This window comes from Thermobia domestica, chromosome 2, assembly GCF_964235325.1.
Source record: "Thermobia domestica chromosome 2, izTheDome1.hap1.1, whole genome shotgun sequence".
NCBI lineage: Eukaryota > Metazoa > Arthropoda > Insecta > Zygentoma > Lepismatidae > Thermobia > Thermobia domestica.
The window spans coordinates 186,354,806-186,498,984 of NC_137455.1; the positions used below are offsets into that span (position 1 = coordinate 186,354,806).

General features: G+C 35.1%; 1 protein-coding gene across 1 annotated transcript; it reads right to left on the reverse strand.

The window, feature by feature from the left end:
• Positions 1-34,984: 34,984 nt before the first annotated feature.
• On the reverse strand, positions 34,985-106,942 carry LOC145679277 (retinol-binding protein pinta-like). Its single transcript, XM_081749865.1, has 7 exons — positions 106,848-106,942; positions 67,345-67,496; positions 59,848-60,007; positions 56,802-57,054; positions 48,433-48,543; positions 44,457-44,559; positions 34,985-35,263 (listed from the first exon to the last, which is right to left on the reverse strand). The coding sequence occupies exons 1-7, from the start codon at positions 106,940-106,942 to the stop codon at positions 35,112-35,114; spliced, it is 1,026 nt and encodes a 341-aa protein (XP_081605991.1). The 3' UTR covers positions 34,985-35,111.
• Between the last annotated feature and the right edge of the window lie 37,237 nt (positions 106,943-144,179).

The window sequence follows — 144,179 nt, forward strand, 5'->3', positions numbered from 1 at the left end:
AAATTTACCAGTCTTCAGAAGATACTGTCTACAATGCAGTGAGCAGAGAGGGTCGGTAGATCATACTGAGTCGGTGGGTCGCTGTGGGTCACGGTGGGTGGTGGGTCAAAGTGGGTCACGGTGGGTGGTGGGTCACTGTGGGTCACATGCTATTGACCCACGACCCACTGACCCACTTCATCTCTGATACCGTTCCCCCTGCCTATCTTTGCTCATTGTGATTTTTTAGGAACTAGGGAACACCGTACATATTTTTTGCGAGGTGGGAGGACGGCGTCCCCCACGTTCTCCTCACTTTTACCCTCTGACTAAGGTAAGTGTAAAAACTCTAGTATTAGCACTAGATGGGAACACGTGATAATCACAGAATAATCCATGTAATCACGATGCTTTGTTTTTTCCATTATTCAGATCATTTATTTCAACTGTTCTGAAATATATCCTCAATAATGAAGCTTCTACAATAAAAGGAAACAAAATATAAAAATAACTGCACGGGTTAGTCTCTGATTATTAAACTTGTCCTTGGGCAAAGTTGGAATATTCTCCTCATGAATTAGCTTGAATTATTACGAATATTGTAGCTATCTAGAAAGTGCAATTGAAAAGATAGGAGACATACGCTGCCATCTATTGGTTATTAACGCTATATTATAGCACTTTGAGCCAACCTTATATACATCTCAATATTATACATGTATATCGTACAATTCTCTCTCGTTTAATTTATCCTGTAAAGAAATGTTGAATGTATTTTAAAACAAAACATAATAAAGGTATCAAATAAATACTCATATATTAAAGTATACATTTTCTATGAACTAAGAATAATATAAAGTTTATAAATACAATAATTTAGCACGTTGAACACAATATATATGAGATGGTGTTAATTCCATATCAGAGAACGAACTTTTTTTTTTTTTTTGCTTTGGTTTTGGTTTGAGATTAAAGTTTTAGTAAATTACGTATTTTAGCTATGCTGTAATTATGCTCATTTACTTTTTTCTCAACAAAAACGAATATTTTTTTCCTGTTTGAGGGAAGGAAGGTTGACCATCAGGTACGCGCTAATTAAAAAGAAAACCACACCAACTTGTACAAACACCAAAATAGTTCGCATATAATTTGGCTTGAGGTAGGTCGAGAAACGTGGTAGATGTGTGTGTAGAAAAGCGCGTAATCGATTGTAAGTACCACGTAAAATTTCCATCCGGATTTTTCATATCCTACATATATATGAACATGAACAGTTACTGCTTTTTATTTCAATATATAGTAAGGTCGTTCATTCATATCTGATAACTTAGTAAAACGCTTCGGTCTCTTTGCCCATAAGCAAAAATGCGCTTACGAACAACAAAGAAATTAGATGTCTACAAATATTACGTATGTGAATCCACCTTTATACACTAGGGTATAATAAGGAATAAAGATGAAGAGATTAGGTGGAGACCGTGAGCTTTAAATTTAAAACAAGTGATCTACAAATAATGGCAGAATACCTATGGTGATGACAATGACACGTATCATCTTCTAGTATATAAAATGGAAAGTGACTATGTTGTGACTTCATTCCTCTTGACTCATAAAATTTTCAACATAGATGAGGTTCAGGCTGGTTTCTTTCATTTACTTTGATGTTGCAATGTGGGGATGGGATTACCGTGAACAGTGACACTTTCGCTGCCCTTTCAATCCAAATTCATCCCTTTATGTCCAAAACGAAACGTATTTTTCCTGTATGAAAAATGGGTCTGCTAGTATATACAGAACATATCCTGCTACTAGTAGCACTAGTAGTATATATTCTGCACTAGTATTTGTATGATACCCTCACGTCAAAATAGAAAGAATCCATATGAATCTATGGGTAAAAGTGCATAGGATCCCTGACGTAGGAATGTGAAAAGCGTGGGAAAAAATTATTCTAATTCACGTTACTTCGAACACAAGGAGCCGTATAGCCTGTGGTCCATTACAAAGTGTATAAAGTCGGCGCTATGTTGTCCAAAAATGCATATTTCAACAATGTGTAATAAGTGCGCAAAGGATTCTCAGACATGTTCGGACGTATCATAGGTGTGCAGTTCCTAGGAATTCTTTCGTTTCCTCCCATTTTTTTTCATTTCACTATTTTATTCATTCTTACCATCATCGTCTGCTTTAGCCCATACGACATAACCATGGACCGTGAAAGTGAAAGATAATTCTTTTCTTCTTTTCGTTTTCATTTGTCAATGAGAACTTGTTATTTTAGTTTCAAACTCGGCCAGCGATCATGTTATCGTGGACGGGCTATACACATCTTGTGCTATATACTGAATTTTAATTGGTCTATTTTCTAAGATAAGCCACTTATAGTTTGTAATTTGCTCTGGGGATTTATCATTGTTTTGATTTAATATTCATTTAACTCTTTCACTTTCGACCATTGATAGAATAGAAGGAAGAAAGCGATTTGATGGGAAAATGGAGCTATGATTTCAATATTTCATTTCCCCACCAAGTCGCTTTCTTCCTTTTATTCTATCTGGTCGAAAGCGAAAGAGTTAAATGAATATTAAATCAAAACAATGATAAATCCGTAGAGCAAATTACAAACTATAAGTGCTTCTTCCTATCTCCAAAAATAAGAATAGTTTACTGCAGTGTGAAAACCAAAATTTGCGACTTCATCGAAAAGAGCTCTGACAACTTTGTTAGTATTTTGCAAATTAATATACCATTATTCTTTTCTACTAACCCTATAATGTAGTGTACGCAGTTTCTCTAGGAAAAGTCTAGAAAGGACAGTTTATTCTTAGGATGTATTATTGAAATGTTATTGAACGAAATCCAACCTAACCTAAGTAGTAGAACACAATTGAATCTACCAATCAAATAATTTACTGTGTAACTGAAATACATAATTGTCTCACTAACGAGGTATACATGACTCCAAAAGTGCATTACCACATGCAATTCTTCCTTTCCTGCAATAGTAGGCAACCCAAAAGCATGATCGTTAAAGTGGATGAGAATTAGAAAGGGGTTGAACTAAACCTCAATTTTGTTACAAATATTTCAGTTTCGCGAACTGGAAATAAGAGAACAAAGTAAATTGTTAAGAATGACTATTTTATTATCGTGAGATCAATGGATGACATAAAAAGCTAAAAAAATGATCTGAATTAAGCAGTTCCAAGAAGACAAATGGTAAGAAATAGATATAAGACGAAAGCAGTTTCACTCCTTTTTCCAAGAAAAAAACATTCCTAAAAAGAAAAAGGTTACATAATGTAAAGGCTTGATATAAAAGCCTAACAGAACAAAAATAAACATCGACACCAAACGGAAAGGGAGACAAACACACAATAAACGACATTAGTGGCTTAGCAGAATTGCGGCCCTCCAATGCAAGATAAAGAGATAATGACCCTAGTTGTAAACCCAATTGTTATAATAAAAATAATAATCAATATTATTATGAAAAACTCGTTTCCTTTTCAAAATTTCTAACTTTACCTAAGAGGTCATTTACATATAGCGGTTATGTGTGCACTTTTTTTTGTCAAAAAGGGGTCCCAATGGACAAAAGGGATGGTAATCTTAGAGAGCGAGGAACAAAAAAAAATAACATACATTCTGGGTCAAAGTTCAAAGCACTTGCTTTTGAAAGGTGGTTTTTTGTTTCCCTTTTTAAGGAATAGAGAAATTCTGGTGGCTAAGAAGTTACAGTATAATATTGCAAATTTTCAAGTGGATTTATTCACATTCCAATTTGTGGTCATAAAGAAATTGTTATTAGAAAACATTATTGTAAAAATTAAGATTTATTTCTTCATTAATCGCAAGTCTTAGGAGCACCCTATACCACGTCCTCCACATATCGAAAGCGAAAATTGAGGATGTTGATATATCGATGTCGATACATTCGCAATATCGAATGTCGATATACAGGGTGGCCCAAAAGTAGATATACAGTCCCGTCTCCTATTTTATATAATTTTTTATTGTTATCAAAGAGGTAGGCCTAGTTCCTTTATTATTATTTTATTCTTAACGTCTTTTTACTTATAAATTAAGCCCGGAACAGTCGAAGGAAATAAACACACAAACTAGAATGTTATACTTGATCAATGTAGGGGTGTATACCTACTTTTGGACCAATCATCGACGATATCGATATACCGACATATCCTACAGGCCTTGATCTGAGAAATGCTGCAATAAATAATAATAATAATAATAATAATAATAATAATAATAATAATAATAATAATAATAGTAGTAGTAGTAGTAGTAATAATATAGAAGATGCTTGAAACATTTATTAAGTCAATTTCAAAATGAATACGAAACTTGGTAGTGAAATAAAATATTCAACTTCCAGTAGAACTATAGATCTCCAGGATAATGTCTAACGTTTAACATATGCTTTGTTTCCACGTGGTTCGGTTAAAAATTCGGTAGTGTTCATTGGGCATACTGATCCAAAATACATTCTAATAAACCCAATAGGTAGCGTAGGTCATTGCTTCTATTCCAGACTCCTAATGCAATCTGAACAAAAAGAAATGAAAAATAAAGAAAGAGAAAATGAATGAGTGCTACTTTACTGCTAAATTTCTATCAGAAACATCCTATATTAAAAGCTCGAACTGTATCATAAAGGAAAGTTACAAATGTTCAAAAGGAAAATTGAATCTTCCTTATAGATGTAACAGATTTCGCGTGTTTCAAATTTCAAATGTGGATAAAACACATTGAATTATAAAATGGAAACAAATTTTGTGTCAAACTAATAGAAATAAAATCTTGTTTTGAAATAATCAAAGAAGGGGGTTATTTTCTAGTCATCTCCAAAGATTTATCTGTTCCAAATATCCAGTGTCGATTTCATCTATTGCGAATATACCGTAATTCGCACAGTTGTAGCCAGTATTTTATGCGAAGAAAACGATACGACCTGGTGGGGAATCGAACTGAGATTTTCCACGTGGAAGTCTGACACAATAACCACAACTACACCTGTTGCTCTAATCGAACTTTGCTTCACAAATGGTGTGGGGTTTCTTTCTGAGAATGGAAACACGAAAAGTGCTGCAGATCAATGAAGCTATTCGAGTGTCCTTGTAATTTCCTTGCCCTTTCTCAACCAACATTCGTAAATCATCTCTATCCTCATATACTGTAGATGTTTACTTTCTCATTCCAAAGGAATACTCTTATAGTTTAAGAAGTCGATTCTTCATGATCACTTTGTTTAAAAAACGACTTGGAAGTGAACAGATTTGAACCTAGGTTTGACAACTGTACTGCTTTTAAATCAATTTGTATTTCAGTGCCACTATCTTCTGGGTGCCTGGATGATTTCTCTCTCTGCATACAAAGAAAGCCAGCTTCATTTTTATTTCCATCCACCCATTAGTTACATCAACCACAGTTTAACGTTATTTTGGCTCATCTGTACAACAGCTGGCCCGTGGGCCATAATCGGCCCGCCTAACCCCAAAGTTGTATATTATTTCATTATTATCGAATTTCACTGTTAGTTTTTTTGGCTTGTAGATAAATTTAACTAACATATGTTTTCATGATAATCCAAACCTTCAACACACGAGTATCACTCTCCTATATTTTCGTAAATAACTACACTGCTCCACAAAACTTAAGCAACCCGAGAGAACGTAGTATAAGCGACGTGTGGGGCCTACTCAACACTGGTTAGTGGCATGCACATACACAGAGACGCGTCAGAGACACACAGGCAAGGCGAACACACGTTCTATTGCATAAGCAACACCGTTTCAAGCGCGGTAAACAAATTATGCCATGAGGCGTACACCACAGCCTAGTAGTGTCCGAGGCTCCAAGCATTGTGTTAGTGGTTCTTGTGTGGGGTACACACCTTGCAATGACTGATAGACGACATTTGAGTGACTTTGACCGCGGGCGAATAATTGGGCGGTTGGAATTGGGTCGATCGCAAGTGGAAGTGGCGCAGGAATTCAACGTGAACAAAAGCGTTGTGTCAAGGCTGTGGAGTCGCTTCCAAAATGGAGATGAAGTCAGTAGACGTCATGGAGGAGGCCGTCCGAAGAAGACGTCGGCCGTCGATGACGCATTTCTCACAATTTCTGCCAAACGTAACCGGCAAGAGTCACGCTCTCAACTGGCCAATGAGTTGTTTCAGGCTACATAACAACGCGTGAGTCGTGAAACTGTTCGTCGTCGGCTCAACAGAGCAGGACTCTATGCAGGAAGGCCTGTGCTGTGTGCGCTATTGAAAGTGGAGCACAAACGTGCGCGTTACACATGGTGTCAGGAACATGTTGCATGGGGGAACACCAGTGGGCGCGTGTCATGTTCTCCGATGAGTCGAGATTCAGTTTGTCGTATGATTCTGGTCGGACTTTAGTGTGGAGAGAGCCAGGAACACGCTATCATTCAAACTTCATTGCTGAACGGCCTTCCTATGGCGGTGGTTCCATTATGGTTTGGGGTGGAATTATGCTGAATGGGAAAATGGACCTCCATATTGTGCAACATGGCACTTTAACAGCACAACGGTACCGGGATGAAATTCTGAATGCACATGTGCGCAATTTCCGCGGAGCATTTGGCCCAGACTTCCTGTTCATGGATGACAATGCCCGCCCACACCGTGCACATCTTGTTTCCGACTATTTGGAGAGCGAAGACATTACGCGTATTGCATAGCCTGCATATTCGCTGGACTTGAATCCCATCAAGCATGTGTTGGATGCTCTTGGACGGCGAATAGTGCAGTACAGTCCACCACCAGGCACTCTCCCTGACCTGGGAGCAGCTCTCCTGGAGGAGTGGCAACATCTGCCACAAGACTTGATCAACACTCTGATTTGCAGCATGGAGGCCAGATGTCGTGCCTATAGCTGTTCATGGTGGTCACATACGAGCATGTGGGCCATATTGACTGAATATGCCCTCGCACAATCCAGCTTCACATGTGGAGGTATTGTTGTGCTGAACTTTTTGGTTACTCTGTACATCCTAACTGTATTGTTCGTCTTCACTTGTGTTGCATTGTGCATCTAGACCGTCGGTTTCTTCATTATACTTGGTGCAGTGATGGTGTCGTTTTATTTTCTGCCACTTTCTTCGAGTTGCTTAAGTTTTGTGGAGCAGTGTATAAAGATGATCCTAAATCTTCCAAGTAAGTGCAGATAACGATTACTCAAGTCCATAATTGACTTTTTTAGAACATGCTGGGCCGAATTAAAATTATCACGTAATACCTTTACATTTTTAAAAAATCACAGATTTCAAAATGGCGGTGTAGGTTCGTGACCTACTCTGCCCATTCTTCTTCTGCCAATATGTGAAGCTACCACCGTTTGCATTGTCTATCTTTCACTATTTTCACGATTCAACAGTTTACTTGATGTATTTTAATAACATAGCGTAGCCCTTCTCCCACCAACTTTGACCCCCTCCGTTTCTTATGGCGCTCAGAAGCTATAACTTTGCATATACACATATTTTCACATCCTCTATCAAGCGCACTATGTCCGACCCCGCAACTCGGTTCATCCATTTGGACCCTTTCCTTGTAAGTAGTAAATTTCTTGCACTTCCGGTATTAGTAGTGAGACTCAGGAGAAAGTTGAGCCATTTCTTATGATACTAAATCGATTCCTCTTGTTATTATTTTTACAGTTTTCTCCTATATAGATCAACGTTTCAATCTTACGCATGCTGTAACAGTGTAATATCATCATACAATCATATAACCAATCGTTTATTTTTAATTTATTTAAAATTAAATTAAATTACTTATAAATAAAAGAATTTTAAGTAATTAAGAGAGTCACTTCTGCAATTATACATTTTTTAAAATTTTTCTCAGGATTGTGATCTTCAGCTTCATCAATAGCATTAATCCAATAGTTGTATAGTCATTGTAGATTTTTAAAATCCTTTTTCTCACTCTTTTCCCGTCACATTCTTCATAATGTTATATGCTCTTATGCTATGCTATTCTTCATTTCTCTCAGTTTTTATGAACTGTCTTCACAGCAAAATTAATATAAATTCTCATAGATCATCTAAATTATGGCAAACGTTATAGTATCAATAATATCACTAACAAAGAGACGATCTAAATGACTGGAAAATACTGTAGAATGAATTAATCCTGATAGTTGATCACTACGGAGATTGGATTCAACCTTTCCGTCTAACGAACTCTCACTCCAAAACTCACAATACACGTAGAAACATATCGTTGGCTACAGAGAAAGCCTACCATTCCAGTGCCCACCCATTATTTGACGAGGAAAGCAATGGAAACTATTATAGACATTTACTTATTACTAGAGATGCAAAAAAGCCGGCTTTTTTGAATCGATGGTTTTTTTTCACATAAAAAGCCGGCTTTTTTGGGAAAAAAACGAGAATTTTGGAAATTTTGGCTTTTTTCAACTTCATGATTTTTCTATCTAAATAGCTTTCTTATAGTATATTCTATAGTTAGATAAGAATTCCATGACCTGAATGTGATATTTCGCTCTGAAATTCACCATCAAGATGGATGGAGCACATGTTTTACGAATTAAAGCTAACATGAAGAATGTAGTATTTGAGGGTAATTTTAGAGGCTATTTAACTTTATTTTAACTTTTGAGTTATCGACATCTGTTTTCTTCTCTAGTTTGTCATCCGTGTTTCATTTCTAAGAGCTTTTAGTACTCTAGCTTCTAGCGCAAAAGTTATACTTGCCCGTTTTTCTATTTATCCGTCAAAGCGTACGTTTTTCAATATATGTCAAACCGTACTTCCACATTTCTGTTATACTGTAGCTGTGAAGTGATTTAGCAATAATTTTCCGGACACAACCTTGAATACCAATTTATACAAATAATCAGTAGCGGATTTAGAAAAGTACTTTAGGAGAGTTTTTTCTGATTGTTTCGTTTCCTAAAAAGTCCTAATTTTATTTGGGAAGTGCTTGAAGTTTATGAGTACAGGCATAACTAATATTTCGTTTATATGTTTAGCAATAATCTTCCGGATACAACTTTAAAAATCATTTTATACTGAGAATCAGTGGCGGATTTAGAAAAGCATTTTGGGAAGGATTTCTTACTAATGTTTAGTTTTTTTAAACATTCGTAATTTTTATTTGACGAAAGCTTAAAGTTTATGAGTAAAGGCATAAATAATAGATATTTCGTTTGTTGCAGACATTCCGTAACTTTGGGGAACGGGCTTCAGTCCGAAAGACCGCCCCCCTAACCTTCGCAAAACCGTCACTGCTGTTAATTAGTAATAATAACGATTTAAAAACAATAAAAAAGGAAGTCGCCCAACTCACAGTACACGCACTATTTCTACATTCACAGATGGAATGAAGAAAAGCTTTGACAGAATGGTCGAATGCTGGTTGAATCCCGGACTTCCCGATAGAAGCGCAAAAGCTAATCACTCAGTCATGTTTGTTGTGCAGTTGTATTTAGCTTAACTTAAATATATTCCGTAGTCTTTTTTGGGGGGGGGAGTTCCGTAATGATATGTTGAATCCCTCTTGTTAAAAATTCAAAAAACTTGAGGATTGGGTAAACTGTGATGGTGGTTCTATAAAACTTAACTGTAGAATTTCAAGAATATACAGAACCAAAAGCTCTAGATGTGCAGTCTTTAAGTGTATCATATAAATCTAAGTATTTCTCTTATGTTTTATTTTAATTTTATTTTGTTTCAAAAAGAGGGTATGGAATATTTTGAAGTAAAAATACTACATACTATTTTGCTAGTTATTTGTGTATTCTTTAAAAAGAAGTGTTTACTTTTAGGGTTGGCTGATTTACACCAACTTTTTTTTTTAATAACTGGTTGAAACCACAAAAATAAAAAGAATGAAAAATGCGAATCGTGTGAACTTCATGGTAACGTTTCCAGATATCAAACCACCTGCAATAGTTTTATTTCCCTTTCACCTTTTAATCAAGGTGTCCCATGTTCAATTCTCGGTCGAACCACAATCCTTCTTTCATGCGTAACCCAAGTAGCGGTTCGGATGTCAGTTTAAGCGAAAGTCTTCTCCTTGATAACCTCGGTATTTCGTAAGGATGTTAAGCCTAAATATACGAAACAAACCAAATTGTATATTTCTACATGCCTAAATGCGTGTTGTTTTATAAAGAAGCCAATATTGCTGAAATATATTGATAGAAATTGGCAAAATTTATCGATTGCCTACGTAGCTTCCAACATTAGCTTGGATTGGACTTTTAATGATATCTACGTACCGGTACTAAATTTGTAATTTAATACCTCAGTTTTAGCGTACTGATTATGGTACGTTGACCTTTAAATTTTACATGCAAAGCAATAACAGGATTTTCCCGTTATTGTCTTACATTTCAAGTAATGACGGGATTTTCCCAGTGGCTAGGGCGGGAGATTCTCAACTTAAGAAATTTACTGACCGCACTTCTTTAAGCTTATGGGAGTTCTTCCGGCATAACCCCGCTGTTGCATAATAACATCAAGGCGAAACAAACTTAGGCTATTTCTGTGAATATGTAATATAAATACATAAAGCAAAAAATCTAAGTCAAAAAAGCCTGGTTTAAACCAAAAAAGCCTGGTTTAAACATCCCCCAAAAAACGGGTTTTTGGCATTTTCAAAAACAACCACGGTTCTTGCCAATTCTGCTTACTTTTGTATATAGGAGGTTAAAAAATTCTTATTATATACATTGGTTAATCCTGTAGAATTCATAATGTAAATATGTTGAAGAAAAATTGTTTGAAATATTTTTTTCGAAATTCATAGTTTATTTTCGATGTTTTATATTGTTATCAGCATCAACCACTAATTAAATGATTTTTTGTGTTATAGAGAAGCGATACAAAGTCTGTTTTATCAATTTAAAGCAGTATTTTGAAAAAAGCCCAAAATTTCCGAAGCAAAAAAGCAAAGCAGAAAAAATCGAGTTTTTTTCCAAAAAAGCCGGTTTTTTTCCGAGCCCTTGCATCTCTACTTATTACTCATCTATTTCGAAGTTCTTTGCTACTTCAAGAATAGCCCTATTTCCATATATTTAAAGCGATACAAAAAATATGAAACGATAATCCTATCTGTTGTGCTGTGTGGTTGTGAAATATGGTCACTTATTCTGATTGAAGAACGCATACTAAAAGTATTTAAGATCAATATTAAGGGACCAAAACCATATCCACGAGATATTTAAATGCCGACTGAAAGCAGAAGGAATTCATGTTACTATTTAGTTCAAAATATTTCATCAACGCGAATTATCTGAAGGAATTTAGCGCTAAAAATATATAAAACTATAATCGTGTGTGTTGTGCTGTGTGGTTGCTAAACATGGTCTCTTACTTTAAAGAGATAACGCATACTAAAAGCATTTAAGGATAAAATCCCGAGGGGAAAATTGGGACCCAAGAGGAACGGAAATGAGGAATGACGGAAATTTCATAACTAGAAACGGTATAATTTATACCGTTTATCGGGTGTTGTTAAAGTCGTCAAGTCTAAGAGTCTCAGCTGGGTAGGTTATGTAGCCAGAATGGAAGGAAATAGGAGCGCTTCCGAAATGTTAACTGTAAATATAATCAGAAAAAATATCAATAGGAAGAACTAGAAACAGATGGAAATACAATATTCGATGAATCTCGAAGAAATTGGAATTCAAAGTAGAAACTCGATCCAGTTTACTGTGTAGAACTTTTGTGAACGCGGATTTGAAGCTCGGGTTCTATAGGCCATAGAGTTAGTTAGTTAGCTAATTTTTCAAACTAATAACCCCTTGCGAAGAAACATTCACTTACAATCTTTCGGGCACTTATCTTCCTTGTTGCATTTCTAGGACGTAGACTGTGTAGGTCACACTCAGATGTCAGATTCTCCAATGAAGAGGAGGCTACCTCAGTTAGTGACTAAGAAGATATTCTAAACGTTTAATAAATTAAAAGTCAATATTGAGATCAGAGGTCATTTTGAAGCGATTATAAACACGAAATATTTAACTAGTATTAAAATTCTCTTTTATTTTCGCATTTATTTGATTTTTCTAAAAAAAAAAAACGTTAATAATAAAGACAGTGTTATTTTATCATAGGCGATCTTTCGAACTCGTCCGATCTTGGCACGGATGTCGACTTCAACTTGTTAAGTATGTATGTGAAATATTTTTCTAATGCAGTCTTTTGGTTCCTGAGTTGGAATTTGCACTTAGTCAAAACAGGAATTGGGGGAAGATATATGAAATTAACATGTTAGATATTAATTTGAAGTTAAATAGTAGGTAACTTAAGTGTGACCTTATAATAAAGATTTACTAATCTCAACGAAAGATAATTGTTACAATCGACCAACTCTTTAGTAATCTATCTATATTATTGCGTGTATGCTATGAGGTATTTATGATTAACATATTTAATAGTAGGGACGTACGTGAGAGGTAAATGTAGTCATAGAAATAATCAACATTTCGTAGAAATCTAGACAATGACAATTTTTACACCAATATTCATGAACATTCTGTTTATGGTGTAATGAAGAAATAGTTTTCTGGGGAATGATTTTAATGTGTAAAATTTATGTTTATTTGTGTCTGTTAAAATGTTCCAAGTACCGAATCTCGATCATGCACTGACAAACATGAAGTCAGTACGTACCGTAGACTTATAGATGTAGGTCTAATAAGAGTCCAATAAATGATACACTTTTGTATTTCTCTAATGTTGAGACCGGATCCACTGTTGGATACGGAGTCCTCTTCTATCTGAGATTAGCGACGCAATGGACTGAAATAGTGATGTCGTCATTTCCTTTTCGTTACCATGGCGATCGCCATGTTTTTTGTATACAAACGCGTGAAGCGAGTGTTTTTTTAAAGTCTACTGCAAACAAGGACAACGGCGGTAAATTTATTTACAATTATAAATTGTTTTAACGTCTAATAAACTTGGTGGAAAGGATACAGATTTAGAATATGGAAATACGTTTAGGAAACTACGAATAAAATCAAGAAAATTCATAAAGAAAGGCTAATATCTAAGAAACTGATTTCTAAAAACACCACATCTCGTAAGTGATAAAATAGAGATCAAATAATTAATGTAAACATCATCATCATGTAATCCACGTTAATTATTCACAATATAAACTCCCTAATGTGCAGATTGACAAACTGTCGGCGCAAGGGAAACTGTAAAAATATACGATTTTTTAAGAGAAAAAAATCTTTTAGAACAATGTTAATTCTATTGGGACAGTTACTTTTCTTATTTCTACTCTTGATAATGGAAGTGCACAATATTAATGTTCTAAAAATGCAAGCCTTTAGAAATTTTCAATCCAGACCATCAGTGGATATAGGTCATATCTTTTCTTATATTGACTATCAACTTTCTTTTTTAATTTAGAAACAAAGAAAACGTCCAATTATGAATGTTTAGCATATATTCTAAACTATTGTTATCCTGTACACGTATGCAATGTTATGATACTTATATTAATTAATCAAAAATTTCCCAGAATTATTATTTAAAGTTAATATCCTGATCATCAACGAGATGAGTACGTTTGTTTTGTCTTTTTCTTTTTCTATAGGCTATCTCTGTTTTTTAGTTTCATTGATTAGAAATATTTAAAAAGAAACATAAATATTCCATTCACTCTAATTTTTGCAATTCCGAAATATTTCATCACTGTTTCCACCTTGCATTTAGATGCTTTAGGCTTCTTGTTGTTTAGAAAGTAAAATGGCGATCACCATGGCAACGAAAAAGGATGTGACTTCACACTATTTCAGTCTATTGCTACCACTTAAGAAAGACAAGTCGTTTTGTTTCTCGGCTAGTGCATTTCTCTCATGTTTGTCAATGTATGAACTTGCAGGATGATTTGTGTAAGGTAGACGACTTCAGTACTTGGAAAAGACTGAATTACAAAGCAGTTTTTATTGATAAGGAATTCTTAAGTTAATCATAATTGAGTTTCGAAATATCCAAGGTTTCCTTTGACTGTACTTGGTATATCACTTTGAAGAGTAATGAACTAGAAGTACAATCACGGACAAAAGTTTAAAAAATTAGTTTAACTTAAGTTTAACGTAGCATTATATTAACGCTGTCTTAAGAGTATACAGATGATGAAGAATTAAATGCTCAGGGTAGACAGTAACCAATACATTATATCTATTGAAATGTTTTAATTGCAGAAGAGAATGACCATTAGAAGATGAGATATACAAATTATATTAATGGCAAAAGTGGCATGAAACCTTATCGTCCCTTTCATTAAGACCACTTTCAGTACAGAAAAAAAATTCACTACCTTATGCACTACTAAACAGCCAGAAACATGATGATTCTTTTGTCATAAAAAACTTATGCTATTATTAAACTATCCTAATGTTAGTATCGATTAATTTGCTTGTGGGATGAACCCATCCTTTTCATTGACATAACAAAATGAATCCGATTATATTTATTTCCTGCTTTGACAAACCGTTATCCTTCAGTCTCATTGCTTGTAGTAGTTACTGTTAACTTGGCAAAATTCCTTATTATTGCACATCTTGCTAGTATCAGTAGTTAGCTGGGTGTCAAAGTAATCTTGTCTAAAGTGGAACTGTTCCTTTGATGCGGAAACCATTTAGTGATATATACTTGTTTATTAACGAAGTGTCATCTTCCACTAACTATCGCTCTGTACGGGTGGTAGTTAACTACTTTGAGCGAACACTCGTTGGGAGATGAAAGTTGAAGGGCTATTTTCCGTTATCTGCAAACTCTAGGCTCACTTTTACTATCGTCATTAAACGTTTCAACGACGACACAGATGGAGAGACTAATTTTCACAATTATCATTATCACCTCGATTTCCCCTCCTTAAACCTCTCCCCGTCTATGTATCTCCTTCATACTACACGTATTTGCAAGTTTGTGTGTTTCCAGCAATTTTCTTTGTACTCTATTTTCCTCTTGCTGTACGGAAAACTCACTCCTTCCTATATACACACACTCTGTAACTACCATTAACAAGTGAGCATTCTCATTTGCGTATTTTAGCATCCGAGGGGTTTTGAACTAACTCCAAAATCTGCTTAAACAACCTTTAAACTCTTACGGATCCTCTAAGAACAACACTATTACTTCTGGTCATTCGTATGCAGATAATCATTACTATCGAAAATTTCAGGAAGCGCGCGCTTTAAACGTATTAGATCCCATACCAGCGTTCCTTTCGAAGATTTTCAAATTCATTTAACTATATGAATTGTTATTTAACACAGTACCGCACAAACACACCAAACGCAATGTGGTTATATGCTTACATCACAGAATAGCTGACTTGTTTACTCGCTCAATCATACTGATGAAAATTGCGACTCGCATGTGTTAGGGCGGGGTTTCGTAACCTCTATAGAAGTCAGGTCAGAAAGATTAATGTAATTAGGGTCTAGTAGTGAAAAATACATTTTTAAAGATTATTTTGAATTTGTTATTTTGAAAGACATTACATTTTCTGCATTGATTGTAAATATAGCAAAGAATATTGACCCTTTCTGCCTTCCATTCCAATGGACATGTATTTTATCTCCTTATTTTTAATGCCTACAACGAAATGTTTAAATGAGATTATTTAATACCTTAGACACCAGATGATACTTTTAATAGGATAACTTTACATCTGGCGACACTAATATATAAATGTATGCATGTGGGTGTGGGGCGTGTATATGTATGTTCCAGCATAACTCTGAAATACCTCTAAGGAATTTAATCACAATTAGCACATATATTGCTCACAGTCTGAAAAATAATACTGAGGAGATAGGATCCTCTAACACAACTAGGGGAAATGCGAGGGTGAGACATAAAAATGATCGAAAACCACAGATAACAGTATCGAATCCATAGTTTTGGGGTTCATGAGCTGATTGGTGACAGTTCCGATGAAATTTAAGTCCACGTTCTGCCCAGTGGGTGTTAACACACTCTAGCACACCTAGGGAAAATAGAAGATTCGACATATAAAAATGATCAAAAAACGGACGATATTAGTGCCAAATCTGTAGTTTTCTAGGTCGGTGAGATAAACTGTGATACTTTCTCTGCAGTTTAAATCCAAATTCAGTAACTATCAGTATTTTTTGGGGAAGGAGAACGGTGATATGTAAAAATAAGTTAAAATGACCAATATTAACATCGACTCCATAGTTTCAAAGTCCCTAAGTTAATTGGAGACAGTTCCTATGCTGTTTAAATCAAAGATCAGCCCGCAATGGGAGTAAGACCCTTTAGCCCACCTAGGTGGCACGAGGTAGTCACATGTAAAATGATAGAAAATGACATATATTAGTGTCCAATTTATAGTTTTCAGGATAGTTGAGATCAACAGAGACACTTACGATGAAATTTAAGTCTAAAATATGCCCCATTAGTACCTCTGAAGGACGGAAATGGTGACATGTAAAAGTAATCCAAAGCTATAAATATTAGTGCCGAATTATGGGGTTTCTAATTTGAATGGTAACACCTCGTCCAAGTTCCATTTGTATCCAAGTTCTTCCGCAGGGGGGTAAGCCCCTTTAGCACACCTATGGGGAGTAGGAGGTGATATATAAAATGATTCTAAAGACTGATATTACTGTAGAGTTCATAGTTTTAGGGGTTGCTGAGGTGAATAACGAAACTCTCTATACCATTTAAGCCCAAGTTCAGCTCCCTTAATACTCTGAGAGGATGGTGACGTGAAAAAACCTAAAATGTTGCCTATTCGTATCAAATCCATAGTTTTCGAAGTTTCTGAGTTGATCAGTGATACTCCAGATACCATCATACTCTACGTATAACCCCAATTACTACTTCCAGGACGATGGGAAAAGTTTGGCATGTAAAAATAATCGACTACGACTGATATTAGTGTGCAATTCATAGTTTCCAGGGTTCGCTGAAATTAATAATAACTATCTTTATGTCGTTAAAGTCCAAGCTCAGCCCCATCGACAGAGATTGGGTAGGTGAAAAAAATGTTAAAAATCTCTAAGATTTGTGTCCAATTCATAGTTTTTGGGTTGGAAAACGGCTGATCCGTTTGAACTGACTTGTAGAGGGTAATTAGTACCCATTTCAAACTGTTTTTTTTAGATCATATCAATTTGAATAAATGCATATTTTATATACGTAGGGTGTTTCAATATTTATGCCAAAAGTATTGTATCATCTCTATTTTTATCATTGCACTTAAATTGAAATAAATATTCTAAGAGGAAGGGGACTCGAAGATTTGCCATAAACATAATATTCCCGTGAGAACGGACATTTCAACTAATGAACTATAAGTCTTGAAATGGAGCAGAATGTCTATTATGAAGGAACGCAGAAAAGATGAGTTGAAATTTTCCTTATTTCTTGTGTTCTTTGTGTATATAATGCAATCATTTTGATTGCTTCACATTGTTAAATAATGAAATATTACCATCCTGCTCACATAAAATAAATAATATCATCCTGCTCCTGTAAAAGTTTGCTCAAATAGTATTATAGTATGCCACACTCATCTGTTGAAAACCTTTGTCCATTGTATAATGGACAAACGGACTTAACGGTATTTTTTTTGTCAGTTACTAAAGCTAGGTCTTTTGTTCATTTGATGGATGTATTTCCTGAAAGTTTCATAAACAGCAAGTATATATTTATTTATCACATAATCATTATTTATAACAAGTAAATAATTTATATTTCAGTTAATTTGTGTAGTTAGGTTAATTTTTCTGTTTGTTGTGTAGGAACTTTGGATCCTCAGGATGCATATACGTTTTTAAACCCATTGATGATACAATATATTTCTGATTTCTATTGAGATATCTAATAAGTTTAAGATGGTGTTTACATATTCGAAACAGTACATTCAAAAATTATTCTCTACAATGCTTTGTTGGAGAATGTTGAATGAACTTTTAATGTAATAGTACACATATCAATTTGAATAATTGTTTCCGGGGGACAGCAACCAACCTGGGCCTGCTCCACTCCAAACTAAAGCACCGAGTGTGAACAAGCGAAGTGTATACGTGTTTCATATTCTTTGCTTTCTTGTCCTCTCATAGTTTCTGTTGTATGTTCAAGGAAACAGGACACCAAATTGTTCAGCTTTACAAAAGGAGTGATCTTAGTTATTAGAAAGCATATTGAGGCGAGTGGAGTCAGAAAATTCATAATGAGAGACTAAAGACATTTTTTTTTATGACTTATTGTGATGAAACTTGTATTTTAAGGAGCTGAAGTCAAAAATCAAGATAATAAAACTCTCCAGAAATGTTCTGACTTATATATTAATTAGACTACTACAATAAAGAGCAATGTGATTATAGAAAAAGTTCATTACTTCTCATAACTCGTTGCACTATTACTTCATTTTATGTAACGTACAAAAGGAGAAAAGTAGAAAAATGCTATTACTAGATGCTAATTAGCGCCAAGATGGTAGCTTCAGAAATTTTCATCAAAGATAATGAATAAAGAAAACTTTATGTTTCTTCGTAACTAATTGCATTATACTTTATGCTCTATTGTATCTTTTGCCTAATTCATTTCCATAATTCAAATGGATGTAGTTTTAGTTAATCTTGTTATACCCGGTGAGACGAAATGATGTTTCCGATTTCGTTAACCTGGTACTGCATGTTGTTCCATAAGTGGGACATACTGGTTTTTGTTTAATTAGATCTAGGGAGGCAAGCACTTTTGTCCCTGATTGCATACACTGGCATACATGGGTCATTCCTACTGAGTTGTGGCATGTACTGTCAAGTAGTGGTCAATCCTGGAGTTTTCTGCGCATAAAAGTTTCATCGTTTTGCTGCGAGCGCTGTGGCCATTTGTGTACATGTTTAGCATTTTTTAAATTTTATCAACTGTTGACTGGCAATAAAAATAAAATTATTAGCTTGAATAGTGAACGCTGTTGAATTAGTTCCCAGTCATTGTGTAAGTATTAATAATATTCATGACATAAACTGCTCGTGTGACTTAATTGGTTTGTTCCATTTTTGTTACACTATGCAATTAGCATTTATTTGAAAAGGAAACAAAGAACATGGACCTACATACATTTTATGGACCTAAAAGTATTTTCCTGAGAACGATGGAAACGATATTTCTACAAACGATGATTTGCTGGACAATGATCAACTGGAAGGAGAAACAACCAGTGAGGAACCTGTTGCTGAACGTTGTGATATGGGTGATTCAGAACATTCCCGGTCTGAAGAAAGAAGCATTTTGTGGAAACACAATAATCTTCAGAAACAACTCAATGAAACAGACTTTTCCAGCGCTACACAATTGTCTGAACCTATTATTGAACCTAGAAGTCCTTTCAATTTTTTTTTCTATTTTACACCTGAATCTAATGAGTGAGAAGGATATCAAGAAGAAAGACAGGAGTTCGTATGAAACCACTGCAGTGATAAATGGAAAAGAAATTCCATGTGTACGTTGGTACGACAACAATCCAGTAAATTTGATGGCTACATTTGTTGGGAATCTAGGAGAATGTAGATTGTTTCTTCAGAAAAGACGTTTAAAGAGATTGATAGTCCCAGCATAGTTCTGGTTTACAAGCATATGGGAATGGGTTGATTTACTAGGTTCAGTATTGTTGTTGTACAAAATAAGAATTCGTTGAAGGAAATGATATTTTCGATTTTTCACGCACATGCTAGATTTCGCTTTGGTGTCTGAGTGTCTTTCGTATCACCGGGTTAATTTTCAGCAAGGCAAACCCTTAAGTGAAATGCTTAACTTACTTCAGTTCAGGACAGAAATTGCAGAATGTCTTGTACTTTATAGGAAGACTAACAGAAAGAAAGGCCCAGTCGTCCAAGTCGAAACATTGAATCACAGTTGGAAGCAAAGGACCAGCAGTAAGAGTACCAGTCTCAGATGTAAGACTCGATACCATTGGACATCGGCCTGAAATAAGTGATAAACGCCAAATTTGCAAGAAACCAAAATGTTCTGGAAAATCATCTGTTCGATGTATGAAGTGTGCCGTGCATCTGTCATTGAACAAAAAGAAAAATTGCTTCTTAAAGTTTCACACTACACACTAATTATTCTGAATTCTACACCGTATTTTACTAGTGAATGTGTAACTAGTGCTTTTTATATTACACTATGAATGTTTTGATTTCTCGTGACTAAAGCAGGACAATGTGGTGATCTAAAATTTATTTTGTCTTTTTTTCTCCTTATTTTTAACGTTTATTGTATTGTTTATATGCTTGTCAGTTGCGAGAAAGTCTCGTAGTCGAAGGTTGGACTACTTGTAGAACTGATACTTTAAAAAATATGAATAAAAGAATTATCATGGAAACAAGTTTTTGTGTTGTAGTCAGGAAACAAACAAAGGGCTCTTTGCTAATTGTGGTTCTGAAATTAAAATATTGCAGAAATTCGTTGATACAGTACATGTTGGTTCTCAGTCTGCATACATACATACTTAGAGAAACAAAGAATCTGAAATGAAAGAAAGAAAACCTAGGTGACAAGGTGCAATCTAGAGTTTTATATGATTACTGCTAGCGAGGGGCGTGCGTTTAGAGGTCATCCGCCCCTAATTTGAATTTCAGATTTTGGGAGCAGTAATGCAGATTTAGAAACCCTTTGCTGAGCGAAATCCACAGAAAAAAATATGAAGTTCTTACATACACTTTGATCAGTTATAATCCATTTCTATTTGGCTGTAAGGAGCTATATTCCTATATTGCTTTCTCGTACATATTTTGTTTGGCCCAAGGATTCCAAAGGTGGATCTACCTTCCAGTTTCGAGCCTGCTTAAAATTCTGGAAATTGGGAATATGCAACTTATCAGTTTTAATCATCTCTATTTCCTCCGTATTTATTCGGTGTAAGGACCTCAAACTTGTGCTGTTGGACTTTGCTTATCAAAAGGCTTCTAAAACTGCCTTTCCGCCTCCAAACTCTGAAATTCAGGATAGGGGTTGATGCGGCTGCCTCCTGCCCCACTGTCTAGCAGCAATCATATGAAACTGTCCTACACCTTTACACTCGATTTTAGTTACATTTATTTCTGACTCTTGACTGCGAAGATATTACGTTGAAAAAGAATTCATTTGCTGAGTAAAACTGAACCTTATTGAAAATGGACTTGGATCCATTGTGTTCTGAACACCCCAAATATGAATTTTCTTCAATAAATTATTGACTTGAAGAAACCAACCAGTTACATAGGCTTGAAGAAAATATTCTAAAGTTAGCACAACATGAAGCGTGCTTCAAACATTACTTTTCGAAAATTTATTATTTTAAAATAATTTTATTAGCATCAGTGTTCTGAAATAGTAATGAAATTTTGCAACTAAAATCTCACCCGGACCCGTGCAATACGAGCCTAGCCTCTAAGAAAACTTTCAGAAGCAGTAACTCCGAAATGACTTGTTTAAGGCTAAAGTAACCGCATCAGCGTATTTCTGGTAAACTTCTAGCCTTGCAAAATGTAACATGGCTCCTTTGAAATTTCGAATACTAATCAAAGATGGCCGTCATAATGCTTGATGGCAACATCTGTGTCAGACAACTTCCAAGATTCATCATCCTTCCTCAACCCATTCTCAACACACAAGGGTGGTGAGAACTTTTGTTTCACCATGTATATTGGTAGATTGTGTCAAATCTTCATAGTAGGTAGATTTTAAAATCTACCTAAAAAGCTTATTACAACGAAGAAAGTACTTATGAGAGTCACGGGCAAGAGAGTGTAATAAAATAAGTTGAGAATTGCCAATCTATACTGAAATATTCTGTACCCAACACACTGTAGTCTTAACCAGGATAAAATAAATGAAAAGGTCGGTTGCAAGCAGTGATGCTATTCAGCAGGTTCGCACCGGTTCGTTAGAACCGGTTCTTAAAATATTTCGAGTTCGCAGAACTTTTGTTTCTTATACCAGACATAACAGTAAATTTTACCCAGGTATGCCCAGGAACAGTATATTTTATTCTAACTATCTTTATTTTTAGAAATTCTTATAGCTAAAGGGTTAAACACATGATTCCGCAGAACAAAGTATAAGCGGCTTATTTTTTAATCTCAAACGCTCAGATATCAAGGGTGAGAACTGGGATCACAGAGTGTAGCGGTGAGGGTTATTCATATTTGAAACGCATACATATCGTTATCAGCACTTGTCGATCCATTGCTGGAATAGTTTTTCCAATACTTTTTGACAACCATTTGTATTGGGTAATTTGTTTCTAAGATATTCGCAGTGCTACCTGATTTCGTCATACAACCTTGTATTAGGATACTGTGTATGTCTCTTGTTGTCACTTCTGGCATGTAGCATAAAATTTGCTTTTGTATACCTTGTACAGTTTGTTTCCTAAGAGTACTATCTCTCTGTCTGTCTGCTTCTCTCTCTCTCTCTCTCTCTCTCTGTATATATATGTATATAATACCCGGTTGTTAAAAATTAGAACAACATCACTGGTTGCAAGTAAAGAGCAAAAAATCTTAACAAATATCCTATTACATGATTTTAATATATATGTTTAAAAAAATGTTTTAAACTGTTCAAAATGTTTAGAACATGTTTTTTTCGTGTGTTTTAAAACATGTTTAAAACATTTTGAACATCTTTTTCATGTTTTAAACACATGTTTTGTTCTTTAAAAAAAATGTTTTTTTTTTTCAACCCTGGTTTTCACTAGCCTGAAGGTCAGAATAATAACGGATTTGGGTCAATTATCCTGTAAGATATGTTTAAGACGAACACTCAATGTGGTTCATAGATTCGGTTCTCGGTAAACTGGAGAGTCTATATGCATATTTTGACTTTCCTTGTAGATATATGGTTAGCGAACGCGTCAGGAATGGACTTCCGGGCTTTAATTTCCGGTTGCAACACGTGTGATTCTGATCTTATATTAAACAGTAGATCTACGTTTTGGCATTGAAAATGATTGGTCGAATGAATTATTCATTTGTTGTAGAACGATTGAAATCGAATATATACTTAAATTTCAATGTACCATGAAGCATTATTTTGTTCGTATTTTGCAAGTTAATAAATATTATAAATGAACGAGATAATAGAGTCGATTAAGAAAACAAATTGAAAAAATAGGACAAGCGATTTTGGCACCACGAATTACTTTCCAGTTCTCGATTAGCTCGGATTCTTTGTGCGGAGTGAAATATTTAAAATTAAGTTCAATAATTTTGAATGTAGGCCATATTGTGGATATATGATTATGCAATTCATTGTTATTTTTCTGTTACCTCCAATCTGAATTTGAAGAGTCTCTTCAAAGTGAAAATTTAGTAGAGGCTCCCAAAACTGAGGTTTGGAGTTTGCAAGAAGGAAAGGGAGAGCAGGTTTCATTCCCATTGTCGATGTAACTTCCCTCTTATAGAACTCTGAAGGCGCCGCTGTAATACATTGGTCTGTTTTCAAAACGTATATTTGTAAACTTCACTTAACATATTTAGTAAGACTCCTTTACATTTAATCGGGTCAATCAATATTTATTATCAATGGTTATGTTTATCGTACAAACTTGGTGTCGTATTTAGACACATAGGTAAGTACAGTGTTATATATACACTGTAAGTACAGTGTAATAACTGGAGACCATGTAAATATCAGAAAATGTAAAATAGTGAAGAATCTGTGGCCTCCAGATTCCCATATATCATATATATGTTTGTTCAGGTGCATGTAGGAAATGAACTGCGGTATTCAGCGATGTGTACTTATGTTGGTATATGTATATATATATGATTGAAAATGAGTATACCGTATGTTGAATATAAATGAGTTTTGATGCATTTGTCCTTCCTCCTGTGAACAAAGAGTTACGTAAATAGTGCAAGATGTGTTATTTGTGTATAGACCTATTATATATGGTGCAATAGGTTACATGTAGCCGCAAGGTGACTAGACTTTTTATGAAGCGTAACAGTCATTTACTATACCAACATTTATTAGGATATGTTTAGCAATGGATTAAAACAACAATTTATTTTGCTAACCCAGTTAAGTTTCCTCATTCGTTTGCCCTTTTATTTATTTGGGAGCGTTATTGATCGGATTTCATTTTGAAATTAATATTCCGTAACGCTTTATGCATCAACAAATCACTACGGACAGTTTGTTCTTTTAACATTAAGCAAATAATAAACAGAAAGAGTAATGAAACATTAAGGAGGAGAACGAGTGGATACAGGTAGCATGGATTACGGACTTCAATTTAAAGTGAGAATATCCGGAGTCTGTGAAGTTTTATTTTCTTTTAAGGTACAATTGTAAACTTCATGGGCATGTTAATGTTGTTATTTATAATATTCATAATTGATTTCCTCGTAAGTTGTTGTGTTATACCATAAGGTAGCCAATATTCAATAATAATTTCGTACAGTTATTTTGGGAATTGAATAAGGAGAAAGCTGTAAACATGAAGTTGTTTAAGGAAATAAAAGATTTATCCTAAACATCACGCCACATAAATAGGAAGTATCTCAATAAGAAAATATGTCGTAGTCTTTACACAAGAAGTTCTCAACAAAACACTACGCTGCAATTAACTAGCTAATTAATTCTATGTCCTATGAAACCCGGAGATCCAATGCCGCGTTCTCAAAAGCTCGCCATTAACTTCTATCCTTAGCCAACTGGATCCAATTTCTACTTTGTATTCCTATTTCTGCGAGATCCATCTTAATATCGTCCTCCCATCTGCACATAGGTGTTTTGCGATTAGACTTAGAGTTAAAACTTTGAAAGTATTCCTACTTTCTTTTATCCTGATTACATGATCTGCCTACCTGAGCCATCTAGATTTGGAAAACTGTATAAATTATGTAGTTCCTCGTTATGAAGTTTCCGCCATTTCCTATTCCTGTTCCTCTTGAGTCCGAGTCTGGGTCAGGGATTCCTATTCCCGTCTCAAGATCTTGGTCTAAAGTACTTTCAGTCTACGATCTCCCCTCAAAATAAGCGACCATGTTTTGCAACCATACTGGACCACAGTGGTGATTATCGTTTTATATATTTTAAGCTTCAAATTCCTCGACAGAATTAACGACGACAAAAGATTTTGAACTGCATAATAGCACGAATTCCCTGTTTCTAGTCGACATTTAATTTTTTGTCTGTTAATGTTGATCTTAGATATTTCGCAGTACGCTGCAATTTTGAAGTTAATAGAACGGACGTCATCTGAGATCACAGGTGAGCAATTGCCTTCCTTTAAGTGTGAGAAATCTTTATTGGATTTAATCAATTGTATGCTAATATAAACGTATAACTCTTATTATGTTAGTAGAGAATTCTGCCGCGTTTGGGAAAATCTGAAATGGTGGTACTGTTTCCTAGATCCATTAAAGCGAGTAATTTTGAACAGTACCGAGTATTACCTAAGTAGTTAGAATAGAAAGTATAAAGCTGGTTCAGCAAGAGATTCATCGCAGCAGACACAACTAGTAAGTGCATTACATTTACAATGTTGTGTTAACTATAATGGTTAATATCTTGTGTCATTACTATCAAGTAGAACTTGTTAGATAAATTTTACTCAGTCGTATCAAGCTGTAGTGTGTGAAACGCAACTCAAATAAGTCTAAAACAATTACTTCATTTCTAATTCCTAGAAATTGGTTGATAATAACCCAACTTGTTATTTTAGCTGTGTTACAGATTCCTGACGAGCTAAACTCTGCCACCAATGTTTAGTTGTTTTTTTGAGTTTAACTCAATCCAGACAGGAATTTGCAGCATAAGTTAATATCCTAGTTAGATCAATGTCTGTAGGATCTAATGTTAGAGGCTCTTACTCCGAGATCTTAAAGATCAATCGCCTCATTGAGAAATGGTTAACTGTATTGTATTTTTAACTTTGGAATATGTTTAAAACAGAAAAAAGTTATTTTTTACCCTTTTAAAAAGAGGAAAGGGTACATCCAGCACTGGACTTGCTTTGCCCAATGAAGAAAATATTCATTGAATTAAGAATGAATTTGTGAGCTAAAGGAGGTATCAGAATGTCAGTAAGCGGAAGTGAGCCATCTGTCTGGTGTTCGGTGCTTCATTCTTTGTAGTGTGCGATGTGTATATTTTGATTTTATCTTATCCAAGTGGAGTGTCTATGCTTGTCAAGTTGCATGTAATTAGTTGGTTTTATGTGTTTTTATTTGTGTGTAACTTTCGTGTGAATTCAGGATAGTTTGGACAATGTGTGTTGATTTGATGTTTTGTTTGTTTTATGTTTTGTTCGGATTGTTTTGAATTATGTTTGTATTTGGAATTATTTTTATTAGTGTAATTACCTTTTGTTTCTTTGTGTTCACGGGTGTTTTGTTATTATTATTACCGTTTAGTTGCGTTCTTGTTTCATATTAGTATTTTTGTTTTTAGTTTTTGTTAGTGATGGCTGTTGATGTGTTTGGTTATTAATTATTTCGCTTGTAGCTATTAATATGCGTATATAGGTTAAGGTAGGTCGAAAAAAGTATATTTCCGACTATTGAGTTCTAATAGTGCGGAAACGTTGCGTATTCGTACCAGTTCGCGCAAAAAGCCTTAAAGTTTGGAAAATAACCAAAAGCACCAACATTGTCTTAACTTTCAAATTTTAAAGATTAAGTTTTCCGGTTTCTAATATCATGACGTTACTTTATTTTAGTTGTTTAATAATGGTAAAAATATTTTGTTTAAAATTACAGCAGTACATTTAGAGTTCGCACATATGGCCTAAATTTCAATAAAAAATTCATTTTTTCAATGAATGATACTAATACTAATAATATAATATAATATAATATCATTTATAAATAAATATAAATAATATAATAATATAATACTAAAATATACACAACGCCATTTTTCAAATTTTTTGTCTAGAGTTATTTTATATATTCAAGTTTGAGATGAAAACATGCTTGCAGCTCTTCACCAACTTCCTAAAATAATTTTTGCTAAATTATAAAAGATATCATCAAGCTTTTCTATGAGAATTTATTTTTGTACTCTAAAATATAATCTCTGAAACAATTAGTTTAAATTAAACAGGATGAGAAATGTAGACTTTTAAGTTTTATTTTGCAAGTTCAGAACAAATTTTAGCAACTAATAAAATGGGCATGAAAAAATAGATGCCTTAACTTTCGATTATTTCATTCCAGCTGTAAGACTGTTTCAGAAGCGTGATTTGAATCTTCATAGGGACGGAGGGGAATTGCCCCTCTCAGTTTGGAATTTATATGCATTTTAACCAATAGGTTAATAATATACTAATAAAAATGCGAAATTCTACCGATAAAGGAGGGTCCTGCTTCCCCCAAGCAAAATATGAAATGATACTACTAGTATGTTTATGTATTGTGGAAACTTACGTTAAGAAAACCTCAACAATGTAGTGTAAGTAGTGCTACCCTTGTCGCTTTGGCGCATATGTACTGAAAGAGCAAAGATGGAAATTTAGAAACCATGAGAAAAAATTCGATGTGACTTTAAGCTAAGACGTCATGAAAATGTTGCAAGTTACGTCAATATACTTAGGTAGGGGAAGTAGTTACTAGAAATAAACGATTTTCTTTATACGTGAAAAATACTTAAACCAGGAGGTATCACGCGAAGCATTGAAACAATTTACACGAAATTTCAAGCGAGTATCAAAAAATCCATTCAACTTGTCATTGTGGAGCTCCATATTCCTTCGTCCTCTGTTTATATTCTTGTTAACAGCAGATTGCACATGCGGGTTTTGAAAATTTAGTCTTTTTAACCCATTTATCCTGATGACAAACATAAACGACAGAAATGTGCTCCAGAAATTTTGACCAGAATTGAAGAAAATTATTTTCCGGATAACACGTGGTTCTTTCATGGAGCAATGTTTCATGTGAGTAAGACAGCAAATGAAACAAAATCATCCCATTTAAGGAAGTCAAAATTCACAAGACATTCATGAAGTTGAATAAGACTCACCAAAAACGATTATTAGTGCGCAGATAAACAAAAACAGTAATAATAATAATAATAATAATAATAATAATAATAATAATAATAATAATAATAATAATAATAATAATAATAATAATAATAATAAACAATAGGTAAATGTTTTTTTCTCTAAGTCGATAATGAGACTTGTGCTAATTGCTTGAAATGCTGCAACTTTATGCAGTGTCTTAGCTTCTCCCACTGACTGTTTCATAAGACAGGGCTGATCACCAGTTCACGATTCAGGTAAGATAATATTTAGTGGGGAGTTTTCCTTACGGTATGTACGGAGAGGACCACGAACTCTTATTTGGTCCCTGTGTTAACCTTATCTTACGTCCTGGACTTCTTTCTGTTGGTTTTTGTGAAAGGACCAGATATATCACACACTTGTGCAGAACCTGGCTGTTATAGAACTGAATTTACTCCTTTGATGACCCTTAGACCAAACTCTCTATTACAGTATAGTATTTTAGAAAATTTCCAAACTACGAGTTTCCTCACAATACTGAAATAGTAACAGGATACTATTAGAGATGTGAAATGTTAATTAACTAAACAGAAAATAAGAAAATACATCCTCAGTATTTTAGCCTGGTAATGGGCCTTGAATGTTTTAGCCTGATAATGGAACATACTTAGTTATAGTTAATTTGGAACCATACTCGTTTGTATATATTACATAGCTTGAAAAGCACTTTTATAAATTCAGATACTAGCAACTGAGGCACCCCAAAACCAAAATCTGTTTGTTGAATTAGCATTCATCATATTATTACTGCGATGTTTCTCTTCCTCAATCCATAACAAAAATGGAATTGTAATCGTTGTAGTAATGGACTCGTAAAAACTTCTAATAAGGTACCCATATAATATAATATTTCTCGATATATTTCTTTTCTCTTTTCACCTCATTGTCTCATCATCTACTTATGTTAATCAATATCATCTTTAACTTACTAGAAATAACCAATGGATGCTATTATATGAGTCTTATCTCAATAAATTGTGGTGTGCAAATAGCTTTTTTTAATTGCTGTTGTTTATGACTTTTTGATTGACAGTTTGCTACCTTTTGTTGGGCCCCTTAACGGTACTGGGTCACGGTTTTTCTGTCTCCGATCACATTTCCATACACCAAAGGTTTCATAACCATACGATTTCATTATTCTTCCGTCTCCTTAACTTAAAATGCATGAGCATGACATATTTATTAATCTTAAAGAGTGTATTTCATTTCATTTTTATGGACATATTTCGTAGGAGGAAAGTTTTAATTCACACTGTTTAACAACTATTTTCAGCATCGACTTTACATGAATCTGTGACTTATTGTTTAACATGGAATCTGAACTAAATGCTTCTTATCGGAGCAAACCTATAATCAGCTTGAACTGTTATAAATATGTTTGGAAGTTAGGGAAGTTAATTATTATATTGAAGCGTAAATAATTGTGATAAATGTTTCAAAAGTTCATAGGGTTAAGTTGAATGCAATGGCTAAGCCTCCTAGCTCCTCTATGGCTACGAGATTGTATCAGTGTTGATTCTCAGATCATATGCACAGAAATTACGCATGCTAACCAGGATTAGGAAATTAGATTTGTGGATCCCGTCCCTTGGTGATCATACTACCCAGAGAATGGGAGAGTAAGAAAGAAATGGGGTAGGAAGAAAGTGGCCAGGGACCATTATGTTAGTATCGTCCCTGCATTTGTCAAATATGAATGAGAAAAAAAGGAAACTACTCAGGATCGCTGGCCTGATTTTTTTTTAAACATTTTTGGACCAAGTGTTCCCATCGGGGATCTAACCTGGGACAGCTCCCAACGCACTCTAACTGCTTAAAAACTAGCTAACCTTAACTTAAATGTGCGCATAGATGTTGCAATGTCGCAATGAGAATATTGTTTCTCTGTTTATATTCTGGAAAATGAAAATGAAATGAAATTTTTAAGTGATACGTCCCGCGGTTATGCCGGTTAGGCTAAAGGAGACGGTGGTTATGAGAAATGAATGAAATGGTGGAATGAAGAAAGTGGGAGGAAACAGGAGAACCCCGAGAAAACCCATGAGCACGGTGTTTGTCCACCACAAGGTCCACACGGCGCAAGCTGGAATCGAACCAGGGACCCCAAGCACCGGAGTTGAACGCTCTACCACTGACTACCTATTTTGTGTATAACGCTCGTTTACAGCACGGTGGTTAGATATAATATGGACCAGGTCTCGCATAGATTCGGGAACGGTCGGGTGACCTACTGACAGGCTTACCCTGATAAAAATCTGATTACACAATTTAAGAATATTAAATTCGACTGTGATTACATTAATATGATCATATTTACCGTATGTGCCCTTGTGTCTTTTAAAATGTTTTAGCCTGTGTATTAATCAATTAACACAGAGAATGATTTGCTGTTTACTACTCTAATTGAGATTAAATTCCCTCCCACAGCCGAGATATAAATACACTTGCCTTTCGGGCAGATGATTCTATATTTGATATCTAATGGGAGAGCATTTAATGACGGGTGGTTGGGACCCATCTTTAAAGTGTAAGCTCTAACTTAAAAGATTTGTTCAGGACGTTTTATTTGCATTTCAACAAATCGAGAAAAGAAGGGAAGTAATGTGATCCATTAGAATCTAATACTTTCGACTATAACCCGAAGCAGGAAGTGGGGTACCTTTTGAATACAACTGAACGAGGCGAAATCAAGAACGAAGTGGTACGTAAGCTCAGTGCGAACAGCTTGTCCGTATAGACGAATTAGGTAGCCTCCTGGGGCGGCAAAGTTTATGGTCTATGCAGCGGGCGATTTATTATTATTATTTTGTTTTGCAAGGTTTGTAACATTAATAGGGGGAACAATGATTATAACAAACTATTCGGAAGCGTTAAAGCAAGCTATTATATATGGTAGCAGGCTTCACCGCATATTTGATCGAAATCGCAATGACATCAACTTACGTTAAAGTCAGGAAGATTTAGGCAAAACCCTTTACCTAAACATAAAAAGGTAATATCACTAAATTAGTATGAGCCGAAATATCATAGGATGGGCCGAAATATTTATCGGCTAGGGTATCAAAATATCTAGAGTTGTCTGTGTCTTTGAGAAACATTTTGCATTTACAATAGTAGTTGGTTGTCGGTTGTGTGGAAAACATATTCTGGCTTGCACTTAAAGGATAACATTATTTGCTTGACACCTTATAACGCAATTTTGAAATATATAAATTGTTGTCAGTTACCTTGTGCTGTGGCCCTTTACTAATGAACAAAGAATGCTTCACTGGATGTTTTGTGCTGAAATCTATTTACTTTTTTCTGTAATAAGATATTAATGAATCAAGGTAGAGAAAGAACAAATATCAAATGTTCTGGATGAGCTAATGTTTGATTCTGGTTTGATGGCGTGGTTGATAATGATTCTAGATATAATGATCGACGATTACTTGAAATGAAAATGAAATGAAATTTTGAGTTTTACGTCCCACGGTTATGCCGGTTAGGCTAAAGGAGACGGTGATAATGAGTAATGAATGAAATGGTGGAATGAAGAAAGTGGGAGGAAACGGGAGAACCCCGAGAAAACCCACGCACACGGAACGATTACTTGAAATCATCATTTAGATATTCTGAAAAGAAATCAGAAGAAATAATTGTAAGATAAAATACCTAGAACATTCATAAAAGTCAATTACGTGTCCAACAGACATTCAATACAACTTTGAACGTAGTACGTTTTTGTTTATTTACTGAGCTGAAGTGTTGCTGTCTGCGAACAAGACTGTATGAAACTGAGCCACACAAAACGAACTACTTATAAACATTTTTCATACATTTCCTTTTTTTTTTTTTTTTCAGTTTCCATGAAGCAAAAATCATTTATTTCATGCAACTTTGTACCAGCTTCACCCAACGATAACAATATTAAGAAAATGTTGTACAGTTCTTTTTAACTTCATATTCCTGTTATAGGAAATATTTTGATGTAAGTAAAAGAGCATTTGCTTGAAGTAATATTGTGGTAATTTCACACAACAATATCAATCAATGTTATGCTCATCTTAATATCGATATTTAAAGTTATATTTGCCATGTTTTTCTCTTACCTAGCATTTTTTGCTATCTGGCACAATCTTAAAAATTCACTAAACTGCCGGGAAACTGGAATTTACATAGCCATTGAATAGTATAAGCACAGAATCGAAGGTGTCAAGTAGGAAAAGTTTTGCAACGAAAGTAGCCATAGATTCCATAAATTGAAATAACAAATTACAAGAGAATATATCGCTATGAATCTCAAATCAGCACTTACTTAAACTACACTTTCCTAACTTTTGTGTTGATAGTTTTATATTGCTTTTACGATATCGGAATAGTTCTCTTCGCATTTCCATGTACCGTACTGCTGCATGTCTATCTTTGGGACCTAAGCTTTGTTTGCCGGTTGAGAAACATTCCCAGTTTTTCACTTGCAGTCTCCGACAACCAAGATGTTGGCTATCAACCCTTCTAGGACATTTACTTCATTTACAATTAACAACTTACAACTAACAACTTTACTTATCAACAACTTATCGAATTGTTAAAACTACGTTGAAGTTTATTTTGATGAACAAAAGCAATTCTTCCTTTGTAAATTAATAAAAATAATTCTTTGTAAATTAACCTTAGGCTAACAGCTATCATCCTGTCTCTAGCCGCATAAGAAAACAATCCGTACACTTCAAAACATCTCACGCGTACCGAAGGCAATTCTTGCATGTCTCAGATGTTCAGTGGACGACATTCTTTCACATTGAATCTTCCTCGGAGCAGTGTTGGACGAATGTACCAATATGATCTCAAGCTTCACCCATACAAAATGAAATGGTGCAGGAATCATCGGAGGTAGATAAAAGAACGCGAGTGAGGTTGCCAGGTCAACTGGAATTAATTAATCAGAACCAGAACCTTTTTGATTTAATTCTCATGAAAGATAAAGCTAATTTCTTTCTGAAAGGATTTGTGAACAAACAGAACATTAGATATTAAGTATCTGAAAATATACGTCACGTGGAAAGCTCCTTTATAGTGTAAACTTGTCATGTGTGGTGTGGTGTGGGGGTTATGAGTGTTGTTGTGCCATACCTTTTGGAGGATGAACACAAAAAACCTGTTACTGTGAGAACGGAAAGATACACCCGTACGTTGACAAATTTCCTACTCCCACGGCTACGACAGAAAAACGTTAATCTGGAGTCGTTGTAGTTCCAACAAGATGGTGCAACGGCCAACGAAGCAAGGTAATTGATAGTAACACTCAGAATCATGTTCCCTAGAAATGTGATTTCCAGATTTGAGGGCGTTCCATGCCAGATTTGAACGCTCATGACTTTTCTTTATGAGGGCATTTGAAAGACAAAGTGTATGGAGCTCGGATGCAGATACTGGAGAAACTGAAGTACAGGATTCAGGAAGATATTTTCGCCAACACTCTGGATCTGTTACACCGAGTCACGGGCAACTTTCATGAATGACTGACCAGCTGCATTCAGAGAGGTGGAGGACACTTAAATGATGTTATATTCAAAAAATAACAACTCAACTAAAATGCAAGTGAGTATTGTAATTATCAAATGGAATAACATTCATTTATATATGGAAACCTGTGTTTTATTTCAACATGAAATTCGGAGATCAAAGCTGGACCACCCTGCATTATTCAGATTTTGTGAAATATTCCGATCTTTTATACATATAAAGAGACACCATCTTAGCAAGGACCTAACATCGTAAACTTTGGACTACCTTGAGTTACAAACAAGTCTTTAAATGCTCTTCAGTTATGAAATAATTGTGTATATTCTACGAGTATTAAAGAATTTTTGTTGGATATTTCAAAACTCATCCAAATGTAATCCCGAATTAGTCACTGTGACGTATGGTATTTCTAGCACTCACCTCGAGTTAATTCCTTTTAAACCCAGTATAATCGGAACTGAGAAATAATTTCTTCATCTGTCTGCAAAACGCAATGAATATCCTTTATAGGTATAGCTTTCTTTGTTCTTTTTTAAAATTTGTGCCCAAAATGAAGATGGCAACAGTAAGGTTTAATGAATTAATCAGTAATCTTATTATTCATCATATATGAATAAGAAAAAAGCAAAACGAAAGGGTAAAGTTTAAATTAAGATAACTAGCAACGAAGATGGAATCCTGAAGTACTGAATGCAGTTTCTCAACCACAAAAGAGCATTTTCTTATTATTACTACAGTAGTTTTGGAATTCAATATAAAATTTCTGCCCTTGATAAACTGTATAAACATATAATAAAAAAAATGTTCTTCTATCTTATATCAAAACCCAGTGCAGCGAAAAACAACGTTTCAAAAATATATTTTTCACTCTTACAGCATCATCAGCAGTAGGAAAGATACCCAGAACACATGGATAACTGAACAGTAGGAAGGAAAACACGTACTGTAAAGTGCTAGCAATATACCTTTCTATTTTGAAGTGCACTTTTCAGTGAGTGCAATGTTGCCAAACGTGTTTTATGATAAAGTGCGAAAAAATATAAATTTTCTATCAGAAAAAAACATTACACTTACTGAGAAATATAATACAATTCTTTCGCAGGTCACTCACTATACAATTATATTTTAACATCCCAATGTGACATTTGTGAGTGCCTATTACCTTCTCTACAAACATTCTTTATACCCGTACGCGACTAAATATTTCCCATAAGCCTTCGGCTCGAGCATTAAGAATATCTAGATGTTTCGCTTAGATATTTATACAACCAGCAACTCTTAAATATTTTGAGATTCGGATAACATTCTAGGACTTGCCGTGATGAATATATAAAATACTTTTGTTTTATATATAGGATACTTTAATTAATAAATCATATAACGTGTACAATGTTATACATATATTCAGTGAGATTATACATTATTTTGCATATATACATGTAAACGCATGTAAACAAGCAGCGATTTTGTTTTCAGTTTACAAAACATTATGTTGGTTAAATGTTTTTCTCCATTCTTTCTTTCGTTTAAGTTAGATTGTTTAATCTATTGTTAGCTGCCTGAACGAGCCATCCACTCCAAACAAGTCGAGATGAGATTTTGGGTTTCCTGGACGAAGAGCTTCATCCGCTTTTTTCTCGTCTTGGCTCAAGATCCATTTCCTGTGATTGATCAAAATTTCTTTCCACTGATCTAGATTAAAAAATAATAGGGGAAAAAAGAATCGATGGTAGAAACTTGGAAACAAATATATCAGAGATAGTTGCACACTTTATTTAGAACATAAAACTAACAAAAAAAGTGGTTGAAAATAAATTTAAGTACAAAGAGATAAATCAGTTGGAAAACACTTTGACATATGAGAATTAAACAGCAGTTCTAATCTTAGCTTTATTTTTTATTTTTTTTATCGTCGTTGCATGTAAACTGCCTCTTTATCCGTTGAAAAATATCTCGTATGCCACATGGATGAATAATATGGAGAAAGAATATGTATTACAATATATTTTATTATTATTATTATTATTATTATTATTATTATTATTAGTAGTAGTAGTAGTAGTAGTAGTAGTAGTAGTATATAGTTAATATTTCATAAACTTAGATCAAATTAAGGACAATTATACAAAGTCATTTAATATACAGAGATGATGTATGTCTCTTTCTCTTCTAATTGCGCAGCCTTGAGAGAAGTCTTAAAACTAGAGAAATTGTGTATCGGTCTAGAGATGTGAAGATATTTTCCAATAAATAAATAAATAAATAAATAATATAATTCTCCAAATTTGATACAAATTTCACTGTATAATGATTATTAAAGTGACGAATAACTCAAAGTTCAGTATATATACATGGTAGAGCTTGAAAATCAAGTAAATGTTAAAGCAACAGATATAAAAGGTGATATTAGAGAGAAAAATATTGCATGAAATGAAATGTACTGAATTTTCTTTCTTTTCTAAATAGTAATGTATTTTTGTATTGCTTTAAAAGATATGCGAAGCATACATTATATTTCTGAAGTTCTGGTAAAGCAAAATTTATAAATTGAGAGGTATAACGAACTTTTCGAAATATTCCCATTGATAATGTAACTTTCCAAATTTAACATAGAAATATATCCATGTCTCTCGCTTAAATGTTCCTCGCATTAAGATTTATATCATTTCAAATTTCTACTGCTAAATCTAAAGAACAAGTATTACTTATAATATATGCATAATAACCACATCCAGTGCAGTACTAAGACGGTTGGTATTTTGCAAAATTAAGGTTGTTACGTATGTTATCCTCTTCTTGTTCTAATGACTAGATTGCTTAAAACTTACAGGAATTATTGTCAATAAAATTTTATAAATAAAATATTTGTTTGTTTCGTTTTACTGTAATAATCATAGTAAAAACTTTGCAATAAAAAAACTTTTTGTGTTGTTTCTTCCCTAGTATTAATTAATTAATTATGAAACATCGGCTGAAGCCTCTGCTATTATCACGTGAAATTCTGCAAATCATTTAAGTAGAAACTTTCACCCTATTTAGAACAAGACAATTAAGTTTGTATATCACGTAACTGAAACATTAAATGGAGTGCTTTTCAACCTATATCATTTCTGACACAATAACTGTGTAGTTTAAAATCTTACGGGTCATATCTATAAAAATTAACATTTTATTCGTGTTGATCATAAAGAAATATTACAGTAAACGCAATTAAAAAACAGAAAATATTATTTCATAAAATGAAAAATAATTATTCCATAATGAAGATTGGATCATTATTTGGTTTCAGTATCCTAACTTTTTTTCGGCACATCGGTGGGTGCATGGCTGCATACCGTTTACAAATTATTGCTTTAATATATAATTTGAGTAGGATAAAAAGGCAAGACACGAGAAAGACACTGGCATACGATGAGTAAAGCGGTTTCTGTTTCTGCATCATGGAACGTATGATTTAAACTTCGTTTGACTTAGCCAATAAATATAATTTGCCAAAGTATCATTCTATACATTTAAACTCAATATCTTCTTAGTTAGCACACACTTGTACTGAGTTTTACTTCATGAAGGAAATAGCTAATCATAAAATTTTCGATAAAGCAAACATTTCTTTTACAAAAAGAACATTTTTCGATGCATAGGAGTAACAATTTTAGAGAAAGGAGTTTACACAAGTCTCAACAGATTCAACTTAAATATATAAATTCTAAGCTATGACCAAATGCAAAAGCAGGCTAATCTTACGCAATTACTGAAGAAACGTATCAAGAAGTGTTGCTTTTCAAACATGTAATTTCCATTTGATTATTGAAGGAAGTTCTAAATATAAAGGCCGTAACATACCAACATTTCCTTTTCAATTTAGCCTTCATAGTCTTCCGAAAACAACTTCAAGTTCTCCTTAAATTACATTTCTATTGGTTCTCATACTTTTCAAAATGGTACGCAAATCCTAAATAAAAATTACACAAGCAGTAGTATTCAGATACCGATATAGTCGAAAAAGGTGAAAACAATTTCTTTTCTTCTCTGAATCAACACATGTGGAGACGTATCTACTTGGCGATTTCCTTAGCTTCCATGAAAATGAAATTGTGGAAAGAACCTCTCTGGAAAGTAAAGGTACTGTACATCTATACACACACGCTCATACTCGTACACACTGTAAGGCAGTAAGTGAAGTATAAAAATAATAAAAAAAAAAAGAGAAAGAAATTTGTATTGGTCCTGATTGACACAGTAAAATTTAAATCCTAACATTATCATTGTAGTCTGCTCGCAGTTTAAACAACAGTTTATTTGCAAGTAATCAGTTTTTATGAGCTTGAACAATGCTATAGTAAACAAGGATTGAAGCTTTATATATATTGAATCGTGTAATGGTTGTAGCGTTCAATTAAATATATTTGTTTGCTGTTATAGCTAAGTGAACCAAAACGATATGTAATTTTTATCCTTAATATACTCAAATATGAATTGTGTGATTCGTGTTTTTGCCTTCGTTGTTTATTCACCTATATTGTGGAAGAACACGAAGTTAGGATTTTACGTTAAGTTCGTTTCATAGGATATCCACATGCCACTTTAAAAGAGAGGCTATTTTTAGATTTCCCTAAAAGATTTATATTACTCTAAACCCTGTTAATGGCATAGTGGGAATCAGCAATGCCATTCCAGATTTTATTGCAGGAAGGGGTCAAGATTCTCTATGATAAGTAGAATATAACATTTTCGTTAGTATAATGATATTTATTATATACTGATATTCGAGTATAATCAATATATATTAATTATATATCACTATATATACAGGCTGTATACGCTGACCAGCCATAACATTATGGTCCCTTTGGGTTGTAGGTCAACAGCAATGTGGTTTGGCACTGAAGCAATGATGACTTGGTAAGGGCTGGATACAAGATGGACCACATCTGCTCCACTAGTTCTTATAACTTCCGCGGAGCTCGGATTTACATTCAACGACAGCTAAAAGGAATTCAGTTGGGTAAAACTCGGGGGAGTTTGAGAGTCTTTGCAGCAATTGAAACTTAGCAATGAGTTTTCCAAACCACTACGGCACAACAGTTAATCTTGTGACACGGAGCTCTGTTCTGCTGAAATATGCCATTCCCAGCTGGAAATATGAACGACATGAATGGGTGTATGTGATCACAGCAATGACTTGTCGATAGCTAGGAGCTGTCAGGGAGCACTCTACACGCAATACTAGGGCTATAGATGACCATAAATTAAGATTACCCAAATCATACTGGAGATATTACCGACCTCATTACTAAGAGGTTAGCGTGCGCGCCTGTAGAGTGGGAGATCCGGGTTTGATTTCCGGTAGGAGCTCATGTTGTTCGGATCCCACGTTAAACTGTAGACCCATATCTCATATAACCTCACTGCTCAAAGGGAAGCTAAACTGAAAATGAAATGAACCACTTAAGGTTAGAATACAGGGTTAAGAGAGGGGATGGAACCTATTTTTGGCAAGCTATATCGATTTAAAAAATGCATCTCGATATTTCTTACTGTCTTTGATTTGATACCTCTCGACATATGGATGGACTAACGAACATAGCCGTTCTATAGGACCTTCGACCTTTATGCACGTCATAGCTTAGAAGCAGTGGCATAACAATAGTCTTTGGCGCCCCTAGGCAAAATCCCTAGCAGCGCCCCCCTCACCTATCGAATAGGCCCATGCATGACCATGTACACTTATGCGTACGCGCATAAATGGCCATAAATCGAAAATTATCAGTAGGAGGGTATTGACCGTTCCTCTTTTTATATCGTTGTGGTATGTCTTTTAAAAGTAAATTTTACAGAGTGTCCTGTTCATTAAAAATATAATCATGTACAATTCGGATTGTTTTACAGTGGTAGTATAAATAAACAGTACTGTATCAATCAGTATTACCACAAGGATTTCAAATGAATATATATACTATGTTACGATTTTACATAATTATACAATAAATAATAAACCTTCTGAAGCATGTTTTTCTATTTTCAGTTTTTTAATCGACAAATTGTATAGTCAAAAGTGTTTTTTTCTTACTCTTGCTTCTGCAATTCTTTTATCAGATCAGAGATGTCCAATCCATTAGCTCTTTTTTGCTCAATACTCAGAATGACCACACCCCAAGGCGTTCTTGGGTCATACGTAATGCTTCTGAGATATGTCTTGTTTAATTGTCTAACTTAGAGAATGATCGCTCAGCAGTTGTATCTGTAACAGGAAGAGTTACATATAAACAAAACGTAGTCATCCAATTTGGAAATGCTGAGCTGAGGTCAGATTCGGTAATAAAATGAAGAATCTCTTCCTGGGTTGAAAGATTTGAAAGTCTGTCTTGAAAAGTATCTCTGAAAGTCAACACTTCTCGTGCAAAGTGATTGGATAAATCGTCTGCATACAGAAGCACAAAGTTATAAGACTGCTTAGTAACCTCTTCTTCAGGAGTGGTCCGTAACATTGACGAACATAAGAACGAAAATCTTCCACAAACTTCCCTCATTCCTTCGAAGCGTACTTTATGTTTACTATTACGGAGTCGAGAATAGCTATAGCACTTTGATCTCGAATTCTTTCACAGGGTCGTAAATCGTGTATCTTGTGTCAATTCATCAAAGAATATTTTCGGCACTGGCTTCCTTCGTTTTTCTAACTTACCTGAAACTCTCTAAAGAGAAAAGTCATCACGTCTACAAAAAAAAAAAAAAAAAAAAAAAGTAATATTGCAATCGGTATTTAAAAGGTCAGCTAATTATTACTCTTATAATGTTGAAATTAGAGCCAAAATAGTTCAGTATTCTCCCAGGCCCGTATCCAGGGGGATCTAGGGGGCCGGGACACCCTAAATTTTTGCTGCCCCCTCTAAAATTTTTGCGGTAGGCTTGCAAATGAACTATAATATGGTGATGAACTATAATAAGGTTGGATTGGGCCCCCCTAACTTTAGCCGGGCCCCCTACATTTTTGGACTCGCTACCGGCCTGTATCCTCCTCATTCATTTAACATTACGTAATCTTAGCCAGTATCAGGAGAGAATGAAGGCAAAATTTTCACCCGGCCAAATTGTCTTTTTGACGCCCCCGCGGCACCTAGTCCTAGCCTATATTTAGAATTTTATTACATTGATATTAGAAAATACGTTCGAAAATTTATTTTCGGGTGCTCGTTTGGGCGCGACCTGACGTTGGTTCTCTAGACAATTGTCCGGTTTGCCCGACCCTTGGTACTTGTGCTTGATTTTGTGTAGCAGCGGAACGTAGTAATTGTGATGTGCTTAATAATCATGGCAACACTTTTAAACTCGTTTTAATCCAGATCATATAAGTCATAGAATTTGTCATTATTATCGAAAGCCTGTTGCGCAGGGAAATTCTATTTAAAGTTAGTAAGCTCAGTACATGTAATCAGTGTCGGATTTACGTATAAGCGAAACAAGCTGTAGCTTAGGGCCCCACTCACTTGGTAGCCCAAAAATTAAAAAAAAAAAAAAAAAAAAAAAAACTGATTGTAATGTAATTTTCAAATAACAAAAAACAAATACATTAAACGCACATACAACAATAGTGTTTTGCATTGTTATGTATTAGGCTTTTATGAAACAAGTAATAGGGGTTTATTTCTCAGCCCCTCTTGTAATGAGGCCTTTGATATCCAGTCCCGCTTATAATGGAGCCCTTGCTTCCCAACTCTACTTGTAATGGCCCTTGTTTCCATTTAGATAACAGTTGGGTTTATAATTTAGTGTATAGCATATATTCAAACCTAAAAAACGGCGACATTTTGTCGCTAGAAAAGAAAGCTCAACGTATAAAGGGCCTGTTGAGTGTTCACAGTTGAATGCTCCATCAAACCTAAAATCGACGCTGCATGTAATATAGGACTGATATCGTATTAATACAGGAGGATTCATTTCTTAATTAGACAGTGCTATAGCTTCGACGAGATTACAGTAATGCCAATAATTTGATACGCAAATGCAATAAACTGCGAGTGAAGTGAGCAGGAATTTTTATTCTTGCCGTGTACGGAAATGAAGACCGCGAAAACTTGTGACTCCGTTTATATAATGTGCTCCTTTTTTTAAATTAAAAGTCTAGAGCGCCCCCTAATATACCGAAATACCCTTGTGCTCGTAGGCAATACCTACCCTGCCTACCCTATTGCTACGTCACTGCTTAGAAATATGATAATAACATATGTTAACCCTTGTAAACGCGCAAGGGAGATTTTTTTTTTTTTTTTTTACTAGGATGGGTCATAATACATATCATTGCTATACACCAAGTTATTTTTGAGCATACTAAGACTTACTTATTTTGGAGTGGAATCGTGTGCTACGTAACTTTGTATGTTCATATTTTGCGTACGTGGTTCATTTGAGCAGTTACAAGTAGTTGAAAATATTACTCTCTGTAGAAATATTTACCCCACGCGCCTATATTTGTTATTATTATTATCTATTTCTTAAATTGTTTATGTACTGATATGCATTTTGAGACGTGGAAGCTGAAGCAATTTTAGAAGCATCGGATAATAAAGTTTAGGGAAATACATTTTTTAATCACGTGATGACTTCTAGAAATTAGTAATAATGATTCCAAACCAACAATACAATAATACATAGAATACAGTAATACAATCCATTAATGCATAGAATAGTACCATGTGAAAATAATATGTGCCCATTCGAATACTAAGTGTGTGCCCTTGGAACATTTTTTTTTTTTTTTTTGAAAGAAACACTGGGTACAAGAAATCACCAAATGTGTACAATGCAGAACGATACATTGTAACAAAGCAACCTAATGTCAAACAAATAGTGTAAGATTCGGAAAGAGCTATACAGACCTGTAGCTATAATTATTTACAGGGGATGCAATATTTCAGAGAGTAGTATTCAGATAAACTTGACAAAAACTCATGCTTAAACCAAGAAGATTGACATCATGTCACTCGATGTGTTTTATACGTTAAGATCGAAGTTCAACCACTGAGAATAAAGCCTAAAATTCTTAACTTTAGAAAGAAGAAAATACTAAATTTGAAACAGCGAAACTCACACTTTATTATTATTATTATTATTATTATTATTATTATTATTATTATTATTATTATTATTATTATTATTATTATTATTATTATTATTATTATTATTAAGCGTTGTTGAACATGTACTTTATAGAAGTAGAAAAACTGAATATTAATACCAAAAGAAACCAGATTGGAAATTATCAACTTCACAATAATGACCAAGGAAGGACTTACTTGGAACAAAATGTATTGATTACCCGTCTGTTGATTGGTCTCACACCACGTGTTTTTATTCTAACCACCGCCTGTAAGAATAACTATTATGAGTGTAATAAGTTAACTTATTCGTATCCTTGAAACATCAAACTTTGTTAAAAGTCCTCCTCAAAGTAGAGAAGGAAGCGATTAAGTTGACTGGGAAATTTAAAATAAATGGTTGATAACTCTTGCTTCTTCTCCGTGCAGATCCGCTTATTATTGCAACGTACACCCAAGAAATAAAAACTTCTGATGCATCCAACTTATTTCCTCTCTTCCTTTTGCTTTTATTCCTCCTCATGGCTCATCCTTTCATTTCTCAAAATATTTCCCCTTCCTCACTTGACACACTCTTTATATAAATATAAATACGTAAAATTTTGTATGTTTATCCCTAAACAAATTCACATAATTCGCTAGGCGTACTGCTGGTGCTAGGTATCTGTAGGGAAGAGGCTATTTAGAATTTTTAAAATGTTTATTCTAAGGCAAAAGAAGGGGTCTACATTTACCAAAAATTAATATCAAAAGAGCCCTTTAACTTAGGAAGAGGAAACATACTATGTAAAAGCCTCGTTACAAATGACTGGACACGCATCTTGACGTTCTTTTGAAAATTCCGATTCTGAAGAGGGAAAATGAGAATTTCTGTAACGTTTTATTGTCCCATTTCGTATTTATAAAATTACCAAATATAGAAGTCGGTTGAACTATTTACAATGAATTTCTGAAATAGCATTAGTAACAAGACAGACCTACAGCCAGCCCAAAAATGTAGGGGGGGGGCGGTAGAAGTTAGGGGGTCCGATCCAATCATATTCTATTTCATCACCATACTATAGTTCATTTGCAAGCCTGCCGTGAAAACTTTAGGGAAGCTATCAAAAATTTAAGGGGCGGCCCCCTAGACCCCCCTGTGGATACGGGCCTGTAACAAGATGTGCAAATCAGCAAGAAAGAAGTAATATATAAATAAATGACTAACAATTCTACATTACAGATATAGGTTTGTGATATTCATAACACATTATCTACTAATCCATATTCTGTTTGCGCGAAAAAAAAAGGATAAAAGTACATGGTGAGCATAAAGTCTTGCCGTGATTACAAAAAAAAAAAAAAAAAAAAAAAAAAATTACAGAAGAACCGTTTGACATAATAATGTAAATACTGGTCAGTTTTATAGGTTAATATTTTAAGTTTTTTTTTAAGACTACTTACGTTACTTATGTTGCTCATGGGCGATTTGCTATCGTAATATCACAGCATGCATTGCGCTTTCTGCTGCTTCGATGCCATTTCGCCAACTAACCCGCGTGCGCCAGGTAGGCCTAACGTACTGCGTCACTCTTGGGTAGCACCAGTGCCATCTATTGCTCTTTTTTTTAAAAAAAAAAAAACTTGTAATACTAACCTATGTAACGGACCAGAATTTACATTATTCTGTCCAACGGTTATTCCGTAATATTTTTTTTTTATAATGAGGGCAGGAGTTTATGCTCATGATGTATATTAATTTTTTTCAAACATTGTTCAAACGAAAATGTGGAATAAAGTGCTCAACGTACCGTTTAATTGAAATAATGATCCTCCATGTCCTCCTAGTTCCTCTGGCAACAAATCCCTTGACAGAAATTTGTGGAGCTCGTTGACATCAGAGTGTAAATACAACTAGATAAGAATGTATATTGATATAAAAACTTGATAAATACAGAATTGATTATGTTATAAGGTATTCAATTTACTCAAGTAATATAGTACTGAAATATACAATTTAATAAGGTATTTCTTTTAGTTTGTGCACTTTTCTTATAAATACGATCGATTCTTTCAAATCTATGACGCTTAACTAAATCTATCAAAATATTTTTTTTTTTTTAATATCTGAGAGCTAAAGTATGTTTTTCACAGTTGAATATCGTGATAAAAGCTGAAAAAATATTGTTTCATTTTAAAAGCATTAACAATTCAATTACAGAGTTAAACTTCAACAAAATCGCAGTTACAACTAGAAAACTTGACCTTAAGACAATATTATTTTAAATAATTACTACTTTCATGACGAGAGTATATGCTAATTTGTGAAAATTAAAATAAGCCGTAACAGTTTCAATAACTTAACGTTATCTTCATCAGACAGATTAAGAGAGCAAGAGACAAAAGATTAATAAACTGGACAAATGGACTTAAAATACATGAATTTTGAGAGAAATTGTTAGAACAAATTGAAGAATAAAATCACGGATATGAGAAATTATAAAGAGAAGCGATAGAAATAAAATTATATGATGGAACATTAAATTGAGAGGAAAGTTGAAAATTAACTGTTATTTGGAATAATTTATTAAAATAATAATAAAAGAGAAAAGTTAAAATAATAATCATTAAGAAAACAGTTTTAAATTTAAAATGAAACTGTAAATTACAGCAATACCTGATTGTAACACATTAAAAATTAAAAATTATAAAATGCAGCAATTAAAATTATATAACAATAATAATTAAACGTTATGAAGATATCTCTTTCAGCTTATATCTGATGAACATATCGTTAAGTTATTGAAACTGTTACGACTTATTTTAATTTTAATAAATAAGTATATACTCTGGTAAGAAAAGCATTAATGATTTAAGTAGTAATTTAAAGTACTGAACCTACCTTTGTTTTATTTTGTGTCTGATACAGTAGCAATTGAAGCAACCCAATGTTATGTCAAGGGAATTCACTCTTACTCTGTCAAGTTATGAATTTGAATATTTTGATTTACTTACAGATTAAAATTATTGTAACTATAACAATTAGTTTTTAAACATTTTTAAAGAAAATAATTCAGAAATGTTTTACCTTCATTGCAGACTAGGAGTACTCATAGGGTGGCTCTTCTGCATTAGCTTTGAGTGCAAGTTATATATTCTTTTTTGTTAATATTTGAATCATATATGAAAATCAGGTCTTTCAACAGAACTGTTTTTTAGAACTTTAAAGTTTTTTTGCAATTTCTTGCTTTTGCTTTTACTATCGGTCGAAAAGCTTCTATGAATATAATTCGTAGGTTGAATTCCTGCTACCCTTTCAGCACAATTGATATATGAGACTTGGACCTAGAGTTTAAGGTAGAATCTGAACAATTGTAATGAGTTCAAATATCAAGGCCTTCCAACCCGGAATCGAACTTGCAACCTCGTGCATTACAGGCACCCGCGCTAGCTACTAGACAAGTGGGAAGAGCTCTATATATTGAATAAAGAATTATGCAGGACAGATTTCACAAAAGTATTATGGATTTTTTTTAAGGCAAATATACGATACATTAGTTCTTAAATTCATTGGAAGACATAGCCATCCCATCACCGTTGGTGTAAGGGCTAAAGCATGCACTTCATGTGCACGAGGACTCGCATACCTTTCTCAGTAGGATCATATTAATCTCTTAACACATTATAATAGTTCGGATTCCACATTAAACTGTAGGCTCACGTTTCACATTTTCTTGCTGCTGAAAGGGACACTGAACTCCAATACAACCAACGAGTTATTCAGAGAAATTTCTTGATTGAAAGCAGAAGCAAAATCTAGAAATGACAAAAAAATAATAATAATAATAAATAAATAAATAAATAAAAAATAAAATTATGAAAACAGTTTTAACGAAAGTTCTGATTTTTATGTCTTACATAGCCTTGGTGTTAGAAAGGACCATTAAACTTCAACAAACAGAAAAGAATGATGAGAAAACACACTCTTTTAGAAAACAAATAACTTTAGATTATCTTTTGAGACCAGGTATCTTTTTGCTAAAAGACAAAATTCTTTTTGTACTACTATTATACAAAATATTATCTATCTGCGAGGGCTGATCAACAAACACTGAGACTGATTATTGTACCGCAGTTTCCTTTGTTGCCGAATACCTGCACGTTTGATAGTTGAAAGCGTTGTGTTTCATGTATACTCTCACTAGCTGGCAGCATTGTCGTATTGGTAGGTTGGGAATAATCCGCTGTGTTTTAGACACTGCTTCCATTTCGCACCACAACGTGCTGTGTATATGCATACAATGGAAGTTATACGGGAAAAATAGTATGAAGCAATAAAGATTTGTTTTCCCTTCAACCATACAGCTTCTGAAACATACGAAAAGCTCAAGCAAGCTCACGGTGAAAATGCATTACCTCGAGCAACAGTGTTTCACTGGTTTAAAGAATTCAAAGAAAGACGAGTTTTATGTTAAGTAAGGTGGACCTGGTATTTCGGCCTCTGCTATGACAGAAAAAAACATTAATACTGCTGCTGTGATTGTCCGTGAATATCGAAGGATAACATTGTGTAAACTAAGTGAAGTGTTGGGAATTTCATATGGTAGTGTTTTTTCAATAATGCACGATCATATGAAGGTGATACGAGAAATGCACAGAAAGTTAACATCCTAATAAACCGCATTCATTTCGGAAATTTCGTACCGACGCGACGTTGTGGAAACAGAAAATTAATTGACTATGGTTAACGAAAAAGAAAAATACTTTTGGAAGTAAGGCGTACAATATAGTGTATGTTCAACTTTGATACCATTAGTGTGAACGTCTCAAATTCACTTACATAAATTTCGAAAATCGAACGAGATTCCGAAGTAATGGCAATTTTAAACTAGAAATACAATTCACTGAATAAAGTAACATTTATTGAAAATAATAAATGCATAACAGTTCCTCCAACTAACTGAACACATTCGCTTCATCAGACACTATAACAAACAAGAGGGAATTACATCGAATTATGAATGTTATAACACTGACACGGATACAAGGATTCTTTTCCAGGAATTGTATAAGATCTTTTCACCCCCTTTGAGCATCTTTTCCTTGATCCTATCAAAACGAGTGTCTTTCCTTTATGAGTAGGTAAATATTTCAAGAAACAAACGAGTCTAACTATAAAGACTTTAAAATGGTTTAGAAGTGAGCAGTTTCATAAACTGTTTTAAGTCATTTTTCTTAGTTTCGTTACACACAATGAATTTGCTCCCTGTTTCTATCTGCATGATAATTCGAATAAATTCTAGAGGAGATTCTAAGTATTCCTGACATTTTACTAATATATAAACCCGCTTTTATTTTTCCTGCTTATTCAGTTACAAAGACAATAATAAAACTAAATTATTATGTAATAACAAAACATCATATAAAGATAGTTCTGAAATTGGATTGACTTTCCCAAAACAAATATAATTATGGAATTTTGAAAGTTTAAGTCAGTTGTACAGTTGATGCTGATCTATAAAGATCGTGTTTGTATTCTCAGATTTACGATTTCTATATGGAGGTTTTGTGGTGGACCAACACCGTTTCTGCATGATTCTTTATTCCTTATGATTGTTTGCGTTTGGCATCTTATTTTTTCCTGTTACCATACTTCAAGAATCTTAAAATTATATTATAGTTTCATTAATTTTGATATACGTAATTGCAATAACTTGAACCAATAATGTTAAACATGTGAATGGAACAGTATTTCTGTTTGGTTTTGTATTCTAACGTTATACTCACCCTGTTTCTGATCTTCTCTTTCATGAATGGCTTTACGATGTTTATAGCTTTTACCATAGCTGGAGTGCTATTGATGAAATGTAATTGCTTTGGTCTTAATGGATATGATTCCTAAAATATAGAAAATGTAATTATTTATGTATGAAAATAAATAAAATAGCTTTATAGAATAATTTAACTCAGTTCAGTTAATCTATAGAAACGCAAAGAACAGCGGTGAAAATATATTAGTGAATTATACACAAAGATAAGTTATAAGTCTTGCAATATTTCCACAATTGAAACACTAGGAACAGGTATACGACGTGCTTGACCATAACTACAAGGTCAAACCGACTCAAGAGGTAGTGTGGCATGCGGATTATATTTAACACAGAAGCTGCCACTCCGTCAGTATTGTCAAACAGTTTTAAGTGGAACACACACACTGTCTCACTGGGAAAGAAGGGACAGAGAGTAACACAGCATGCATTAGGACATAAGTGTCAAACCGATTTTGCATATCCCAGTCAACTGTGATGTGTCATCTTCACGAACTCGGGAAACCATCACAAGCTGTTGCATGTGCCCTATGAGTTGAGCCCAGCTTAAGCCCAGAGAAGAGGATGTGTGCCGACAACTGCTGCAAAATCCTTGTCATGTGAATTTCCTAAAAAGATTGTCAAATTCTACGAAAACTGACGGTTTCTTCGAAATTCAAATATGCAAAAACAGTGGTTGAACGAAGGCAAACTTCCAGAACCGGTGGTCAAATAAGGTAGTTTCGAGTATAAAGTTCTGCTTTGTGTATGGTGTAATTATGAGGGGGAAATTTACTTCCAGTTCTTTTCAAACTGTTGTCCCATCAATGTCGGCTGTTTTTCCGAACAGTTGGAGGATATGCATCCTGTTCTACGCCCAAAATATCCTGCATTCGTGAGCCGAAAGCGCACGGTGCTGCAATAGGATAACATACAATCACACTCGGCTCGAAAAACCGAACAAAAATTTTGGAACTTGATCGCATCGAACTGATTTCATACCCCATCTGTAGTTCTGACATTAAACATTTGGGTTATTGCATGTTTTGTTCCATCACATTTGGGTTATTGCACTTTATTATATCACAATGCTTTACCAACCAGCAGGAGGTGAAACCAGTAGTGACTGTTTTTTCCCCTCAAAGGTCAAAATATGATATCGACGTGGAATCGAGGAACTGGTAGTACAGTGGCTGCAGACAGTTCAAACGAGGGGTTATACTTCGGATGATAAAACCCGCAGTAACACGCGCCGCGGAGCCACACTACGCGGATAGATAAATATTAATTTTCTTAAAACTGTTAAAAGAGTTTGTGCTGTAAAATATACTTCGGCAATTGTACAAAAAATTGCAAAGAAAATATTAAACAATTTAATATCGCTTCAAAACAAAGTACACATTAAAATAAGATAAATAAATATTGCGAAGTGAGACTCCGCGCGAGTGCCTTGATGTTACAATTGACCACGCGTGCTATGGAGGGTTAATCTAGTTTATTGCACTGTAATAAATGAAGGTGTGTTGTTTGTCATAGTATTATCATAGACTTATGTCTTATCCTTGTAACCTCATATCAAAGAATATTACTATTGAAATGATATGTCAGTTTCGTTTCCAAATTTCACAACGTTTAACTTGACTCAGAAGATTATTCTATCTACGTACACAGTGGCGGCAATTGAACCTTAAAAGTGTGTGTGTGGGATGGGGGGGAGGCAGGACATTATCTGTACATACTTGCATATCAATGTCAGTTTTCCTGGTTGCTTCTAACACTTCTTTTGACGAAAGTTTGTATAACTAATAGGATACTATCTTTTTCAGTTAAAATACCGTATATTGTATTTCATAATAAAATAAATAGACAAGAGCAACGCAAGTAGGTGCTAGCCCTTTGTACCCTTAAACAACGAAGATGTAAGAAGAAATTTGATTCACTGCTCATGAACATCTTAAAATTCTGTCTGGAAAATTGTCTGATCAATTTAATAAAAATTTGCAAAACAAATAAATAGAAAGGGTAATAGTAATCATAGTAATGAATACTGAGGCTTGTTTTGCAAAAGTTATATTGAAACCGGAGATTAATGAACAACTTATATTTTTAATTCTGCACATGCCATTAAATTTATGTTATTACTCTTAGAAAATGAAATACAATAAATACTATAAAATATGCTACATTTAAGGAAATACGCAATATTAATTACTTTGAATTGAAATTAAAACACAATTCTTGTAGCTTTCTTAACACCGCGGAAAGACAAAAATCAATACGTATTCACGCAACGGCAAATATTATATGGCACCATTTTTTTCTATGATCCAGTAATACATACAAAAATTTTACATTTCCAAATGAATCTATATACAGAAAGTGGTCACTTCAAAGAAGTGGGGGTGGGTCCCCTCTTGCCTCCTAATCGCCGTCTCTGTAAGTACATTATTATTACATTACAGCTGTAAACGAAGTTACACACTACTAATTTATGACAAAGAATACAACACTACATACTTGAGAGTCACTGCAAGTTGCCCACAATCAACTGAAACTTCTCACTGTGTGACTTGTGGCCGAATTTGATAGATATGTGCCAATTGTATTACTTGCGTGATAATACTCGTTGCACTCAGAAACTTTTTGAATTAGTCTTAAAGAAGAAATTACATGAATGGCAACAAAATGTTTTGGCAAGAAGTAGATTATCCTAAATCTTAAGAAATCCAACAGTCAAAAAAGCGAAATCTAAGATTAGTGGCATGGCATGATACTCTCACAGATTAACATCCACCCGCTGATACATATGATAGTTAGATGAATATGCAGATGCACTACTCCGAGGCTAATAAGCTACAAGTATCAATATAGTGTGCAGCAAAAGTCTACAGAGTTGGCGGCGACAAATCAATTCTCCACTTCAAAATGGACTCATTGTTTTTCCCCGTAAATGGTCCTTCACACTTGAGAAGAATATAATTTGAAAGGATTTAGATTGAGCGAATACGGTGAGACAAAGGTTCATTGCCATAATGGTGTATATAAGAAACTGGTTTTTTGCATGGGGGAACGGTGGCTCAGTTGTAGAGCTTTCACCTCCGGTGCTTGGGGCCCCTGGTTCGATGACAGCTCGCGCCGTGTGGACTTTGTGGTGGACAAACACCGTACTCGTGGGTTTTCTCGGGGTTCTCCCGTTTCCTTCCACTTTCTTCATTCCACCATTTCACTCATTTCTCATTATTACCGTCTCCTTTAGCCTAACCGGCATTAAACTTAAAGATTTCATTTCATTTCACTTGGTTTTATGCATATTCAGTTTTGGTTCATATGATCTGGCTCATGTTTTGTCTAGAATAGTGATACGGCTTTAAAACCTCTCCCTTGCGATACAATAGATTTGAGTATCGTCGTATCTTAGTAATTTCAGCACTTCTGTCAAATAATGTAGAACTCATGGGGACGCAATTTTTGGAACCAGGCGTTCTTTCATAATAAGGACAGTCGTAGACGACAATTTTACCTGTTGGTTTCTGAAGACGTGAATCGGCTGACGTTGATCTGACTTTTAGAAAGCACTAACAATCTGTACGTTTTCTTTACTGGCACTACGGTAACCCAGTTGAAGTATGCATGTCACATCCAAGGCGATCTCAGAAAAATCTTCATGAAACTGAGATGCTCTACGGCCGCAGACATATGCAGAGTTTTGAGAACATTGTGGTAACACGATTTTAGATGACCAACGCCCATAAGCCCTTGTCGCGACCGGTGTGAGCTACGTTGAAAAGGAGAGTACACTATACATACAGATGTGCAAAGCTCAAGGACGAACGTAATTTTCGCATGCTGTTTTCCTCTCAAGCGGCATACATTTTGTGGATAAAAAGTAGCGTACATTATGAAACAGGGAACCACAGAAAGAAAACGTGAGTAGAATTACAAAAATATTATTTCTACGAACTGTGTGTCATGATGCCTCCTGACATCACGAAAGAAGTGTGATGGTTCTTGAAATTATGTATGATCACCAAGGACAGGGATACATGTTTTAAAACGTGTTCCCATGCTGCTGACAATTGTGCTATGAAGTTCCCTTACTTTACCAGTGCTGTTGGTAACTGGTAGGAGGTTCTTACTGCACCTGGACATGCTGCAAGACGCTTTCTTATAACATTTTAAATGTCTCGATGGGATTCAATTCTGGAGAGCATGCAGGCGAATCCATTCGAACAATATCATCTCGTTCCAAGAGGCCCGCCATCTGCACTGCACGATGCGATCATGCATTGCAATCAATAAAAAAGAGGTTGGGACCAACTGCACCTCGGAAAAGATGCAGGTGGAGAAGAAGTACAGTGTCGCAATAACGTTAACCAATGAGTGCCACGCGTTAAAAAATGGGGAAGTCGGTATATGGTTTCAACATTATGACTCTTCACACAAAACATGGATCACCTAAGTGATCATGTTCGATAATGTTCGTGGATTCATTCCGTATTCTCATCTCTCATCAGTTGAGTGTACGTTCAGAATCACCACCAGTAATGCATCTGCTCTTATCGAAGAAGAGAACGCGACTCTGCTTCTCCTACAGAACCATCATTCATTTAGCCACTTCTAATAATCTCAATCAATAAGAGTCTCTACTGACATTGATTTTATTTTCTTATACACGTCAGTATAGGCGTGAACCATACTAGGTTATATATTGCTTGGCTCTGTAAACAAAAGTGGAAGATTTTAATATATCACACATATAAGAGACGCTACCTATGTATGAATTATATATTTTTGTGATTTATTAGCCACTCCTTTAACATATATTGAGTAGCTTCCTTTCAGATCTGACCCTTCTTTGTCCACATCTATGAACTAAGTTTCAGCTCGACCAGCGGACAGTGAGTATTTCTGCTGCAGCGAAGCTACACTCGCCATTCCCTGGGAAGAGTCTCATTGCAATCGAATTGGTCATATTATACTATGGTTATAATGAAACATTTTCTTATGAAATACGAACAAAATTATAAGGTGTCTTCGGGAAATTTTGCCTTGAGAAAATTTTGCCTACAAAAGTAATTTACCCCTTATGGGTTTTCCATAATAAGTGGCTTTTACCATACCGCATTAGCGTTATTAATGAAACATTAATCCATGAAATATGAACAAAATCACTGAGTCATTTGTTTTCAGAAAATGATCCAAAAAGAACTCAATCTCAAGAAAAAACTACATATTTTCTAAAGCGGTGAACCATAGTAACCTATATAACGTTCGACTCAGTTAAAAAATATAGTTGGACGTCATGACAAATTGCATTATATGTGGCACCACCTCCGTATGAGTTAACATTTGTCTGCAAATTATTAACGGAACGCTTAATTTACTGACCAGAACATTTTCTTGCCACCGCCGAAAATATGACGGCCACCAATTTCAAATTTGGTGAAAATATATTACTTAATATCTCCAATATATCCACCAAGTTTCATTCAGATATCACAATACTTCCATATATCTAAATAAAAAATGAATTAAAATTTGGTAAAACTTGGCTACTGTCAAAACTATGACGACCACCAATATCAGATTTTCAAAAGCATATCACTCAATATCACCACTATATCCACTAAGTTTTATTGAGATATCACAATATTTACCACATATCTATATTAATAATCACTTAAAATTTTGGTACAACTTGACCACCGCCAAAATTATACCGAACACCAACTATGGCAACGAAAATATATCAGTTAACAATCTCGGTGGCGGCCAGGTTACTCCAAATTTTTAAGTGATTTTTGATGTTGATATATGATAAACATCCTGATATCTCAATGAAACTTGGCAAATATATTCTTGATGTTGAGTGATTTATTTTTACCAGATTTGAAGTTGGTGGCTGTTATACTGTACATTCTGCGGTGGCCAACTTAAACCAAAGAATAACTGATTTTTTATATAGATGTTTGTTAAATCTTGTAATTTCTCAATGAAACTTGCTGGATATATTGGTAACATACAGTCAAATTTTCACCAAGCTAGAATTTGGTGGCGCTTGTAGTTTCGTCAGTGACCAAGTTATACCAAAATTTAAAATAATTTTTGATATATCATCATCATCATCACAGGTATTCTGCCTTTATTGGCAGGTCACTTGCCGCAGCTAAGAAGCTTCCTCGTCTTCGCGTATGATCTTTCTGTTTTAATATCATCCATTAATTGTAGTCTCCTTCGCCCCCTCCCTCTCATTCCCGCCACCATACCCTCTAGGACGTCCCTCATTATACAATTTCTTCTTAGGCAATGTCTCAACCAGTTTCTCTTCCTCTTCCTAATAATATCTAAAAGTGTTCTTTTCTCACCCACCATTTCTAACACTCTCTCATTCGTTTTCCGTTCGATCCAACTAATTCTTCTCCACACCCACATTTCAAAGGCTTCCAGTCGATTTTCATCACCTTTACGTAATGTCCACGTTTCCGCCCCATACAGTACAACACTCCACACGAAGGATTTTATGAGTCTTTTTCGCAACTCTTTATTCAAGGTCCCACAAAACAGACTTTTCTTCCTCCTAAAGGCTTCTTTCGCCATTCCTATTCTTGCTTTTATTTCACGTTCGCACTTCATGTTGTTACTAAGGATACTACCCAGATATCGAAAACTATTCACTTGTTCTATTTTCTCCCCTCTTAATTTTATATTTGACACATATCCCTTCGTTCCAATCACCATGGCTTTTGTCTTTCTAACATTAATTTTCATCCCATATTCTTCAAAGCCCTTTCTCATTTTTCTAACATTTTATTGATTTTCTTTTCAGATTCTGCAACAAGCGCCATATCGTATGCAAATCTTATGAATCTAATCATATATATGATAAGATATAGATATATGATAAATATTGTAATAACTTGATGAAATTTGGAGGTATACTGGTAATATTAAGATATATATATATTTTTTTTGTCAAATTAGAGGTTGTTGTGTCCGTTATAGTTTTGTTGTAGCCAAATTAAACGAAAATTTTAAGTGTTTTTATATTTATATATGGTATTTATAGCGATATCTTAATGAAACTTGTTGGATATGTTTGTGTTATTGAAATTTATATTTTCACCAAGTTTGAAGTTGGTAGCCTTTGTAGTTTCGGCAGTGTCCAAGTTACAATAAAATTGTAATGTCATATATATATATATATTAAATATCGGAATACTTCAATGAAAATTAATACGTGTATTGGTTAAGTTCTTTTACATAATTTCGTTGAATTTGAAATTGGTAGCCGTTATAGTTTCGGCGGTGGCCAATTTAGGCCAAAATGTTAAGTGATTTTATGTAGATATATGGTAAATATTGTGATATGTCAATGAAACTTGTGGATAGATATTGAGTGATATATTTTACAAAAAGTTGAAGTTAAAGCTGTTATAATTTCTGCGGTGGTTAAGTTATACAAAAGTTTTAAGTGATATTTAATATATATATATATATATATATATATATATATATATATATATATATATATATATATATATATATATATATATATTGTGCACAATGAAACTTGGTTAATGTATTGGTGATATTGAGTGATTTTTTCACCAAATTTGAAATTGGTGGTCGAACTAGTTTGGGTGGTGGCCAAGAAAATGTTCCGGTCAGTAAATTAGACGGTCCCATTAATTAACTTACATCGATTAACGTCCTTTCAGACCGTCCACGTGGTCTCCATCTATATATGTGTTAAATTTTAGTTCTATCACCTAAGTAGTTTGTTCTCTAGCGAAGTGCAGTTGTTATATTCATCATTCCTTGGGAAGATTCTCCTTGAAGTCGAATCAATGAATGATTTACAGTGATATGCAGATCTTATGTATTAAATAAATATAATTTTATCTTCTTTGTACGATACTTGCCTCTTTTACTACTTCATCTTAGTAATTTCTGATAATTCTATCGTTGTGTATCGATAGGTGTGGAACATTTGAAAACGGATTACTAATATTTAAAATCCTATATACTATAGTATTTTGAATATGAGAAAAAAAGATTATTTCTGTAAAATACAATGAAAGAATAAGAAATCAAGAAGAAACTGCATGAACAGTACTAACTTTACTTCAATCGTTGCTTTCAACGTAGGTTGAAACGTAAATTTTGACGCCAATATCGTATAAAGGGACATTCGCCTTTTTCCTTCTTCTTCTTCCAGAAAAGGTAATACAACAAATTTATGACTATTTTTCATTTTACTGTTTCACCTAGATGTGCGTACAATCGCCACAAAAACTATTTACGTTTCAATCAATAACTTAAACATAAATAGTCATTACCATAACTAACCTGTAAACATATTAAAGCTTGCCTTCTCTCAAGCAATGTTGGCAACAGAAAATGTTGTAAAGTGTACTTAGAGACTTCAAATATTAAAACATCCCCTATTTTGAAATCATCTAATAGATAAACCATTTCCAAACCGAGTGTAAAACATTTCATAAAGTTCTTGTAACTGTACTTTTTAACATCAGAGTCACGGAGGCCAATGATATGGACTCGGTATCCTTCTGGGGTCAGTTTTGGTAAAGGAACATGGAACCTGTCAAGAAAGAAAGAAAATGTAAGTATAGTAAGTTATACAGGAAGTACATGTAAATTGTTCCAAATAAAATTGGGATATAGAAAACACAAGTAGTATTAGTAAGCACAAATAGGATGTAGTTTGGACAAGGCTTTTTAGTAAGCCCAACCAGTGGTGCCCACCCCCCCCCCTTATGTCTATGACGCACCCCCCCCCAATTGTCTATCCGTAGGTGTTCTTCCATGAAAAAATCTTCTTTTCGATTAATTTTACCCCCCTCATCAAACATATTTATATAGATTTTAACCCCCCAAATATTTCAATGATGCAGTTTGCGTCATAGCCCCCCCTTGTGGGCACCCCTGAGCCCAACTACTCATAGCAAACATATGTTTACAGGAAACACAAACGTTATATGGAAAACCCAAGTGAATTATCTTAAACACAAGTGGTTACAGTAACACTAGCGAATTATCTTAAACACAAATGGTTGGGTAAAACACAAGTGGGTATAGTAAACACAAGTAGTGGCAAATAACATACGGTAGCAATGAAGTTTGAATCCAACGAAAGAACATGAACATTATACAGAAGAATATATTTTACACAATACAATAAGTGTATAAACGAAAACTTGGATTTACTGTAGTAGAGAATCTTGGATATTACATCCAGAATCACTAGGATCTATTAAACATTGCACTAAATCATCCTCCGTTTATATGATGCTGTATCTACACCAGATAAAAGTTTAAACTTTTCAACAATTTTTGTTCCGCGCTCCAGGGAAGATTCATTCGAAGACACTGGAGCTTTTGACGACTGGAATGAAACTTGGCCAAGCTCTGCAGTTCTAGTCTTGTCACTTATTATGGTTTGCCTCAACACTGCCTATTTTAAATGGCCCCTATTTCGTGATTATAGAAAAGTAATTTCCAACTGCTATAAGACTTTCCGATCTTTCTTTGAATATTCACTGAACTTCTTTGCTCATTTAAAAAGAAGGATTGTTTTCAATAGATCATCTTTTATCAATGACACATATCTGTCGTTTGCCTCTGTGTCATAGCTCCTAGCAATTTGAAAGCTAAATAGACAATGGATTCAGTTTTGTAATAATCTGTTCCGTTAGATATAAATCTACATCTACGACAATTCTATAATAAAATGTTAACAGTTTGGGTATACATATGTCATTATGTTTATGCATGTATGACAGAAACAGTATTGGATCGATTGTTAAGAAAATTTTCACTAATATCTTTATTATAATCTCAGAATGGTTACAGGCTACCTATCGTCATGCTTTGAAACCATTAAACCGAAAATAGCGTGAATCATTGAACAAATTATGTAAACATCTTATTACATGAAAAATATTGTTGCTTCTTTTGAATAATGGGTAATGGAGACACAATAGTATACATGGGGCTTCAGAAAATATTAATATATTGTTCATTTCCACTAATTCCATATACTAAAAACAGGGGAGAACTGAATAATCTTTTTCATCTTTTTAAAAAGGTACAGAAACATAATTTGGTACCAATAATAGGCTAATATCACAGTCACTTGAAGTAATTTGGAAACTAGCACTCCGAAAGCAAGGGAGAATTTATTTTTGTTTTCTCTGAACGGTTAGACATAAAACTATGCGACTTTGTATTTCTATATAGGGGCTCTTCAAGACACAAATTCTCACTTGAAGATGAAGATTGAAGATGAACGAATTTTAAATGTCTCTACCCTGGCAGTATATTATGGAGTGAAAATATAAAATGTTATTTCATGTTTTTCTATATGTCCGGCTATCAATAATCTATTTTATCAATGCTGTCTCATGTAGGAAAACTGTCAAAGAAGTTTGCTGTCCTCATATTTCGATTGAAAATTTCCTTCCTTTCTCATCATATATATGTAAATCAATTATTAAATAGAAATATTAGGATTCTGCAGCTAATATTTGGAATAATTTCATGACAAAAAAAGGTTGGAAGAGATTTGACATGTTTCGTACGTGGGACTAAATCCATGGTATGTATGCTCTCCTGAATGAAGTTTCAAATCCGAAAATAGATCTGTAAAATTCAAATTCGACGTTTGAACTAATATACTACAGAGGTGCTTACGTGGTCTTTGCGGGCTCTCAAGCAAGCTAGCGCAAATCTCAATTTTATGTTCCTGGTAGAAGTAGTACCCCAATTTTCTCATCACTCTTTGAGATCGAGTATTTTCCATTTCGTAAATGAACTTACAAATATCAATACAAGAAATATTATATCACTTTAATATATTCAAGAATAAACTCAAATGAATATTTTATATTCTTCGATGCAATCATTAATTGTGTCAGGATACTAAGACCTGCTACACCGTTGCCAGACTTTGCAAGTACAATGATGTTACTTCATCAAGCTGCTCATTAGGGGGATGAGTCAATTAATTCCTTGAATATACACAAGAATGGTACTACACAGTGTCCGTTCACAACCAGATAATGTTTATGGAAGTACATAACCATGATTTTTTATATCCTGCACATTTCAACGAAGAATTATGTGAATTCTGTCTGCGACTCGACAGATTGATCGTGGCTGAGCAAAAATCTGAACCTAGCCTGATATACAAAAAATCTTGCGTACGATACAAAATTCTTCTAAATTTTGCCTCTCCGCATTTTTTAGACTAAAAGTCAGCTTTTTTCTCTTAGTGCAGGATTACACACAAACACAATGTATGAGCAATTAATCATTTGACAAAACAGAATAGAATGTATAGATAGTTACATTTACTAAGAACTAAAAACAATACCAATTATCCAAGTGTATTATCATTTCTTGGGAAAGAGGATCTCTGTTGGTGCAGAACTGTGGAACCGCTGTACGCATTGTGAAGAGCATGTCCAGTTTTTTCTTGGTTTTCTCCAAACTGAAACTACAACCTCGGAGAAAGTTTAAGATAAACTTATCATCTGAAAGAAGAGAAAGAAAATAATAACACGTAAAACGCCGAGATTTAATGACTATCTTAATTATATTTCTCTTAACTTTCTCAATATGAAAAAGTGAAATTTGAACAATGCACGCCATTGAGTTATCTACAATCTTTCAATTTATATTTGTATTCAATTATACATTTTAATAAGGATAGCATTGAAACATTTGATGCATTGCAAAGAAACATTTATCAGCGTACCTTATAATAGTAATGATTGTGATAAGGTATACTTATTTGTGTTGTTTTTAATGGGAATAATTCATTTAATATATCCTACCTGGTATTAAAAGTGCAACACCACCAAGCAGACAAGATAATATCAGCAAAGTTGGCCGAACGATAGCTGATGGTACAAGTAGCAAGTAATAAAACTTACAGCTCTGTGTGCTATGCGTAACAATGTCTCTTTAGCAGAGCAGAACTGACGACGGTCAGTAGTTTCTGGATGTGGACACACCGCGGTCGGTTAGAAAGGCCGCAACACGCGAAGCATCGAGAGAATGAAAACTTGGATCTCTGCCTAGGTTATGACAAGTCATATGTCTTCGAAGCTATGCCACAGCTCATCAACTGTAGCTGGTGGAATTTGCAGATATGAGAGGCGTTGTGCAACCATTGTATTCACCAAGAATTTTTTGAACAGTATGTGCAACATGAGACTGCGTGTTATCCTGATGAAATTTCGTTGCTGGCAAGATCTGGATTAAAGAGAGCACAAACGGGTTCAACATCTCGTTTATCTACCGTTTGCTGCCCAAATGTCTGTCAACACTTATGCATAGAATCAAATGAACAATTTACCATAAAACCCGGTACCATACCGATGTTGCGATTCAAATTGCAGGTGTCACCTAATTTAGTGCCACGGTAGAGCCAAATACTAAAGTGGAATTCGTCTGGAAAGAGAATGCCCTGTCATTTCTCTCTTCATGAGCGACGTTTGCAGCACCATTGTAGTCGACGATACTTATGCTGGTTAGTCAATGGAAGTAGCAACGATGGGCGCAATGCAAATATTACTTGCTATGTCAGACGACGTAGGACTGTTCGTGGCAACACTGAACGCTGTGTAACAGCCTCCATTGTTGCGCAAGTGGACTGTCCAATCCACGAGAATAATACTCGAAAGCCATCTGCCATGACGCAGTCGATGGAAATCGTAGTGCCTTCGTGGAGCCATCGAATTCATATCCGCTGTACTGGGCCGCATTCCATCCAATACGGATACCAGAGATAAACCACACTCGCAACACGCCACTCTTTGTCCACGATCAAAGGCCAAAACTAGCTGAAAGATTTCGCGTTCGACTGTCGCATTCAATGACGAGGTACATTTTTTTAACTTATTGAAACATTCACGTCACACAAACTTTCATCTACCACTGTACTATGACTCTCTGACCGACCTTTGCTTGCTCTCACTAAATAGTATGCCCGGCGTCTCTGCTGCTATACGGGTCTGCCGTGATAATTAATTATCTTTCTATTCTACATGTATCTGAAAATTTTGAACCTTCTATTATGTGTCTTTCTTGGGTTATGTTTAAATTGCAAGAGTATTTCTTATGAGTTATATTAAGGTACTCTTACTTTATTATCTTTTTTTTTTTTTTAAATAGCATAGCAACAAAGAATGAAAGTCAAAATATTAATCTAGACACTTGGTACTTAGAGAAGGCTATTAAATGAGCTAATATCATTAATTTGCATATTTCTTATAATAATTATACCACCTCTCGTCATAATCCATTGGGGGTGCGGTGGCTCAGTGGTAGAGCGTTCACCTCCGATGCTTGGGATCCCTGGTCGATTCCAGCTCGCGCCGTGTGAACTTTGTGGTGAACAAACACCGTGCTCGTGGGTTTTCTCGGGGTTCTCCCGTTTCCTCCCGCTTTCTTCATTCCACCATTTCATTCATTTCTCATAATCAATGTCTCCTTTAGCCTAACCGGAATAAACGTGGGACGTAAAACTCAAAGATTTCATTTGTTTCATAATCTATTACATGCTTTGCCAACCCATTTTACCCTTCTTACAAGATCCTTTGTGGATAAATAGTTACTAAATCATTTCAGTGGGTGATAGATCTAGGTATGATTTCCAGTGGAAGTTCATACATTTTGATTTGCACGTTCACATTCCATATATTTTAGATGCTCAAACGGAACATCATTTTTGAAACAATATCCTTTCTCTTACTTATTAGTTCATCTTGCGAGTATTTCTTGAAAAATACTTCGTTTCTCTTTACCGTTTTCTATATTATTCCTTTCTTGGAATTTGAACTCCTATGAGTCTTTTACTTCAAGATGAAATTTGTGGTTTTTCGAAGCATGTATTGTATTTTGTCTCAATATTAGTATCGTTCTTGTTGAAAAACTGTAATCTATATCCTATTTCTTAGATACACAATAGATAACACTTGCTTGGAAACTTGATATATTCAATAATTGGAGTTTTCCTTTTCTTTATAACTCGAAATGAAGAGAAAGTTTAAATTGTTAAATTTACTTATTGCTATTGTAGAATTAAATTAAAAGATCTTACTCTGTTAATACCATTTTATTGGATAATGAATTGAGGCAAAGAGGCTGACTTCTATACTTTTGGTGAGAAATCAAAAATATAAAAAAATTATTTAAGAAACCTTCTTACCTTGGAATGTCCCCAAACATACTTCTTTAGATTATATATATATATAAATGGTAGATACGTTAGACAAAACCACAAAACGATATTATGAATAATTCAGATCATAGGACAATAGTTGATTCGATATTCTGCATATAAAAATTAATGATGTAGTAGCTTTATATTATTTAAGTAAGAACAATATAATTAGTATTACCATGTTAGAATTAAGATCACTGTCATAAGTATTACATTATTACTGGTAGATAATCTAAATCTTTTCAAACTGACTTAGCCCTCACGGTGATACATATCTTCTTCTATCACCAGATAATAAAAGCAGTGCCAAAACTCGAAATAATACTAAGTTCACTCAGAAAATTCATACAATACTAGAAAGAAACAAAAGAAGACTCTTATATTCATTGTCTTATTCGAATGAAATTAGCACCATAGAATGTTTGTTCATACTGAGTATGACAATCTAAATTATGAGGTCCTATTACACAGGCACATTAGAAGGTAAGTTGATTACGCGTACAGTACTTTTAGAAGGATACTGATAGTGGTTTGAAGTTCATCATAACATGATACTTATGATTTTGCGTGCACAACAATGTATTTTTGAAATGCCAGAATTACATCAGCGAACTTATATTCAGCGTGGTTGTATAGTGGGGCTGTGACAGACTGTAATGTTGTCACAGATGTTCCGCTGGTGAATCGTGACGTATCAGCAGTTCACCGATGATGTTGACTATGCAAGAGAGATCGTTGTGATAGCAGATGTGTGTCCCGTGAAGCATCGGGGAGCATTTGGACAGAAAAATTGTTCTATTCAACCTAACAGAACGACGATTGTCGATGAAATGTGGGTCACTATAATCTCTAATGTAGAAGCACGGATATGAAACAATTGGTTATTGGAGGCAGACTTAGTTTCCGGCACTCGTACGATTGTCTTTGATACCCTTTCATCGCTGAGAATCGGTAGTGTATTGCGCTGTCAAAAAAAAAAAAAAAAAAAAATCAGTATTTGAACATTTTTTTAGAAAACACTATTGCTCGTTGTTCAATACGTCCAAAAATGTCCCAGAATGTTCAACAAGTAAACAAAAAAATGTGTGAAATGCCTCCTAAGAAATGTTTATAATGGAAAATATCATGCGAGTGTTCAAAATATACCTGAATTTATGTATCCAATAGATATATGGAGACAGAAAAGAGTTTTAAATAGTGTTAGCTATTAGCATTAACATTACCATTTACCAGATAGTACCATTTACAAGTCATTTCGGCCAGTATACTCATTGGACACATCTAAAATTCAGGTATATTTTGAACACTCTTAGAATTGTTCATATTAACTGTTGCTAGGATGCATTCTAGACGTTATTTGTTCTTTGATAGATCGCTTTAGGACATTTTAGGTCATATTCAACGATGATCAAAGGCCGATTCTCCTTAATGGCCAAACATTAGTTTATTGTTTGAGGTGTTGGATGTCTGCAGTGGTATTAAGAGACGGGAATCGTTTCTGTATAAGATACAGTTATGACAGTATGCGTGTCAGTAGACTTGATATTGAGCGGGAAAAACAACTTGCGATGCAGGATCCACAACTTAGTCTAGCAGCCAATAACACTTCTGTATGCAAGTCATTGCAGAGAGAAAATTATTATTGAATTGATTAATTGGATGCATAAGAAGGATAAAAATTTTGGTGGAAATGCCTGCCCTCACACTTTTTCAGGAATAGCGTCATTCAAAATGGCTACCTGTTAACCCTGACATGGCTTAAAGTATTCAAATGGAACGCCCTACAGACATAAAAATGAAGTAAGTCTACCAAACTTACCATCTATGAATATATTAGCGAAGTGACTTTCAAATAAAAATTATTTTCTCTCTGTAACAATCAAATATAAAGAAAAATTCTAAAATTGTATGTGGAGAATGTATTCGTACAGCTGGCTTATTCAAGAAAATAATAGTTAATTGCATCACTTTACAAGTAATTAAAACTTTGTAGAGTTTCTTTTAGCAGCTACAATTGCCTGAAATCTTCTGTAAATGGGAACGAGTAGGTTTGCTCTATTTATAGGTGAAATATTGTCACATTCTTCCAATAAAGTATTTTTGGGAATCGCTTTATTAGAAATAACCCTGGGGTTATTATTTACGTTTTGTTCTGAAACTTCCCATAAATGCACTATGGAATTTATGTCTGGTCACTACGTGTGTGTGAAAACTTGTTTGAGCGCATTATTAATATTCACATTCCACTATTATTAGATATGGTATGTTTTGTATCCTTATCATGCAAAAATACGAAGTCATTATTGGGACCCATTTTTGCAGTTCTTTGCCGAAGATTGCTATTTAAAACATTGATATGTTTCGGTTCATCGTTTCTTCTAGAAAATACAAAGTCTCGACATCAACAGCACTCATTAACCGGCAAACAAGCATGCATCCTCAGCATGTTTCGCTATGGAAGAACGATTTTTGGAATCGATCTCTGTTCTCTTTATTCTTCGCATAGTTTTTCTCCCATTTGACCCAAAGAAGCTGTACTTAACTCTCGTAGATGAAAATATCTTTGTTTCAAATGTCAAAAAGCATAAATAAGCCCTTAGGAGAGAATTTCAGAGGCTTCTTACGATTACTGTTAATCGCCTAAGTTTTGTTTCTTGAGATACGGCAATTATAGCATGCGGTTTTAATACATTACTCACTATAGCCAATGATACCTTTACTCGTCGTCTCTGCAGCTCATTTTCAAACTGAGGGGCACTTATCTTTGGATTAATTTGATAATATGCACTATTATGTTCTTGTATATATTTGATAATTCTTCTGAGCGACCACTTCTAAGTTTTCAATTGACTTCGTATTGTTGAATCTAATATCAACTGTAACACTGAGGGAACTCGTTCCATGGTTTTTAGATGTTTCATACACCTATTCCGTGTAATTGTGAAACCTGTTAATAATTTTTCTTCCATTCTCCGTTGTTTCTTTTCCTTTGTGACCCATCTTACCTTTTACTAAATGTTTGCGGTGAACGCAGACTGAGAATAGGTTGATACTTCTGTCAGGATCCTTCTCATGCACCAATGTACCAAGAATAATCACACTAACAGTGCTTGGCAGGTATCTTTACTACGAGCAAAACTACGATGTACGAATACTTTTTCCATGGGAGTAAGACGTGAAACCAGCAAACTACATTGAATAAGTGGCGCAACCGGTGAACTAATGGTGCAAGTTAGTGTAAACGTAAATGTATGACATATATAATCTCAATTTAATTTACTCGTTAACAATCGTAAACAAACGCTCATTCTTCGAAAATAGTAACTGTAAAAATACTTTTTCGAGTCATTGTAGTAAGTACCGTGTTTTACAATATATCAGAAGTAGTACTTTCACAAACAACCTCATAACAATATTCTAAATGATTAAACAGTTGAATTTTTTCCCAGTAGCTTATTCCTTGATTAACGTAAGTTTGTTCCTGGAGTCAAGAACCGAATGAGACAGCTCTCATCTGCTCCACTACTCATATCGAGACCTTAAAAACTGTTACGCCATATGCTTCATAGCTAGTAAAAGACAAGCGATAGTGCCTGTTTGAACCTGAATTCGGCTCTTGTGACATCATAAATAATATGTTAAACAAGGCTAGTTGCAATCTACATTAATTAATCCTCGAAACTTCTGTTACTCCCCTTGTAATAAGTTACGGATAATGAAGCAACTTCTCAAATTGTTAGACAAACAGAGTCGTTGTTCCCGATATCTAGTTCAAACACTTTTCTCTTATGGTGTAATGAAAACATTAAGAAGGACATTTTTGATGAACCGCTATTTTGCAAGTTCATAAAACATTCTGTATTTAGAAATACTACGAATGACACGAGGCTTCAGGTATGGAACTCGTTTATCGATGTTGTCAGTGAATTTTGGTCAATGTCAAACATGACTTATTGAAAAACGATACACACAGATTGTGCAACTCATGGTCCAAAAAATTCACCTACTGGAATAACACATAAGTTTGAAGTTACATTTCCTCTACTCTCACCTTGCTAAAATTTAGATGGACTGAGCGTAGAATAGGGGAAAGACGTTTCAACAAGACATTAGAAAGATGGAAACGAGGTGTCAGAGTTGATGGGAAGTGCATTCTTGGTGACAGATTACCGCTGGAGCCTAATACGAGATAACCCAAGTGAATAAGAAGACCATAACGTAAGTCGATACAGCGGAAGTTAACAACTAAACGACAGAGTAGATAATTTGTATTTGGTGAGCTACAGATAGCTTCAAGTTTCTTTGAATGTTCTATACCTGTTGCCATTACATTTTATTGTTCGATGTCAGTCTTACACACATGCGACGTTGCCACTGATACTGAATATTTATTACAATTCAGTAGGTCATTAAATATTTCATCTTCACATTGTAGGAAATCCTTATGTAGCGCAGAAATAGGTTGGTAGATTTGAAATCAGCGAAAGAAAGTTATTTGCGTAAGAACACCTCCATCTATTTTTGCCGAAAAAAAATGAATTTCAGTTCGCAGAGCTGTGTAAGAAAAATTCTTGTAAATAGAAACAGCTACAGCCTACTTTTGATTATGAAATACTTGGAAAAAGATTCATTAATGTTTACCTATTGTAGATGGCAAATGAGGTTGTTTGGCTAACCAGTCCTTAATACACTGAAGATCTTCCTCCGCATTTGTTCTACTTTCTCTTGTTTCATCCATAAGAAACTGACGATCTTCCGGTGTTAGAGGTTGAAAGTACGAAGAATTGATGTCCCTAATAATGATAGAATGAAAAATAAGGATTTCAATAACGCTATAAACTTAAACATTAATACACTCATCCTTCGGTTTTACGGACCTCCATTTAACCGACTTTGGAAGCAATGAATCCGACTCTTGTGTTGTCGATGCAGTCTAAAGGTTCTGTTCTTAAGCTAAACAATGTTAAATTTACGGTATTATAGTTTATATTTACGGTATACCGTTATGGATTGGATGTCATACTTGATTATCGAGCAGTATTGCAGTTCTTCTCTTTCATTCGTAACGTAATTCTGGATATTAACCATTGCGGATTTAGTGTTTAAACTTGTAGGGGGTTAAAGCATATTTAGTGCTTTTAACCCTTTTCAGTTCGTTAAACCAAAAGATGAGTGTACTTGCAACAGTGAACAGTGTTGAATACCTGTGTCATGTCTGTTTCTCAATCAATTGAATTAGCTTATATGGAGGATTATTTCCCTGAAATGAACTGGAATTTTACTAACTTAATGTTTTAGTTTTCTCCTTAAATTCTACTTAAACATCCCTTGCTTCCTAAAAAAATAACTTTATTATAAGTAATCTTAATATTTGACATTTAAATTTAAGTAATAGTAATAGCAGCTACGCTGAGGTTTCAGTCTGCTGCACACTATAGGCTAAAATCGAGATTAATCAAAAGCCCGAAAGGTTTACCCCATCAACTAACACGCTGTTGTACAAAAATTAATGCTCAAATATAAATATAGTTACGGTATTGTCCTAATAATAAACATCAAAGCATGTTCATGATCACTGTCATAATCTTCCACTTTGTAATAATTGAAATAAAACAGTTTAAGTTTTAATTTAATAATCACAATCAATTTCTGTTGAAATATACAAATTTTAACGCTCAAATCTAAATATAATTATGGTTCTTGTCCTACTTTCAAATAATTAAACTATAATAAAGTTTTCAAATTACAATTAAATCGTTACAATAGTTTTAAATGATCTTCTTGCTCACTAGCGACATCTATTAGTGTCATACATGCAAACGATAGCTCAGGTAGCGACGTATACTATTGTGACTGTTTACTATTACAAATTAGTTGTGACATATAGAAACGCTTATCATTCATAAATGGGTTCGAATGCATGTTCTGTGCAATGAAAATTTTGTATGAGAAAGCTAAGAACTCTTAACTAGAGTTGAAAAATAAATCAACAAAATCAAATAATTAAAATTTCAGTTCATTTTTAGGTAAACAGAGAAACAGTTCATCACAATGGCTGAAAAACACAGATTGCGCATGTGCTCAATACCGTTAAAAGTTTTTTTTTTTTTTTTTTGAATTACTATATTGAAAACAAAATATTGCTTACTCCCGAATACAAAAAACCTTATACGTATATCTAGTTACATGCTAATTACCCGGTTTAAGTCGCATAATTTATAATTTGTCTTTTAAAGGAATAAAAACATGGTAGTGTAGTCATGCACACACAGATGAAGCGAGCATGTAAAATCAGCGAATACATCCACGTACCCTTGACCCATTTGAATCTCAAGTTAGAAGTAGAAATAATTCTTAAGATACAAACAGAAAGCTCATCATGCCTCATTACACTTCGAAAATGTTTACGAAAGTTACCTTGAAAGTTTTCTAGACTCACCCCTTTTCCTTGACTCTTATGTAATTCCAAATTTAAATAATAAGTGCCATGAGAAAACCGCAAAGAAAGCACGCACTTATTTAACCATGTGACTCCATGAGCTATGAATAAAGATTAAGTGACTGAGGAAGAAACATATAAGTATTGATGTCTAGCTGGAATATGTAAATTATTTACATTAAAATACAAATGCTGAGCAAAGCACCGTTTTATTGTAAATTAATAAAATAATGAATGTGACAGTTTCGGATATCTAACATATCCTTCTTCATATAAATATTTTAGATAGTGTCCGAAGAAGGATATGTTAAATATCCGAAACTATCACATTCATTATTTTATTATTTTACAATAAAACGGTGCTTTGCACAGCATTTGTATTTTAATGTACGTTATTAAATATAGCAAAGCTAGTATGAATCAGTTAGTTATATAAATTAATTTACATACTTCAACAACGTGAGAAATGTATCAGTTGATATAGTCCATATTCTATTGTTGGTTGTTTGCTAAGTAATAAATTAGATTATTATTTAAACAATTATCCATACATTGGGTTGGTTAGAAAGAAATGTCCGTCTAGTTGCGTAATTTCTAAAGATCAAAGAATTGAAAACTACAATATATGATTAATAAAATATTCGTAATGCTGCAACCAAATTATTTTCCTTCGCTCAGCCAACGATTGGATTCCGTGGCGGAAGACGAGTCATGGATAGAAGTCCTCAGCCGGACGTCATCCCCTCCTCCAATCATCAAGATATTTAGTCTCTTCCAAGAATTGCTCGTGATTCTGGAAGAGATGGTATATCTATCAGTGGAAGACACATAATATTATGAGTGAGGAAGGGTTTCATAGAGCAATTTACGGAAAATGTCCAGCGTCCTTTGGGTAACATTTCCGCGTGCAACACAGATGAGTGGGTCAAGTTGGTCAAGATTTGTGAGTGAGACAGTGGATCGTGGGTCAAGTGGACGCGATCCACTATGAACCACCGGCCTTCTCTGCTCAGTGCATTGTAGAAAACATCTTATGAATAGTGCCGAATTTGTCTATAATTTACTTTCAAGGCCTCCAGTTTTCTTACTTTTTCATTTGTTTCTATTTACTTACTTGAGCGGTAAGTGAAGAAAGAACTTCAACACTTTTGGATATTGATAATTGTAATTGTAATGCTAGCTGTAGGATTTACTACATTGCTTTCGAGACCCAGTCGAATTTTACACTTTCTTTCCTTTAACTTGGCCTACTTTACAGCGATTTGAGACTTTCAAATTTTATCGTATTTGCCACTGAAATGTATCTGTAATTCAACAAGAAAATAATTAGGTATGATAATTAAATTGAAATTCATCGTAATATGGCCCATGGCAAATACTACCATTTCATATCGTAAAGGTCAGGTTCATCGGTGTTTGAAAAGATATGAAATAATACCTTTAAGTTTTATGTCCCATGGTTATGCCACGTTGGCTATAGAAGACGGTGATGATGAAATGAATGAAACAGTAGAATGAAGAAAGTGGGAGGAAACGGGAGAATCCCGATAAAACCCACGCACACAGTATTTGTCCACTACAAAGCTCATTTGGTGCGAACTGGTATCGAACCAAGGACCCCATGCAGCAGAGGGGAACGCTCTATCGCATAGCCACCGCGGTCCCTTACCATCGGTGTTTGAGTGATTGACCTTAGAAATTCGAACTCCATTAGTGAACATTTCACAGTCTTGTTTTATTACAAGTGTAAACTCTTTATTCAGTTGAGAGGAAGGCGTGGATCATGGGTCAGGTTTGAGAACGATGTGTTTTGGGTTGTGTGGGTCATAGTGGGTCATGGTGGGTCACGGTGGGTCGTGGCTCCATTGGCCCAAGTTTTCACTGACCCACACCATCTCTGGTGTGCTCTATAGTGCATGTGCTTAGAACAGTTCCGGATGTTTGCGAACAACATCAAGGCATTTCGTGAAGTTCAAAAGTGTAATGATCCGCAGTGATAGTTTCGTCTCAACGGACCTCCATAGATCACCATACTAGTAACAGTGTCTTCTAGGAGTTTCGGATGTTTGCGAACAACATCAAGGCATTTCGTGAAGTTCAAAAGTGTAATGATCCGCAGTGATAGTTTCGTCTCAACGGACCTCTATAGATCACCATACTACTAACAACGTCTTCTAGGAGTTTCGGAAACCATCCTGGGTCTTCGTCAAGATCCAAGCACTACTCTGATCCTTTATGATTGTCAAATAAGAGCATTTTTTCCACTAATGAAAAGTGGCAATGCAATATAGAAAACTTCCATGTTTTTTTCTTTATACTGAGTTAATTGCTCACCTTCAGACGGTATTTTTTGTTGGCAGATGTCAACTCATGGTCCAAGTTTTTCATCCAACTGATTGCTCTGAGCCGCCAAACGACAGTGGTATAGTGCATTTCTATAGTTCGTCTGCTGTAGTTCGAGTTTTCTTTCGATGACTTGCTTCCACGTTGTTGCTGAGGAGATCATCCGAAAAAGATGTTGGCTGGTGTCAACGGAACACTTTTCACAATGGTATCCCAGCGGTATGAAATTTGGCAAACGCACGGTAAATGGTGCTTTCATTTGCCATTCTTGGTACAAAACCCCTGTTAATGTTTTTGTGGCTTGCTGCACGAAATGTTCAAGTTTGAATTTGTAAAGGAAAAAATCACTTGAAATTGTATGTTCTCCACGGCAAAGTTGGTATACTATGGAGAACATGGTATACCATGGTTCTTCATAGTAAACAAGGTATAAGACCCTGTGAAACAACACATTGCTTCTGACTGAGCACCCCAGCCTGTTTGCTGGGCATGTACAGAGTTTGTTTACGTCAGACGCTTGACCTTAGACATCTCTATTTGTGTTGCTGTGGTGAGTTCCCCCCAGACGTCAATATGGACATTTCATTCGCACCAACCCAATACTACCTGTACACATATCAACGTCTATTTCTCGATTAATTGAGTCACAATTTTAAAAGAGGACCCAATGAATAGGTAATGTGTTAACACGAATACGCAATCAAAGAAAAAAATAGATATTGTATTCCCTTAATATTTTTAATATGCTACACAAGTATACGAGTAGTGTATACAGTACACTTGTATACCAAAAATTACGTAATATTACTGAAGCGCTCCCTCATATTGGTCATTTTCGATGATTTTTATATATCCCCTCTCCTCCCCATGTAGCGGGTCACGGCACCTGAAGTGTTGTTGTACATCTCAACCACCCAGAAAAGTATGAATTCGATACTGATATTGGTAATTTTGATTATATATATGCCCCTCCCTTTCCACAATTTTTGCGGGGCTCAATTTGGATTTAAATTACATCAGAAGTGTCACTGTTAGTCTCAGCAGCCTCAAAAACTATAGATTCGACACTAATATCGGTCATTTTCGATCATTTGTAAATGTCTTTCCCCTCCTTTAAGTTACACCTCAAAGTGATATGACAAAAATCATCTCATGTTCGAACTTAATCTAGGCTGAAAATTTGATCGAGATCGGTCCGGTGGTTCAAGAGTTATTAAGTTTTATATATATATTAATATATATATATATATATATATATATATATATATATATATATATATATATATATATATATCCCCTTCCTACCCCACTAAGTTCTATCGTCAAAGTGAATAGATAAATACCATCCCAGGCCCGAACTTCATCTATGTTGAAAATTTGATCGAGATCGGTTGGGTGATTCAAGAGTTATTAAGTTTTATTTATTTTTATATATTTGTCCCCTTCTCTCCCCCTCCCCTAAGGTCTACCGTCAAAGTGATATGATAAATACCACCCCAGGTCCGAACTTGATCCATATTGAAAATTTGATGAAGATCGGTTCTGTGGTTAAAGCGTGGTGACGTCACAAAGACGGTCACTTTTATTTTTGTTCTTTTTACACACACACACACACATATATATATCCCCATCCCCTAGGTTCCACCGTAAAAGTGAAATAACGAAAACATCCCAGGCCCGAACCTTATCTATGTTGAAAGTTTGATCAAGATAGGTCTTGTGGCTCAAGAGTTATTAAGTTTAATTTATTTTTATAGATTTCTCCCCTCCTTTCCCTTCATTTAAGTTCTACCGTTAAAGTGGTACTGTATGATAAAAACTACCTCAGGTCCGAACCTCATGTATGGTGAAATTTTTTTTTAAAGATCGGTCGGGTGGTTTAAGCGTGATAAAGTCACAAAACAGTCACTTTTATTTTTACTTTTTGACATATATCTCACCCTTCCCCTTCGTTGCATTGTAAAACTGAAATGAAGAATACATCCCAGGCCCGAACCTTATCTATGTTGAAAGTTTGATCGAGATCGGTCGGGTGGTTCAAGAGTTATTAAGTTTTATTTATTTTTTTCTATGTCCCCCTCCTTCCCGTTCCCTAAGTTGTACCGTCAAAGTAAATAGCTAAAAACACTCCCAAGCCAGAACCGCGTCTACTTTGAAAATTTGATCGAGATCGGTGGGACAGTTCAAGAGATTAAGAGTCACAAACATAGTCACTTTCAATTTTATTCTGGAAAAGCGCATCTCGACAACTTTGATCCTTTTGACTCTATGGAGATCAATATTGAAACAGGAAGCAGTTGTAAATGTGTACCACTTTTAGTTTCAGTACAGTGATATGGGTGGAGATAGTATATATTCTCGATACACTAAGTCCGAAAAAAAACGCTTACCTCTATCTTTTAGTCCTAAAGTTGTCAATGTTGAACCAGAAAGGGTTTATTTCTTTCAGTAACGATTCAAGTAAAAAAGTTAACGAAGGAGACGGAACGTATTCTTGGGACGCTTACTCAATTCCAAAGAAACGCCTTTCGATATCGCTTACCATTTATGCTCTGATTCCTCTCGACACACAGACGGACAAACGGACATAGTCATTCTATAAGATTTAAGATACTCATGCATAGCATTGTTTGAATGTCTAATGAACGGTTTGGACTGATCTTTGTAAAGGCCTAAATATAAATTGTCATCCAACAACATTAATGATGTACGTGCGTGATTCACAAAGCAATGCCTTCAACCACTCTACTTGGCCAACAGTACTGCAAACATTCTGAAGTGCTTATCATTAATGCACTGATGTTTAAGCTATAGAATGTCACTTGTTTCACCTTCCTATCTCTTCTCGTTCCAGAGTAATGGAACAAGACATGGCATCCAGTGGTGAGGTCCGGTTGAAACAGCGGGCTGCCATTGATTTCTGACTGAGGAAGGTTGTGCGTGCAGGAACATTGATCCTCGGCGACGAGTCGTGGATAGACCATTACGACCCAAAAACGAAGCGTTAATCCATGGAGTACTACCACACGTCCTCTCCTCCGCCGAAAAATTCAAAGTTGTACCATCTGCTGTTAAAGTGTTGTGGACATTCTCCCTCATCATGTCTATAGTCCAGATCTTGCGCCCTGCGACTTTGGATCTTTTCTAAACTTAAGGATTACTTTAAGGGCAACGCTATAGTTGTGACGCGGAGGTGAAAGCAGCAGTTCAGCAATATTGTCGCCAGTAGCCACCACAATTCTTCAACGAAGGCATGAAAAACCTTATTTCGCGTTGGCTTAAGTATGTTGACCGTAATGGGGACTACGTTGAAAAATGATGCTATCATTTGTAGCTGACATTGCAAGCTTTCCACTGATACTTGTATCGGTGCTATCTGTCAAACACAAATAAAGGTATCACCTTGGATGCATTACTTTCTGAATCACCCTCGTAATATGTTCTAATGTACTTGAAGGATACATTTCTAGAAATAATGGAGGACAAGGGAACACTTGATTTCATTAACGTACCTTAATGTTATGATGCAACTTGTAGTAACTTCATTGTTACGTAATGTGTAATTAATTCACATCTAACGACCTTTTTCCAATTGATTTAGGGCCCACTACACACATTTTGTTCATCTCATTTCCTCCAAACTATGTCTTTTTGCTTAATTAGATCAATACCATCACATCAGATTTTGCCTGAGGGTGGAAGTTGAAGGCAAGATTGCACAACAGCGCACGAATTTCTCGTTTATTAAATATTTTTAGAGTATATTAGTATACAATTTATTTAAAAGCATTTTTCTGTAAATCAGGGGAAGGGTCCAAATGATGCATCTGATATAGAGGTACAGTCAACAACGCTAGCAATATTGCCATAACATTATGCTCATTCGGAAGAGTGTAGGGGAGACCGGGGAAAATTGTAACAAATTTTACATTTTATTTATTTCTCACGTGCTTATGCTTCAATAAGTCTGAAAATTATACAATATCTTAAGTGAAGCATTGTTGCTCCATTCATTTTTCTCATACATGACAACTTCTAATATAGAAAGTTACAAAGCATTTTATGACAGCATCTGTCTTGTTACAAACGTCCCCGTGCTCGGGTCAATTCTAATATGATATTTTTAATGAAAATTACAATATATGTATATGGCATGGCAAAACAATATATATGGTTAAATAATACTGATATTAATAATAATGACTGATAGGTTTAACAATGGATGTGGAAAATAGAGCATAGACTACATCCCCAAATTAAAAAATTGACCTATTTAAATATATACAATTTCTACGCGTCAATATGATGCATGAATGATGTTACTTGTTACCGATACCGTATCACATTAGCTCAAAATAACTTTTCTCTCGCCTAACTTAAACATGGACAAGCAAGCCAAGATTAAAATATGACGTAAAATAAAAATTCAAGTTCGTGATGTAACAATGGTGTTTACGTTCCTAGATAAAATCCGTAGTGGCGCCTCCACACACCCCTAATATACCCAAGCACACTGTGCCCCTAGGCAATGCCACTGTGCCCCTGCATATCATTATTATTATGCCACCGATTCAACTCCTAACGATATTGTACTAATAGACACAAACAATGCATTTGTAGCCCCTATACACATCCCTCACACAACGACGAATGCGCTAATGTGCGAGAGAGACTGACAAGGGACATCACCCAATTGTCCGGCTCCGATTTCAATGAAATTTTTATTGCTGATAGAGGACATGTATTCATTACTTGTGATGACAGAAATTTTTGCCATGGTGCATGTTTTCTATTTTTTAATATTTTTTAAAAGTTGTGATGTGGTTAATAGAGATTACTGCAGAAGTTCCTTACTACCCTTTGTAAACGGAGTGTTAATGGAAGAACAACCATGTAGATACGTATAGGGCCTAGGGAGAAGTCGTATGGTACGTATGACCTTGACGGCAGCCATCTTGAAATCCGCCATTTTGAATTAAGGTCAATTTTTTAAAATGGGAATAGGGTAATGTGATACATAATTTCGGGCTAGAATTTAATCAGGAAGAAAATGGTGAAGTCAGTTTTAAGATGCTCCTATTTGGTGAAAAGTTACAGGCATATTAATTGTTTATACTTACTATGTGCGTAAGTCCCTTACCTCCGCTTCTAACCCGCGTATTAATGATAATAAGTGGATAAATGTTTCGGTAATACATATTATGCCTAGAGGGAAGTGATACGATAAGGATATCATTGACGGCAGCCATCTTGAAATCCGCCATTTTGAATTAAAGTGAAGTTTTGAAAACTGAAAACCATAGCATGTGGCACCAAATTTTAATAGTAAATTTTCTCCAAAATCCAATGGTATGCTTATTTTTGTTCTATAGTTAACCAGTAGATCAATGAATTTATGACTTTTCTAATGTGCACGAAACGTCCATAATTCGATCTTTCAAATTGGCAACACTCCTCATTTTCATCGCAAGTTTTAAGATTCCAACTGGCACTTTGTAATTGTTTCCATGGCTCGTGTTTTCTAAATTTATTACATTTTTTAAGAGATACGATTTGTCAGTTCATGAATAGTGTTGGGATAAGCATCCAGCAATCTTTCAGAATTTTGAAGACTTACCATGTACTCGTGTGGAGTGTTGTACTGTATGGGGCGGAAACGTGGACCTTACGTAAAGGTGACGAAAATCGACTGGAAGCCTTCGAAATGTGGGCATGGAGAAGAATGGAAAGAATTAGTTGGGTCGAGCGGAAAACGAATGAGAGAGTGTTAGAAATGGTGGGTGAGAAAAGAACACTTTTAGATATTATTAGGAAGAGGAAGAGAAACTGGTTGGGACATTGCCTAAGAAGAGATTGTATCATGAGGGACGTCCTAGAGGGTATGGTGGCGGGAAAGAGAGGGAGGGGGCGAAAGAGACTACAATTAATGGATGATATAAAAACAGAAAGATCATACGCGAAGACGAAAAGGTTAGCGGAGGACCGTGGAAAATGGAAGCTTCTCAGCTGCGGCAAGTGACCTGCCAATAAAGGCAGAATACCTATGATGATGACCATCTAATTATTAATTTCATAGGCAATGTAATTATTTATTTCCTATACCTGCCCTTCAAAAACTCGTTTACTGACATGAATCATCGCAGAACGAAAGAACTCCAACTTTGCATTCAGGTAATACCGGAAATTTGGTAATACCGGTAATTCAGGTAAAAAAAAAGTCATTCGTTTTCTAGCGATTGTTGTCGATGGTTCATGTTTGTAAGATTTATAATCAGTATTGATCGGGAACTCGATTAAGTTACACCTCTTTATAAACAAGTTACCTGTTTTCATATTTTGTTCATGGTACAAACATGGTGTTGGGAACAGTCATATTATGTCTCTTTGATATTTTCTATCATTGCTGCTGTTCCTTTAAAGTTGTAAAGTTGTATTTATTAAAAAAAAATACTGTTTGTCGTTTGCGCAACATGTAGGCTACATTTAATGATAATTTTGAGTTCGTGTTACACCAATTTCTTATAATTTCATTTGTATTTCTTTACATCACATAGGTCCATAGGTTCCTCATGTACTCTGGGTTAAAATAAATAATTACACTGCCTGGGAAATTAATAATTACATGGTAAGTCTTCAAAATTCAGAAAGATTGCTGGATGCTTATCTCAACACTATTCATGAACTGACAAATCGCATCTCTTAAAAAATGTAATAAATTTAGAAAACACGAGCCATGGAAACAATTGCAAAGTGCCAGTTGGAATCTTAAAACATGCAATGAAAATGAGGAGTGTTGCCAATTTGGAAGATCGAATAATGGACGTTTCGTGCACATTAGAAAAGTCATAAATTCATTGATCTACTGGTTAACTATAGAACAAAAATAAGCATACCATTGGATTTTGGAGAAAATTTACTATTAAAATTTGGTGCCACATGCTATGGTTTTCAGTTTTCAAAACTTTACTTTAATTCAAAATGGCGGATTTCAAGATGGCTGCCGTCAATGATATCCTTATCGTATCACTTCCCTCTAGGCATAATATGTATTACCGAAACATTTATCCACTTATTATCATTAATACGCGGGTTAGAAGCGGAGGTAAGGGACATTCGCACGTAGTAAGTGAACAATCAAATGCCTGTAACTTTTCCCCAAATGGGTGTATCTCAAAACTAGCTTCATCGTTGTCTTCCTGATTAAATTCTAGCCCGAAATTATGTATCACATTACCCTATTCTTATTTAAAAAACTTGACCTTAATTCAAAATGGCGAATTTCAAGATGGCTGCCGTCAAGGTCATACGTACCATACGACTTCTCCCTAGGCCCTATCCGTATCTACATGGTTGTTCTTCCATTAACACTCCGTTTACAAAGGGTAGTAAGGGACTTCTGCAGTAATTTCTATTAACCACATCACAACCTTTAAAAATTATTAAAAAATAGAAAACATGCACCATGGCAAAAATTTCTGTCATCACAGGTAATGAATACATGTCCTCTATCAGCAACAAAAATTTCATTGAAATCGGAACCGGACAGTTGGGTGATGTCCCTTGTGAGTAAAACAAGTGAAAAGTTATATTGTTGATTAGTTCTGATGAATCAGAAAGAGAGCCCACTTCACAAATAAGTCTTTAAAAACTTATAGGCTATTTAGAGGCATCACAAGGAAGGAGCATATTGAAACATTAATCTATTCTGATACAACATCGAAAAGCAGTGACCCGCAGCCAACAGAAACGTTTGTGAGGGTGTATAAAGAAGTTAGGGGAGGTTCTGTAATGAATAATGGTGTGAATGTCTTTTCCCTATAGTAACCATAATGATATATTATACACTAAGGTCGCTAAGGATTGTTTTGGGAGTTGGGTTCCCCCCTACATACGTGTACTAAAAGCTTACTTAATACGTACGTTGTTTTATTAATTACATCAATTGTATTATCTTCGGTCATATCTAGTTTATTTTCAAAATGGTTCAGTACAACTTTGTCTGGGACGATTGTAACGTGTTTCAATCGTCCCCGATCGCCATGTTACATTTGTACCCGTTCAACGGTCAGTGATAAATACAACGATTTCTCATAATTACATTGAATCAAAGCTTCAAACACAATACCCATGTTGTCAAAGAAAGAACATAGATTACACACGCATAGGGTATTTGCTTACAGTAAACTCATATCTATCAAGAGAAAATAAAAACAAGCCAGTTAAAAATTTACTTATCTCTGTCAAAATCACATTTCTCCTTGTCCAGTCTCCCAGACTTTACTAACGACGCCCTTTTTTTATTCCCACATACACTTTGCATGAGTGACCATAATGACATGTACAAAAGATATTTCGAAAATCACTTCTAAAAGTAATAGCCCAATTGTTACAATTGACTCCTGTTACAATTGTCCCTGGTCTCCCCTACTATGTTTCCATTTTATATAGGTTGTCACTGTAGCAACATATTATAGCAGATCCCGAAAAGAAATGCTCTTATTATAAAGCAAAATAGCAGTCTTAGAAACTATTTGTTATTTATGACAATAATAAAAATAATAAAGAAATAATTTAGTTACGTAGTTGAGGTTTCTAGTGCACACACCATAAATTGGAAGTTGTTAATAAATATGTTGTTATGCATGAAAAATATTTTCAAAATTTTAATCTCTGCTATATGTAGGTATGCAGCATATGTAGGTATGCACGTATATTATAATATTAGATATGTACTACTGAATCCTTTTTGTCTTACGTTTCATTCATTATTATTGTATCCGCATGCATTATATTAACTCGTTTTGTACTCTTTATCTAGACATATACAAAGCTACGTATTACCTTCTTGCATGAGTCTTGCTTTGAGATTACTATTGATGTTTTATCATGCAGTATACATATGCGTATATTCATTTTACAGACTTCCAAAAGCCTTTGTTCCAGAGGATTTAATAATCTCATTAATTAAATTTACTTTAAAAATTCTCTTTCCTTTGAGAATAGAGATCTCATTCAACTTTGCATGGAAAAAGAGAAGTAAATGAGAAAACGAGGAGAGTTAATAGCTCTTGCCATAGCATAGAACTGGAATGTTAAATGTATCTTACATAATATTGTATGAACATATATGATGATTTGTATGATATGACTTAAAGAAGTAATTAACGTGTGACCTATATTTTTTTGTGGTTTGAGGATAGATTACAAGTCCTTTGGCACATGTATTTTGCATAAGTTACTAACAAAAAGGAGTGTGTTCTTTTCGTGTAACAATATATGGATTTACGTGATACTGACTAGGGATGGCCACAAAGTTCCGGTTCCGGCGGAACCGGTTCCGCGAGGAACCGGTTCTTGGGGATCCGGTTTTCAGAACCGGTTCTGGAACCGGTTCCGGACCTGGATCCGAAAACCCGGTTCCAGAACCGGATCTTAGGAACCGGTTCCATACCTGGATCCGAAAACCCGGTTCCAGAACCGGATCTTAGGAACCGGTTCCAGATCTGGATCTGAAAACCCGGTTCCAGAACCGGATCTTAGGAACCGGTTCCAGACCTGGATCCGAAAGCCCCTAAAGACCCGTAAATGAGGCATAAAGATCACCTTCAAAAATTATGCAAAGAGGACCATGCGCTTGTGCCTTCCTCGCCCAGACACGCTTGTGCCCCTAGAAAAAAAATTTTGGTCCACCAGTGGGTGTTTAGCCAAATGAGTTGGCCAGTTTGCCTGTTTAACCAATGAGTTTGCCAGTTACCCAGTTTATTTAGCCAAATGAGACAAGCTGCCGCCGCCTGGGCGCCTGCCCGTCGCTTCCACCATTTCATCTAGCATACTGTTCACAGCTTGCCAGCAGCTCGGGTTTAGCGTAGGGATGGTCACAAAGTTTCGGTTCCAGCGGAACCGGTTCCGCGAGGAACCAGTTCTGTTTCAGAACCGGTTCCAGACCTGGATCCGAAGAACCGGTTCTAGACCTGGATCCGAAGAACCGGTTCCAGACCTGGATCTGAAGAACCGGTTCTAGACCTGGATCCGAAAACCCGGTTCCAGACCTGGATCCGAAAAACCGGATCTTCTAGAACCGGATCCGTTCAGACCCGAAAACCGGTTCCACTAGGAACCGGTTCTGGCCATCCCTAATACTGACACGGGAAGGTACCACAAGTTGTCGCTCAAACCTGATTGCCACCTAGCACATCTGATAGAGCATCATGAGAAATGAAAATGAGTAAAATTTAAGGTGCTATGGACCAGAAGGGTAGAGCTACGGGCCTTCAAAATTTGAATATCCAAAAAGTTATATCATGGAATTATGTACGTTTAAAGTAAATATTTTCAAAAAAAAAAAACATTAAAACAATCAAAACAAAAGTTGCACAATATAGTGAGAACAAAATGTTCTATCGAAAACCACAAAAAGTATTGTCATAGCTAAAGCAGTGTTCCCAACTCACCATAAAAATATTTTGTTTGAAATGGCATCATATACAAGTGTGCACAGATTTAAAATGCACTAGTATCACTAAACATAACAGTGAAGTGTAGTGGTACAGTGTAGCGCACTGTTGAGAAAATGTACAATAGAGAAGTCTGATATGTGGCAACAGAGGTAATAAAGGAATCTGGGTCTCATACTATGAATTTAGTTTAAATGCATAACATCGATAGTATAACATAGCAAAATGTCAGCAGAGTCACAAAATATTGATTCATTTGAAAAGCGAAATTTGATGCCATTTTTATGTCCAGTGGTGTCACCTTCGAAGCTATATAGGACAGAACCTATAGTGTAAACTTGGATCTATACCAATATGAAAGAGAAAGATAACAAAGAAATGTAAGGTGAAAAGTACAACAAAAAGATGTCTGAGGCGGGATTGGAAGCCGCGATCCCTGATATGTCGGTTGTGTAGCCCTCTAGACCACACGGCTATCGGGGCAGACTAAAAACGAAATGAGGTAGTAATAAAAAAACATATAGTTTCAATGTGAATATGGTAATATTACAGAGTACAAACATAATCATTTGGTATATAGGAGAAGAAGTAAAAAAATATGTCACTTAACGTGTCTAGTGAACCAGTTTACAGAATTAGAAAACACGTGTTTCTTTCCTCGTGTCTATCATTTTGTTTTCGCGAGTTGTCTTCTTATTTACCGGGGCTACAGAAGTATAATGCAAAACCCTCACTTTTTTCTAATGTATTCCTTTATTACCAGCTGGCGCCACATATCAGACTTCTCTGTTGTACATTTTCAGCACACGTAGCTCCAACAGTGTGCAACACTGTACCACTTACCTTCACTGTTATGCTTAGTGATAATAGTGCAATTTAAACCTGTGCACACTTGTATATGATACTATTTCAAACAAAATATGTTTATGCTGAGTTGGCAACACTGCTTCACCTATGGCAACATTGTTTGGGGTTTTCGATAGGACATTTTGTTTTCATTATATTGTGCAACTTTTGTTTTGATCGCTTTTACGGCTTTCAAGACATTTACTTTAAACGCACATAATTCCATAATATAATTTTTTTAGATATTCAAATTTTGAAGCCATGCAGACCCTATGCTTCTGGTTCATAACACCTTAAATTTTACTCATTTTCATTTCTCATGATGGTCTATCAGATGTGCTATGTTACAATCACGTTTGAGCTACACTTGTGGAACCTTCCGGTGTCAGATCTGTTTGTGTTCTACGTTACTTCTTACTAAGGAAGAAATATAATCTTAACTTTACTGTCCCCTGCTCCCCATCAGCTTTCAGTTTGGTGTTTCATAAAATGTGATCCGTGGATAGGTTATTAAGGAAGCATAGATTCTAGTGTTACTTTTATTCAATCCTGCTTATATTAGAAAATCAAATTGGAAACACCTTGCATCTGCTGTTGTTAGTTGAAGTTTAGCAAGGCTGAAATCCGAACCACTGTAATGCGTTGAAATTTCAAGTCTCAGCTCGAATTGACCTCGGGAACTCCCTTCGCCAAAGACTCGCATGCTAGCTCTAGACGGGAGAAATGGCTCTTCTTTAATTTGATTGTTGTGTATTTCTATTCATAAATAACGTATATTGTCATATTGGTAGAAAATGATCAAACAGATGTGAAATACAGTTGTAAATATATTGCAACCCAAAGTACACATAAAAGGTAAATATATAGAAATTTTGCACGCAAAGCAGTTATTCAGTTTCATTTGTTACAAGAAATAGGTCTGTTCTTAATATTACTGATTACAATTGTATGTATCTAATTAAAATATATATATATATATATATATATATATATATATATATATATATATATATATATATATATATATATATATATAATGCAAAAAATGCAAGTCCAATAAATAATCCACGTACAACAGATATTTCTTTGAAACTTTTGGTGGACGAGCTACAAATGTAACAACTTTCTACTAATTCATAATCGGGAAACAATTTTCGGAATACCATCCTAGATTATTTACCAATATGGTGCAGAAGTTAATACCAAGGTAATTTTATATAGTATTTCACAAGAATGTTACGACAAAAACAAGCAACTTTTCATCAAGATGTACACTCATGTCCAAAATGATTGTCGCATATCTATAGCTGCCTTCTTGTAAGAATATAATTTGATAATGATTTTGCAGAGTTCTTTTAATACTGATACTATCTGTATAATCGGAAAGTGTACATTTGTGGTAAATTTCATAGGAAAAGAATTATAAATACAAAAATTAGAATGAGTAAAACAAAATGTTGCTAAATGGACAAGAAAGTTTTATTTTTGTTTTATTGCTCTTATTTACTGCCCTTTTGACATGAAATTTGCCACATACATGTCTGCCGATTATGCACATACTAACAATATAAGAAATACTGGGCGAATTCATTATCAAATTATATTTCTACAACAACATATTTATAGACATGCGACAATAATTTTGGACATGAGTGTACAAATATCTGAAAATGTTCCTACGTCCACGTTCTATTCAAAATTTCAAGATGTTTCCTGATCAAGTTTTTAGTAATTGCTTAATTCACATTGTGTGGTATGTTTTGTTTTACAAAACATTTATTATCAACTTGTCTGTTTATTTCTATGTCCCACTGTTATACAGTGTAGGAAAAGATGGATCGAAAATTGAGTCATGGAACATAATCATTTAAGGCTGTTACGTGCGGACAACGGCGCCGACTTTACAAAATTTTTGTTGGTGCATATCAATGGCGGGGTGTACTAGCCTATGTGTTTTCAGGGAAGTCTCGATACTGTCATAAAGGGCTGTGCTGTGATAAAGTAAAATATACTAGTACTATAAGGTTAAGTTGGGGCTGCCCTAGCTCAGTTGGTAACACGGCTGACTTAAACGCAAGAGAAACGGGTTCAAACCCGGATCCAAACTAAAAATCTTGTGGGTGCGCCGCACCCACAAGATTATTTATGTGTGTGCCGGAGCCCCGATGCATCCACGTAATCGGCGCGCATGGGTGCGGAAACTTCTCCACACTTAAAAAAAAAATCTTGTAATGTACTTTCTGAGAAGTATGCAACCTGAAATAAAGGTGAAATAAAGGTACTTTCAGCACCTCTGGCGGAAAGTTTAAAATTTCGTACATACGAATGTGCTTCGCGAGGGTGGCGTAGCCATTCGATGACTACTGTTAAAGTAGGCTCTATCTGTTCTATTGTAGTCAGCTGTAACGTAATTACATATCTCAATTGTCAGGATTAGTGCGTTTAACAGTTTCTTCAATGGAAAGAAGTGTATATAATTTCAAAAGCATTGTTTTATAATTACATAAAAGTGTTAATCTTGTTTATGATACAGTGCAGTTTAAAATACTGTGGTGTTGCATAAAATAATTAAATTGGAGGTGAATATAGTTGTATACCAATTTTTGGCAGTAGGTGAGTTTTTGTATTTGTATGCTATTTTTTCTGATTTAATGTGTAAATCTATTCAGGAATATATATATAAATTTAAATTATTTGGCAAAGACCTATCAGGAAGTGTTTAAATATAAATTTGTGAGAAGGAAAATAACATTTGCCCATTGTATTAGGCTATATTTTGCAGGTGGGTCAAACTTCTCAATTAGACTTACTGCAAGAGCTGGTTTTGAGTATATATATATATATATATATATATATATATATATATATATATATATATATATATATATATATATATGTATATATATATATATATATAAATCCACAGATTATTATAAATTACTATTCTTGTTCAAATCAATTTCCACTTTATATTATTCAATTTCATTATTGTTATAAACTTTTTGAATTTTATTTCTTTTCTTTTTATTTATTTCTATAGCCTTATGTTACCTATTTGATGATTATTGAATTATGATTTTCTTTTTGGCTAGTCTGAAACACGCGTTGATACGATAGAGCAAGAATTATTAGAGAGAATATATCTAATTTTTGCTACAGAATGAACTTAAATTATTTTCGCTCATTTAACAAGTATCATTGTAAGGCTTGTATCCCAGTTTACATACATTTTCTGGTCATTAAAGACCGGTGGCCCACGACGGAGCTATAGCAAGGCACGTTACATGGCCTGTGCTAGTGTTATCATTTATTTCTATTAAACTATTTCTTCAGTTATTCGTATTTATCATAATATATTTTGTGAATTCAACAAATGTTTCATAGCCATTTCTCATTGTCCTCTTATACATGAAATGACATAATACCTTATAAAATTTGACGCTTTTAAAAGTTTCCTGGTATAATACTCAACGTTGCATACTTCTTAATGCACCTAGAAGAAATAGTACATGAGTGTCAGATTAAGATTGGCTCCTTTTAACTCATATATCTTCCAACTTGACTTACTCGTGGTCAATTATTTATTTCTTCTATTAAGTACTCCATCATCAAAAGAGATTCAAAATAGGGTTTATATTCGATCCTTACCAACAGTGCATTTAAAAATTCAACAAAGGAAAACAAAACAACAGCTTCCAGGATACTGTCATTCTAAGCAGAAATCAAAACCAAATCTATATTTTACATAAAATGAAGGATTCACGAGTAAATACGCAATTCTTGTTTGTTTCTCTTTGATGTGAGTCTATATGAGCTTGTAGAACTTTAGTTTCACTCCATATCCGCATCCACTCAGAAACATGGAGAACCTAATTCTATATAAAAAAGGGTGGAAGAACTATAATCATTTAACTATGAAAGAATTGAGGGCTTGAACCCTCATTGATAAAATTTTGCGTACGCAACTGCCTTGAGCATATATATATATATATATATATATATATATATATATATATATATATATATATATATATATATATATATATATATTTTATAGCTCCAAAGTTAAATATATACATATATTTTACGAAAGTTGTAGAAAAAATTGGTTAATGCGTTATATTTATATACGCAACGTTAAGTTTGATTATAACCCTTTATTCTTGAAAACTTTAAACCTCAATCAACAAACATACTTTTATTTTCTAAAACTGAGAGAATACAAATCTCAAGAAACATTAAAATCTAATTTATTTTATGAAAGGTTATCCTGAAGAACATAAATAAACCCGCTACAATTTATTATTATTATTATTATTATTATTATTATTATTATTATTATTATTATTATTATTATTATTATTATTAGTTCGAAGTATAAAAAAAGTAAACCCATATAAAATTTATACACAAGACACTAGCAGCCCATAAATTATTTCTACGTTTAACATATGGTTAATGTCAATATGACGTTGACGAGCTGGAAACTAGGATTAAGCACGAGACGAGATGAGACAAATTTTTGTGACAAGATTCGAAATGAAACAGAACTCTTTCCACACAGACTCATTTTTCGAGACTAGATATAACTTTTACGATAGAATTTCGGGACGAGGTAGCTTCAACTCTAGTCTCAAGTGAATGCCTACACTGGTAACTGTTTTCTGTTATTTAAGCAAACGCTCACCTTTTCCGTTTAGATACTTTTGCACGTTCAGGGTACCCCCCACGAAAGTATCTCTCCCCTAAGCGCTCTAATTCCATTACTTGGGGTTCAGGTAATTTGCAGTTGAGAGAACTCCTAGACAGATGTAACCCAACTTACACGTAACTTTTCTCAACACTGACAGCAGTTGGTAGCACTGAGTCAAGTCTTTATGCAAGTAAAATTGTGTATAGATGACGCACGAAACATTTCTCCATTCTGAGATCAATCTCTCTGGTTCGGGGTGTGTTGTCCAATGAACATCATATGTTAATCTCAATATTGCTATGTACAGGGCCGGCGCGAGGGGGGGTCGACCCGTGCCATCGCCCAGGGCGGCAAAATTTAAAAAAGAAAAGTATACTACCAAATATAATGCTTCGTAATAGGTCCACATGGAGAAATAAAAATATGTTCACCTGAGAATGTAATTGAACTTACTTCACTCATATTCAGGAAAATAATCAGGAAATTCGGAGCATTCTCCTTCATTTTCAATTATCAAACTACTAGCCACAGGTATCTCGTTCAATTTTTCCCTTGCAGTGGCGTAGATAAGATTTTCAGCTAGGGTGGATAAGACTATCAAGGTTTCTTATATATATATATATATATATATATATATTTTTTCTATTCAGCAATGTTCTAACGCTCCACTCCAAGTATACAAAAAGTATATTCCCACTTGAGACAGGCCGTTCTAGCCTACAGCATCTTGAGTGACACATTTTGGTTCTAGCTGTCAACAAATTTACTGAGCAAATTACAATAATCGTTCGTTTTGTACAAATTACATACAGTAATGGAGAATGCCTTGTAAAAATTTGCGAACACTTTCTTGGTTTCGTACCGGTAACAGACATCACTAGTCTAGGACTCACAGAAGTAATAATCAAAAAGCTAAAGGCAGTAAACATTCCTATCGAAAACATAAGGGGCCAAGTATACGACAAAGGTTCTAATATGAAAGGCAAACATTCAGGTATTCAAAAGAGAATTTAAGAAATACATTTCCGAGCCTTCTACTCCTTGCGATAGTAATTCTCTAAATCTTGTCTCAACAATGCAGCCACAGCATCTCAGTACGTTGTTTAATTTTTTGTTAGTTAAAAAGTTTGACTTTTTTTCTGCGTCAGTTCAACGTTGGGCCTTACTAAAGGAGCATATTAGCAGTCTCACTTTAAAGGCATTAAGCACCACAAGGTGGGAGAGGCGAAATGATGCTCTGATTCCACTTAGATATCAAATAGGGGAGGTTTATGATGCCTTGCTTCAAATAAGTAACGACAATAGAACAGATAGAATGGTCGCCCACGATGCTCTGTGTATAGCAAACCAGCTGCGTGGCTACTTTCCTTCCTCACTCGTTATCTGATATGACTTTTTACTCCACATAAACATAATAAGCAAAAATCTCCAAAGCATTGATTCTCATGTGTTGGATGCAGTCGGGTTTCTTGAAAATATATCTGAGTACTTTGAGAGGAGAATAAATGATGCAAAGTTTCAATTTTAATTGGTTGGTGCGATGAAGTTGGCATCAGCATTAGATATGGATGATCCACGGATAGGTAATACAGTGCAAGCTCGAAGTCGAAAGAAGAGACAGAATCAGTCTCTCCGAGGCGGAGGATGAAGCTATTGAAGACCCACAAACAAGATACAAGATCGATTTATATTACAAAGTTCTAGGTGTGATTGTGTTAGCTTTAAGAAAAAGGTTTGAGCAACTTAAACATCACAGAGAGTATTTCCATTTTCTTTACGATGTAAGTAATCTTAAAGACATGCCACCTGAACTTTTGTTTAAAAAATGGACTAAACTTGCCAGCATTTTAACACACAAAAAATCTAAAGATATTAACCCGTTATTTGAAAGACGAACTGAAAGAAATGTTATCCGCTATAATTAAGTCTAAATGTTCACCAAAAGAGACTTTAAAATTAGTCAAGGAACATGACTTTGCTCCCAATGTTAGTGTTGCACTTAGGATTTTGTTAACCGTACAGGTAACAGTGGCAAGTAGAGAAAGAAGTTTTTCGAAACTTAAGCTTATTAAAAACTACGTTCTTCCATGTCTGAAATACGCTTGAGTAGTCTAGCAATGATATCAATAGAACATGAATTGGCTGAAACACTGGACTACGTGGTGTGATAAAGGAATTTGCTCATAACAAAGCAAGAAAAGTTTCTTTCAATTAAGGTGTTAAATTTATGTCTGTCTAGTATTGTGTTCTAGTATGATACATTATAAGGCTTAGGCTAATCACTTAGTTTTGCTATAATATCTGATTCACTATATTATCTTGATACTCCATACTCTATTGGAAACACCTTTTGATATAAAATAAGCTTAAAAATTAAAATTCTTAGTCGTGACTAAAGGATACTTCTTTTGTTTTATTTTCTGTATGCGCTACTGTACATCACAGATATACAGCGAAATCGAACATACTGAATATTGTGTCTTGTATGGAGTCGTTTAAATATTATGTAACCATTCGAGAGAAGTAGTTCAATTTTTTTTGTTTACTTTTCCATTTCGTACATGTTTTTAAGTGGGGCATAGGCCTATTACTTTTTCGTGACACTTGAACGCCTTCTGTCAAAATAAGGTTTGCGGATTAAGTCCTAGGCTAGTCGAGATAGCGTTACCCCCTGTAGCGAACGCGGCCAAAGTGGCTATTCAGTAATTTTACTTTCACCAGATGTGTAAATCATACTGTGAGCCAGTCAGGGCTTCCAGGTCTTTTTGCCAGGTCCAGGTGTGTAATAGCAGAGTTCTAATACTCTGCACAAACCACCTTCCAAGCAGCTGTTTCTTGCTACAATCCCTTTGCCTTCCTTTTGAAATCTTTTAAACAGCAGGCGGTCTATTGTTCCGACCCGCACCAAATACACTCGAGCTGACGTTTTCTCAGCGATTTTATTGTTTTCGCGTTTATGATTAGCCATCTACATTTAAATACATGGTCGCATGAGCAATAAATACGCTTTGCGATCACCTCAAATAGCCGGGTACTAAAAGGGCGGCATTGAAAGTACCGCCCAGGGCGGCAAAACTGCTAGCGCCGGCTCTGGCTATGTATGTAATGCATTATTTCATTATATACTGTAATTCAAAGAAATAAAAAAAAATATCACACAAGAACCAGAAAATGCTTGAAAGTGGACGAAAATATCAAATCTAGAACAACTGCTAGAAATAAGTTTGTAAGTGATTGCCTCCATTGAGAGAACTCCAATTCTCCTCATTCCAACATCTTCTTCTTTCTGGAGGAGAGAAGTTCTTGCTTCTCACACTGAGTATATATTGAAATTGAAATTGAAACAGGAACACATGAAAAAGTTGCAGCCTGGCCGAGATTCGAACCCAAGTCTACCGAATAGGAGTTGAATGTGCTAACCACTCACCTACCGCGCCACTTAACCTACCACCACCAAAACTAATACCTAGTTAAAATCATTTCATGGAAAAATATAAAGAAGATACTCAAATACAACAAAAACAAACAAATATAAACAAAATGTAAACAAGAAAATATAAGCAACTTGTGTGAGTGTCTTAATGACTTACTCGAGATTTCCTTATTTAACTTGAAAACAAGTTATATAGTCGTTGCTAAACGAGTCAATATCACGAAATGTTCTTCAAGTTGAGCCTGCGTCAACGGCAGAGCCGTAACTTCTGGGGGGCAACTACCCCCAGAGAAGTTCCCCGCCGTTCGAGGGGGCCCATTTTGAGACAAAATTTTCTTACTCTATATACGATACAAACATGAAATTAGAAATGAAGTATCAAATAGGGTCGCCACATTACCTAAACAAAACATCACACAAAAGGTAAATAGAACAAAAATGAGTCGTGGACCCATTTCAGTAATATTTATTCGTATGCATTTGAGATTTATCAATATTGACCCCTTAATAATTTTGTAATGATGAAATGGGCCGCGACGAATCGAAGGAGCGCGGACCAAAACAAAGTCCTCGCTGCTACGCGGTGGTAACTTCAACTACCCCACGCAAGATAACTGTTTCGACTCGACCGAACCATGCCAGCAGTGGGACACTAGCGTCAATTCTTCGACCCGTCACTATATTGACGATCGACGTTTACCGCAAGTGAGCCACTAAGTGTTGGCGACGTTTACGGCATAGTGTAGGTCCATCTTCGCTGCTGAAAGGGACGTTAAACTCAAAATCAACTCAACAAAAAATACAGTGCTTAATATCATATATCCATATATGCTTACGCTTTATAACAATTGCTGAAGCTTGTTTATTATATGGAGCGCTTAGAGCACAGGGCAATCAACCCATAAAGTTGTGAGAAAAATGGACATAAAATTTGTAATGTAAGTTTGTTTGTTGGTCTACGTACCTTGATTTGAGACTTTCAAATTTCATCCGTTTTTCCACTGACAAGTATCGATAATTCAACAAGGAAATAATTAGACCATGAGAATTTAATTGAAATTCATCGTAATTTTGCCCATGACAAACAATTTACCGTTTTATATCGTAAAAGTCAGATCTATCATTATTGTAAGAGAGCGGTGCTTAAGGGATTGACCGTATTAATTCAAACTCCGATTAGTTGGCATTTGACAACCTGGTTTTATTTCGAGTATAAACTCTTTAGCCGGTAGAAAAGAGGACGTGGATCATGTGTCAAAGTTGATGACGATGTGTTTTGGTGGGTCAGTGGTTTATGGTGGATGTTGGGTCGGAGTGGGTCATGGTGGGTTGTGGGTCAGAGTTGGCCAAAGTGGGTGGTGGATCATGGGTCAGAGTGGGTCGCGGTGGGTGGTGGGTCATATTTTCATTGACCCACGTCATCTCTGATCAAATCTGTAAACAAAACCAAACAAAGAGCAGTATTACTACACAAAACTCTCAACATCTTAGCTATTCATGACAAACTATTGCATGATCCGAATAACTCTAGTATATCCACAAACCATGATTTGTCATATTTTACCGAAATACGTCATGACTTTTCTGACAACCTGATACTTTAAATGTTGTTAATACGCAAACTTCATTGATCTCATCACTTATTCAATTACTCTCTTAATATCATCACAACCTTTAGGGTACTTCCCATAGATATAGAAAGGTGAAATGTACTATCCAGAGTTGGTGTACAGTGCAAGTAAACAAACGAAAAGAACAGGACAATATTTCCCTCCTTCAAACCCCCTAACGTGAAGTGTGTTGACTATTCAACCAAAAGACTTGAAGTCCAATCAGAAAATTCATAAAATTTAAAATATGTAGCCAAGTCTCGACTTTGCAATAATAATGATGATAATAATAATAATAATAATAATAATAATAATAATAATAATAATAATAATAATAATAATAATAATAATAATAATAATAATAATAAAGGAATAACAGAATTACAAAATCATTTACGTAAACAATACGTTCCAATTAAGAAAAATGATTGCCACGACGCAGGGCCGTAACTTGTGGGGACAGGGGCCACTGCTCTCCAGGGAAGCTCCCCGCCGTTCGAGGAGTTCCCATTTTAAGACAAAATTGTCTTACTCCGTATACGATACGAAAATGAAATTATAAGTGAAGCATCGAACAGGTTCACTACATTACACAAACAGAACAGCACACTACAGGTAAATAAAAGAATAATGACTCGTGGGCCCATTTCAGTAAAAAAATGTCTACTATTAGGGACACTAGAACTAATATATATTCGTATATTATTGTCAAATTTGTCAATATTGTCCCCTTAATTAATTTGTCGCATACGGAACGGGCCCAGAAGTGTAACTAACGACCCAGCAGACCTTGATGTGCGGGAGATTCCAAGAATTTCAAATATCCTCTGATCTTATTCTCTGATACAGATAGGATATCAAGAGTCATGACCTACATATAGCGAACATTAAGGGAGGCTGAGTGGCTGAGTGTTCTAGAGAAACGTTCCAGTAATAAAAATAGTTTTTGGCGTCGGTTCAAACCTTGCCCAATTATTTTTTAAATTTTCATAACACGTTTTTCATTAAAATAAGCTTGCAGTTTTACTATACGGATCCATAGTAAAAGTAATAATAATAATAATAATAATAATAATAATAATAATAATAATAATAATAATAATAATAATAATAGGAGTAGTGGTAGTAGTATTAGTAGTAGTAGTAGTAGGAACGGGTTGGAAGCCCCGCAGGGGTTGGTTAGGTTCTGTTCTCTTGCTCAAATTTTTCTGAACATCTTACATGACCAACTTCAAACAGCTGGCTACGGTAGCGCGCGAATACTAAAACTTTTGGGATCGGCGTAAGTGCTGCCGGCTCTTCTTCTTTGGAAATTAGAAGTTACGATGAGAAAGAATAGTAGTAATGTATATCGGGAGCTGTTAAAAACAATGAGGTTGCCTCAACTTGAAGAACGTTTCGTGATATTTTCCTCATTGACGAAGGTCTATAAACTTGCTTTTGAGTTAAAGAAGGAAATCTCGAGTAAGTTATTGTGACACTCATAAGGAACGTCTTCTCATACGAGCATTAGTAGTTTGTATAGTCTTACATCAACGATTTTAACTAGCTAAAAGTTTAGATAAAAGGCTAAGTGACGCAGTAGGTAAGAAGTTAGCGTATTAGACATCTGTTCGGCAGGCCCGGGTTCGAATTCCGTCCAGGTTGAAACTTTTTCAAATGTTTCAATTTCAATTTCAATACATACTCAGTGTGGCAAGAAAGATCTTCTCTCCTCCAGAAAGAAAAAAATGTTGGAATGAGGAGAATTGGAGAATGTCTCTCAATGAAGGCAATCATTTACTAACTTGTTTCCAGCAGTTGTTTTAGGTTTGATATTTTCAGCTACTTTCAATCATTTTCTGATTCATGCGTGGTCAGTTTTTTATTTCTCTAAACATACAATATATAAAGAAATAATACATTATATACACAGCAATATTAAGATAAATATATGGTGTTCTTTGGAAGACACGATCCGAACCATAGAGATTCATCTTAGAATGGAGAACTGTTTCGTTAGTCACCTACTTTACAATTTTACCTTCATAAACACCTGGATCAGGGCTACTAATCCAGTGCCTGTTGTAAGTGCCGAAAAAAGTTACTTGTAAGTTGGGTTGCATTTGTCTAGGCGTTCTCACAACTGCAAATTACCTGGACCCCAAGTAATGGAATTAGACCACTTAAGGGGGAGATACTTTTGTGGTTGAGTGTACATATTACATTTTTCCTGACCCGCTAGTTTGTGAAGAATGTCCGTAATTCTTGCTTTTTTTTGTGATTTCGTACTAGATGGAAAAAAATTTCTTCCTTCATGAAATACTGTATAGGCACGGTGGCTCAGTGCTGGAGCGTTTACCTCTGGTGAGTGAGTCTCTTAGTTTGATCTTCGGATACGTAAGTTTACTGGACAAAATCGTGTACGTGGGTTTTCTCAGTATACTCCTATTTCATCCTATATTAACATTCTACCAATTGTTTCATCTTCATTAGTTTGCCTTAATCATCCATCTCCCGTAGCCTACAGGCATAACATGGGACGTTAAACTAAAATATTTCATTTCATTTTTACATGAAGGTCTTGCAAAGGGAAGAGGGTAACATCTATTTCCAGAATTGACATCTTTGTTTCTTTGTGAGTACCATTAGCATTAAATATTTTTAAATGATGCCTCTCCCCGAAAAATATGTTAAAATATATTACTAGTCATATTGAGTCTCCTCTTATATATTCAAACTACATTTTTTTTTAAAATATCCACTTTCTATGGGTTTTCCTTAGGCACTGAATTTGGATTGTTGGTTACAATGCCTCCTAGGTCCGTAACCAGGTAGGATCAAGAGAGTCTCGAAACCACTGATGTACAGAATAACAGTAACTTTGCTGTACACTTCAGTGTCTAAAATGAAGTTCCATAGTGACAGCATTATTTTCAAAAGCGAAACTCCCACATAAGTTAACTGCTGATCACAATAGGATCATAGTTTCTGTATCATTTTCAACCGTTGGAAATCAAACTTACTACATTTGGATACGTTGTATACGGCATTAAGACTTGTCTAATGTGTGATTTAATTTTATAAGATCAAAGAAACTAGCAAAATATAAGTTTCAGAAGACAGTTGAACAGAAATATTTAAACTAATTCACTGCAGTGATACTTACGTCATTTTTCTTTGCAACATGTATAAATGCACTAGGAGCAGAAAACCAGAGACACGAAACAGAACTTGTAACTCTAGCCACAAATAATATTAAAATGTGGAAAATACATATACGAAAATAAAAGCACTAAAAAAATAATGTATTGAGGATATGACGTATCTCAGGTTTAATTTTTATTTCCCATTGTAGTTTATTTACGGTTCTGTATTGCATAAGATTGTAAATTATATAACAATCCATATAGATTACAAATGATTGGTTGGTGATGTAAATAACTACATGGACAAGAGTGACCTTTGTTAGTTTTGCCAGTAAATTTGCATAAATTAGTTACATCCGGTTAAATGTTACAGACATTCAAACAGGAATATTACATGAAACGAAAATATCCGAAATGTGAGAAATTTCAATGCTTTAAATTACTTTTACTAACAAGGTTTAAAAATAATTAGAAAAAAAAATGTTAAATGCGATATGTGTAAGCTATGAGTATATTTAAAAATATTTAATATCGAAACAGAATCTACTCATGATTTTGTACCACTTGCTCTCCTCAACACCCATCGAATCCACAATAAACAGATCTCGAAAAACAATAGTAAACAGTGAAGGTAGACAATAACGTAGATCAAACGATGCTTGTAAATACACAAGAAATATCCAATTATCTTCACTTTTACCATTTAACCTAGATCGATTTCAATAGTAAGTAATAGAGTTGATGAGGAAGTCTTAAAGAAATTATGCATCATGCTGTATCAAAATCAAATAACTTCTGCAATCAAACACGAAAATTGTTTTGTTATCACGTGGTGTACGGTATAAGTGTAAACTTATAACGTTGTGTTCATTTTAATTCTTTTATTCTTTAATTTTTCACTCATTTAAAACAACAGGATTATTTTTTTAAGTTGTCAACCAAGCTTGATTAAAATCTGATACACTTTATAATAAACATACTGTGTGACTGACAACTACCAAAAATAAAAAAAATATTTAAATAATTATACATTACCTTGTTATGAATATGGGCATTACAGATCTATATCTCAAGAACAGTATAACAACAATTATTCGAACTGGCCGTCACCAAATATCTGGATAAACATTAGGAAATATATAATTACATTCCACACGATAATTTATTTTAAAGTGAACTGCATGTATGTATTCATAAAAGATATAATTTTCTTGAAATTTCTATTTAAACCAATTTGTTAAAATTATTATTATGTTAGGTTTAAATTTAATATTTAGTATTCTGTCAATTTCAGAGGTACTGCACTTCTCTATTCTTATAGTCTAAGAGAACATTCGGTGAATTCACTTCTATTTTAGGAATTGTAATTGGGCTTTTAAGTGAAAAGGCAAAATAGCTATTAATATTCGAGACGAGACTTTGGTCAGTCTCGAAAGTCTCGGTCTCGTCTCGAATATTGATAGCTATTTTGCCTTTACTCAAAATTCGTTTCGTTGCTGTGTGAGATAATATGGGAACAGTTGACTGATGTACAATGGCGTATTTAGGGGGTAGGTATCGGGATCAAGCCCATCCCGAAATAAATTTGTGATAAGTTTTTCGCATTGCACGCACAACAAATGTTTCTTACCCGTTAATCAAGCCTCTTCCGAAACAAAATTAACTGCTGTTGCATATAATGTCCTCTGTCTGTCTGTCTGTCTGTCTGTCTCTCTCTCTCTCTCTCTCTCTCTCTCTCTCCTCTCTATATATATATATATATATATATATATATATATATATATATATATATATATATATATATACAGTAGAAAGTCGAAAATCCCGAACTAATTGGGACCACAGGTAGTTCGGATTTTCAAATGGTTCGTATTTTCGAAAATGACCAAGAAAATGCCATTTAGGCTTAAATATACTATACGGCATGTTCTTTTATCGATACAGTGGTTATACAGTACATACAGTAATTACAATACCGTACGTAGGGCTACTTACATTTAATGTTTCTGAAAAACCTGCTCGCATACTAAATTACACTGTTCTTATAACTCACACTTAATACTTAACTTGTATAGGCCTAAGGGAAAATAAAAATAAAAAAGAATATGTAAGACAGTTACATATAAATGAGCTTTTGTAAAAACACTGGGATTGAGTATAGCCCGCTCCCCCCCAGTGATTTTTAACGAATCATAGTGATTCTAACGATCCATACTAGTTCATAATGAATCGAAATCGCATGTTATAAAGATTTAAGATGTAAATCTAATGGTAAGGAAGCTCTTTTAGTATAAGTAGTAGTAGTAATAGTAGCGGTAGTAGTAGTAGTAGTAGCAGTAGTAGTAGTAGTAATAGTAGCAGTAGTAGTAGTAGTAGAGCAGCAGTAGTAGTAGTAGTAGTGACTTTTCCAGTTCCGGTGACAAAGAACTGGGGGGAGCGGGCTATACACAAGCCAAACACTGACTTCACACAACGCCGACGGACTACCCTATTGTTTGTTTAACGATAACGCTACGACAAAATGTAAAAAGTTTCTAGGGACAGCGTTCGTAATATAAAATGTTGAACGGTTTAATATATATATATATATATATATATATATATATATATATATATATATATATATATATATATATATATATATATATATATATATATATATACCAGAAAAGCGAGAAAGTTCGTGCGCTTTTATACTATGAAAGAAAACTGTATATATTAAAAATGCTGAAATTTTGTAACATGTTGTGTGAAATATTGAAGTGAAGATTCTTCTAGATACTCTACAATACTACTAATGTTGCCAACACAAAATAAAATTGTATTTTCTCAAATTGCACTATGTAAGGTATTACCTATTTCTAATTTAGATATTAAATAAAACCATAATACCACATACATTATTTAGTGTAACAAAGGACAATACAGTATTACCAACATCAACATTTTTGAGATCTCTAATAACTCAAAGGGCATAGACGGTGCAATGCACATCATTTATATCTTAGCGTCAAATATTATGATCGTGATATAATGTATTTCGAATGAATGAAGGAAAAAAGTTTTCAGATATGGAACATTTTAACTTTTTCTAAAGACTTTACTTCGAAAACGTGCTGACATCACGTCTCATCATGTAGATACTTCCAAAAGACTTAAGTGATCATCAGTGGCGTATTTACGATTTTGTTTCGGGAGGGGCTTTGCTAACTTTCGGGGGGGGGGGCTTTACCTGAAAATGTGAAAATTCTGCAAGATATTTCATATACTTTACTATAGTAAGTAAGATTTTCGGGTGGGGCTTAAGCCCGGAAGCCACCCCCCTAAATACGCCACTGGTGATCATAATGTCATTTACAACAATTGTTATTTCAAACCGTTTCGGAGATACCAAACACATGGATAGTGATTGTTATACTGCTTAAAAATAACGTATTTGCGTTAGTTTTTTTATAATGATTGTTTCGTTTGCATCTATAACATTACAACAATAGTTTTTGGAGGTTTTAATTACAAGTCGCAGTTCCATTATTTTAAGCAGTGTTGCCAACTTAAATAAATGGCTAAATATTATTCTAAATATAGTGCAAATAGCGTAGCTAAACTGCAAAATACTTTAAAATTACTCATAATTTGTTTTATGGTGCAAGAATGTTTTCAAAAGACGATGTTTTTCATTGTCTTTATAATGTTAATGTTAATGTCAAAGTTTTGATTCCAGCAATACATGTAAATGCAAATTGTAACTGAAATTAAATGTAAGTGATAACTTTTCAGTATATGTCTGATGTACACAAATCCATGATTATTTAAAAGTTCTAATTACACCCTAGTTACATTTCATTTGTTTTAGTTTGACCACCGACCACCTCAAACTCGATCCATACCAAATAACTAGGCCATATGCAATTATTCAAGGACTTACAGTTAGTAATACACATTGTGTTGATTTTTGGTTTGTTTTGTTTTAGTTTAACGCCCCTCGATTATGCTAGGGAGTCTAAAGGATACGTGGAGCTAATGATTATAATGGAATCCGAATCACTTCGGTCGTTCAACTGTACCCCACCGAAAATCGAAGTCGGGACCATGCGAACCGAAGTCAAGCGTGCTAGCCGCGAGACCAAATGGATGTCCTCACATTGTGTTGATTTAAATCATTGAGTCAGTGTTGTCAGATTCGAAGATCAAAAACTACCGTGTCTGTGCTCAAAAAGTAGCGGATTTAAACTATTTGTAGGCCAAATATATACAGTAGAAATGAATTATTTGGGAACTAATGACTGGTACTAATGAAATAATTTTTAACATAGGCTGGAAAATGTGCTGGATATATTGCAAGAAATTATTATCGCTGGACAAAAACAAATTTACACAGGATACCACGAGATAAAAACAGCCTGGGAAATGCCCTTATACAAGAAGTTTTGACGAAATCAAGAACAACTGGGGAGTAACATGAAAAAGAATTGCTCAAGATAGACAGTTGTGGAGAAGACTTGGAAAGACTTTCATCCAGCAGCGGACTGATAATGGTTGATTATAGTTATGGTTATGATTTTATTATATCTGGACCTCAGAGATAAACTAAACAAAGTCATAATTTCGTAATTTTACAGGGGAAGCGAAAAACCGGTTCCTTAAGTAAGACCTATAGTACTATTTTTCAAACTATACTAAGTAGTTACAAAGTAGTAGGATGCTTTGAGACTTACATTATTACACCACTAGAAAGATCATAGTCTATTAAAAAAGTAGGCTATTGTTAACTCAATTTCGACCAAAAAGTGATTTAGCATAGTCTACCGTCTACCTCTAAAGTTTATATATATATAAAACTTTTATATATATATAAAACTTTTACTAGGTAAGGTAGGGTAAAAACGGATCCAAAATTTAACGAAATTCGTACGGCGAAAAAAATTTTTTGATTCTTCATATTGCAGTAAAACTATGAAAATCAATACAAAAGAAAACTAGAAAGTTAAGAATCACTTGTTTCAATGGAACAGAGAAAATAGATACATATAGCTCGAATTACCTATATACTTATATAATATGTATATACATGTATGTCCATGTTTCGCAAGTAATTTTCAATCAATATAAAATTTCAACCTAATGAACGCACGATTAGTTTTCTCGAATAAAGATCCCATGTACCGGTAAGAGCTCAGGAATAAGCATAATCTATATGCCTATGCAATACATTACGACCTTATGAACTTGTGTAAGAAACAGAATGTACTTAACGTGAGGGCGAGACGCGAACTATACGAAAGATCGGACTTCGAATCTAACTTGTTTGGTGATCCAACCCGAAACCACAGGTAGCAAAGATGAGTGACGTAGCTCCCACCCACAAGGTTAAAGAAGTTCCTGTTTTAAAGTGTCTTTTAAACACTGATATGTGAAACGGTAATAAAGCATATGGTCAATTTGAAACAAAATGTATTGTTGTAATAATTTACTCTATTTGTTAAGATAATGAACGTTATATTCTGTTTTTAAAATGACAGTCAAAGCAGAATGTATTGGGTAATAACTAAGAAATTGTAAAATTTCAATTTCTGTACGATTAAATACATTCGTGCTGCTATGTGTTGCGTTATCCGTTAGGAGGTATTGAATAATTCTGATTCAAAGGAAGGAAATAAACTACTGTTGTTAATTTAATAGAGTGTAATTCTATAGGCAGTACTGAGGCTATTTGAAACAAAGTCTATTGCTGAAAGTGAAATATGGGTTACTATTAGCGTTTTATCCCAGATATGTTATACTCACTGAGATTGAACCTGGAACACACGCATGGAAAGCATTAGGACTAGCAAATTAGCTACAAGAACTACATCATATCATAATTCTAAGTCAAGAATGAAGGCAAAAATTAGGAAGCGGAAACAACAGACTGTACGATAATAATACTTTCACAATTTTAATTTCACACTATTTATTTTGAGACTTTTGAGACGAGACCCGAGACGAGACCGAGACTGAAAAAAACGAAAGACGGTAACAAGTAAGGAAAAGAAGCAGAAGAGTAGAATGGACGAAAGAGAGACAAAAGAACGCATGAGATGAAATTTACATGGAATGAAATTTCAGAAATATAGTATTTCTGAACAAAGAGCATAAGAAAATGGAAAGTCAATTAAATTCTTATAAACGGTAAAAAGGCTTATTGTTGTACGTTGAATGGGAAAACTAACAAATTTATTTCGGGGGAGGGAGCTTGAGCCCGATAGCCCCCCTAAATAAGCCACTGAATTTCACTAATAACAATAAAACACTGTATAATCAATATAATATTACAAAATTGATCAAAAAGGCTAGTATATGAGGTATAGGGATCACAGAAACTCGGCTTGACAATGTTACTCATGTTCAAGAATTCCTTTCAAATGGTTTTTAAAAGACTAAATTTCTGAAAAATGTATCTAATAACTTTTTCGGTATTTTCTAAATGAAAAAATCCTTATTAAACTAACAATATGCAACAATCGATATCTTTCTGCGGACCCTAAAAGAGCTTTCACCTCTAGAAGCGAAAACGTTGGAGCAAATGAGCACTTATTTCTAATGAGAAACTTATATACCGAGTTTCATTTCCCCAATCCGATAAGCTGATTGATGATTTTTTAGTTTAGCGTCCCGTTCAGCAGCGAGGCTATATGAGACGTGGACCTACTGATTAACGTGGAATCCGAACCACATGAGCTCCCGCCGGGAATCGAACCCGGGTCTCCCACGCCAAAGGCGCGTACGCTAACCGCTTAGCCACGAGGGAGCTCCCAATCCGATAAGCTAATCCATTGTTGGCGTATATGTTTTTAACTTCCCTTCCCCTTTAAAATACACGTTTTAAAGAGGGTTACACGATAAAACCGCAGTCCAAGCCAAGTGCTAACTTAGTTTAGAAAAATAATTTCAAATTTCAGTCATTTTCTGGTAATGGCGAGCGAACCAATTTCGATATCATTTTTATATATTGAAAACAAAAACAGAAATTTCCCTCATATTTACTTACACCCTCCATTCCAAAAGAAACCGAACGTTTAAAAAAAAAACAAAAAAGCAATGTACATTTTGGAACAAATCATTTTTATTAATCAATGTATTCCCCTTCTGCATCGATACACATATTTGCACGCTCCAACAAGTTGTCAAACGACTTCTCCATGTCCTTTATTGGAATGGTCTTTAGGACGGCGGTCGTCGCCTTCTCAATGGCATCAATCGATTCGTGCCACTTCCTTTCATCGCCAAATGCAGTTTCGGGAACAGATAGAAATCGCACGGAGCGAGATCTGGTGAATAGGGCGGATGATGCAACCGAATAATGTGATTTTTGACCAAAAATTCAGTTACAAGTCGCGAACGATGTGATGGTGCATTATCGTCCAAAAGAGTCCAACTGCCGATTTCGCGATATTCGGGCCGAATACGACGAATTCTTGCCAGCAAACGCTTCATGACGCCCAAGTAAAACTCTCCAGTGACTGTCTGGCCGGGCTGAACAAATTCTTTGTGGATAATTCCTTTTGAATCGTAAAAACGAATCAGCATCACCTTAACTTTTGACTTCACCAAGCGACTTTTTTTGAGTGTTCCTTCATCCGGCGCTCTCCATTCAGCACTTTGCCGCTTTGTTTCGGGCTCATATTCAAAACACCACGTCTCGTCACCAGTTACAATCGATTTCAAGAAGTTTCGATCCTGCCGAGCACTTTTAACGATGTCTTTGCAATGCGCAATTCGATCAACTTTTTGGTCTTCGGTGAGTTTGTGTGGTACAAACCGCGAATTAACCTTCTTAAGGCCCAAAACTTCGGTCAAAATGCGGTATGCGGTTGTTTGAGAAATGCCTAATTCCATTTCAATAACTCACCGACGATTTTTTGTTATGTTTGATGAATTCACGCACTTTTTCGATGTTTTCTTCCGATAATCCGGTTCTGGGACGGCCTGATCTTTCATCATCATCCAGCGTCTCTCTACCCGATTTGAATCGCCTGAACCACTCGTAAACTTGCGTACGGGATAGACACTCATCACCATATGCATTTTGTAGCATTTGGTGCGTTTCACTAAAAGTTTTACCCAGTTTAACACAAAACTCAATTGCAGCTCGTTGTTTGAAACTCATTTTCCGACCGATGTACACAACACACTGACAGTTGAAACGCAATAACTTTGTTGCCGTGCATCCAAATGTCATGACATTTATACCAGTTGTCAATAAGGGACTACGCCATCTACCGGTAAAATATTACAACAGATGGCACTAGTGGTACTATTTGTTTTCAAAAGTTCGGTTTCTTTTGGAATGGAGGGTGTAAAACTGTAATTTAAGAAAATCCTGAGACACGTCTTCACTTATTTTAAATAAGGAATGCCATTTAGTTACTTTCAATTTCAGTCTAACTTGGATTAGTGGGACAGCCAACTTTAGCTCACTTATAGAGGTTTCTCACTTATCCAGGTAACATTGAAGAACAAGATTCTCAGTTATTCAAGGTTGACTATATATATATATATATATATATATATATATATATATATATATATATATATATATATATGATTTGTGTAGAAAATATCGACTCGTTTTATTCTGACTCTTCCGTACAGAAACGACCTTATAATACCAGCTTTGTTAGGTAATATTCATCTTTTACAATACCGTGGGAAATAGAAGAAGAAATGTCAGAATTATGTTCAAATATTATACACCAAAAGATTAAACATGATCACGAAAACTTTTACGTCAAGGGGAATCTGCTGTACAATTTGTATGCATGCAACTAGAAGAAACTGAGTTAATATATATATATATATATATATATATATATATATATATATATATATATATATATATATATATAATTTTTATCATGAAGTGAAATCCGTTAGTAGCAGCAGCAGCATCACTTATGAGAAGGATAATATAAATTGTAAATTTATCTAACTAGCTCAGTACTTTGTGTATTAAAAGTACTTTCTAATGGGTTTTACAAACTTGAAAAACCAAAATAAATTTTTAATCGTGAGTACGCAACTATCATCTTCGCCAAGTTGATTTTCATTACACACTTTTGGCAATGTATATATACATGAAAAGTTCTTTGCTATTCGGCTTATTTTTATTTATTCGCCGGTCCACCTTATTTTCTATGCAGAGACATAACAATCAAATCTTCAATGAATTGAAACTAAAGTTTTAAATTTAAGATTCTTTTATGAAATGCTTCTTCTTTTTTGGGCAGCACTAAAGATTTTGTTTATAGTACGTATATAAATACTTGAATACAATCATAAACTTTACGAAAAACAATTTGGAAGTATAACTTAGTTGTAGTTTCTTCGGAGGATTTTCTCAAAAATGACTCAGACGAATTTTGTCAGGTTTTATAAACAAATACTTCATTAATTATACTCTAGTATGGCTTAAATAATTTTCCTTGGAAATATCAAGTGCTGTAGTTCATTTTTAAGAGTATGTGTTTTTCGACGTTTTTCTAAGGTACAGCACGGGGTATTTCTTCCATATTTCATAATAGAATACTTCATTAACAGTCGTACATCTCTATTTTGTCTACAGATAGCATTAATATCATATTATAGAACTGCTTTTCCCCAAGATTTGTGCAGTGTTTCAATCCTACTGTAAAATTTATTGCATGTTAGTACAATTGAATCGGTGAGTTGAGAAAGGTACAGATTCCAAAAATATAAACTTTCGGAAAACTAAGAAAAACTGTTTTGTGAGAAAACTATTTGTTCTACCAAAATATTTACTATTGTCAATTTGTGTCGTTTAGTGTAGCAAATCTATTGCACATGGTACCTGTACATAATGTTTTAATATATACCATATAATTGTGTAAAGATGTTTAGGAATATGTTCCTTTTTCAACTCAATGTTTTTAAATGCACAATACTTTATCCCAATTAGTGGATTATGTTAAACAGGTTTTAGAAATAAGTGAGTAATATTATTCAATCTTTGTATAAAGGCAAAGAAATGTATTTCAAAACTGTTAGCTACACATATGGACAAAAATAACAACGTTTTCCGATAAAACAATGGTCATTGTTGAATTTTTCAGAGTAGACAATCGTCAATCATCTTGATCTAGCGGGTCAGCAGCTGAAAAACAAAAGCCTTGATCGAAAAGCATTATAAAAACTTGTTGCCTTTCAGTTTGACCATCATTAGTAATTTTTTTATGGGTTTAAACACACCGAGCTGCGAAAAAGTGCTGAGATAATAATATTAAAACGTTTTATTTTACTTTGCCATTGCAAATCAGTCTTTTTTGTTATATACAGGGTCCAATGTCATAATCTAACATAAAACATGTCTGTAATAAAGATAGCAATACTTAGGTTAGGATAAGTTAGATTGTATTATGAAGTTTCGTGTTATATTCAGACTGTAGTTAGGATAGATAAGTTCAGGTAAAATGAAAATAGTCTAGACTAATTTCCAAAATAAAAAATACTGAATATAAAATTTATATGTTTTTCACTGTCATTAAGCGTGTTTGATTTAAATTTGATCTTCAGGTCTTCACAGGTACTGCAGATACCGACCTGAGGTCTGCCAAATCGGTAAATATTCCAAATAAAACTCATATTTAATTACATTCTTCAAGTCAGGAAATTTTTCTATGAAAAGTTCATGCATTTTTGCCACATTAGGCTGAGCATCGAAATATATGACTGATGTAGACGTATAATGTGCAACATATTTATGAAATTAATCAATATGTTCATGTATTTTAACTAGATGTGAGGCTGGAATAGCATTAGAACGGTGTTCGTGTTTACCTCTCATGTCAATAGAGAATTTCCAAGAAGTCAAAATCTTTGTCAACCTAATAACAACTTTGTGTGACACCGCATGAAGGCTTATGTACGCATTACGACATACTTCAATTCTGCTCTTTCCTTTCATGGCAAATTACTTGAAAGAGGACTCGTATTGCTTTGGGTTTTGATTTGATGGTCTGAGCCTTGCAATCTCATGCCTCTCAATTAGGCTCACTAGTAATGTGTCCTGTTCGTTCTTAGGTCTGCCACTATATAGGGTTTTAATAATGTTCTCCTTTTCCTCAATAGAGAAACTATCCATGCATTTTCTCACAGCTTGGACCGGTTGTTTTGGCTGGAACATAAACGCCTGCTGAACTTACAAACTCCTCACCTCGACCTTCCGTACACGTTTTTCTTTGTTAAGTCCACCCTTTTCACGGCTTGGTTCACCACTGTCACTCTCTGTTTCTGACATTGTTACTAGGTTAAAGCAAAGAAACACTAATCAACTTCACTACACTACTTTTCGCAGTGATCTTCACTTTCCACTTTAAACATAACCAACATGATCTTAAACAACAGCTCAACTGTTAAGTCATAACACATAACTGAGCACTAGCGCTGTGGCGAGTGCCGCCGGCACTAGCGGGGCTGTGAGTTGAAGAAGGAACATATTCCTGGAATATGTTCCTTCTTCAACTCAATCGCATCTACATATTTTTGGCGAGCTTATTTGCATTAATGAAATATGTTTCTTTTTCTGTTCTATGGATGTAGATACGTCCAAAGAAAAAAATGGCTATCTCAGTTTAATTTGTGATATTTTTGGAATATGTACCTTTTTCAACTCACCCATTCAATTAGTAAAAAGTAATGAACAAGTAGGATTTTCACTGGCAACGTCTTTTGTTTTTACCAAGTATGTAAAGATAAATGTGAAGAGACATCCTGCCGATTGAGGAGAGTTCCATTCCACTCCAGAACGAGCAATTTGACTGAGTAATTAGTTTCGGCAGTGCATATGGAACCACAGCCATAATATGTGATAGGCAGGACCGGGAAACAAGCCTTTTTCTGATTTTCAGGGAGCTTCTACAGTAGATTTTGGTTAAAACTAAACGGATTGTGGTCATTCTGTGGATATAGCATGTTGTCGTGTGGGAACGCTTTCTGTTACCAAAACTGGGAAGTGTGTTTAGCTGTAACTGCACTCAATGTGTTAGCAGACTGCTACTTGGTGGTATGGACTTGCAGATGGGATTTTGACTCACCGCGATAATGGGTGCACTCACTCGCGTTTTATAGTGAAGAACTGTCATTTTGAACGTAAGAGCATTAGAAGAGTCGATTTCAAGCGATAACTTAGGATAAACTTCCATCCCGTCACGGCAGATACTTATGTAGAATTTTTAAAGTATTTATTACGAAATATGAACAAAAGTGCCTGAATCGTGAGAAAATCACCAGAGGAAAAAATGTACGTTATAAAAGTAACCTATATAATATGAACATTTTGAGAAACATTACACGTTGATTATTGTAAAAGGATGTCAAGGTCACAATATTAATTGTTTTCAAGACCTTACGAATGATTATGATGTATAAAATAAATTACTCAGTTGAGCAGTAAAAAAGTATTTTGACACCTATAGCCTATGAAATAATATTTCATAAACACTAAATCGAAGTTTTTCTAAATTTAAACTTAACAAATACCTCTTAAATTTGGGGAAGAGCTACATAAGAGGGCGTTTCAGAATATTCCCTGCTGTAAAGATAACGATTTTCATGGAATAGGATAGATTACTATCTTCAGGTGCAGAAAAAGATCTATTTAAGTTTTAACTTCAACACAAGGCTTTTAAGGATCGAATTTAGGAAAATGCATTGACGGGAGGGAAGAGTTAACGACTTCAGGTAAGTTTTCCATAAGATAAGCGGCATTTACTGTGTTGGCATGCGAGAAAACTAAGTCTCAACAAGAAGTAAACTCATTTTCAGGATAACTAAGAGTACTTTCATTTAAAAATGAAAAAAACGAAGTGAAATTTTTCAGTTTTACGTCCCATGGTTATGCCGGCTAGGCTAAAGGAGACGGTGATAATAAGAAATGGAAGAAATGGTGGAATGAAGAAATTGGGAGGAAACGAGAGAAACTCGAGGAAACCTACGCACGCGGTGTTTGTCCACCACAAAACTCACTTGGCGGGACCTGGACCGAACCCGGGAATCCACGCACCAGAGATGAACTTCTACCACTGAGTCACCGCGGCCCCTACTTTCATTTAGTGGGAGAGAATAAAGATATTTTCTTTAGTTTTTATGTCTGAAAATTAGTATTTAGTAACAGTGTATCTTATTTGACACACATTTTTTTTTTACTGAAATAGATTGAGAAACTAGAAAAGAAAGTTACTAAAGGTTACTATCTTCCACTGCTTTTTTAAAAAGTAACAACGTTTACCTTACCATAAAAGTAATTCAAGATTTAGCTAATTTGAAGTTAAAATTTGTAATTAAATTGTGTAATTAATAAAGATTAGGATTGGTACTCTCGTGCAGCTACGATTACAGTTCTTCTTTTTAGCTTACTTTAACATTCTTTCTTTAATTCGTAGTTGGCCCTTTACCGTTATCTATAGCAATGTTTTTGTATGTTATTTTTAGTAGATCCTCATATTGCACGAAAATAAAATAAAATGCATATTATGGAAATGCATGAGGACATTCTGAGAATTAAGTTTGCCAACTAAAACTTAAATAGTTTAACAGAAAAAAAAGAAAGAAAAAAAACATTGATTTACTTTCTTCTTGAACTTCATCAGCGATAAGAATAATACGGAATCTTCCCGAAAACAAAATCGCGATTTCTTCTTCTTCTTCATCTTCTTCCCCAATCGTACTTGGAAACAGAAGGAGCTGAGACGGGGACTATGTGAGTGCTACATCTCTTGGAAGAACGCTCTTTCCGAGTTATTGGCAGCCATCAATTACGTGACGCATTGCTTTGACCGCAATGTTGATCTTACAGCCTACGATATTGAGGGTGGCCCCTCCAGTTGAAAGGATGGCTTACTATAAATGACTCTCCTCAAAAAGATCATTTAGAAGAAAGAATGAGGTAAAAGAAAAAGTCTCTGCCTCTTGCTCTTCTACATTTTCCATTCTCACTCTACCAATAGGGAAAATAGGGAAAATAGGGAAAATATTACAAAGTTTCTGGTTGATATATCCCCTTTAAGTGAATGTTTGAAAATTCTGCTTTCTAGTTAGGCATAGAGATACCTAGTATATATATATATATATATATATATATATATATATATATATATATATATATATATATATATATATATATATATATATATATATATATATATATATATATGGTTATCTGTGTCTATGGCTGTGTGTGTGTGTTGTATGAACTTTAAACTTTGTAGGGGTGTGGGGGTGAAAGTTCATATGTATATCTGAAAGTAATTCAACCAGATGATGTAAAGAGCAACAGGGAAAATAGAAGTAATGTTTTATGCATCTATGGTCGCAGTTACAGAAAGCTTTAACGTATCTGAATACGCTCTCTTTCGGGTGTAAATTAATATTTTATATGTTAAAGTGTATACAACTTAAAACACTGCTTTCAGAAATTAATTTCAAAAATATTCGGCTACTGAAATTTAACTTTGCTATTACTTGATTCCATTCAAATTAATTTAAGCTTACTTTTTTTTTTTTTGTTTGAGAAGCGAACAAAGAAGGTAAGAATTCTCAGAAATTCTTTAATTGTATATCTGTAATCTTCATAATTTTATTTTTGTTTTCGTAATTTGTATTTTAAAATCATTAAAGCCTTTTATAAATATTCTGCATATCGATCCATCAGTTTTAACCCATAGGATTAAGGATACTTTGTTGGAGCATTTTGAAATTTTGGTCCAAACATGAAAATAAGATATACAGGATGTTTCAGTGAGAAAGCCGTGATATGATATTATTGATTTTAGAAATGCTTACGACTCAGTTAGGAGAGAAACATTATTCAACGTTCTTACAGAACGTGGAATACCGAGAAAGCTGATTAGATAATTAAGATATTTTTAAATAAATATCTAAGTTAAGTCCGGGTAGGAATATTTTTGTCCACGAGCTTTCACGTCGAAAATGGCCTAAAACAAGGAGATGCGTTGTTGCGATTACTGTTCAACTTTGTTCTGGAATACGCAATAAGGAAAATCAAAGATAGTAACCAGGGCCTAGAGTTGAATGGCATTCACCAGGTTATGGCATATCCTGATGATGAAAATTTAATAGGGGATGACAGGAGAACAATAGAAAGAAATGCAGAGATATTATTAAACGCCTGCAGGGATATGGGTTGAGAAGTAAATGCGGAGAAAACTAAATACATGAAAGTGCGTTGGGACCGTAATACGGCAAATTATGGGTGCGTTACAATATTAAATAATACTTTTGATAAAGTGGAAACTTTCAAATATCTAGGATCAATATCAACAGACAAAAATCATATTCATGAAGAAATTAAATGTCGACCAAAAGCAGGGAATTCGTGTTATTATTCAGTTCAAACTATCTTGTCGTCGAGAATTCTGTCTAAGAATTTAAAGCGATAATCATGCCTGTTGTTCTATATTGTTGCGGAACATGGTCGCTTACTCTGAGAGAATAACATAGGCAGAAATTATTTGAGAACAAGGTCCTGAGACTAATATTCGGACCCAAGAGGAACGAGAATGGGGAATGATCGAAACTTCATAACCATGAACTACATAATTTATACTGTTTACCCAACAGTGTTAGGGTCGTCAAGTCTAGGAGGCTTTGGTGGGCAGGTCATGTAGCTAGGATGGAAGAAAGTGAATCGCTTTCAGTCTTGACTGGAAGACCAATCAGAAAACGACCATTAGGAAGACCTAGGCGCAGATGGGAGGACAATATTAAGATGGATCTTGCAGAGATAGGAATTCAAAGTAGAAACTGGATCCAGTTGGCTAAGGATAGAAGTCAGTGGAGAGCTTTTGTAAAGTCGAAATTGAGCCGGGTTCCATAAGCCATAGAGCTATATATATCAGGTGGTGATTAAAAGGCGCATGACATTGAATAATGTATATCTTATTTGTGTGAAAGTGCATGTAATTATTCCTGTAACAAATATGAAGTGTAGGTTGGAAAATATTAAAAACCTTAGATGTAAAAATTATGTTCTTCAAATGACCACCATTTGCAGCCTCACAGAGAATGGCTATTTTCAGTACATTGTTCATAAGTTAGCGGATATTTTATGTTTGTAACTCACGAATCTCGGTCCGAATAATGTTTCTTGTTTGCTCTATAATGCCTTGATGGTTGACGTTTACACGTTCTTGGAGATATTTCAAGAAGAAAAAATCTGGGGCTCTTGAGTCTGTGAAAGGTGATGACAAGTTGAAATCTGCCTACCTGGAAGTCTTGCGGTCTCCAAATATTTGCCAGCACTCAGCACTGACCTGTTTTCAAGTGCTGTGTGAGCAGTGGCTCCATCTTGCTGAGACCAGTGTGCAGATTATTCGTTACAGCCTGTCTTAAAAACTCTCTGATCATTTTGGAATACCGCTCCCGTGTTACTATTTTGGTAACACCTTCTTCTTCAAAGAAATAAGGAGTAACGATCTTTTGTGAGGTACACCATACCGTACAACTTAATAGATGTAAAGCATAATGACGTGACTTTGAAGTTTTTCTTGGCCCATATTCCACAATTTTAATTGTTGACAACTCCATTTGAGAGCAAATAAACTTCGTCACTCATCATCAGTTTCTGAAGAAAGTCCTGTTGTTCCGTCGCTATCTCGAAAGTGAACTTCATAACATAGACGGGCTTTTGTATCTTCGGTGCACAATCTCTACAACAGTCACATTTTGTACAGGAAAAATTTCAACCCTTCGTGTCATTCCAAGCTGAAGGGCATATCGTCGGGTTGATGTTTCTCTGTTGTCGAATGTTTTCGTGCGCCCGATCTGAACGGTGTCTACATATTCTTGGCTAGTTGCAGAGAATGATGTTACTGAAAGCGTGCCACCAGAAGAAGAATCGTAATCTGATGAGGACAGTTGCGCACTTTGAAGTGGCGACGGTATTCCCTTGGAGTGAGGATAATGGATCATTGGTTTACGAAGTGCATTTCTATCATTTCCGAACACTGTTTAGGACTCTGATGAATTTCCCAAGTTTACTTCTCAGACCTGCAAAACAGAAACGACAATCAGTACCGTATTCAAACAAAATGTTGATGGCCCATTGGAACCCATGCCTCACACACACACACACACACACACACACACACACACACACATATATATATATATATATATATATATATATATATATATATATATATATATATATATATATATATTTGTGTGTGTATGTGTGTGTGTGTGTGTGTGTTTGATAAAATGGGGGTCGTTATAGGAAATAGATTGAGAATTACTGGATTAAATCATTTTGCACATCGCTTAATGCCTCTTGAAAACAAAAGATATGGCCAACCAAACAGTTTGGATCTCACTTCCACAAAACTGTTGTGAATTTTATAATTAGAAACTAAGATGCCTAATATACAATAGTATGAATTTTCTTTTTGTAATTTCAGCTGTGTTACATCTTTTATGTACAGGGAATATACAGACATACCGGAAAGTACTTTTAATGATGCATACATGAGTATTGTCTCATAAATCAAAAGGCTCATTTCTAATAAGAATATATTAACAATTTTATTATAGGAAAATAATATAGAAAAGGAAAAATAAAGAGAAAAAGAAACAGTATTGGCTAAAGAATTATTATTATTATTATTATTATTATTATTATTATTATTATTATTATTATTATTATTATTATTATTATTATTATTATTATTATTATTATTATTATTATTTTATTATTATTATTATTATTATTATTATTATTATTATTATTATTATTATTGACTTAACAATCCAAAAATAAACATGTATTGGGCTCGTTTCATAAATTGGAGTACATCTAAGTAATAAACAAACTTGCCCATAGTTTCTGGTTACAAAACTTCCAAAATTAAGAAATAAAAATAAAATGACTTACCTACCAGAGTCCTTCGTCTAATGGAACTCACTGTGTAATTCACATCCATAATAATGGATCAAACTATTCTTTAACAGTAATTTTCAGATGTATTAATTTCCATATATTTCACTTATATTATTCACTACCAATATTTCCAACTCCGTTACACACTCTACAAAATATTTCAGTGATTAAATTTACTAGGGTCATTAGTAATACTTAGCACTAATACGTATAAAAATATGCCCCTTTGACAACAAAATGTTGTAGATACAATCTGGTTTAAAGTACCAATCAATCTAACTACAATCTGCTACTAGCTACAATATGGAACTAGCTACAATCTGGTTCTAGTATCAAGAAAAATATAGTTCTCTTTACTTCTATTCTTCAACTGAAGATCAAGTGAAGGACACCCTCCTGCACAAGAAACTCTTAGAGGGTAGCACTTCCTGAACAATCAGACGAAGGGTAGAAATAACTGGTGACATTTATCCACAAAAACGAGTTATATGCCTTTTCCTCTAAATGACTTTTTTTTCTTCGTTTCCGGGCAAATAAATAAATTACAAAACAGGTATCAAGATCTTCGCTGGAAAAGATCCAGTCCTTCAGAACTATACTGAGCTTTTCTTCAAATCTAAGTGAATCAAAATATTTTTGTTTTACCTTAACCCAGGGGTAAAAGTGGATCTGAAAAGGTAGGGGAACGCATCGTGCCTATCTTTGCCCATTGTAATTTTTTTTAGAAGCGGGGAGACGACACAGATATTTTCTGAAAAGGGGGCGACGTCCCCCCACGTTCCACCGCACTTTTAACCCTGCCTTAACCAGAACCACAATATATAGCTCCGGCTTCTCCATATCAATCACAATTATTTATTACTGATAATAATGGTACTTATTTAATATACTTATTGTAATACAAATAATTACATCGTCAACAATTAACAAACACAACCAGTAAACTAAATATTAACCTAATCTATACGCTATGCCATTTCCGTATGCTTTCAAGAATGCGATTCGTCTGTTTTGATTGAACACTACCGACGGGACGTGTAACAGCAATGAAGTTAAATGGAAATGTAAAGAAGGAGAGGGGTATACGCACTATGGTAATGAATTCTGCTTTTCTAATTTCGACGCGCTGAATTTCATTAAAATTCTTGCGTGTTGCTAGCTTTTTTTTCTTCCGATCTCTTGCATAATTTCGCATAAATATGAATACATTTTGATTTTGGATTCTACTCTTAAAAGAATTTTTAAATATATTTTCTTGTTTTGTCATCGCCGCATCTCCCGATGTCAGGAGGCTTCGCCTTTGGTCGTTTGTGGTAGTGCGATTAGGCAGCTTATGGTGATAATTGTAGTTGGCTACTCTTTTAAGCCTTTTATCCGGTTCATCTCGCCACGATCCAGTTCCCACGGTACCTTAAAGGCTATCCGACTTCTTTTTATTTGACACTTACGGTACTTCTTCAACTGACAAAGATTCAAGAGATGTCGCTTCACCCGTTTTGCATTCCTTTCCAAGTTTATTTTATTTTCTATTTTAGGTGTTAATTACACTACACTCAAGTGTTTCTTTTAAATCGCATTTATTGTGTTGTTTCATTTGTTTCGAACTGCGTTTATTTCTTGTTCTTCAACTAATTTTGCCTAGTTTTGTTATATTTCGTATTGTCATTTGAGTCCTACTGTTATCTCAAACATATGCATTATCTGTCTGTACAAAAGAAAATCGAAGTGATTCTGATTTATAGACAATCTGGCAGGAACTTACGTCGTCAATTTCTTTTAGTAAGGTTTTCTAAAAGATAAAGTTTATCAACAGGCGCTGCGCTCAGCATACTGCATATACATACATTGTGCATCGAAATGCTAATCTACGAGAATAAATGCATTGAAGTTAGAAGTAGTCAATTTGAGCACTCACTGTAGTTGCAAGGTGAGACGCTAGGGGAGGTACCAAAAAGAAGTTGCAGTTAGCAGGCCGCATATTCAGTTGAGTTGATTTTGGAGTTTAACGTCCGTTTCAGCAGTATGACCACATGAGACGTAGTCCTACTTATTAACATAGAATCCGAAACCACATGAACTCCCGCAGGGAATTAAACCGGGGTCTCCCACGCCAGAGGCACGTACGCTAACAGCTTAGCCACGAAAGAGCTCGACCGCACATTGAAAAGAGGACAGGACAGCCAAGCAAAAGGACAGTACCATTACTAACGCAACAAATCATCGTACCTTACATTCACGTATGAGGGCACTTACTACAGAAAACCCTCTCCAGCATTGTGATTAAAATACACAGTTAATATATTCAGGTCTCTTTTTCCACATCTTCTCATGTGTCTCTATGTCTCTTCCTGGATGTTATGCAGCGGGCCCGCACTTAAAAAAAAAAAATGTTCCGTCATCCCAACTTTAGATCAACGTAGTTTCATAATTGAAAGAAGTGGAAGACAAATAGCATGTCTTCCCGTTGAAGGAAAGGAACTTAACTAGTTGTTACTGAAAGTAGCGTCATCTACCGCGACTCCTGAAAAGTTTAAGATAAAAGATTGGTACTATTGGTAAGATTGGGAGCGAATGTTAATGTTGCCCACGGGACGAGAAATATCTTGTCTCTTCTCTATTGTCGTTTCGGAATCTAAATGAGAAGTCTTAAATATCACTGTTTTGACGTTATATGGTTCATATATGAACAATATAAATTAATAAATTGATTGTACAAATGAAGAGCATGGACTAACACTAAAAAAATATGAAAATCATGACAAAATATACTCCAATAATAAAAAAAACGTTTAAATATTGTTATAACACATTCTGCGTGGAACTTGCGTGATGCGGAAGGATTTAGATAACTTGTAGATGAAATTAAGAAGAAAATCTGGGCATATGAGCACAGAACGAGAGCACAAAACCTTTTCAACAATTGAAACGAGTCGAGAAAAAAATTCTTCGAAAATCGCGACGAGATGGGAACTTGATATAAAAAAAAATACGAGACGAGTCGAGAAAACCTTATTTCTCTCTTGTCTCGTCTCGTGTCGTGGGAAAAAAAAATAGTAGATTTATTCTGGAATGAATAGCAAAGAAATTTAAATGAAACTGATTTCAATTATTAGAGCACATCTATCACGAATCGAAAAATGGAATAAAATTTACTTATTTTCTCTGTAAAATCAGAATTTGCAATGAAAATGGGCTCCCCATTTAAGTTTTGAAAGTTTCCCGTCATTCTTAGGGGAGAGCGAAGCTGTCCAAATTTATCTCATGAATATTAATTACTTTATCTATTTCAAACTATTTTTTTTTTCTCTTTTTTTCGCCCGATGCTTATTTCTCCAGATATTTTGCAGTCTGAAGCTAGAAACTTTAGTCTAGTGTCTGCGTGTGTGTGTGTTTGTATATTTCTGCAGATTCAGTACCGGTATCTAAACAATGTGGTGTAAAACACAGTCATATGTTAATTTTTGCATTATAAAATATAATGATGTGCCGTAAGTGATATTTTATCCACCACAAGTTTGGAGCTCAATAGCTCCCTTTGATCTTTCGTGTCTATATATAAACAACAGATCAACAAACATACGGTGACATTTGTTAGAAGACTACATACAGTACATTGTAAATACTTGTATACGAAAAAATCAAGTAGACTTATATAGTCTACATATTTCTTTAAATGGTGTTAAATCAATACAGAGTTATTACTATCATAGAAGAATTGAACGCATTATTTGTAAACATAAATGATTATTTCATTATTAAAATGCTTACTGTATCAGTTTTTAGTACGATCAGAGCCAGAAATCATTAAAAGAGGACAACGAAATGAGAATTCACAAATAATTAATAACTATTATTTACTTACACACTGACCACATATTACACAAGTATGAAGCCGTCTGGGTGGCCAAAGTCTAAACGGCATGAAAGAGTTGTAAAGCTTGTCCTTCAGCTTTATCTGCTTCAGGACATACGGTAAATACAATTTATAGTAAGCTTTATTTAATGACAGTTCATAAATCTTCTATAACAAAACTTAAATCTTCTTGGAAATCAATCTTATCGATTTGTCACGAAAGCAAGAACGTGCTAGCACTACTGACCAATTTTGGTTTCTAACAACATTACGTAATATCTGCGCTAATAGTAGTTGAGAAAGTCAAAAGGGGATTGTTTTCCTTGTTCTAGTTAGTTTTTTTTATTACTATTATTATCTCCCACTTGTTTCATAACATGAAGAACTAGAACACGACTTAATTCCCAAATCCGACCTTACCTTCCCCCCCATTCCTAGGACACAAACACAGAAGCGCAAACACACATATTCAGAGAGACCAATATCGCTGACTCGCGAGAGAAGACAGTGTCTTACTTGCATGGTTGGTTTGCTCTTAACTTTTCCCAAGAGCATTGCATTTCGATTTTCCCTTGTCTTGTGTATCCCAATGTATGTGTGTCTAGGTTGTATAGCAAGTGCTTCTCTTTTTTTTTCCTACGACAAGAGATGTTTCGTATATCCTTTTTTTTTCTTCTACCCTAAAACCGTGAACCGAAGGATGGGTTGTGTCTTTCTGGGAAAAAAAAAGAGAAAGAAAGAGGTCAGAGCGACAGCACATTACCTCGGATGAATCAAAAAACGAAACGAAAATGTCTTCTCTCTCTCTCTTCGTCCATGCGATGTATTTCTCGACTTGTCACGACGCCGTTCGCCAGTACAAATTGGATTGTAGCTCTTCTTCTGCCAGCTACCCCCCTGAAAACTCAGATCCGTTTCCTAGAGCGACAAGATAATCCATGATCTGGAAAGCCACAGCTACCAAAGTGGCAAACCTTGCAATGTTAGCAGCCAGTTTCATTTTCGATCGTCCTCTATTTTTCGTGACTTTCTTTCTACCTATCTCTGATTTTCTTCCGTTTTTCTTTTTTTTCTGATTTCTTGTCCCGATCTGTCCTTTATAGATATTTTGGACTTGTTTTATGAATTGGTATTTATTTAATCTGGGAATAAGCATTTCTGGTAGCCTTTTCAACTCGACTTACGTATGAGACCAGACAAAAATAGTCAAAAAAAAGTTAAGACCCTTGTCACTTCCCAGATCTATTAGAGAGCAAATAAGGTGTCAAGATAATGACAGCATTCAACATTACAGTATATACCTTACCTTAACACCTGGCGCTACATTCCTTGGTGGGGTTTGGTCTCTTTTCCTATCTCCCTCCATTTTGTTCTGTTTTAGGTCTTTTCTGTCCGTCCTCCTGCCTTCATTGTTTTCACATCATTTGTAACATCGTTTAGTCATCTAGCCATCCGCTGGAGTCATTCTTTTTATGACTTTTCTTGGGTTTAGTATCATCGTGAATTTTCGTCAATTATCCCAACCTTCTGATACGTTCCGACTTGATGTCTTGATGCTCTATTATTTCATTAGCTCCTTCGTTATTTCTGATTCTCTGTTCGTTTTGTTCCTTAAAAGATCCATATACGAGGGATATCCGGAAAGAAACAGACATTTTGAAATAGAAAGAGCAACACAATGAACAAATCAAATTGTATTTTATACATTTGAAAGGTACACTCTTAAGCTCTTTTTCTACATAATCGCCATGCAAATGAAGACACTTATCATACCGTGGTACACTCATGGTAGAAATCTGTCGCCTGCGATTTGAACCACTGGCTTATACCGACATGCAATTACGCATCAGTATCAGTGCATTGTGTAGCGAACCATGACTTAACCGCGGGAAGAAGTGCTAGTCGCTCGGCGCCAAATACGTGCTGTATGGTGGGTGATCGAACAAATTCCATCCAAAATCATTCGCTGTGTGTGCACCATTGTATCACTAGGCCTTCACTCATTATTAATAAGTACACACAGTTGACAATGGATTTCAATTGGCTTGTGGTGTTTGCCAACAAAAACATAATCACAGAACGCACCTCACAAGAAGTGGGATTTTCTATTGCAGTGTACATTGTAACACGTAACAGAAAGAACAGTAACAGCCCTTTCTCATTTGGCGGCGAACTGCCGCGTGCGGCGGCGGCGAGTTGCTGCATAGGGTAGAAAGACATTGCAAGCAATGGATCTTTCCATATATGCGCGGCGGTCGCCGTAAATTTACGCGGCGAGGAAAAACAGCCGCCTCTCCCTGCTAGAAAGCGGCGCGGCAGATTGCAGCGTACAGCCAAGTGGGACATTGCAAACAATGGAGCTCTTTACATATAGGCTCTCTCTCTCTAAAAAAAAAAAAGTTTCTCTTACTGTTTCTTTTTAATTAATTTATTTCTCTCTGGCTTAACAAGGCGAGAAGAAGACACTTTTTCGTCTGTCCATTGCAACCACCACAACACGATAAGAGTCACAAGGTTTTGTTTCTTCAGTTGCACAAGAACCCTGCTCGCATATTTTTCATTCGCGGCAAAACGCCGCGTAATATGAAAGGGTACACTTCTCACGCGCAAATTGCCGCGTGCGGCGACGGCATATCGCCGCCTCAATGTGAAAGAAGCGTAACAGCTTTTTCTCATTTGGCAGCGATTTGCCACGCGCGGCGGCGGCGAATTGCCGCGTAAGGTAGAAAGACATTGCAAGCAATGGAGCTTTTCATATATGCGCGGCGGTCGCCGTAAATTTACGCGGCGAGGAAAAACAGCCGCCTCTCCGTGCTAGAAAGCGGCGCGGCAAATTGCCCGTACAGCCAAGTAGGACATTGCAAGCAATGGAGCTCTTTACATATAGGCGGCGATCTGCCTCTTGGGTGTTGGAGGAGGGAGTAAGTGTTGCCAGGAAAGAGTAGAGAGTGGTTGCGATAATTTGTGTGTGTGTGTTTTACGTATATATATGTGTGTGTTTGTGTATTTACGAATGTTTTTATGTTCTAGCCTAGGACACCTCGAGTACTTTTAACCAAACTTGTTACATACAATATATGGGAAAAGATGACATATATAAAAAAAAAAAAAAATCAAAAACGGCCGATACTACCGAAGTGTCGAATCCAAAGTTCGTTGATTAAGATGAGTCCAAATCAATACAAATTATTTTTTTTCTATGTAATAGAAGATTGGGATAAAGGTGCGGGGAGCGCTGGGAAATGAGCTTCTAATTTTATAGATTTGCGCATTTGAAGTTACTGACTTTTCAAATTCCTAGCCTTCAATTGTGATGGATTTTACATTTCTGCTCTTCGAGAGTATTGTTATTATCATGCATTTGGTTTTCTTTATTTTATTTTCAGTTCTAGTTTTTTCACTTTTTTTCCTAACTGTATGCACTTTTAATGTCTGGACTTGCAATTATTGCAATGCAACCTCCACAGATTTGGCTGGATTTCGAAAGGATTGTCTCTGCTTTATCTATATTCTAAACGACGGTGAGTAGAGCTATTATGAATAATGTTGTGGATGAAACATTACCCTATTTTATTCCTCTATAGCAGTTGTTCTCAACTGAATTCCTATCCCGACCCCCATTTTATCACATTATCTTGCCAGTGACCTCCTTATCATTTCTGGTTTGTAATAAGCATGTGTGGGATTTTGATATATCTATTGCGAACATCTCCGATATTTATCTATTTTTATAATAGTAGAATACATTTCTTGTATATTAGTACACTAGCCTAAATGAAGCTCAAATTTTAATGAAGATAGGAACAAATTAGTAACAAGCTGAAACTTGGTACAGATGTTGAGAATGCTGTTCTAAACAACATACAAAAAGTCCCCTGAAATCCCATGTGACTTCACCGCCATATTGGAAAATTATCGCTGAAAGTGTCAAATGAACAATACCCAGATAAAAATAGCAATATCTTCGCTATAGTTGGACATAAAGAGATAAACTTAGTGTAGTTTTATAGAAAATAGACAACAAAATATTTTTTAGAGAGAAACAATTTTTCATAAATCGCGTACTTTTAGAAATATTTTGCTCTAAATTCTAAAATTCCGAAAACTACCGTCAAGCTGATTTAAAATTTTATTGAACTTAGGAAGTAATTTCTAACAAGTTAAAGTTTGACATAAATGTTGGTAAAGATGATTTAAATGACGGACTAAAATCCCAAAACTTCTTCGTACTCCATATTGGAAAATGTCCAAATCTTGGAAGTAACTGAAACATGATGGTTTGTTAAGTGAAATGCAAAATCTGGACCGGGCTAAATATTTGAGAAATTGTAAATGCAGTTGATCCGGAATCAATTGGGATCAATGCTGGTGCGAAGGAGGAAACATAATGACGTGTTTAAATTTGTCGTCAGCCATCTTGAAATCAACTTGTTTATTTTAAATGGCAACATGGTCGTGTGACATATGAAACAACATCCTTGTTCGAAGAGAAACCAAACGGTATGCAACAGTTTTGAAGTTGTGAATAGATTTAGGATATGTAATGTGTGAAATGCTTTGAAATGTGCTGTGCGAAGTTTCGAATTGAAGAATAAAGTGGACAACAAGCTTTGTTACATCTCACATTACGTATTCTTTAATAACAGGAACAGAGAGAGCTAACACACATCAGACAAATACAATCACATGACATGTTCAACATGCCCACCATTCTGTTCTATGCACATCCTTAACCATGCTACCCAGTGCATGTACACTCTGAGAAGCATAATTGTTTACAGGCCGTAATTATTTTACTTTTCAGGTAGCCAATGTCATTAATTTTACACTGGTAGACAATAGCTTTAAAGTGCCCCCAAAGATAGTAATCCAACAGAGTTAAACCGGGGGACCTTGCTCGAAGTCAACTGGTCCATGCCGACCTATCCAGGAACCGGGAAAATGTTCATTGAGACATCAATTACATTACGAATATAATGCGGCGGTGCCCAATCTTGTTGCCAATATTAATGTAATCCCCCTTCCTCGTTCAACAGAAGTGGCATAACAGTGTTTTCAAACATATGACCATATTGTGCAGCATCAGAGGGCCCATCAATGAAAACAGGTCTATTAAATTTTTCGTCCCATATTCCACACTACACCATTACCTTACCTCCATCTTGCATCATTGATGCATCTATCCAATTAAGATGTGTATTAGCCCAGTACTGGACATTTTGGTTGTTAATCTCACCTGTTACATAGAAATTTGCCTCATCACTAAAAACAATGCTATGACGAAACACGGGTCAGAAGCCTACTCACAAAATTTCATTGGTCTATCAGAATCATCCTCTGACAGTTTTTGTTTCAACTGTAATTTTTGAAGGTGCCACTTTTCCCTTTTTAATATTCTTTGAACATTTTTGACACTAATATTATGTTCAATTGATAGACGTCGGACACTCCTCGGGGATTTTTCACCAATATACCCAACACAGCTGTTGATGTGTCTGGATTAGTTGCATTTCCTGGTCACCCTGATCGAGGTAAATCATTATCATTTCCCGTTGCCCTGAATTTGAGGATTAGTTTTCGTACAACACTGTCCGTCACCAGCTGGCGATTAGGATGCCGCTCTTTGAAAACGGCTGTTATTTTTGAACTGCGTCCTCCAACCAAAAGGATAATTTCGATTCTTTCCTCTTGAATTTGTATCCTGTTCTACCTTCAAAAAAGTAAAGAGACATTCGGTTCCCTTCTATACAATGTTTCATACATAACAAAATTTAAGTCTAAATGATAACATAACCTATCTTAAATCAATTCATAACTTCAAAACCGTTCAAGATTTTGAAAAAGCTTTGCTCGGTACTGGGCAAAATGTTCGGTACTGAGCTAATACAAATCTTAATTAGATAGATCCATAAAAGATGCAAGGTGGAAGTAAGGTAATGGTGTGGTGTGGAATATGGAGCGAGAAACTTGCTGGACCTGTTTTCATTGATGGGACCTCGGATGCTGCACAATTTGGACATATGATTGAAAGCACTGTTATGCCACTTCTGTTGAACGAGGAAGGGAGATTTAATCAATATTGGCAATAAGATTGGGCACCGCCCATTATGGTCGTAATGTAATTAATGAACATTTTCCCGGTTGCTGGATAGAACGGCATGATCAGTTAAGTGTGCAGCAAGGTCCCCCGACCTAACTCTGTTGGATTTCTATCTTTGGGGGCACTTTAAAGCTATTGTCTACCAGTGTAAAATTAATGACAATGGCTACCTAAAAAGGAGAATCATTACGGCCTGTGAACAAATATCGCAAACTATGCTTCGCAGGGTGCACATGTACTGGGTGGCATTGTTAAGGATGTGCATAGAACAGAATGGTGGGCATGTTGAATATGTCATGTGATTGTATTTTCCTTAGTGTGTTAGCTCTCTCTTTTCCTGGTTATTAAAGAATACGTAATGTGAGATGTTACAAAGCTTGTTGTTCACTTTATCTTTATCCTTCAATTAGAAACTTCGCACAGCACATTTCAAAGCATTTCATACATAGCATATCCTAAGTCTATTCACAACTTCAAAACTGTTGCAGTTCTTGGAGAAATAATCTTACCGTTGGGTTTCTCGGCAAACAAGGATGTTGTTTCATATGTCACACGACCATGTTGCCATTTAAAATAAACAAGTTGATTTCAAAATGGCTGACGACAACCTTAAACACGTCATAATGTTTCCATCCTCGCCCAAGCATTGATCCCAATTGATTCCGGATCAACTGCATTTACAGTTTCTCAAATATTTAGCCCGGTCCAGATTTTGCATTTCACTTAACAAACCATCATGTTTCAGTTACTTCCAAGATTTGGACATTTTCCAATATGGAGAACGAAGAAGTTTTGGGATTTTAGTACGTCACTTAAATCATCTTTACAAACATTTATGTCAAATTTTAACTTGTTAGAAATTACTTCCTAAGTTCAATAAAATTTTAAATCAGCTTGACGGTAGTTTTCGGAATTTTAGAATTTAGAGCTAAATATTTCTAATAGTACGCGATTTATGAAAAATTTGTTTTCCAAGAAAAATATTGTGTTATCTATGTTCTATAAAACGACACTAAGTTTGTCTCTTTGTGTTCATCCATAGCGAAGATATTGCGGTTTTTATCTGGGCATTTTTCATTTGAAACTTCCAGCGGCCATTTTCCAATATGGCGCTGAAGGTCACATGGGATTTCAGGGGACTCTTAATATGTTGTTTAGAACATCATTCCCAACATCCGTAGCAATTTTCGGCTTGTTACTAATTTGTTCCTTAGTTTTTGGTAAGTTGACTGCACTATATGATAGATAAAGCATTTTACCTAAAAGCGAATGGATCAACACCTAATTTGGTCAGTTCATTCATATTACAAATATTGTATCCGATTCATCATACTGTTTCAAAATGGAGCACGTTTGAAAATGTTAAATCGTGATAAGTCCCTTAATTTCTTGTCATATGAAAAAGGTACAGTTATTTCTAATTTTGGTTTAAAAATAACTTGGACAGTAGTTTAAAAAAGTTATTGATTATTTTAATTTTCGAGAGGCCACCACTTTGAGTTACCTCATATTTTTGTAAATTTGGTACATAGTTCATACGTGACATTCGTGTACAATTCTGCAAAGAACAACAAAGGATTTTAAATAAAAGCAATCCCTTTTATTGCTGACAGAATAATTTGTCCATTGTTGATTTCTCAACAAGTGCAACCTAGCTATTGCGGATTAGTGTTTTTAATTTTAATTGTATTTCAATATGGAGGTTTTGTTGAATTAAATATTTATCTAGTATTTCAATAGACAGTTTCTATTAGTTTCATATCTCACTTCTTTCATTTAAATTGGTTTTCAAAAAGGTTTGCTCCTGTTGAAAACGTTTTTTAGTAGACTTATTTTTTGTTGTTCTTAACAGTATGTGTATAAATAAGAATATACCTGTCAGAAAAAAATTCAAAATAATATTTAAAATATCTCTTATAGTATTAGATTCTAATAATATTTATCTTTTTCGCTTATATTCGTGAGCCCCATAAAACCCTGTCGCGACCCTTCTAGGAGTCGCGACCCCTAGGTACAGAAACTTTGCTTTATAGTATTTAAATTCGCTGTTTTTCTTCTCCGAAATCTTCGTTCTGGCTTGTTTCTGCTCCACTGCCATTTATGTCAACCTGATTAGTTTCCTGAGTATTTTAAAATTCTGTATAACTTCTAGTGTGGTTTTCTGTCTACTGTGTCTAATGCTTTTTCATAGTCCATGAATAGTACGTGCAGATCTATTCCATGTTCATTGTTTTTCTGTGATCTGTTGTAATGTGAGTAGTTGACCAGTAGTACCTATGTTTGGTCTCAATCCGCACTGATTTTCGCCTAGGATGTTTTTCGTATACTTCTTTAAAATTAATTATTCCTGTAAGTGTTTTGTACACTATGTGATCAAAAGTATCCGGACACGCCCAAACATACGTTTTTCATATTAGGTGCATTGTGCTGCCACCTATTGCCAGGTACTGATTACCAGCGACCTCAGTAGTCATTAGACATCATGAGAAAGCAGAATGGGGCGCTCCGCGGAACTCACGGACTTCGAACGTGGTCAGGTGATTGGGTGTCACTTGTGTCAGAAATCTGTACGCGAGATTTCCACACTCCGAAACATCCCTAGGTACACTGTGTCTGATGTGATAGTGAAGTGGAAACGTGAAGGGACACGTACAGCACAAAAGCGTACAGGCCGACCTCGTCTGTTGACTGACAGAGACCATCGACAGTTGAAGATGGTCGTAAAGTGTAATAGGCAGACATCTTTCCAGACCATCACACAGGAATTCCAAACTTCATCAGGATCCACTCCAAGTACTATGACAGTTAGGCGTGAGGTCAGAAAACTTGGATTTCATGGCCGAGCGGCTGGTCATAAGCCACACATCACGCAGGTAAATGCAAAACGATGCCTCGCTTTGTGTAAGTAGCGTAAACATTGGACGATTGAACAGTGGAAAAACGTTGTGTGGAGTGACGAATCACGGTACACAATGTGGCAATCCGATGGCAGGATGTGGGTATGGCGAATGCCCGGTGAACGTCATCTGTCAGCGTGTGTAGTGCCAACAGTAAAATTCGGAGGTAGTGGTGTTATGGTATGGTTGTGTTTCTTTTTTGGAGGGAGCTTGCACCCCTTGTTGTTTTGCATGGCACTCTCACAGCGCAGACCTACATTGATGTTTTAAGCTCCGTCTTGCTTCCCACTGTTGAAGAGCAATTCGGGGATGGCGATTGCATCTTTCAACACGATCGAGCACCTGTTCATACTGCACGGCCTGGGGCGGAGTGGTTACACAACCACAACATCTCTATAATGGACTGGCCTGCACAGAGTCCTAACTTGAATCCTATAGAACACCTTTGGGATGTTTGAAACGCCGACTTCATGCCAGGCCTCACCGACCTACATCGATACCTCTCCTCAGTTCAGCACTCTGTGAAGAATGGGCTGCCATTCCCCAAGAAACCTTCCAGCACCTGATAGAAAGTCTGCCTGCGAGAGTGTAAGCTGTCATGAAGGCTAAGGGTGGGCCAACACCATATTGAAATCCAGAAGTACCGATGGAGGGCGCCACAAACTTGTAAGTCATTTTCAGCCAGGTGTCCGGATACTTTTGATCATATAGTGTATGTTGTGTTTAATAATGTAATGCCTTTGTAGTTCGCACAGTCTGTATTGTAACCTTTGTTGTGAATTTAGCTATTATTATTGTTATCTTTCATCCCATTGGCATTCTTTCCTGCTTCCATATTACTGCTGTGAGGTTATAGATTTTTTTTGTTTCATTTGAGTAACTAGATATTTTTATCATTTCTGCTTATCTCATCTTCTCCAGGTTCCATAGTTTGTTGATAATTTCATTTATTTCTTCCAGTGTGTGTAGTGGGTATGTAAGTATTGCCTGCTCTGATTTTATGTAGGGTAAGTATAACTAATTTCGCATTACCACATAACGTGAAGAAGAACTTGGGAAAGATTATGAAAGTAGTTCTCTGCATGACTAATAGACGGCAGGTACTCCTTTATGAGAAGAAATGTTGCCCTACTCTGTCACTTGCAGGATTCTTCAGAAACTAGATGGAATAGAAAATGCAGTGAAATTTTTCGTGCTTGTTGGGACAAGTACAGCTGCTTATTTATCGGGTATTTGTAGGATAGATGTTAGAGCATAGTATATCTTATGCGTATGTTAATATGTAGAGGAATTTACAAGGAATGTAATGATAAATGCACAGTCCTTAGCAATTGTATAAAGTTCAGTATGGGCTTAAGTTCGGAATGGCTGTTTGTAACCCCGATACAAGAGAAAACAAAGACGAGGAGATTTCGTTGTAACAAGCTCTCTAGGAGGCAACATTTTCAAACCCAACACATAGCATTATGGGATATTTTGTTGCGGAAATTTTACTGCTGTAAACGCTTGTTGCTGTTTAAAGTAACTGTTACGATATTTTAGAGTTTTTCTTGGGGAAGCAGCAAAGGTGCGCCATCGACAGACAGTTAGTCGGAAGAGCCTTCGGTGTAAGACCTAAATCAGCAGAAGTACCACAATTAATACCCGGAATAAAATCTACTCCTAAGCGTGCTCCAACCAGAAGAAATGAAGGAGTGAGAAACAATAACATCTGCCAGTCATGTGGAGAACATTTCAAAGATGACAAAGAAGGTGTGAAATGGACCCAGTATCTCCACTGATTGGATTGGTTGCATGAACTTTGTCAACTCTTAACGCGCTACGCACCTGATTTCATGTGCCTTTGTTGCAGGGAGAAAGATGATTAGCTTTCCTGCGCTTTTTAACATTTGATTCTCTTTCATTTGATCTGTCATGTTTACCTAAGCCTGGTGTGTTTATAGCTTTACTGACGCACTCAATTCTTTTGGCGTTCTATTGTTTCGTATTGTAGCTAACTCATCAACTTTAGCGTTTTTGAATTTGTGTTCAGTAGTAACTTTTGTTTAGTTAAGCTAATTTCATGTTTCATTATGTTTTGACCATTTGGTTTTCTAACACTTGCTCTGTCATGTGGGCTAAATAATGTTTAGCTACATAAGCATGCTTTGTTCCTAGCCTTGCTATAGCACTCAATTCTCTTCGTGTTCTATTGTTTAATATTGCAGCTAGGCCCTATTTCTTCATTGCGTAATATTTTTGAATTAGTTTCTGTAGTAGTTTTCTTTAGCTTAGCTAGTTTACATGAAGACAACGCCGGCCTTAAGCCGATTGGACCGATTGCTCCCAATCAGGCCCCGCGCCAAGGGGGCCCCGCGCTTGTGCCTTCTAGTTTACTGTCCAGTCTAAGCTACTCTCCAATGCCGTTTTAGCAGCACATTAGGGCTAAGAGCAAACAAAGATGTTGTGGTCCCTTATGACTAAATTTTGCTCCTGATAATGTAATTATTACGTGCCATTCTGTTCTTGGGGCCCCGGCCAAGAGAGTATAATGCTGTTAAGATGGCTTTGCTACTCACGATTTGTCAAGTACTCACTACAAAATATTGCAATACAGGTACATTCATGGACTCCACAAGGGAGGGTATGGCTTCTCCCTAACAAGTAAATGAATAGTTTGTATTAAGTTTCCGGGCATAAGCAGATATTTTCTGAATTTAATGCTGCACTAGTTTCTTTAATTTATGTTATTTTATTTATTTTTTTTAACGTTTACAACTTCTCTTGCAAAAATATATATTATGTCCAGGGAGTATTGTGCACACCTCAAACACCCCTAACACTTCCCCAAATTTCCTCCCCATGGCCGTAAAAAATATTATTTTCTTTGAGTTTGTGTAAAAGTATCATTATATCATTCTTCTGGATGCACACACTCGTTTATTTTGAAAACTCCACTAAGTAAAAGTTCCTGGCGTTCTTACTGATTAGGCTTATGTGAATACCGAGATGGTATCAAATATATCAACCACAATGCGACTACTTTGCACATCCGTTCTCTTATTGTAGCTATATTAAAAATATAAAACGAGACGACAAACATTGCCTTCTCCTGCGAAAAATCCCGCGGACGTATTTTTTAAAAATCAAGTCAGAAAAACCGAACGTATAAATGTAACCAAGAAATTTCTGTCGCTATTTGTGGAGGTCTGTGTCCAATTGGCTCTCACACCGTGAGTTGAATGCGAATAGAGATACGACGAAGGTCAGTTGTTGGTGTGGGCATATCAAACATACTATCAGGTTGTGGTAGTTCAGTTACACCGTGAACCTGCGTAAGGACTGAGTGAACATGGGACCTCCACAAAGCGTTATAAATGTGTGTATCCTATACGAGTTCAAACTGGGGTCGAACGCCGCTGCAGCGGGGCGGAAGATATGCCAGGCCTTGGTGAGGGTGTCATGACTACGCGGACAGTGCAGAAGTGGTTTAATAAGTTTAAGGATGGTGACGAAACACTCGAAGACGCACCACTTGCCAGAAGACCAACACATGCACAAAATGATATTCAGGCAGCAATTGAGGCGAACAGTGGCCAGACATGTAAGGAACTCAGACTACAATTCTGTGTGAGTGGAGAAACTATTCGGCAGCACCTCCATCAACTTAGGAAGCACTGCAAGTTGGGTCGATGGGTCCCACATGATTTGACTCCAGGCTAGAAGGGAACGCGAGCGGACACTTGCGTTTCTTTGCTGTCTCCTCTGGGAAAGGAACCATTTCTGGACAGGTTGTTGACATGCGATGAGAAGTGGATCCTGTACCAATCTCCACGGTGCCTTGGTTAGCATCCCATGAACCGGTTCCAAACCGATACCAGCACTGCACCAGAAGAAGGTCCTCCTGTGTGTTTGGTTGACTGCTTGCGGCATCGTGCATAGGGGACTGCTACCTGCTGGTGAGAGCATTAATGCAACTGTCTACTGTCAGCAGTTGAGCCGTGTTCAAGAGAAACTCAAACCTTCTGAATGTCAAAGGGGTCCTCCTGTTACAGGATAACGTTAAGCCCTATGTGGCTAGGGTGACCCAAGACACCATTCTACGTCTCGGATGAGAACACTATCGCATCCGCCATACTCCCTGGACATTGCACCGCCCAATTACGATCTGTTCCATTTCTTGGACAATCACATTAGCGGACACCAGTTCAAATCCCCAGTAGAGGTGCAAAATGCTCTTGATACTTTCTTCGTTTCATGGCCCACCAAGTTCTACCGCGGTGGAATCCATGGCCTTCCAGAACGTTGGCAGAAGGTCTTCAATGTTGATAGGTACTAATTTGATCTTCCAGGTACGCCTTAGGTGACATCGATGTTCGAAGGTGATGGGTGAAAAAACGACAGAACTTTCTGGTTACTTTATATACTATTGCGTACTAAATAGGTGGCTGCTTTTGAAGGTTTGTCTTCTAACTTGATAATCCAATGGCAAAGCTTTGTGATTGTCTCATCACCATTTCATTTTGTCTGCAGTCGATAACGATTTCAAGCTGATTATACATACCTTTCATAAGTAGCTACCTATGATGTTTTCACTTACGTACACTAGGTCTTCCTGGCTTCATTTTTTTTAAATATACAGCTGTTAAGAAGTTTTTGGACCAACGAATTCATATCAATGTGCATTTCATTATGTCTTACAAACATAAACTTATGGAAACATAGACTTAATCATTGTATTTCTCGTAAAATTCTACCAAAATTCGATGTTTTACATGATCCTCTTCCTATTTAAGAAAAGCCTCAAATAGATGTCTACTTCCTCCCGGTGTCGGTTAATGTGTTTTTGTTTTTCATTCCTTTATCGGTTTTACAAATCAAATGAAATTTTCAAACTTGAAACACATTGTTATGGCTTATTCTAATCAATCAGGTTTTTGGCCACTGTGGCCGTCTTCATGGACGGAAGCACTTTAAATTTTGCTTACACTCGTTTCTTGATATTCCACACATCTCTGCCAAGTTTAGTCAAGAAACTAAATTTCGACATCGATAGGTTTAGTTGTAAGCGAAGAAAATCTTGAAATACTGGTACAATCCGCGGCAAAAAACCTGCAACATGAGCATATAAGTTTATTGTGAAATGACGAAGTCTTTTGCTCCAAAATAAGTGTGCACGGGAGGAGGACAAGGTTTATCCTGGCGTGATTCGTTCCACTTAGACATTATGTTCATTCCCTGTGCTGTTAGGCGTAGTATCACAATAAACTTACATCCTCATGTTGCAGGTTTTTTGCCGCGGATTGTACAACCTTCTTGAAACATTGCGAGACACAAGGGTGAAATACATATTTTTAAATTCATTCACTGTCTGCATTTCTATTTGAGTTACTTCTTTGAAAAATTAGCTGTTATAAGCCATGAACAGGGTGAGTGTTTTCACCAGAACATTTTGCAGATTGAAAAACGTTATAAGGAGAAATTGGTGTAACCACTAGTCCAGCAACGAGAGCGCAAACCTTAGTGTACGAGTAACTTGTAAACCTGGGGCCCCGCAAAATGTTCCCAATCGGCCCCGCACCACCTGAGGCCAACCTTGCATGAAGATCAATAAAATGTAGTTATGATGAAAAATATACCGATGTGTTCACATCTGTAATTCAGATCCTAGTAGTCTATGTCAAATAGGCCTATAGGATAGTGAAATTAGTAAGAAACAGGCAGTACTGCGAAATTAAGCACCCTTATTGCAAAATTAGGACATATAACTGCGAAATTGGAACCAATTGTGTGTTGTACTTCGACGGAACATTACTAAATTTCTAAACGCAGCAAGAAAGCAATAACATGTATCTAGTCAGATTAATATGTATTACCTGACCAGGATATTAGTGCGGTTTTTCGTGGAGGGCGCTAGTGTAGTGTTTACATCAGTTTCTAGGTAAGCGCGGTGGGACAGGGGAACGGAGAGCGTCACTCTGTAGTGTATCCAACGATTTTCAAAAGTTGCAGTTTACATGTTATAAGTAGCCTAACCTGTTTCGCTTAATAAAGAACTCCATAAATTATATAGTTGTTATTGAATGCAGTAATGGTTATTCCTGCAGTAATGCAGATGTATTGTGGATAATGGCATATGCATGGAAATTAACAATTTAAGAACAAGATAGCATATAAGTGAGTTTCTACCGTGTATTAAGCAGATTATATATAAAAAATTGATTACGTTTTATTTGATTTCATTATAAAAACAGTAGAAATCTGTAAAACTCAGTAATAAGATGTAATGACTAAAATATTAATTATGGGTTGGCAGCTTAGATACTTGCGCAATATCTTGTAACTGTAAGTTTAAATCAAGTTAAGGCTCGCGATGCTTGTATTTGTTTTAATGTAGGTCTATCGATTGACAACTAAATTATTTTCTTGAGTTGTAGCCAAGAAAGAATTCCGAAACGTTTCCACTCGAGAACTGTGAAAGTTCTCTCCGTTGGTCTATTGGCTAGCGCATGTGTCTTTGTTGTACGTGGTTCTGTGAGAGCCCAACAATTAATTTTACAATGTTTTTTAAAGGGCTACGGGATTGGATAGCTTGTCTTTCGGGATTGCCTTGTAAAACCTGATTACAATGTATCTTTCTTTTAGGATTATAATCGTAATCCAGCCTTTTGGTAAATGTGAAATAAAAGTATCGATAAAACATCAGCGTATGGGTAATGTAAGCATAAATATCATTGGTTCAATACACAATAAATTCACAACTTTTATTTATGAGTATAGAAATTCCCTTTGAACTCCCTCTGAATTTCTTTCAGACCCTAGGTCTCTTGTGACAAAGAATTAATTCTATTATCTGTTTTCATACACAATATAATTTTGAAACTTGGGAGCCTAGTGTTGTCTTTGTGTCTGTAATACGTAATCATTTGTCGATTGACTTCAGAAGACTGAGTTTAGCCCGTGAGCATAAGTTGCATATAGTTCAAACATATCAGATGTACGGTCTTGTTTAACAAATCCTGTGTGCACATATGAAATTCAAAGACAAAGGTAATCAATCGTCTTTAAACAGCTGTATTTTTATTTCAAGTGTAAGTACTAAAATGTGCTACGTAGATTTCCGGCCAATTGTTTCATCGCCGGTATCTTTGAGCAATGAGATAGCAGTGGAAGACAAACTTCGTTCTTCTAACTTGATATTTTGAAAAACTTACGCAAGTGGTTTTGTTACTTAAATACATATCTATTCACTCTAATCAATTTCAAAAGTACCATTAACTTTATAATAACATAATGAATGTAAGAGTTACCCTGAAAATGTATTTTGTATTTCTTTTTTAATATGAAATTCATTTTTTCTGAATTTCACGAGCTATAAGAAATCAATTGTCAGGCTCCCCACTTTAAATTTTAATCGCTCCCCTACCGCCTCAATGTAACAGTGGGTTTATTTCTTTTAAATATTTTTTTTTTCAAAATATGGTAGAAATACTGGATTTTTAAATTACCAAACCATGCTAAATAATGACAGGTTAGATATCAGAGAAAGTTATCTTTATCTACCTTCTTAATTAGGGGTGGATCCAAATCTCCTTCGGAGGCGGTTAGATTATCAGTTTCTCTCTCACCAGTCTTTTGCAGCACATCCGAAAGTGATCTCAATGCAAATTTGTTACTGAAGGTACTGTCAATCGATCGATCACATGGTCCAAATTGGTAGCAATTTCGAAGACGCCTTATCTCAAAACTACACAATAGAACTTGCTTTAAACAATGAAAGCGCAGTTGCCAAAGTATAACTTTGATTCACAAAGATGAACTTCGAGGTTTCGTTAACAGATGAATTAGGAATTCCTTACACTCTAATGCTACGAAGTTCTCAGTGTTCCTTTGTACAACGCTGAGGTTAGTTTATTCGCAAGTTATTGTCATATTAATATGGAGGGTGTATGTACTTTTTTTTCAGTCCTTTAAAATGTTCTGAAAATAACTTCCATAACTTTTGAAATTGTGTTTGTCTTAACTTGAACATATGCATGAAGTGGTTTATTATGAACAGGGCAAAAACAACTGTGATAGATTAATTACAAGTGATCCGGTTAGAAACACTGTTGTTTGTATTTTAGTTCCAAAATCGGCCGCCCGCACTCGTTCGCTGGTGGACTAATACCTCCAAAACAATCAAGTCTGCTGTTATTTGACAGTTACATATTTTTTGTATTTATTTTTTTTGTTATCATGTTTTTTATCATTCATTTCAAGCTGCTCCTGCTATTATTTACCCCACTTTGTACAATTTTGCTTTCTTCTCCTACTAGTTCACTGATTTTATCTTTGCATCTTATTGTCTTTAATTGAAGCCTTTATTTATCTTTGTAGACTTCTCTACCGGGACTGCAAAGCAGCAGTGGTTCGATCCGAGACTTTCCAGTACAGTTGGTGGGCATTGCCCTATCCGCCACCTCGGGAGGAGCCTAGCGAAAATTAGTGCTGTCGAAATCGGTTTTTGAAAAAAGTGGAATTTCATAAAACCGAAATGTCGGTTTTGAAAACCGCTTTTGCGGTTTCGGTTTCCAAAACCTTATTTGTGGTTTCGATTTTGAAAACCGCACTTGCGGTTTCAGTTTTGAAAATCTCATTTGCGGTTTCGGGTTCGAGAACCACATTTGCAGTTTTCGGTTATCCGAAAACCGGTTTTCTCAAATACCGAAAACTGCAAATGTCACAAAAATTCGACAGCACTAATATCAAGTAACGCGAGAAAACAGCAAAGAACCTTTCCCTACTTCGGCTCACAGTTGCCAGATGGAGGGAAATTTCTCTCGGCGTAGGGAAAAAAAAACTCAAAATTTGCAGAAAGGAAAGAAGGCATTTTTTTCCTAAAATGTCTTAAAGTGTAAGGAAATTCTTGTTGAGTATACTTTTACAATTAACAAAATAAAAAAAATAAATTGCATTTCTCACAAAGAGGCACGACTATCGTTATTGAGAAGTAAAGAGATACAGCATAAAACATGATCGGTGTTTCGTTAACGTATTAACTATTGCAGGTTTCTGGAGCTCTTGATAAGAAACCAGTCAACACATGCAAAACAACAACCACATTTATTGGAGTGGCAACAAGTCAACAATAAAATTGTATATTGCGATCTAGATTTTCTTTCTTCCTTTTCTTTTTTTTTTAAAAAGAAAGGGTGGTGGTGCTTTTTTTTAACAAAAGAAAGAGTGGCAGTACTATTTTTAAAATCAAGGGGAAAGAGTAATAATAATATAAAAGATCTCAGTCTAAGTGGATGAAATTTCAAATTGAATTTCATGAGTTGCATGTGTTGTGATCTCAAATAGGGATATACCTTATTTTCTATTTAGCTTAGTGTTGCCATATTACCCGATTTTAGCGGGTACCATCCGATTTTCATGTTCTATATTTGTCCCCCGCTTAAACATATCTTAATCACGAAAAACGACTCGCTTTTTGGGATTGTAGAAAATTCTAAGACGTGTGCACTTAATTGATAAAGTGTTGATATATTCAACGTAAACCGCTACACCTCTGACAATCTCAATCGCAATTGACTTAAATTTGGACTCGCGTTCACGCTTAGGCTGGGGGCTATCTGAGCAGTGCGCGTGTGCAGGACCATTAGCTAATAAGAAATCTGCTCTAATGCACAATGGTTTTCTTTGTGTAGTTCACGTGTTTTTAATGTAATGTACTGGAGGTTCTATACGAATGAATATACGTTTGTAGATGTTGTAACAAACAAACTTGAATTATTCATGCCTTCATAAGCTACAAGAATGCCAAAGGACAATTTCAAGTGTAACTTTAAAGACTGTTATAGAAGCGTATATACGGCTGCAGGGAAGTAAACTGGACCCCACCTGATTTTTAAATATTTTGTAAATTAGGCCACGAGGAACACGAATCTGAAGGAAATTTGACATTTCGAATTTCGGAACTCGAGATATTGAAACTTAAAGTATAATATAGTAGCTGGTCTGTCGACCTCACTAATATGTGCGGGGGCGCCGCCGTCATATACTCTCGCCCCGAGCGCTAATTTTACCAGCACGGCACAGTATAATTCATTTTCATGGCGTGATTGGTAAACTGCCAAATCCGATTATGAAAATTAAAGAATAACGTAAAGTTGTGCACCAGTTTAGTTCCAGACTTAATGTTACTGAAACATAAGAAGAATTGACTTTTGTTGATGATCAGTGTATCAACAGACCTACATATTTAATACTGAAATTCTTCTGATTTATATGTTTATTTTGTGTTTTTATTTCCTACACTGTACTATATGTGTATTTTTTTATCTTTTACATTGTAATATTTTGTTTCTTACATAATATGTTCACTAAAAGTGAAGTTGGTTCAAGTTCATTCGCACTGTGTAACACCCGTTACGGTATTGAACATTTTTTAAAAATAAAAGCCATTACACATATGGAATTTCTGTTTGTAATATTCATAACATCATACTTTCAGAAAAGTGCACACGTAATTGGAAACAAATTTTGAGCTGGACCTTCGCAGAGTTTGGCTTAACTTTACATGCATCTGAAAGTGCATGTCCAATTGCTGTAACGCCCGTTACGCCACATTTTTTACTCTCACTGAGTTGTGGTATCATGTATATGTAACGAATTAAGTGTTTACTATAATACACAGACAAATGGTGATGTTTCGAGGCAGTTTGATATATCTTGACCCAGTAAGGACATTTCTATAACAATTTCTATTCTTCCAAATGTAACACCCGTTACGATGGAATGGCCGAAATATATTCATACTTCTTTGGCCCAAATACAAGTAGGAGGTGATACCCTAATGATATTCAAAATTATTTTTCTATTATTGCGGTAGCACATCACAGGTTGCTATACAAAAGCATAGAAATGCGATACAAATGAAAAATTGGATTGCCAAATGCGAACAATTTTATTACCAAATTGGAAGTAGTTGAGATTGCTAGTAGGCGAACTTCCAATTTCAATACTTATCATTAGAGCAACCTACATTATGCTTTATGTTTTGTTGCTTTATTTTTTTCCAAATTATGTGTTATTATGCGAACGTGAAATAAAAGCAAGGATAGGAATGGCGAAAGAAGCCTTTAAAAGAAAGAAAAGTCTGTTTTGTGGGACCTTGAACAAAGAGTTGAGAAAAAGACTCATAAAATGCTTTGTGTGGAGTGTTGTGCTGTATGGGGCGGAAACGTGGACATTGCGTAATGGTGACGAAAATCGACTGGAAGCCTTCGAAATGTGGGTGTGGAGAGGAATGGAAAGAGTTAGTTGGGTCGAGCGGAAAACGAATGAGAGTGTGTTAGAAATGGTGGGTGAGAAAAGAACACTTTTAGATATTATTAGGAAGAGGAAGAGAAACTGTTTGGAACATTGCCTAAGAAGAGATTGTATCATGAGGGACGTCCTAGAGGGTATGGTGGCGGGAAAGAGAGGGAGGGGCGAAGGAGACTACAATTAATGGATGATATTAAAACAGAAAGATCATACGCGAAGACGAAAAGGTTAGCGGAGGATCGTGGAGCATGGAAGCTTCTCAGCTGCGGCAAGTGACCTGCCAATAAAGGCAGAATACCTATGATGATGATGATGATGCTTTATTGTTAATTTCAATCATTGTTTTACATTAATCGTGTATAATGTACAATATTTACTATACATTAAATATTCAAAATATCTTGTTCTATTTATTAATATTTTATGCAACCAGTTTCTTTCATATTTAATGAACTTTCTACTTAATGCATTGTAAAGAGATATTCTTTACTCGATTCAGTTTTTCCTATTACTTGTGTGCGCCTTAAAGGTGCATATATACAGAAAAGGAAAGTAAAATGTCACCAAAAAGTACAGAAAGTGCTCAAGTTCAGGAGGTGGAAATAACAATGTAGTGGTACTATTCATTGTTGGCGGAAAGTTTTCTTCTTTTTCTTCTCCTTTTTTCTTTTCTCTACATCAAAGAATTTCACCGAAAAGTTTACAGAAATAAAAATAAGCTTTTCCTTGTTGCATTGTTATGTTCTCAATGATTTTACATTGTAAATATTGGTTTTAAAAAATATTAATATAGTATGTTAAACTTGCAGTTAAACTGAATTTTCCAAGAATTCTGCTACATATTGTGCTTTATGGTTTATTTTCTAAAATTATGTTTTTAAAATTTGTTTCTTCTGGACACTTAGACAACCACAACCATGTTCAAGGTACCAACCATATGTGTAAATTGCTGTTATGCTTTTGGGTTGCCCTACTTATCATCATAGAACAAAAACCGTATGTTGTACGGAGAAATTATTATTTTTCTTTCTGAAATTGAATCAGCATCAAAACAATAGGTTGCATCATTATTAACCTGTTTAACCTATTATTCAAACCGGAAGTGGTTCAAACTAATAATTTCCTGTTTCAACCTTTATCATCATAGAACAGAAACAGTGTTTAATAGGAAGTTAAAACTTCTTGATGTGGATTCCGCATCAGGGAAACATATTCCGTCTTTGATGATATTACCCTATTTCAACCAATAGTTTATAGATGTTCTAGTACTCGGAGTTTGAGAATTGAATTCACATAGTTAGGAAGTGTACCGTAGTTTCACATTGTAAAGCTAAACTCATTTGTTTAACATAGGGCACCTTACAGTGGGAAGTCCAAACGGCTGGTTTAATTTAAAAAGAAATCCAACATTTTAGATGGAAAATCAGTAATTTCAAAAAAAAAAAAAAAAAAAATCCTCTCTTCAATATTTCCAACAATTACATTAATCACAACTGAGTTGGCCGTGGACTCCGAACTTTAGATACACTTGGTACACACACGCACACACACACACACACACACACACACACACACACATATATATATATATATATATATATATATATATATATATATATACAGGGTGTTAATGAAACTCAACCGACAAACTGTAAAAGGTGATTTCTCACATCAAAATAGGACAAAAAGCTCATATGGATCTATGGCGAAAAGGCCAAACTTCAACAGGCCCTATTTCGAATTTGAGAAATTGTGGATGGTGGTTTTTATCAGCGTAAAGGAAGTCATGCATACGCAGTCCAAAACTGCACATTTCATTAATGTTCAATGGGTGTACAGAGTATCCCTGCAGGATGAAATTTCCATACATACCATCAACCGAATTTTGAGATATGTTCTGACTTTCAGATTGGGCCAAACTAGGCTAATGATAAGTGTTAATATCAATGAATAGGAATTCTTTGGCGCTATGTCGGAAGTGTTAAAGATCGTCAGCAGCACGATCTCTCGTACTCGGAAAAATGCATGCTGCAATGTTTTCTTACACACTTATAAGTGAAGAAAACGTAAAATATACCATGACGAAATACATCAGATCAAACGTTATTCTGAAGACAAAAAAAGCATGGAGCTGCCGGTTCCTAACACTTCCGACTTCCCTCTGAATCATTGGATGTCCATTGTTGTCAAGGCTTACCTCCTGCCTACTTTGGGCCCTCCTTGAAATCAGTGTATATCTTAAAACTCTATTGAGAGCATATCTGAGAATTACACTCTGCACAGAATACCCTTAACACCTATTGAAAATTCATGACATATGAGCTTTTGGATTGTGTATGTGTGGCTTCCTTTACGCTGATAAGGAGCAGCATCCATAGGTCCATAGGTTTTTCTCTTCTTTTGATGTGAGGAATCACCTCTTACAGTTTGTCAGTATAGTTCATTAACACCCTATATATATATATATAATGTTTATTGTAGTAGGATGATATTTCCGTATTTTATTATTTTATTTTAAACAATGTAGTAATTAGTTGTGATAATAGTGCGTTTTGTGAGAGGAAAAATTGAATTTTAAACACGAAGTCACTCTATAATGGGAACTTTCCACACTATCAAATGCAAGGTAAGAATTAAAATCATATATATATAAACTAGTAAAGTAAAGACTTCCTTACCATTGATAAAGATTGTGGGAAAATATTGCATATACCAAAAAGAGATATCATTGAAGCGAGTGTTGAAAAAGATGTAGCAAGTACGACCAGTTATACCGTAAAGAAGAAATTAAGGTCAACTGAATAACCTATTATTCTTACTTCAAGAAACTGTGGCTGTCCTATTGGCGAAAAATATAGCAAAGAATTCGAGAATAAAGTTCTTGTGAAAAAATAATGAAAAAAATTTGGAAACTGTACAAAATAACGTTTAAAGAAGAAATGCTAAGGGAAGAGGTGATTGAGCAAGAAGATAAGGATTCTTATTTCGGACATTTCGTGCTTAATAATAGAAGGACGATAACACAAAATATTCATGACCAAATAATTTAAGACAGTTTGAAAATTGTTGAACCTTTCGCGCACAAGATGGCATTAGAGTCCAAAATCTCAGGATATATAAGTCGCAGCGGGTCAAGCTTAATCTTCTCTAATAAGTGACAATTGAAGCTAGTATATTTGCTAATAATGTTATAATTCTTAGAACCAACGCACCGTGAAGATAAATGATATGTCCGCAAAACTGAGGTACAAATTATGATTTTATTTCGATCGTGAAGATCCGTGAAGAAATGTGTGCTGTTTATGTATAACATGCGGTAAAAGCAACAACCAAAAGATATTTCAGTCGCTTCCGTTCTGATGATTTCGATGTCAAAGACACTTTTCTCAGTGGGCGACTAATCACAAAACAAGTAGATGATATTCTAGCAATAATCGAACATGACTGGGACATATACAGTCATACCATCGCCAATGATTTCAACATCCATTGTCAAATAGTGTTAAACCATTTGCAGATAGCTCGCTCAAAAATAAGCCCAACGTTCAGATACCAGACGATCATCAATCGACGTTTATTCTGCAAAATCTCAACTAAAACGTAACAAACTCGAGCCATTTCTGTGGTAATTGCTCAAATGATGAAAAGTTGATAATCTACGACAATAATGTGCGAAAAAATCGTGAGGCGAGGAAAAGCTTCACAGTCTGTGGCAAAGCCCACACTGCCGCCCAGTAAGGTTATGCTGTGCATTTGGTAGGATTGAAAGGGCATCGTACATCACGAGCTGCTGCCGGTGGGCAGAACGATAGACTGGAATATGTACTGTCGATATTTAGCGCAACTGCACCTAGCAATTCAAAATAAACAAACAAAACTAGTCAACAGGAAGAGTGTTGTGTACCATGCTGACAACGCCAGACCACATACATCTTTAACAACCCGTTAGAAATTAAGAAAACGTGCATGGAGAATTTTTATGCATTCACCGCACAACACGGATCTAACAGCGACAAACTATAATTTGTTTCTGTTTGTACTGGATTCTCTGAGTTGTGTTAAGTGCGTTTCAAAAGAGACCTTTGGAAACTACGGTCACACTTCCATGATCAGAAACCACAAAAGTTCTGTAGTAATGCGATTATTGTGTTGCTGAGAAAATCGCAGAAGGTTATCGAACAAAATGGTGCTTATGTGATTTCATAACGTTATTTTCAAATTGCAAAAAAATATATTCTCAATTTTGACCTCCAAAGGCCCAATACCTTTTAGACAACCTGATATTTTCAAATAAATATATCACCATTATCATCATAGGTATTCTGCTATTATAGATAGGTTACTTGCCGTAACTTAGAAGCTTTCATGTTCCATGGTATTCTGCTAACCTCTTCGTCTTTAAGTACGAGTTCTCTGTTCATTAATTGTAGTGTTCTTCACCATCTCCCTCTTTTTCCTGTCACCATTCCTTCTAGCGTGTCCCTGATGGTACAGTTCCTTTTAGCCAATGTCCCAACCAATTTCTCTTTCTCTTCTTAATAATATCTAAAATTGTTCTTTTCCCCCACCATTTCTAACACGCTCTCATTCGTTTAATGCTCCACTCAGCTAATTCTTTTCATTCTTCTCCATACTCATATTTTGAAATATTCCACTCGTTTTTCATAATTTTTGTGTAATGTATAAGATTAACTTATTTATCGTATTTGTCGGTGACTTTATATCAGACACGTTAGTTAACCGTATGTTTTGATTGCCTTCGTAGATATATAGTTAACATACGCGTCTTTAGTGCGGTAGGCTCGTTTTCCATTCTTAACGGAAGTTCATGTGACTCGATTAAACCTTACACAATAGATCACATCTCATATAGCCTCGCTTCTGAAAGAGACTTTAAACACTAATGCATCCATCTATTCCATACTGTATAGCATTTAGGAAGCTATTTGAATGAATCAAAAAGTGGCAGAGTGCAGTGTAGAAAACCAGAGCAGTAAGTACCTTTTAACATGACGTGTTGAGCCTGTACTAATAATGCAATTAACAGCAGGGAATTTTGTTTAATTTATGTGAACATTACAGTTAGGTTCAGGAGGAAAAAGATAAAAGATAGAGAGAAATGCAGATGAGATGGAATTTCCGATAGAGAAAACAGCTTTGATATTATTTTACGTAATTATAGATCCTCTTTACATATATATATTTTTTATGAATCTTCAAGTTCTTTTATTGCAGACTAATTAAACTGCAGAAAATATATATAAAAAGGGTAAAACATTTCAAAGTAAAATATATTCCGCAAAAATATTTAAGCAGGTCTGTGTAATATTTCTTCTATTTATAAAGAATATTTTTCCAACGGATTGATCCTATTCATGAGTATCATCAGAACCACTTTCTATATGCCAATTAGTTTAGCTTTTTAAGAGGTCTTGATGTTATTTCATAAGAAATAAAATATATTCAGATTTTTGAAATTCACTTTATTATTAAAATGAAAAACTTGTTTTAATTTATTAAAAAACCATATTCTTTAAATCTTTCTCTTTCTTAATATATATATATATATATATATATATATATATATATATATATATATATATATATATATATATATATATAAAGTTTTTAGAGTTTTTTATTTAAGTTACTTGCTGTTAGGTTTCCTCATTCGTATTCTTCTTTGTTGAAGTCAAATTGAAAAATTCCCAGTTATAATTTGGTTTTAACCTTATATTACTACGGTTATATGTAAGAGTTTTGAAGGAGAGTTTTAAGATATAATATATATTTCTTGTCCCGTATATCTATATCAATGCATACACGATTAAAATGTAATTCACATTGAGTGGTTACTGAAAAAAAGTAAAATAAACTTGAATGAGGGAAACGGAAATTTGGTTAATAATTTCCAATTTACATTACTAAATGAAAAAAGAATTTATCTAGTAAAATTCTTAATAGTTTGGGAATGAAATGAATCTTTTATGTACATACAAAGCTTGTAGAAATATTCGTTCTACCCGATATCAAACGTTTTAGTTATTGAAACTTCTAAACTACATTTTTTTCTTTTAACGTAAAATGTTTTGGTGAAATGTTTAATTATCTGAAGGTTCTCGAAACAGTTCATTTGTTAATCTCTTCCTTAGTAAATGTTTAAACATGTGTGCATTAATATTATCATTATATAAAATGTGTACTTTAACTCGAACATTTAAATAGTTGCATAAATGAATTAGTTCGTGCACAAAGAGCTTCAGTGATCAAAATGGTGAAATTGAGTTAACATCGGATTTTTGTTCCTATTGCGTACACCTATGTTTTTATGCATAAAGAACTTCAGTTTCATTGGTCCAACATTTTATAAATAGAAGTGAACTTCGATTATTTTAGGCAGCATGGGCTTGAGCCAGTGACTGAAGCCCTTTCTTCATG

Excerpts from the sequence above, each read along its gene's own strand:
- LOC145679277 (XM_081749865.1), bottom strand. The coding sequence starts at position 106,942 with ATGTCAGAAACAGAGAGTGACAGTGGTGAACCAAGCCGTGAAAAGGGT. Across the intron at positions 60,008-67,344 it reads TCATTTGCCATCTACAATAG|ATGATAAGTTTATCTTAAAC; the intron begins GTAAACATTAAT and ends CTCTTCTTTCAG. Across the intron at positions 35,264-44,456 it reads ATCATTATTTCAATTAAACG|ATCAGTGGAAAGAAATTTTG; the intron begins GTACGTTGAGCA and ends TTTTTAATCTAG.